Raw genomic sequence first — 144,179 nt, forward strand, 5'->3', positions numbered from 1 at the left:
TAAATTACGATGTATGAACTCGGGAATAATACATAGCATTGTCCCACAAACATCGCTGTAACCTCTGGAAACTCGAGGACGAGTTGCTTCCTGGACTGAGAGTATATAACCCAGGTAAATACTAGCCGCAATATTCAGCTCGGTAAAAAAGAACTTCTCATAAGCTCGATGGATTGAGTATTAACTCGACTGTATAAGCCAGGGGTCCGAAGTCCGAGTTCACGCGGAGGCACTGAAATAAATAACGAACTCTGTTACAGATTTAATTCCCTTAAAGGGTTTTTCTGCACAAGTTATAATTTCATATAACGACTTTTTAATTAAAAAAAAGAAACGCACACGCACACGAACACGCGCACGCACAAACACACACACATACACACACACACACACACACACACACACACACACACACACACTCACACACACAAATACACAAGAGGATTTACTCATTCCCGTCCGGAAATTGTTCGCCTCAATCCGATGCATAACAATCTATTTGAAGAAATTCTATATTGATCAATATACAAGCATTCGGCAAAGCATGATTGAGTTCAACAGTGTTGCGTTTATTAGCCGAACAGTGTGAAATATTTGTGTATATATTTTAAAATGGGGTAGAAATAAGCCAAACGAAGCTTTGGAATAATTACCCCAGCAGAAATTCCAAGTGAAAAATGTACAGGCCTGAGTATATGATCCATTCAGTGACAGAGTTCCGGATTCCCCAATGTGCTATATTTAGATATTCTAATTTTATACTCGGGTACGCCCACTAATTTCGCTGACATTTTAGATGCTGACAATTGTTTTGAAATTAGTAAGTATCAGTTTTAAAGGTATGAAACAGCCAGAAAATTCCCATCTTGCGCGGAATACCCTTTTAAAGGCATGATGACTGCTAGTCTTCGGTGGCAGCCACGATCACACTCACAATAAGCTTCAATGTGATTTTTAACATTCCAGATAGAATATAAAAAATATTGTACAGCTTAAGGTAAAGTTAGAACGTTTATTAATATTCTACATCGACATAAAGGTAAAAATGAGTATAAACGTCTCGTGGAGTTGAGAAATCAATGTTTTAGATAAGATAAGTACATTCCTTAATAGTGTATGCAAACATCAAAGTGTAAGAACTGCAGAACGTTAAGGTATGATGACGACATAAAAAATATTTAATAGCTTCAACACCTGAGATTGAGAAATTATTTTTGAGGGAACACACTATCACTCATTAATATTTTACGTCGAAATAACAATGACATGACTAAATTTTTCATTTTCTCACGGGAACCAGATAAGATGAATATATATATGAGAATATGTTTGGACTAGGAAGCAGCATAGCAGTCGATGGGGTTAGGAAACGATATGGCCATGCGAGAGAAAATCTGTCGGTTTTGTGCCATAGTTGTAGCTATTACCTTACTTGCCAGTAACTACTTGGAAGGTAAGATATATCTTTAAATCCATATTGATTGAATGATACAATGTTTCTCTCTCTCTCTCTCTCTCTCTCTCTCTCTCTCTCTCTCTCTCTCTCTCTCTCTCTCTCTCTCTCTCTCTCTCTCTCTCTCTCTCTCTCTCTCTCTCTCTCTCTCTCTCTCTCTCTCTCTCTCTCTCTCTCTCTCTCTCTCTCTCTCTCTCTCTCTCTCTCTCTCTCTCTCTCTCTCTCTCTCTCTCTCTCTCTCTCTTATAAACAATCTTAAGCTTACAATATTTCACTTACTACAGTGCTAACTAAAGTAACCAATTATATCGTGTGCTCGTGAGTTCGACCGTAACACAATGCTTGCGTATAATATATCTCATGAACAACAGATGCTGTTTATATTCTCATCACTGTATCTTCTAGAAAGTTCTTATCTGGTCGAGTTTCCATGGCAACCCATCAAAATTAACAAGTTTAAGGCCACACAGAGCTACAAGTTAAACGCTTTAGAACCGAATTTTTTTATGGGAACTCATTATAAGCGAAATAATGTGATCCAGAATTGATAATTTAAAACTTGACAAAAACGTGTAGTATCTTTGAATTTAGATATTGTAGTTGAATTTCGTGACATATGGTTTGTTTGGCAAATCACGAAATCCTAGCTCCCACGTCAATAAAATCTGTGACATTTGAAGCCAAATACCCAACACAAGAGAACAGCTATATTGATTAAATTTCGAAAAAAATATTCATATGACCAGAAAATTGCCAAATGTTTAAATAATATATTCGCCCACACGCTCAATTTCATATCTTTAAAACACGTCGTCACATTGATTTGTAAGTTGACCCGTGCAATACTTTATAAAAATTGATACCAATTTTGACCGTGGTAAGCACAGAAATGTTACACAGCGGTATAAGTTTGTGAAACAGTGATTAATATTGATTGTAGATAATAAAACAGTCATTCAAATAAGCAGAAAATGAACAAACCATTACAATCGAACACATACTATATATTCTTTATTATGATATATACATACTTTAAGATAATTACTATTTCTTTTCTTTTAATTTGGTCACCTTCCAGAGCAAGCCATGCCACTCATTAAACAATGGTTTGTTTCCACATTAAGAGAGTAAACATGATTGTATCTAAGATAGCACGAGTAATGAAAATATATTGATGTAACCTGTTCATGTTATAAAATAACAAACAGTTATATATTTCGTATTTCATATATGAACTTCACAGCTAGCTTCTTGTTCCAACATTATGAAAGATCGTGGTCTGAAGCTAAAGAAAAATGTGAAAATGAGAGAATGATACAGTTGAAGCTAAACAGCCAACAGGAACTGGACCTAGTACTTGAACTGTTTGGAAAAAATATGTAAGTTTACTATATTTGTAATGAAACATATAATTAAAAATACTCTGCGATTAATATTGAATTTGTCATAGCTTTCAGAGAACTTTCTACAACAATTAATTACTTTCGTGATGTAAAATGTTGCATTTTTGTAAACAAAAAATTGAAAATAACAAGCTTAAAATATAAAATATTGCATACAAAAGGGAACAGAGCGAAACAAGAAGTAAGGTGTTCCATTAGAAACGCTTCCCATGAAGAACAACATGGGTTATCATCGGATTCCTTTAATGAGGCTGTCTTTCATAGGAACACATGTATTACGAGATCTAATCTTGGAAGGGATCATCCTCGCTGAGACAAGCTGATATTGGACTTCTTTGAAATGTCAAGATTGCAGGAATTTCTTTGTAAACTTTGCATTTATTATATTACATCTTAGATGTGAAATATAATGAAACGATATCTCAAAAGTGACCACTGAATACAGGTTTGATCTTAAATTACGACCGTGATATTGTGTTTTAGATCTGAAAGCACTGTTTGGACTGGCTTATACACAACTACAGATACTTGTTCAGACTATACCTGGGGCGATGGTGTCGTGGCAACCTGGTACATATGGCACCCGGAAGAACCTAATAATTGTGCCTCAGCAAAATGTGTCCGGCTTACTAATGGCAAAATGAGGACATCAAGGTGTACCACGAAGTATTCAGTTTTCTGCCAAACACAAAATGGTAATTTGCATTTGGCTTCTTACTTAAACCCAGGTTCGTGGTAGTACGGTAAAAATGTAGGTTATATATGGTCGGTAAAAACATACCAGATATATCTACATCATTACAGAAATCCAGCTAAGGAGCTTGAAATGCTCTAGCAATGAAAGATTGCTTGCAAAACAATAGCTTGTAAGGTGGAAACGAGCGTATCCATTTATCAATATAAATCGTTATCGTTTGTTAATGGAGATAATTTTCATTTAGTAAATTGACAGTAATAAATCTGTGTTATGAAAACATAGACTTCAGAACAAGGATATATCAGATTTGTACACAAAATTAAAATCATATTGAATCCATGCCAAATCTCATTATTGAGGTTATGTCTATGGGAAAAACAAATGATAAATTGATGATATCACCATGATAACATGACCCATGCAGATACCTCTATTCCATACGCTTGAAAACGACAAAATAATCCGTTTTGAATACTTTGAAGTTTTACATTGATGTTGTCACTTCCAGTAATGTTAGGAAATTTACAAAACTTACCATATTATGTGTCAGGAGAAAAAAACTCCATTTCAGCGATGGATGCGCCAACCGACACAGAAACCACTTATATCCCCTCAACCACGGCGTCGTCAGCTGACAAACAAGGTATCAAATAAGTTTGATATTTAAGGAAGACATAACAAAGAGTCTTATCCTAAAATATTTATAAATACTTTTAGACATTTTTTTCTGGTACAAAACATCATAAGGGTTTATAAAAGACGTTTTAGTTCAGAAAGTATTTGTGGCACAAGAAACAAAAAGCATTTACGAAATGATGACAGGATAATGGATTCCTTATGACGAAATCACTCATGTGGCCCCAATGGTTTAAGAAATACATCGTTTACTCTGTTACTTCTGAGGCCACAATTATTTAAAAGAACTTTTTATTGGCAAAGGAACTCTTAAATGAATGAATTTCTAACTAATTTTCCTTTCAGTGTTTGGAACAAGAAGATGGCTTTCTTTGTTTTATCCAACAGCAATAGCGAATATTGATTGAAACTTTATGGGAATTTCGTTTTCATTCATAATTTTCAATGTAGCAAACAAGATTTTCCGTTTCACGTTTGTGAGACTGTTTATTTTAATGAAAAAATTATCAATAATAATATTTACTGTAAATTTAAATATCTAATTATTTCTAAATAGAGACAACTGCTGCTTCAACGAATTCTACGCCGGAGACAGGACCCTCAGCCATTCCTTTCAGTGAGGTTACAGAAATCCAAAAACAAGGTTAGGAGACCTTCAGCATTTTAAGAAATGCCTTTATGCTTAAGAGTTATTAACAAACAATGATTTCTTAATCGTCATAATCTACGTCCTCATTTTCGATACGAATTCACTTACTTTTCTATCTCTGAGTAATGTTTTAAACGGTCGTGAATGTATTATTTCTTTTAGAGACAACCTCCAGACCAGCTGATGGTTCTACAAATGTCACTTCCGGTTTGGGTTTTGGATCAGGATACACCCACTCTACCCTAGCCGATGGAACTAAAGTATCTACAGAAAGCATCAAAGGAAATATAACCTGCCTCTGTGACGAGAAATCACTGAACACTACAGCTGGTCGTCGCGGGATCATTCCCTCCTCGCTTGCCCACCGAAGAAGCTTGTTAAAGGCAGGGTACGTCCCAGCGTGTTTAGCGGGTATCAAATGGGATAATGGGTCAACATCATTGAACAGAGAAGAAAAAGCGGAACTGCTAAATACTTTGAAGAAGCAACTGAAGATAGACAAGAACACCACCAGTTTGTCCAGACGGAAACGTATCAGCGCTCCTGACAACAGGCCCAGCGCCACATCCGTCGGTGTTATAGGGATATGCGTCCTAGTCGCCTTGTTTGGGACAATTATGTTGATCGACGCATCAACGTTGTACACAAACTATAAAAAGTCTTCAGGGGAATACCCAATGAAAAGTTCATTGACTTAGTGCAAGTCAAGCTGATTTTTGTTTTTGTTTGATTGTTCTACCGCCCTGATATTTTGCTTTATCAAGGACTTCTCATTTTGACATTTGTTTCATTCATTATGAATTTTGATTTGTGCTCAGTGTCAGGTATGTGTCAGTCATTTTATACTGATTTCTTTCCATTATCATGCGTTTCATACAAATTTCATTCCACCTTCGTTGCCTATCTAATAATTTACCAGTGAAAACTTTACTGATTGGGTTATTCGGTATCAATTCAAATATGTGATTTTCGCATCTTTTACGCCAATATTATTAACATAAAATAAAACATTTTCATATTCAGGAATTAAAGTGTTATCTTTAAATGTTCTATGTGCGATATGGGGTTGGACGTGCTTTATGTTCGTTAGTTTGCCTGTTGGTCCCGTTATTGTATACCTTGTTCTCATCTGAGAACGTGAAATTACTCACTTGGATCGACCAATATTTACATGGCGGGTGTCTTCTATGAAGCGGAAGACGCTAAATCTTTCGGAACACCTAATTCAAATATCTATACTTTTTCATGAGTTTTCGTCTAAATCCTTCATTTGTTCATATTTTGCGCTAGTTTGATCGAATTTGGAATTATTATTATACTGCCACTGACGTGTTCTTTGTGTGATATGAAGCTGATGATGTTTGATTGCCTATTAGTTCCATTGTTTTATATCTTGTTCTCATTTAAATGACGAGTGCCTTTCTATATATATATAACAGATATTTTTTATAACATTCCTTTTCTCTTTAATAACTTTTAATTTTTGGTTTAGTCTGTGCAGAGAGGTAGGGACTATTAACGCAGTAATATGTCTAATAAATGGTGTACAGGCCATGCACGTGTCTTCAAGACTATACTAATGAGGTAAACACTTAACATGACTCCTGTTCTGAATCTTTAATGTCTAATTAAGCACACAGTGGTGGTATTATGGGCATTGTAGCGTTGCCTTGTCACTATTATTGATATATGTAGTGGGAGTGACGATGAGGATTTATATATAACCGAACTTTACTTTAACTGATAATACTTTCTATTTGTTCGACTATAAAGTAATTTAACAAAAATAGTAAATATCGATATTTTTATCATAATTAGGATGTGCAAGCATGCGTAATGACGTTTTAATTATCTTACCAGCATTCTCATTATACAAACACGTATATTAGCGTGTATTTCAAGTAGCTGTCTATCAAACCTTTCTAAAATGTACTACATATTAAGTCAGTGCTGATATGTTTATGACTATATTATAACGATAGTATTCTTTGAAATGTATGTTTTACAAGGGAGAGGGCATGTATAGATAGTACCGGTTGCACAAGTTTCCTAAAATCTTTTTGAATTTGATAACATATTTTGAAATGAAAATAGATCTCCTATTATTTAAAAACATGACGTCATCAATATATTTTGATAAGTTTTCCACAAACTCGACATCGTATGAAAAAAGAAAGATGTCGGCCAACAGAGAGGCGGAATTAGTTTCCAGAGATAATCCAATATAATAAAGAACATTATACACAAATAATGAATTGAACTGAATCATAAATCTGAACGTCCAGCTAGACATAGTAATTTTTAGGGGCTGAATTTTGCAACCTACAGGAGGCGACTAGGGAAAACCAAACATGATTGAAAAACAAAATCAAAGCGTGAAAGTGGACATATGTCAGTCAATATGGAAAAAAACATTAAATCCACACAGGCTCAATGTATGTGCTCTTGGACTATCGAAAATCTGTATTTAACTATCGTTAAGGAGTCGCCATAGAAAGGTTTGATCACGATCGGTCAGGTATGAAATAACGACTACACAATCAATAGGTTCCAATTGGACTAGACTATGTGAACTTACTACAGTTTTTAGATTCATTAATATTCAATAATATTGTGTGTCGATATCACACTCAAATGACTATATATTTTCCTCTTGAGAATTAGAAACTGATGATTCATTAATATTGTATGTTGACATAACATCGGAATAACAACAGTTTGCTCTATGCAATGAGAAATGTATAGGTACTTTGAATCTTTCAGTATAATATCGACAACAGTCATATCAACATCTGTTTAGACTAGGAAGCAGTTCAACAGCTTGATGATAGGAACAAACATGACCAAGCGGGAGAGAACTAATCACTTTGTTGTCATGTTCGTGGTTGTTACGTTACTTCTCGCCGATTACTTGGAAGGTTGAATATGCCTTGAAAGTACATATTTTCCCAGTTTATAAACAAACAATAACATATGAAAAGAGTGACACAGACCAAATCATAATAAAATCTCGCTTGGTAAATGTGGGTATGAAGTACTCGCATAGTACATGCGACCGTAACGAAAACCTTTCCATTAAAATATCTCATGAACCACTTCACACATTTTGTTCATGTTCACACTAAAGTATTCTCCATCAAGTCCTATACCTGATTAGTCTTTGGTGGTCTTCGGTCAAAGTTAAGGAGTTAAAAAATATATTAACCTGTGAACACAATCGTAATATAAACGTTAAATCAATAAAACCAGGGCAAACTATAAACAACTCACATCTATTGATTACTTTCGTGGTTCATATTGTAAAGATTTTGCAATATAACAAGCTTATAATGAAAATTTATCAATGTTACCTAGCTATAAAACACTGTACGAAAGGAAAAATTAACGAAACTTAAAGAAAGCCGTCTTCAAATTAGACACCTTAAACTGATCTTGAATGAAGTTTTCACTGACCATTTAGTCAAATATTTAATAAACTTTCAGTTATATTATACAAAACATCAAATGATACAAACAATAACAAGAGATTCAGAAAGAAGCAAATAAACTGATGTAAATATGTTTCCTTAAAAAATACAATAGTTTTTACAAAAATGAAAACCAAACTACAGCACCATTTGATAAATTGAAATAAGATAATTTAAAAGAAGAATGCGAGAAACAGAGAGTATTTTGTATTTTAAAAACAGTTGCTGTGCACTAAGTTATCAACAGCAAATGACAAGAGATGTAAACAGAGAAACTTTGATTCCACAGTGTCCGTCTTCAATGAACCGTATCAGCTATTGTGAGTAGAAAACATACTTTATAAAACTAGTCAGGTACCATCCGCGAGAAGTACGATTTTGTTATTACATAAACGATAAAATAAAATAATGCCAATGATTACAAATTATATAGCAAAATAATACTTAGAATACTGTCTACACTGTACTCTTACTTTATTTTACTTACAAGTAATGATGCCTCTTACTCCAATATATATTTCCTATCAATTATATATTTTTTTCAAATTGTCTCAAAAAATCCATTCTCCATACTCTTATAAAGGTAACATTGTAGTGATCAAGCGTATAAATTTATTTTGAGTGAATTTGATTTAGCGGAGGTTTTTTTTTTTTTTTTTTTTTTCAAAATTCGGGTGGACCTACTAAGCGTAAAATATTTACAGTCATTTTCAAAGTGAGAAGTAGTGGGCTTTAAATGAAGGTTCCATTTTTTGGATCAATTAACTACCTGTTCAGGAACTCGACAAGATCCTTCAGTTTCATACAATCTGTTAATACTGGTAAGAAAATAAAACCTACAATTCGTGTCACAATGATGATATTGCATTAAGTATGGTACGTCACAAATGGGAAGATGCATAATGACTAATCCTCAAAATGCATAACATTTAAACAAAACATGACAAATACAATATATTCACAGAAATGGCCCTATTCCTATCCAGTTTGATGTCATACTCATTCAAAAACCGATCATAAGAGAAACGTCTTTATTCCGTTTCAAGTGAGATAGTAAGACCATGTTCATACCGACACATGCGCAATGCGTGAATTTTGCACGTACAATCACGGGGGTTGCCAATGCAGTTTTCACCGAGAAATGTCATTTATAAAGTGGTCCGTCCAAAAGTACTCATTCAGTGAAGGAAGCGCCAATATTGCTCATGAAACACGATGTCACGATCAACAGAATTGCACACACACATATATATATATCTTTTTCTTATAGTTTGCCATTGTCTCATCAAATGTGAGTCTGGAGTAAGCTTCTGTTGTCAGTTTTTTTTTATAATTAATAGGTATGATATCAAATAAAGCATACCAATACCCTTATTTCTGTTTATTGTTGACGAGTTTCTTAAGGGTACGATGAGTTGGTCTTTATCTAGGTATGCTCCGATCACACCTACCGTAAGTTCCGATTTGGGTCTTTTAAACACTGTATCTAGAACATTAGAATATTTTACGGTTTTAGTAGGATAAATGCGTTCGCTTATCGATATCACACTGACAGGACTGTAACATTTTCACTTGGGATTTAGAAATGGATATTTCGGTTAGATAAGAGTATTTATTGATATTGTTTATCGACAAAACATTTGAAATCACTAGACAGATCTCGTGGGATTGAAAAATGGATGAATCTTTCGGTATCATCTCAGAAACAGTCATATCAGCATCCGTTTGGACTAGAAAGCAGTAAATCACTTTTTGGGGAAGAAAGAACATGTCCAAGCGGGAGAGAATATTCCGCTTTTGTGCAATAGCCATGGTTGTAGCTTTACAAGCTGGTAATTACTTGGAAGGTAAAGTATGTCTTGAAAATCCGTATGTTTTAAAAGTACTGAATGTTATTTCGATGTTGGCACCGAAAAAGGCATATTACTTTCTCACTTTGAAAATGTGGGTTTATAGTTATCACTAAGTGTGTGCGTGCACCCTTACGAGTGACTAGAGGACAAAGCGGTAAAATCTCAAAATATTATCAACTCCATAACAAATTTTTTTGCCAGAAAATGTTACATAACTCATTCGTATCGAATGATATACAAACAAAAAAATCATTAGCTCGGAATACGTGTTCATTTCCATTTATTGCGACACCTTCCAAACCACTCCGCTCTTCTTAGATTAACTTTGTTCCAGATTGATTCCACTTTAACAAAAAAAATTACAACTAGGCAAACAAGAGTGATGAATATACGTTGATATAAGTTGTTCCAATATTGTTGTAAAATAATATTGATAAATCTTGTCTTCCATAAATAATCATTACAGCTAGCTACACCTACATTCTCCACGATTATGAATTATCGTGGATTAAAGCTGAAGAAAGATGTGAAGATGACGGTATGATACTGTTGAAGATAAACAGCCAGCAGGAACTGGATCAGTTACATACATTGTTTGGAGAAATCATGTAAGCTTATCACATTTGTAGCAGGAATGGACATAAAAATTGATAACAGTTCAGACGTAAAATTTAACTTGCGTACTTCTCGCATCTGTTGATGTCTCGTGTAATCTAAAATGTCCTATTAGGTAAAAATTTTGAAATACCAATCTAAAGATGAGAGAAATATATCACCGTTTGATAGCCATGAAATACTATGTATAAAATACTAAAGCATAAAATTCGGAGATTTTTCCGAAATAGCAAGCTTAAGCAGATCTTGAATAAGGTTTATACTAATTATTTATATGAAGTCATTTCCAGAACAGTAAATTTGATAAGATTTCACCAAAATGTTTAGAAAGCATATGTATCAAGGACATATGTTGGGTGATCAGTCTCATTAACAACATAATTAAAGTAACACCTGTGGTAAAGACACCTTTATGGTAGAACACTTTTTGAGACATCAGTTTTGTTAAGAATATGTCTCTAATTGCAGGTAATTCTGAGTAATATTTATACTAACCCTTTATCAAAATGAAATCTTTTAAGATACTTCTCAAAAGTTACCACTGAATACATGTTTGATATTAGATTACGACCGTGATATTGTGTTTTAGATCTGAACGCGCTATTTGGACTGGCTTACACACAACAACAGATAATTGTTCAGACTATACCTGGAGCGATGGTGTCGTGGCAACCTGGTACATATGGCACCCGGAAGAACCTGATAATTGTGCCTCAGCAAAATGTGTCTGGCTTTATGAAGGTGAAATGAGGACGAGACGTTGTAAGAGGACGGGTTCATTTATCTGCCAAACACAAAAAGGTATTTTGCATTTACGCCTAATTTAAATCAAGGCTCATGCTAATATGGTACTAAATATAAACTTATTTTCTCCGTTGTTGCTAACCTTTGGGAATGCGACATTTCTTTCTTGGATGGACCATTATGTACATGTTGGGTGTCGTCGATGAAGCAGAACACATCTACCCTTCTGAAACCTCTGGTCAAATTTCCCCATTATTTTTTCTTGAATCTGAATGAAAATCTTTCTTTGTTAATATTTTCTCCCTGGTTTATTGAATTTGAGATTTGGTCATGATGTATTGAAGTTTTAGTGTTTCTTTACTGTTTTATACATAGCTTGAAATGCTTTAGCAACGAAACATAGCATGAAAGAATTATGGGAGATGGAAACGAACATTATCATATATTTATGTAACTCATTATCATCTGCTCATATCATCTGTAATGACACATTTCTAACCTTTCGGTGGATATTTGTTGTTTCATTCTTCGTGAAAATCAATAACGCGAGAAGGTTTTCTGTAGTATCTTTGGTAGGTTCGTTGTATGGACACAGACGTTTGGAACAATAATACTGATCAAGGATCAAGTGTACACAGAATTGTATCTACAAAAACTTTTCGCCAAGGTTATGCCAATATCATTGACGTAAATATCATGATATCACGACTTGAAAAATTACCTCTACCCGTAACGCATGGCAATATCGTAATAATCTGATTAACAATAAAAAATCAAATTAAAATTCGTATATGAACATCATTTCAACGACGAATTAACTGAATGACAAGGGAGCAACTTACATCTCTTCATTCAATTCGCCGTCCACTGAAAAGCAAGGTAACTAATGCGTTAACGAGTTTATGAAACCATTGTAAATAATCTTGACCTAAATCAATTCTTTGTATGATTTATGAATGATGTTGGAAGTATTTATTACACAGGAAACGAGTGTTTCCCAAGTATTGCTGGGATAAATGGGGTTTTCATGACTTAATAGATGATTTTGGTACTAAAAGGTAATATATGGTCATGGCGGATATATCCTTAACTCCCCAAATGCAAAGGCCACAAGCTTTTAAAACAACAACTCTTTGAGGCCAGTGATTAATAAAGTTCCATCCATGTGTGTTATAGGCAATTAGAAATATTGACGTGTTATTCCAAGAAAATATGTGAGCAATGAAAACTGTCACAATGTGGCAATAGCATTTGTCCCCTTTAGTAAATACAAAGGCGAACGGATAGCAGATTGAGTGAAAACTTTAATGGAAGTAAATTTCATTTTAACATATCCCTTGCGATGGTGCAAAATGTTCATAATCAGATTTTATGCATTACTATTTTTATCATTTACAGTTGTCGTTAACAAATGCTACAACACCAGAAAAATAAGGTGCCTTTCCATAACTTTTCTGCATGATCCACAATACTCGCAAGAAAAAAAATAATGAAAAATAAAACAATCCACTTTCATCACATTTTCACTAGAGTGATCGAAACGATAAGGTGGATTTCTTTTCGCCTAGTGATTTTAACAATATCTTCAATTAGTCAGGCTTTTAATTGTTAAAATTATTTGAAGATAAATGAGTACTGAATGGAAATATCTAATAACACTATTTCTGACAGAAACAACATCTCCTTCAACAACGATTACTCCGACTGTAACAGAAACCTCAACCATTTCTTTCACCAAGTCTACAACAACTGAAAGGCAAGGTAAAAAGTACTTTAATAATTTTATCAAGCATAACATATTTCCTATTTGAAAATAATGTTTAGCCATTATGTCTCGTACAAAGCACAATATGATTAATGAATGGTAAAGGATGTAATTTTGACACAGGAAAAAAGTCATTACCAAGTGATGGTGGGATACATGGAGTGTCATAACGTAAGGGATTATTGTGGTACATAAAAGGTACTATGGCCTTTGCGGATATATTAACTCCCTTACTTAGCTATGAATAATAACTATCACAGTGTGACATTAGCAGTTGTCATCCTAGGGTAAATCCAAAAGGGGGACGAATAGCGGATAAAAAGGAAATTTAATGGGAAGTAATTTCGTTTTAATAAATATTTTGTAATTAAGCAATATAGATAATCAGTTTTCATAATCAGATTTCTTTACATAATTGATTGTTAGATTTACCGTCTAGAACAAAGGTTGAAAATTTCCTATCCCATTTTGTCAGATTTTAATTTAAAATTATTTGAATATAAATGAGCACTGAAAAAAATTTCTAATAACACTTGAATTCTAACAGAAACAACTTCTACTTCAACAAAGAATACTCCGACTAAAACAGAAACCTCAACCATTCCTTTCACCGATGCACCAACAACCCAAAAACAAGGTGAAAAGCTCTTCCATAATTAAAAAAAACACAGAATATTTCCTATTTTTAAATAATCTTTAGGTATTCTATCTCATATCGTATAGGTTATATGGCCTGGGCGGATACATCCTTGATTCCCTCACTGCATAGGCCAAAATCTTTGAAAACAACTACTTAAGAAAAGAATTTTTGAAATAAATCAATTTCCATTTTATTTTCATATGAGTGATCAAAACAATAGGGTGGACTTCTTTGCGTCTAGTGATTTTATCAATATCTTCAATTAAGTTGAATCCAATAGTATTATAGGCAACAAGAAATATAAACGTGTTTTTCAAAAAAATTATAAAATGGTATGACATATAGCTGACCCATTTTGGCATTAGCTTGATATAGTTTTCATTCATAATAGTTTTTTGTTTACTTTTAAAGTGGAAAAAGAACCATGTGTCTTTTTTAATGAATCTCTTCAAACTTGCAACATTTAGCTACAAGAGAAATAGTGAATAATATTTAGTGTATATCTTGTTAGAATCATCTTCGGAGTTTTGTGACTAATTTCAACTGTCTGTAACAGAGGTAAACATTTTTCTATGCAGTTTGTCAGCCTTTTAATTGTTAAACTGTTTAACTATAAATGAATGCTGAAAAAATGTCTAATCACACTTAAATTCTAACAGAAACAACTTCTACGTCAACAACAAATACTCCGACTGAAAAAGAAACCTCGACTGTTTCTGTCACCGAGTCTACAACAACCAAAAAACAAGGTGAAAACCTTCTATCATTATGTCAAGCATAACATATTACTTATTCATAATGATGTTTTAGCATTCTGTCTCGTACAAAACACTATATGATTTATGAATGGTTTGGGATGTGATTTTGAAACAGGAAACAGGTGTTTAACATGTGATGGTGGGATAAATGGGGTTTTCATGACGTAATTGATGATTGTAGTATCGTTTAGGTAATACGGCTCAGGCGGATGCATCCTTAACTCCCTCACTGCGTAGGCCACAAGCTTTAACAGCAACTCTTTGCGGCTATTGATGTTATTGATATCGTCAATTAAGTTACATACATGTGTGTATAGGCAATTAGAAATATTGACATAATCTTTCAAAAAAAATTGTAAGCTATGAAAAATAGCTGTGACAGTGTGGCATTAGCAGTTGTCACCCTTTGGTAAATACAAAAGGGGACGAATAGCGGATAAAAAGGAACTTTAAAGGCTTTTGATAGTTGAAATTATTCGACTATAAATGAGTACTGAAAGAAAATATCTAATAACACTTTGTTTTTAACAGAAACAACTTCTACTTCAACAAAGACTTCTCCGACTGAAGCAGAAACCCCAACCAGTTCTTTCACCGAGTCTACAACAACCGCAAAACCAGGTGAAAAGCCCTTCTATAATTATATCAAGCTCAAAATATTTCTTATTCTCATGAACGGTTTGAGATGTATTTTTGGCACAGGAAACAAGCGTTTACCAATTGATGATGGAATAAATGAGGTTTCCTGACGTAATAGTTATACGGCCTGGGCGGATATATCCTTAACTCCCTTACTAACATAGGTCACAGTCTTTTAAAACAACAACTCTGGGCGGCTAGTGATTTTATAAATATCGTCAATTAAGTGACATACATGTTGTGTATAGACAATTAGAAATATTAACATAATCTTTCAAACAATTGTAAGCTATGAAAAATAGCTGTCACAGTGTGGCATTAGCAGTTGTCACCCTTTGGTAAATACAAAAGGGCGACGTATTGCGGATTGAAAAGGAACTCTAATTAATTTCGTTTTAAGATATATTGTGTAATAAAGGAATCAAAATAATCAGGTTTCATACGATTTCTCTGAATAGCTTATTGTTTGATTTATTTTCAACTGTCTAGAATGAGGTTGAAATGTTCCTATATCTTTTGTCAGGCTTTCAATTGTTGAAATTGTTTTAACATTAATGAGTACTGAAAGAAAATACTAAAACGCTTTGTTTCTAACAGAAGGCACACTTCCTTCAAGAAGGAATACTCGGGCTGGAAAAGACACAGCAACCACTTCTTTCACCAAGTCTACAACAACCGAAAAACAAGGTAATAAAACCTATAATTATATCAAGCATAACACATTATTTATTTGTAAATAATGGTATAGCATTCTGTCTCGTACAAAACACTACACGATTTATGAATGGTTTGGGATGTATTTATGACACAGGAAACAAGTTTTTACCAAGTGATGGTTGGGAAAAAAATGGGTTTCATGACGTAATGTGTTCTTTTCAAACAAAATATGTTAGGTATGAAATATAGCTGATACATTGTGACATTAGCAATGTTCTCCCTTTCAAAAATAATTTTCGATATATTTTTTTCATTCCTGAAAATCTTTTGTTTTATGGTAATGTGGATAAAAAGCCATGGGTCTTTTTTATTGAATCTTTTCAATCTTGGAGCTTTTAGCAACAACTGTTATTGTGAAAAATGCTTAGTGTATAGCTTGTCAGAAATATTTTCAGATTTTTGTGATTGCTAATTCTATAATTATTTTCAACTGCCTGTAACAGAGGTTGACATTTTCCTATCCTTTATCTGTTTAATTGTTAAATTATTTGACTAAAAATGAGTACTGAAACAAAATTACTGATGACACTTTATTTCTAACAGAAACAACTTCTACTTCAACAACGAATACTCCGACTGAAAAAGAAAAATCAACCATTTCTTTCACCGCGGCTGCAACAACTGAAAAACAACGTAAAAAGCACTTTCATAATTTGATCAAGTTTTCACGCAGATAAATTATAGACAAACAAAAAAAACTAATTGATAAGTTCTTGATAAGTTTAACTTTCATTGTTTAGTTTCAAAGTTCATTCTATATATCCTGGTCGCGTGAAATTATAAAAATAGTTGTTATTGTATATAATAACATTCGGTCTCATACAAAACACTACACGGTTTATGAATGGTTTGGTATGTATTTATGACACAGTGTTTACCAAATGATGATGGGATCAATTGGGTTTTTTATGACGTAATGGATGATTTTGCTACCGCAAGATTAATTTGCCTTGGGCGGATACATCCTTAACTCCTTCACTGCATAGGCCACAATCATTTAAAACAACAACACAAAAGAAAAGATTAAAATTTTTAATGTATCCACTTCTATATTATTTTCATTTGACTGGTCGAAATAATAAAGTGAATTTCTTTGCGTCCAGTGATTTTATCAATATCTTCAATTAAGTTACAACCATGTGAATTATCGGCAACAAGAAATATTGACGTGTTCTTTAAAAAAATATGCAAGGTATGACCTATAGCTGCCACATTGAGGCTTTAGCAATTGTCATCCTTTCTAAAATAATTTTCTATATGTATTTTCATTCAAAATAATTATTGTTGATTCCGAATGGATAAAGAGACATGGCTCTTTTTTATTAAATCTTTACAGACTTGGAGTATTTAGCAACAACAGTTAATTTGCACAATACTCAGCGTATATCTTGTGAGAGTTTTTTTCTATTTTTTTTTTTTTATGATTGATAATTCTATAATTATTTCCAATTGCCTATAAGAGAGGTTGACTTTTTTCTATCCATTTTTTCAGGCTTTTATTTGTTAAAAGTATTTTTTTTTCTTATAAATGATTACTAAAAGAAAATAACTAATAACACATTATTTCCAACAGCAACAACTTCTACTTCAAGAAAGAATACTCCGACTAAAACAAAAACCTCAACCATTCCTATCACCGATACACCAACAACCGAAAAACAAGGTGAAAAGCCCTTCCATAATTTTCTCAAACACAACATATTTCATATTTGTAAATAATCTTTAGGTATTCTCTTTCGTACAAAAAACTAAACGATGCATGAATTGTTTGGGATGTATTTATGTCACAGGAAACTACCGTTTACCAGGTGATGATGGAATAAACGATGTTTCCAGACGTAATAGATGACTGTCGTATCATATAGGTCCTATTGTAACAGAGGTTGACATTTTCCTATCCTATAGGCTTTTAATTGTTAAAATTATTTCACTATAATGAATAGTGAAAGAAAATATCTAATAACACTTTGTTTCTAACAGAAACAACATCAACTTCAACAAAGACTACTCCGACTGAAAGAGAAACCTCAACCATTTCTGTCACCGAGTCTACAACAACCAAACAACAAGGTAAACAGCACTTCCATAATTTTATCAAGCACAAAATATTTCGTGTTTGTAAACGATGTTTAAGAATTCTGTCTCGAATAAAACACTATAGGATTTATGAATGCTTGGGGTATATCTATTACACGGAAAACAAGTGTTTACTAAGTGATGATGGAATAAACGATGTTTCCAGACGTAATAGATGACTGTCGTATCATATAGGTCCTATTGTAACAGAGGTTGACATTTTCCTATCCTATAGGCTTTTAATTGTTAAAATTATTTCACTATAATGAATAGTGAAAGAAAATATCTAATAACACTTTGTTTCTAACAGAAACAACATCAACTTCAACAAAGACTACTCCGACTGAAAGAGAAACCTCAACTATTTCTGTCACCGAGTCTACAACAACCAAACAACAAGGTAAACAGCACTTCCATAATTTTATCAAGCACAAAATATTTCGTGTTTGTAAACGATGTTTAAGAATTCTGTCTCGAATAAAACACTATAGGATTTATGAATGCTTGGGGTATATCTATTACACGGAAAACAATTGTTTACTAAGTGATGATGGAATAAATGTGTTCATGACTTAATACATGAATATGGTACTTAATAGGATATATATGGCCGGACCGGATAAATCCTTAACTCCCCCACTGCACAGGACACAAGCTTTTAAAACAACAACTCTTTGGGACCAGTGATTAAGAATATCGTCAGTTCCATCAATGTGTGTTATAGGCACTCAGAAATATTGACATATTCTTTCGAAAAAAAAAAAAGAAAAAAAAAAGAAGAAAACATTGTAAGCTATGAAAAATAACTTTCACAGTGTGATATTAGCAGTTGTAACCCTTGGGTAAATACAAAAGGGGGACGAATAGCGATTAAAGGGGAACTTTAATAGGAATAAATTTCGTTTTAATATACATTGTGTAATAAAAAGCAAACAGGAAAATCAGTTTTCATTATCAGATTTCTGTTCATAGCTGATTGCTTGATTTATTTCCAACTGTCAATAGCAGAGGTTACATTTTTTCCCTATCCATTTTGTTAGGCTTTGAATTGTTAAAATTATTTGTCTGTAAATGAGCACCAAAACTAAATCTAATTACACTTTTCTTCTAACAGAAACAACTTCTACTTCAACCAAGAATATTCCGACTGAAGCAAAAACCTCAACCATTTCTTTCACCGAGGCTGCAACAACCCAAAAACAAGGTAAAAAGTCCTTCCATAATTTCATCAAGCTTCCATACAGATAAATTATGGACAAACAAAAATTCATTGATAAGTTCCACTTTCATTGTTTATTTCATTTTATATTTCTTGGTAGCGTGAAAATTCAAGCTTAACTGAACATATTGTTTGCTCTAGAAACAACCTCAAGAGCAAGTGATGGTTCTACAAATGGCACTTTCGGTTCGGGTGCTGGATCGGAATACACCACCTCCAGCGTCGTTGATGGAACTGAATATTCGACTGAAAGCATCATAGGAAATACAACCTGCCCCTGTGCTGAGAATTCACTGAACAATACAGTTCGTTGGCGCGGAATCATTCCGTCCTCGCTTGCCCACCGAAGAAGCTTGTTAAAGGCAGGGTACGTCCCAGCATGTTTAGCGGGTATCAAATGGGATAATGGGTCAACATCATTGAACAGAGAAGAAAAAGCGGAACTGCTAAATATTTTGAAGAAGCAACTGAAGATAGACAAGAACACCACCAGTTTGTCCAGACGGAAACGTATCAGCGCTCCTGACAACAGGCCCAGCGCCACATCCGTCGGTGTTTTAGGGATATGCGTCCTAGTCGCCTTCTTTGGGACTGTTGTGTTTATCGATGCATTAACATTGTATACAAACTATAAAACCTGAAAAGGAATGTCCAATGAAAATCCCTGTGACATAGTGCATATTTGAACTAGACAAGACATGCTTGATAGCACTCAAAGCGTTGGTGCAAAGCAGTATGAATTTAATTTTACTATTGTGAATTTTCCACTTCTTGTTTGGAGTCCCTGCATCCCGAATTGAAAGTTTACATGTTGCAGTTGATTCGGTGTTCACGGGCCTGCTCAATTATCATGATTATCGTGCAAGAAGTCATCAGTTTAAGGACAAACTTGTAACAAAAGGTTTCAAAGAACGCAGGTTAATGACAATGATGAATAACTGTCTTCATATTAATCTCAAATATTCTATTTCTTGGTGCAATTTAAAGCTAGATGTGTTTGATGCTCGTTTCTTTTATCTGTTGCTTCCGTCCTTGTGCATCTTGTTCTTACTTACGAACATAACATAACTTAATTGGATAGACCAAGGTATGCATGGCGGATGTCGACGATCAAGCGGAAGATGCTTACTCTTTCCGAACACCTGGTCTTATTCGTATCGTTCCTTTTCTGCTTATTCTGTTTTGTTAATATTTTGCCCTAGTTTTATTAAATGTGAGTTTGAATCATGATTGCGTTGACATGTTCGTATTTTCTAATTGTTTTGTTTTTAAATCACAATTTATTATATCGGTGTTACCGCTCCCGAACACTTGGTGTGATGTATTCTCCCTCCTATTGTGGCGATGACACTCCTTACTTTCCTGTTTGTGACAAGTGTTATGTGTGTAAATAATTATCCGTACATTGGTTGACGTCAGCTGAACGCTTTTTTGTCTGTTAGCGTGTCTGTGACCAATGATTAGTTTTTTGTAATCACAACTTGAACCCATCCCCCAACTCCCCCTCCGACCCCCCGACACCCCCCCCTGCCCCACCCCATCCCACTTCTTGGTATAAACGGAAGGCAGCAGACAGCGAGTGTCATTCTCTCGAAGCTAGTCGTGGCGCTGACATCGCAGTCATAGTTTATACTACTTGGTGGTTGTTAGGCATAGAGGGATAGTTCTATAAGCTTTGTCTTGACCTGTGTCGTTACCAGATATAACGGTGTTATGGCTAGTGTATAAGCTCCTACTTTGGTGTTGTATCATGACATATCGCGTCGTGGGCATAAAGCTCGGGGTATCATTACAACGAGTATGTCGTAAGTACTTATGACTAAGGTTGTACATAGTTAAGCTAGCGCTGTACAGGCAGAGCCCGGGTTTGTATACTGTCATAGTGAACACGACACAGTGGCCGGCGGTCCTAGGTTGCATGTATAGTGATAGCTCAACGTTTCAGTGTTGATCACGACTAGATACATACTGTATATAGTGGTCAATATTATTGTTTAAACATTAGGTTCAAAGAGATACTCAGTGACGTTGTACATATTCAGTATGTGTTTAGTAGTGTTACTAGGGAGTAGTAATGTTACTAGGGAGTAAAACATATCTCATTATCTGTATGTATTAGCTGCCATAAGTTTATGCGGTGACCCATTTATATCCCCGGCACCCCGGCACGTTAATATATCTCCTTTCATCGATTACGAATTTGAAATATGATTTTGTAAACTTGTTTCCACGGATTAAATTAACTTTATTGAATGGCATTCAACGTCAGTAAACCACGTACTACAACAACTCAAACGCAGTTTACCGACTATCTAATCTTACTCTTCTATCTCTGACAAATGTAATTTCGCCCTGAAAATATCATATTCCGTTTGACGTACATGCGCGCCTGATTTTTAGGTACATTGTGAGACGATTGTTATCAACTCAACCGCAACCACATACAAGATGATATATCAATGATTTACCTAGAATATGAAGATTGGCAGATAAGTATTTTATCAAATATCATACATATCATTCACTATAAAACGACCATGAAATTTCCCATGGGATTTCTGACTGGTAGATGTTTAGGTCGATTCCTCGGAATCATCCAGTAACAGGGAACAGTGTAAATGATATATACTGAAGTAAACCATTAACTGTGTACTGGGATGAGGGAGAAGATTTGTCCCTTTTCGTGGCTGCTGCTCTTCTTACTAGCAACATAAAAGCTAAGGAACAATTCTTTAATTTGATGTCATTTTATTTCTAACAAAACAGTCGATTTTAAAACTGTCACAACTAAATACGGAAATCGAAAATATTGATACGAAATTTTTTTAATCAAAGTTCTGAAAGTCCTGAGACGCAGGCTCTGTAACAAAATGTAAATGTTAAGTTTAAGGGTATGTAGGATTCTCTTGGAGTGCACTGTGGACTAAAGGAACGACTACTCTGGTAGAAACACTATAAAATATGAGGAAAGTTTCACATAACTGTAATGTATTTATCTGATATCCTGGCATCCAGGGAAGCTGTAATAATGTAATAGATAAAGTATTCGTTGCTTATTGATGAATAACACTAATGTTTCATTAGGTAAGATAGATACTACCTCTCGTGAACATTATCAAAGATGAAATCTCACTTTAAACTTTACAGTATTCCCAAGTCAGATCTTCAACTTTTAAAAGAGATTGACATTCTAAAATGTCATCTCTTCTAACTTTAACCAACTCTTCTGAGAAACTACATTTTATGTGAGACCAATTCTCATGCACGATCATCTTTTCTAAGAAATCACCATTTCATAGAAGAAAACATTTTTTTAGCTTTCCACCTCTCCTAAAAGACACCGATCCTGTAAGATAAATGACAAAGTGTTATTTACTTAAGTGTCTTTTGTATAATCTTCGAAATTACAAGTTGTAGATATTATTAGTGAACTTTAGTCCCTAACTCAACCTGCATGCCACATTTTAATTCATCCCACTAATGGTACATTAAGAATATACACATGTATTTTACACGCTGTTCTTAAATTATCCGATATATGAAATTTACCATGTAACTGTAAAGCAGAACGATACAGATTTGCCTTGGTATGTAGGTAAAACCTAATACATAAACCCAATAAGGCGACATAAAATAAGTGAAGTATATGGCCTACTTACCTAGAAAATAGCGAAGATTCAAACGATCATTACCAAGATTTCTTTCCAAGTTAAAGTTGGTGTGTGTCTTTCATCCTAACTCACATTGCCGAAGATTTGCCTCTGGACCCCGAGTAAGGGGCTTTTGCCTTTGTCCTGGTGCAATATACGAAGGCCTTCGCTAGAGGTGAGGCGACACAGATGTGTTGGTCTTCATACTGATTGCCTTAGTAACTCGTGGAAATTTCTCCTTACTCAAATGGGAGAGTGTCCGGCTTTAGAGGCCAAAGTGTCGCTATTTCGAATCCAAGGGCATTTTTTTTATTACTTTTCCTATTACAATAGTAATGGAAAGATAACTTTTGAATAAATGTATGAATGTTTTATATCTCAATAAAAGGTCAAAGGTTAATGATAGCATCTTTGCTACGACTAGCTCATCAACATGGCCTTATGCAAAAGGCTTTTAATCAGAAAAATCTCTCTCCCATAGATTTCCCTGGTGAATTCTCGCTCAGTCAACATCGACTTTTCATTTGATAAACGCTATTAGTGTAAACACGATATTAACCCGAAGCTTTAACCAAACCTTCAATCCCGTGTCAATTGGCTTTAGTATAACTTAATTTAAACACTAGTGAAAGAAATGATATACGTCCTGAACAGATGAATACCCATAGAGCTGGGCCTATAACCAAGGTATCAGTCAGATAGATGAGAGCCCAAATTATTCGATTTTGTGTTGATATGATGATCACTGAGTTTAAGCATAAAGAGAAATTTAATTTTAATTCAATGGACATTCCTTTTTTGGTTTTGTGGTGTCTACTTAATGTGAAACGTTTTATTGTTTAACTCTTCTTACTATAAATGACTGCTGAACATCAATTATCTAATTATTTCTAAACAGGAATGTTTTCTACTTCTAATTATTTATCGGATTATTTCTTAACAAAAAATAAACATTTTCACCGAATCTACAACAATCGTAAAACAAGGTGAAAAACATTCAATAATTTTATCAACGCATTCATGCAGATGAAGCACAGGCAAACAATAATTCTTTGATAACTTATTACTTCACTTTTATATTTTCGACGATAATTTATAGGTAATGTGAGTGTTTAGACGTTTGTGAATATATAAAGTGTATATCATTTGTTCTAGAAACATCCCAGAATTAATGGCACTAATCACTGTCGTGAGACTTCACTAAACAGCACACTTCATCCTCATTGGATCATTCTGGGAAATTCACTTTTCAGACATCCTTTGATGCTTTCCGTAATTTTATACATGATTTCACTTGACAAATTCACTACTATGTTTTACCGATGCAGGTTTTTCATTGATAATGTATATAGACATAATGGAACTGAGAAACGGATCAGTACTTCAATACGTAATATCTCGGCAACAGTCAAATAAACATCTGTTTGGACTTGGAAAGCAGTATAACATTGTATGGAGACAGACAGACATGACTAAACAGGAGATAATCTGTCGCTTTGGTATAATAGTCGTGGTTGTTGCTTTACAAGCTGCTAATTATTTGGAAGGTAAAGTATGTCTTGAAAATTCATACATTTTTTTAAGTATTCAATGTTATTTCGTTCTCGCGTTTATAAACAATTTAAAACATATGTAACGTGTGATATTATTAGCACCGATAAGTCATTACACTCTCACTCCAAAACGTCGGTTTACAATACTCGCTTCGTAAGTGCGTAGCACAAAGCTGTATTAACTCATAATCTCATGAACTTCACATCAGTTCATATTCACATCACACTATTTATTTCTAAATCTGATCGAATTCTGGTGGCCATTGGTCAACTATAAGGTCACGCATAACCAGTTTTGAAATCGAAAGCTTCTGTACTAAATATCACGCCGCTCTTCTTAGATTAACCTTGTTCCAGATTGATTCCACTTTAACAAAAAAATTACAACCGGGCAAACAAGAGTGATGAATATACGTTGATATAACTTGTTCCAATATTGTTGTAAAATAATATTGATAAATCTTGTCTTCCATAAATAATCATTACAGCTAGCTACACCTACATTCTCCACGATTATGAATTATCGTGGATTAAAGCTGAAGAAAGATGTGAAGATGACGGTATGATACTGTTGAAGATAAACAGCCAGCAGGAACTGGATCAGTTACATACATTGTTTGGAGACAACATGTAAGCTTATCACATTTGTAGCAGGAATGGACATAAAAATTGATAACAGTTCAGACGTAAAATTTAACTTGCGTACTTCTCGCAGCTGTTGATGTCTCGTGTAATCTAAAATGTCCTATTAGGTAAAAATTTTGAAATATAACAATCTCAAGATGAGAGAAATATATCACCGTTTGATAGCCATGAAATACTATGTATAAAATACTAAAGCATAAAATTCGGAGATTTTTCCGAAATAGCAAGCTTAAGCAGATCTTGAATAAGGTTTATACTAATTATTTATATGAAGTCATTTCCAGAACAGTAAATTTGATAAGATTTCACCAAAATGTTTAGAAAGCATATGTATCAAGGACATATGTTGGGTGATCAGTCTCATTAACAACATAATTAAAGTAACACCTGTGGTAAAGACACCTTTATGGTAGAACACTTTTTGAGACATCAGTTTTGTTAAGAATATGTCTCTAATTGCAGGTAATTCTGAGTAATCTTTATACTAACCCTTTATCAAAATGAAATCTTTTAAGATACTTCTCAAAAGTTACCACTGAATACATGTTTGATATTAGATTACGACCGTGATATTGTGTTTTAGATCTGAACGCGCTATTTGGACTGGCTTACACACAACAACAGATAATTGTTCAGACTATACCTGGAGCGATGGTGTCGTGGCAACCTGGTACATATGGCACCCGGAAGAACCTGATGATTGTGCCTCAGCAAAATGTGTCAGGCTTTATGAAGGTGAAATGAGGACGAGACGTTGTAAGAGGACGGGTTCATTTATCTGCCAAACACAAAAAGGTATTTTGCATTTACGCCTAATTTAAATCAAGGCTCATGCTAGTATGGTACTAAATATAAACTTAGCTTGAAATACTTTAGCAACGAAACATAGCATGAAAGAATTATGGGAAATGGAAACGAACATTATCATATATTTATGTAACTCATTATCATCTGCTCATATCATCTGTAATGACACACTTCTAACCTTTCGGTGGATACTTGTTGTTTCATTCTTCGTGAAAATCAATAACGCGAGAAGGTTTTCTGTAGTATCTTTGGTAGGTTCGTTGTATGGACACAGACGTTTGGAACAATAATACTGATCAAGGATCAAGTGTACACAGAATTGTATCTACAAAAACTTTTCGCCAAGGTTATGCCAATATCATTGACGTAAATATCATGATATCACGACTTGAAAAATTACCTCTATCCGTAACGCATGGCAAAATCGTAATAATCTGATTAACAATAAAAAATCAAATTAAAATTCGTATATGAACATCATTTCAACGACGAATTAACTGAATGACAAGGGAGCAACTTACATCTCTTCATTCAATTCGCCGTCCACTGAAAAGCAAGGTAACTAATGCGTTAACGAGTTTATGAAACCATTGTAAATAATCTTGACCTAAATCAATTCTTTGTATGATTTATGAATGATGTTGGAAGTATTCATTACACAGGAAAGAAGTGTTTCCCAAGTATTGCTGGGATAAATGGGGTTTTCATGACTTAATAGATGATTTTGGTACTAAAAGGTAATATACGGCCATGGCGGATATATCCTTAACTCCCCAAATGCAAAGGCCACAAGCTTTTAAAACAACAACTCTTTGAGGCCAGTGATTAAGAAAGTTCCATCCATGTGTGTTATAGGCAATTAGAAATATTGACGTGTTATTCAAAGAAAATATGTGAGCAATGAAAACTGTCACAATGTGGCAATAGCATTTGTCCCCTTTAGTAAATACAAAGGCGAACGGATAGCAGATTGAGTGAAAACTTTAATGGAAGTAAATTTCATTTTAACATATCCCTTGCGATGGTGCAAAATGTTCATAATCAGATTTTATGCATTACTATTTTTATTATTTACAGTTGTCGTTAACAAATGCTACAACACCAGAAAAATAAGGTGCCTTTCCATAACTTTTCTGCATGGGCCACAATACTCACAAGAAAAAAAATAATGAAAAAAAAAAAAATCCACTTTCATAACATTTTCACTAGAGTGATCGAAACGATAAGGTGGATTTCTTTTCGCCTAGTGATTTTAACAATATCTTCAATTAGTCAGGCTTTTAATTGTTAAAATTATTTGAAGATAAATGAGTACTGAATGGAAATATCTAATAACACTATTTCTGACAGAAACAACATCTCCTTCAACAACGATTACTCCGACTGTAACAGAAACCTCAACCATTTCTTTCACCAAGTCTACAACAACTGAAAGGCAAGGTAAAAAGTACTTTAATAATTTTATCAAGCATAACATATTTCCTATTTGAAAATAATGTTTAGCCATTATGTCTCTTACAAAGCACAATATGATTAATGAATGGTAAAGGATATAATTTTGACACAGGAAAAAAGTCATTACCAAGTGATGGTGGGATACATGGAGTGTCATAACGTAAGGGATTATTGTGGTACATAAAAGGTACTATGGCCTTTGCGGATATATTCTTAACTCCCTTACTTAGCTATGAATAATAACTATCACAGTGTGGCATTAGCAGTTGTCACCCTTTGGTAAATACAAAAGGGGACGAATAGCGGATAAAAAGGAACTTTAAAGGCATTTGATAGTTGAAATTATTCGACTATAAATGAGTACTGAAAGAAAATATCTAATAACACTTTGTTTCTAACAGAAACAACTTCTACTTCAACAAAGACTACTCCGACTGAAGCAGAAACCACAACCAGTTCTTTCACCGAGTCTACAACAACCGCAAAACCAGGTGAAAAGCCCTTCTATAATTATATCAAGCTCAAAATATTTCTTATTCTCATGAATGGTTTGAGATGTATTTTGGCCACAGGAAACACGCGTTTACCAATTGATGATGGAATAAATTGGGTTTCCTGACGTAACGGATGATTATGGTACCTAATAGTTATACGGCCTGCATTAGCAGTTGTCATCCTTTGGTAAATATATAAGGGGGACGAATAGCGGATTGAAAAGAAACTTTAATAGGAAATAATTCCGTTATAATATATATTTTGTAATAAAGCAATATAGATACTCAGTTTACATAATCAGATTTCTGTTCATAGCTAATTGTTTGATTTATTGTCAACTGTCTAGAACTGAGGTTGAAATTTTCCTATCCCTTTTGTCAGGCTTTTAATTGTTGAAGTTATTTGAATATAATTGAGTAGTGAAAGCAAATATCAAATTACACTTTATTTCCAACAGAAACAACATCTACTTCAACAACGAATACTCCGACTGAAGCAGAAACCTCAACCATTTCTGTCACCGAGGCTACAACAACCGAACAAGGTAAAAACCATTCATGCAAATGAATCATAGACGAACGATAATTTATTGATTATTGTATACTCTATTGTCGTATTTTAGACACAAAGTTAATTCTGTATCTCTTGGTAGTGTGATCATTTAAACGGTAGTGAATACATTGCTTGTTCTAGAAACAACCTCAAGAGCAACCGATGGTTCTACAAATGGCACTTTCGGTTCGGGTGTTGGATCGGAATACACCACCTCCAGCCTGGTTGATGGAACTGAATTTTCGACTGAAAGCATCATAGGAAATATAACCTGCCTCTGTGACGAGAATTCACTGAACACTACAGTTGGTCGTCGCGGGATCATTCCCTCCTCGCTTGCCCACCAAAAGAACCTGTTAATGTCAGGGTACGTCCCAGCGTGTTTAAAGAATACTGAATGGGGAAATGGGTCAACATCACTGAGCAGAGAAGAAAAAATGGAACTGCTAAATACTTTGAAGAAGCAACTTAAGCTAGCCAAGGACACCACCAGTTTGTCCAGACGAAAACTTATCAGCGCTCCTGATAACAGGACCAGCGCCACATCCGTCGGTGTTATAGGGATATGCGTCCTAGTCGCCTTGTTTGGGACAATTGTATTGATCGACGCATCAACATTGTATAGATACTATAAAAAGTCTGAACGGGAATGTCAAATGAAATGTTCTTTGACATAGTGCATGTTTGATAGCACTCAGGATAGCACTCTTGAAAAATTAGGTATGTTACTCTACTGTCTTGTTGTATTATGACCTCAATTGTTGTTGTCCTGGACAGACGAGAATTTGTCGAAACGAGAGAGATGAAGCTTGCCTAAAACAATGTTTGTATGAAGAAATATTTCTCACAGTAATTAAACCTTTCTCAAGACTACAGAGTCTTGTCAATATGTGTTAATGATCGACATTTGCTTACATCCCTAAATCATATATATATATACATACATAAATTAAATGTGAATAAATCCGCAAGTCACTACAAAATGGCTGTGAAATTGACCTCGCCGCAGTTTAAATGATGCGTATCAGGAAAGCATTTATGTTTTAGATGTTCTATAAAAATAAGAAAGGATCGATATTTAGTGTGGGCTGTATTTTCATCAATATATATTTACGTTGTGATATCTGGGTATTTTACTACTTGCTTACACTTTGAAACAGGTACAGTTTAAAAAGAAAAAAAAAACATTCATGATTTTACCAAACAATATTTGAATAAATATCTATGTTATGTGATAAAGAGAATCTTTCATTTGCTCCCATTTCCTCTCAGTTTATGAAACGCTCTGAAGGTTAAAAAGGGGACGGAAGGAAGGAAGGAAGACTAGTTTTACAAATCTCATTGAATAAGACTGAAACAAGCTCCATTATTTGGATTTATAATCTGAAGCTGGTGTTATCCGAAAGGATTACATGAATCATTATAGTGTGTTACCAGTATTGGGAAGTTTTAGGGAAACGGAACATCAAATTTATCGATATATCGACTATCGAGAAAGGATGTGATGATATACACTGCATTATGACTCTGCCTTTGAGGAGATCAGGATTGGATAACGTCGTGTGCTGCGGCTCATTTCATAAAAACACTGTTAAGGGATTTAGGGTTGTTTTCCAACTCTGTTGGCGGGCTTTTCTGTCAGTGAACATAAAGTCCAACGAATAACGATTATCATTTGTGTTCAGTAGATGTCAAAATTTCAACTGCAAATGAAAAAATGGAGGATTTTTGTCATTTTCGTTGTTTACTGTTGTGTAAATTGCTTTTGAGATAACAGCAAAGATATCTGTTAAAAAAAGAAGCAATTGGCATACCAGTAACGAAAACAAAAGAGAGAAAATTCTAGTTATTTCAAATGAAGTTAAATTAATATATTCAAATGAAGTTAAATTAATATATATTGCGTTTTCGTTGTTATAAAAATTTTTGACCACATTTTAGTATCTATATCAACTTTATTTATTTAAGAACAATTGCGAAACAAGTTATATGACTCTTGTTGGAAGGGGAAAAAAATTACCTGGTCGACCGTTCCGGGAATATCCTTGTGCAATGTGACCACCCAATTATATAATTTAGTATAGTGAAATAAGGCGTTTCCGCTCCGGAACACCTGGTCTCATGTCTTGTATTCTCCCTAATATTTTAATCGCCTTTCATCGATTATGAATTTTAATGATCATTTTGAAAACATGTTGGTATATTATTATTTCTGTATCAAGTCTAAAATTGAAACCAGCATATGGTCAAACGCACAAATTGATGTGACGCGATCTTTACCACGTGTTAAACTCACTTTATTGAATAGTATGCAACGTCAGTAAACCACTTAACCAGAAACGCAGTTTATCGACTATCTACACTTACCCTTCTATCTCTGGCAAATGTTTTTTCACCCTGAAAAATATTATATTCCGTTTGATGTACAAATTCATATTACAATGTGAAACAATTTTAGACTCAACTCTTCCGCAACTACACACAAACAATATGATATATCAATAATTCCAGCTTGACGGTGTAGATTGTCAGAAAAAGAATTTTATCACGTATCATACTGTTATGTATATGTTGTACTGGTCTATGAGTTATCTGATTATATAATATTTTACAGCATAATGTAAATTACTGTATTCCGAAATTTTATTGTTTTATGTTTTTAGTTTGCACATTAATCCGAATGAGTTGACCGGAATATGTTTTAAACTCATTATCCAGATTGAAGCTATATAAAATGGCGTTTTCTGTACTTTAAGGGTTGCATATGGTAGTAGTACATGGTTTCTCGGTGTGACCATACGTGATATTTTGTTCATTAGATTACCCCATTGTAAAGGTTTTAATCAAAATTTAAAAAATAAATCCTTGGTAAAATTGGTCTATCTTGAAGTGGACAGTGTGGGGTTTCTGACCTCAAGTGGGTACCGGAAATAGCCTTTTTCGATTTTGGAAATAAATGAAAGTCTCATGGGACGAGATCAGACGATTAAGGTAGATAATCAATCAATTCAAAGCAACAATCGTTAATGGCAGCCATGGTAATGACATACTTGACGTGAACAGGGGCATTATCCTGGTGGAACAACACACCTTTACCGTGTTTTTCACGGCGCTTGAGTTTAACATTTTCTCTTAAATGCCTAAGAGGTGATGCATCATATGTGTCCTTGATTGTTTGTCCCTTTCTGCAGATAATCTACCATCAGAATACCATCAGCATCCCAGAAAAACGAGGTCATAGCCTTTCCAGCTGATGGAATAGTCTTCGCGCGGGCTCTTTGGCGGACGGGGGGGGGGGGACCAGGGTGCTCCATTGTTTTGACTGTTGGTTGGTCTCTGGGGTGAAATGATGGACCCACGTTTCATCCAGTCACAAACCTCTGCAGTATCTGCCTCTAAAAGGTTCAGATTAGCACGTGACAAGTCCGCACGGTGTGCTTCTGATCAACTGTCCGAAGTCTTTGTACCCAACTGGATTAGAGATCTTTCATTGCAAGAACTTCCCGTAATAATGAAATGTACTCCTTCTAGTGAAATACCAAATGTACTGGCTATATATGTCTCTGTAACTCGCCTATTAACCATAACAATATAATGGACTGAATTGACCATTTCTTGGGTTGCAACAGTGACAGGCCTTCCAGGACGGGCATCACTGCCAAGGCTCTGCTTTCCACTCTTAAATTCTGCCAACCACCTTATTACTGTAGCATATGAAGGGCATCGTTCCCTAGTATTGTTACCATATCTGTATGGATATACTTAGGTGCTAGACCTTTCCGATACAAGTATTATTCAATGAATTGCTCGTTCAGCGATTTTGTCCATTTTGAAAAAGCCACTTGTCTTGTTTACTTGAGAGTGCTACCTCTTCGACATAAACTGACAGCAGTATTCCATCCGCCTACTCAGTCTCATGATATAAACAATTAAAAATGAACTTTTGTGCAATTATGGATTTTATCAACTGTACCAAAATCGTAATAAAAGTTCCGTTTTATCGAATTGATCAATAATTTAGTCATGGCTATACATGTAGGTTGAATAAGAAGCATGTAAGTGAATCGAGGCAGTACATATAAGATGTTAATATATGATAGGCAGACATGACATTAAACATTAATACTTTTACTTTTGTCGTGTATGTTTGACGAATGATCTGAAACCATGTAAATATATTGGATTTTTCTAGATAATAGAGTCACGCAAACATTGTTTAATGTTAAATGTATTGCAAAGCTCAGTTCAAGGAGAATTCTGATTTAGATTTCTATTTGAGATACATGTTGTGTATATGGAATCATGACTAATTATTAGTTTAATTAGTATAAACATGGTAAGAACAAGAACAGCACTGACAATATGGAAATTTCCAGTGAAACAGAAATCAAGCACCATGCTTCAAAGGCATTAACACATTGACCGTAAAAGAAACATTATGAAAGTAACTGTCTTGCATTCATGCTGTCCTAAATGTTGGACAATGTTCATTTTATCCCTATACATGTATATTATTACGGTATCTAATCAATAAATCAAATATCCCTTACTGTTATTAAACAAATTTGTGGCAATGGAGAAAAGCAGTTGTTTTATCAACCTAGGCTGGACACCAGGCCATGATTTCCTCCTACGAAATCAACTATGGCAGTTTTTCAAAGAACAGTATAATATATTTGGGAAATATCTACATGACAGGTGTTGTCATTGACGCAGAAGAACATCTGGTCTTATTCCCCTTGTGCTTTTCCGTGAGTCTCTGTGTAAATGTTTCTTTTGTTTATATTTTGCACAGGTATTGATTAAGTTTCTAATTCATAATGAGACTGACAAGATCAACCTTTTGTTTCATTTTCGCGGGTCACATTTGACAAGAAGAGATATCTGAAGGATCTTTGCGCCCACCATTGTTTGATCTTCATTTGGTCTTTGAAAGATCTTTTACCTTCTTTTTCTTTTCTATGCTATTGCTCTTATTGATAAGAAATTTGAACATTCCTTTGCAGAAATAGTGATGATCATATTTACCCGCCAAATCCAACATGCGTGTTTTGAAGCCATTTTGTTTCTTCTGATCTGTCCCTTAATCAAACGGGCACATGTAGTGATCGAAGGGAACATACTTAGGATATCCATTCAGTACTACTTATGAAATAGGGATAGCAATCTTTACTATGCGAATTCCAAGATGGCTGTTTGTTGGCCATTTTGTTTTTTCTGATCAGTCCCAAACTAAACAGGCACAACTATACATGAAATTTGCAAAAAAAATCTATGCTGTACTTATTAGGAAATCGCTATAACAAACCTTTGAAGTCAAAATCCAATGTGACATTAAATATTAATACTTTTAATTTTGTCGTGTATGTTTGACGAATGATCTGAAACCATGTAAATATATTGGATTTTTCTAGATAATAGAGTCACGCAAACATTGTTTAATGTTAAATGTATTGCAAAGCTCAGTTCAAGGAGAATTCTGATTTAGATTTCTATTTGAGATACATGTTGTGTATATGGAATCATGACTAATTATTAGTTTAATTAGTATAAACATGGTAAGAACAAGAACAGCACTGACAATATGGAAATTTCCAGTGAAACAGAAATCAAGCACCATGCTTCAAAGGCATTAACACATTGACCGTAAAAGAAACATTATGAAAGTAACTGTCTTGCATTCATGCTGTCCTAAATGTTGGACAATGTTCATTTTATCCCTATACATGTATATTATTACGGTATCTAATCAATAAATCAAATATCCCTTACTGTTATTAAACAAATTTGTGGCAATGGAGAAAAGCAGTTGTTTTATCAACCTAGGCTGGACACCAGGCCATGATTTCCTCCTACGAAATCAACTATGGCAGTTATTCAAAGAACAGTATGACATATTTGGGAAATATCTACATGACAGGTGTTGTCATTGAAGCAGAAGAACATCTGGTCTTATTCCCCTTGTGCTTTTCCGTGAGTCTCTGTGTAAATGTTTCTTTTGTTTATATTTTGCACAGGTATTGATTAAGTTTCTAATTCATAATGAGACTGACAAGATCAACCTTTTGTTTCATTTTCGCGGATCACATTTGACAAGAAGAGATATCTGAAGGATCTTTGCGCCCACCATTGTTTGATCTTCATTTGGTCTTTGAAAGATCTTTTACCTTCTTTTTCTTTTCTATGCTGTTGCTCTTATTGATAAGAAATTTGAACATTCCTTTGCAGAAATAGTGATGATCATATTTACCCGCCAAATCCAACATGCGCGTCTGGAAGCCATTTTGTTTCTTCTGATCTGTCCCTTAATCAAACGGGCACATGTAGTGATCGAAGGGAACATACTTAGGATATCCATTCAGTACTTCTTATGAAATAGGGATAGCAATCTTTACTATGCGAATTCCAAGATGGCTGCTTGTTGGCCATTTTGTTTTTTCTGATCAGTCCCAAACGAAACAGGCACAACTATACATGAAATTTGCAAAAAAAATATATGCTGTACTTATTAGGAAATCGCTATAACAAACCTCTGAAGTCAAAATCCAAGATAACCAACTGATGTCCATTCTATTTTTCTGATCAGACCCAAAATCAAATGGGCACAACAAGGGACAAAGGGGAACCTACATATGAAATTTAAAGAGCCAGACCCACTCCGTTATAGATATTTTTCATATTTTATTGACTGGAAATGTTGTATACTCATAGATAATATATAAAAGAAGATTTGTAAAAGTTTCGAACTTGAAGTTGAAAAGGTACCGGAGATATCGGTGCCGGAATTAGTCTCATTAATCAACACCAGAATATGAATATTGATGAGGAAAAGTCACGTGATACGTTCAGACTCGGTCAGAACTAAAACAAAATGGAGGAAGAGCTGAGTAGTACGTCCATGTGACATCGATTGTAAAGAGATTTTACCGATAAATGCAGTCAATACTCTATATAACCTGTATGGAAATCATCTAACGTATGTATTGATCACATCTTTCAATGCTTAGATATGACATAAAAACGTGCAGATAACGATACGGTAACGAAAATTTAGAACATCGCGAAATGGATCTATCTAAAGCGAATATTCGATGATAAGAGTATTTATGAATATGATTTTAGAGTGATAATATACGAGAGAGCCAAACAGAGCGATACAGAATATGAATCAGTCATCTTCCTTCTTTTCGCCTCAGAGTCCCTCAAAACACGTTTTCTTCCCCAATTTCCTCCATGTTGGAAGACGGCAGATGTATTTACAGTTCTTTGCGCATGCGTCAGAGGGCAGGACTTTCCGCATAACTATGAATTAGCACTGAGTCGTTTCGATTTAAAACAAACTATTTATTACGTAAGATTGGTAGCGATTTACTTTAAAATTGCGGTATTACAGGGTTAGTCAGAACTTTTGCTACCCGAGAAAAATAGAAAATCATGGATTTTTTTAATATAAATTAATATCGGTCGTAGAGTGGATCTGGCTCAGTAAGAAAGATCCGTGGTATACTTCTCAATAAATAGTGAGATCAAATTTTCAAAGTCAAGCCCAAGATGGCCGACTGTAGGCTATTTTGTTTTTGTAATCACACCCAAAATCAAATGGGCACAACAGGGGATAAAGGGTCATCTACATATGAAATTTAAGTAAGATCCATGGTGTACTTCTCAAGACATAGTATGATCAAACTTTCAAAGTCAAAACCCAAGATGGCCGAATGTAGGCCATTTTGTTTTCTGATCAAACCCAAAAACAAATGGGCACAACAATGGACAAATGGGAACCTTCATATGTAATTTGACCCCATACATTTTCTCGACCGTTCCGGGAATCGAACTACGAACGGCTGCAAGATAGGCGAAAGCGTTTGCAATGTGCCACCGACCACCCAATTATACAATTTAGTATAGTGAAATAAGGCGTTTCCGCTCCGGAACACCTGGTCTCATGTCTTGTATTCTCCCTAATATTTTAATCGCCTTTCATCGATTATGAATTTTAATGATCATTTTGAAAACATGTTGGTATATTATTATTTCTGTATCAAGTCTAAAATTGAAACCAGCATATGGTCAAACGCACAAATTGATGTGACGCGATCTTTACCACGTGTTAAACTCACTTTATTGAATAGTATGCAACGTCAGTAAACCACTTAACCAGAAACGCAGTTTATCGACTATCTACACTTACCCTTCTATCTCTGGCAAATGTTTTTTCACCCTGAAAAATATTATATTCCGTTTGATGTACAAATTCATATTACAATGTGAAACAATTTTAGACTCAACTCTTCCGCAACTACACACAAACAATATGATATATCAATAATTCCAGCTTGACGGTGTAGATTGTCAGAAAAAGAATTTTATCACGTATCATACTGTTATGTATATGTTGTACTGGTCTATGAGTTATCTGATTATATAATATTTTACAGCATAATGTAAATTACTGTATTCCGAAATTTTATTGTTTTATGTTTTTAGTTTGCACATTAATCCGAATGAGTTGACCGGAATATGTTTTAAACTCATTATCCAGATTGAAGCTATATAAAATGGCGTTTTCTGTACTTTAAGGGTTGCATATGGTAGTAGTACATGGTTTCTCGGTGTGACCATACGTGATATTTTGTTCATTAGATTACCCCATTGTAAAGGTTTTAATCAAAATTTAAAAAATAAATCCTTGGTAAAATTGGTCTATCTTGAAGTGGACAGTGTGGGGTTTCTGACCTCAAGTGGGTACCGGAAATAGCCTTTTTCGATTTTGGAAATAAATGAAAGTCTCATGGGACGAGATCAGACGATTAAGGTAGATAATCAATCAATTCAAAGCAACAATCGTTAATGGCAGCCATGGTAATGACATACTTGACGTGAACAGGGGCATTATCCTGGTGGAACAACACACCTTTACCGTGTTTTTCACGGCGCTTGAGTTTAACATTTTCTCTTAAATGCCTAAGAGGTGATGCATCATATGTGTCCTTGATTGTTTGTCCCTTTCTGCAGATAATCTACCATCAGAATACCATCAGCATCCCAGAAAAACGAGGTCATAGCCTTTCCAGCTGATGGAATAGTCTTCGCGCGGGCTCTTTGGCGGAAGGGGAGGGGGGGGGACCAGGGTGCTCCATTGTTTTGACTGTTGGTTGGTCTCTGGGGTGAAATGATGGACCCACGTTTCATCCAGTCACAAACCTCTGCAGTATCTGCCTCTAAAAGGTTCAGATTAGCACGTGACAAGTCCGCACGGTGTGCTTCTGATCAACTGTCCGAAGTCTTTGTACCCAACTGGATTAGAGATCTTTCATTGCAAGAACTTCCCGTAATAATGAAATGTACTCCTTCTAGTGAAATACCAAATGTACTGGCTATATATGTCTCTGTAACTCGCCTATTAACCATAACAATATAATGGACTGAATTGACCATTTCTTGGGTTGCAACAGTGACAGGCCTTCCAGGACGGGCATCACTGCCAAGGCTCTGCTTTCCACTCTTAAATTCTGCCAACCACCTTATTACTGTAGCATATGAAGGGCATCGTTCCCTAGTATTGTTACCATATCTGTATGGATATACTTAGGTGCTAGACCTTTCCGATACAAGTATTATTCAATGAATTGCTCGTTCAGCGATTTTGTCCATTTTGAAAAAGCCACTTGTCTTGTTTACTTGAGAGTGCTACCTCTTCGACATAAACTGACAGCAGTATTCCATCCGCCTACTCAGTCTCATGATATAAACAATTAAAAATGAACTTTTGTGCAATTATGGATTTTATCAACTGTACCAAAATCGTAATAAAAGTTCCGTTTTATCGAATTGATCAATAATTTAGTCATGGCTATACATGTAGGTTGAATAAGAAGCATGTAAGTGAATCGAGGCAGTACATATAAGATGTTAATATATGATAGGCAGACATGACATTAAACATTAATACTTTTACTTTTGTCGTGTATGTTTGACGAATGATCTGAAACCATGTAAATATATTGGATTTTTCTAGATAATAGAGTCACGCAAACATTGTTTAATGTTAAATGTATTGCAAAGCTCAGTTCAAGGAGAATTCTGATTTAGATTTCTATTTGAGATACATGTTGTGTATATGGAATCATGACTAATTATTAGTTTAATTAGTATAAACATGGTAAGAACAAGAACAGCACTGACAATATGGAAATTTCCAGTGAAACAGAAATCAAGCACCATGCTTCAAAGGCATTAACACATTGACCGTAAAAGAAACATTATGAAAGTAACTGTCTTGCATTCATGCTGTCCTAAATGTTGGACAATGTTCATTTTATCCCTATACATGTATATTATTACGGTATCTAATCAATAAATCAAATATCCCTTACTGTTATTAAACAAATTTGTGGCAATGGAGAAAAGCAGTTGTTTTATCAACCTAGGCTGGACACCAGGCCATGATTTCCTCCTACGAAATCAACTATGGCAGTTATTCAAAGAACAGTATGACATATTTGGGAAATATCTACATGACAGGTGTTGTCATTGAAGCAGAAGAACATCTGGTCTTATTCCCCTTTTGCTTTTCCGTGAGTCTCTGTGTAAATGTTTCTTTTGTTTATATTTTGCACAGGTATTGATTAAGTTTCTAATTCATAATGAGACTGACAAGATCAACCTTTTGTTTCATTTTCGCGGATCACATTTGACAAGAAGAGATATCTGAAGGATCTTTGCGCCCACCATTGTTTGATCTTCATTTGGTCTTTGAAAGATCTTTTACCTTCTTTTTCTTTTCTATGCTGTTGCTCTTATTGATAAGAAATTTGAACATTCCTTTGCAGAAATAGTGATGATCATATTTACCCGCCAAATCCAACATGCGCGTCTGGAAGCCATTTTGTTTCTTCTGATCTGTCCCTTAATCAAACGGGCACATGTAGTGATCGAAGGGAACATACTTAGGATATCCATTCAGTACTTCTTATGAAATAGGGATAGCAATCTTTACTATGCGAATTCCAAGATGGCTGCTTGTTGGCCATTTTGTTTTTTCTGATCAGTCCCAAACGAAACAGGCACAACTATACATGAAATTTGCAAAAAAAATATATGCTGTACTTATTAGGAAATCGCTATAACAACCTCTGAAGTCAAAATCCAAGATAACCAACTGATGTCCATTCTATTTTTCTGATCAGACCCAAAATCAAATGGGCACAACAAGGGACAAAGGGGAACCTACATATGAAATTTAAAGAGCCAGACCCACTCCGTTATAGATATTTTTCATATTTTATTGACTGGAAATGTTGTATACTCATAGATAATATATAAAAGAAGATTTGTAAAAGTTTCGAACTTGAAGTTGAAAAGGTACCGGAGATATCGGTGCCGGAATTAGTCTCATTAATCAACACCAGAATATGAATATTGATGAGGAAAAGTCACGTGATACGTTCAGACTCGGTCAGAACTAAAACAAAATGGAGGAAGAGCTGAGTAGTACGTCCATGTGACATCGATTGTAAAGAGATTTTACCGATAAATGCAGTCAATACTCTATATAACCTGTATGGAAATCATCTAACGTATGTATTGATCACATCTTTCAATGCTTAGATATGACATAAAAACGTGCAGATAACGATACGGTAACGAAAATTTAGAACATCGCGAAATGGATCTATCTAAAGCGAATATTCGATGATAAGAGTATTTATGAATATGATTTTAGAGTGATAATATACGAGAGAGCCAAACAGAGCGATACAGAATATGAATCAGTCATCTTCCTTCTTTTCGCCTCAGAGTCCCTCAAAACACGTTTTCTTCCCCAATTTCCTCCATGTTGGAAGACGGCAGATGTATTTACAGTTCTTTGCGCATGCGTCAGAGGGCAGGACTTTCCGCATAACTATGAATTAGCACTGAGTCGTTTCGATTTAAAACAAACTATTTATTACGTAAGATTGGTAGCGATTTACTTTAAAATTGCGGTATTACAGGGTTAGTCAGAACTTTTGCTACCCGAGAAAAATAGAAAATCATGGATTTTTTTAATATAAATTAATATCGGTCGTAGAGTGGATCTGGCTCAGTAAGAAAGATCCGTGGTATACTTCTCAATAAATAGTGAGATCAAATTTTCAAAGTCAAGCCCAAGATGGCCGACTGTAGGCTATTTTGTTTTTGTAATCACACCCAAAATCAAATGGGCACAACAGGGGATAAAGGGTCATCTACATATGAAATTTAAGTAAGATCCATGGTGTACTTCTCAAGACATAGTATGATCAAACTTTCAAAGTCAAAACCCAAGATGGCCGAATGTAGGCCATTTTGTTTTCTGATCAAACCCAAAAACAAATGGGCACAACAATGGACAAATGGGAACCTTCATATGTAATTTGACCCCATACATTTTCTCGACCGTTGAATCGAACTACGAACGGCTGCAAGATAGGCGAAAGCGTTTGCAATGTGCCACCGACCACCCAATTATACAATTTAGTATAGTGAAATAAGGCGTTTTCCGGAACACCTTCATGTCTTGTATTCTCCCTAATATTTTAATCGCCTTTCATCGATTATGAATTTTAATGATCATTTTGAAAACATGTTGGTATATCTGTATCAAGTCTAAAATTGAAACCAGCATATGGTCAAACGCACAAATTGATGTGACGCGATCTTTACCACGTGTTAAACTCACTTTATTGAATAGTATGCAACGTCAGTAAACCACTTAACCAGAAACGCAGTTTATCGACTATCTACACTTACCCTTCTATCTCTGGCAAATGTTTTTTCACCCTGAAAAATATTATATTCCGTTTGATGTACAAATTCATATTACAATGTGAAACAATTTTAGACTCAACTCTTCCGCAACTACACACAAACAATATGATATATCAATAATTCCAGCTTGACGGTGTAGATTGTCAGAAAAAGAATTTTATCACGTATCATACTGTTATGTATATGTTGTACTGGTCTATGAGTTATCTGATTATATAATATTTTACAGCATAATGTAAATTACTGTATTCCGAAATTTTATTGTTTTATGTTTTTAGTTTGCACATTAATCCGAATGAGTTGACCGGAATATGTTTTAAACTCATTATCCAGATTGAAGCTATATAAAATGGCGTTTTCTGTACTTTAAGGGTTGCATATGGTAGTAGTACATGGTTTCTCGGTGTGACCATACGTGATATTTTGTTCATTAGATTACCCCATTGTAAAGGTTTTAATCAAAATTTAAAAAATAAATCCTTGGTAAAAATCTTGAAGTGGACAGTGTGGGGTTTCTGACCTCAAGTGGGTACCGGAAATAGCCTTTTTCGATTTTGGAAATAAATGAAAGTCTCATGGGACGAGATCAGACGATTAAGGTAGATAATCAATCAATTCAAAGCAACAATCGTTAATGGCAGCCATGGTAATGACATACTTGACGTGAACAGGGGCATTATCCTGGTGGAACAACACACCTTTACCGTGTTTTTCACGGCGCTTGAGTTTAACATTTTCTCTTAAATGCCTAAGAGGTGATGCATCATATGTGTCCTTGATTGTTTGTCCCTTTCTGCAGATAATCTACCATCAGAATACCATCAGCATCCCAGAAAAACGAGGTCATAGCCTTTCCAGCTGATGGAATAGTCTTCGCGCGGGCTCTTTGGCGGAAGGGGAGGGGGGGACCAGGGTGCTCCATTGTTTTGAAATCTGCCTCTAAAAGGTTCAGATTAGCACGTGACAAGTATGATCAACTGTCCGAAGTCTTTGTACCCAACTGGATTAGAGATCTTTCATTGCAAGAACTTCCCGTAATAATGAAATGTACTCCTTCTAGTGAAATACCAAATGTACTGGCTATATATGTCTCTGTAACTCGCCTATTAACCATAACAATATAATGGACTGAATTGACCATTTCTTGGGTTGCAACAGTGACAGGCCTTCCAGGACGGGCATCACTGCCAAGGCTCTGCTTTCCACTCTTAAATTCTGCCAACCACCTTATTACTGTAGCATATGAAGGGCATCGTTCCCTAGTATTGTTACCATATCTGTTATACTTAGGTGCTAGACCTTTCCGATACAAGTATTATTCAATGAATTGCTCGTTCAGCGATTTTGTCCATTTTGAAAAAGCCACTTGTCTTGTTTACTTGAGAGTGCTACCTCTTCGACATAAACTGACAGCAGTATTCCATCCGCCTACTCAGTCTCATGATATAAACAATTAAAAATGAACTTTTGTGCAATTATGGATTTTATCAACTGTACCAAAATCGTAATAAAAGTTCCGTTTTATCGAATTGATCAATAATTTAGTCATGGCTATACATGTAGGTTGAATAAGAAGCATATAAGTGAATCGAGGCAGTACATATAAGATGTTAATATATGATAGGCAGACATGACATTAAACATTAATACTTTTACTTTTGTCGTGTATGTTTGACGAATGATCTGAAACCATGTAAATATATTGGATTTTTCTAGATAATAGAGTCACGCAAACATTGTTTAATGTTAAATGTATTGCAAAGCTCAGTTCAAGGAGAATTCTGATTTAGATTTCTATTTGAGATACATGTTGTGTATATGGAATCATGACTAATTATTAGTTTAATTAGTATAAACATGGTAAGAACAAGAACAGCACTGACAATATGGAAATTTCCAGTGAAACAGAAATCAAGCACCATGCTTCAAAGGCATTAACACATTGACCGTAAAAGAAACATTATGAAAGTAACTGTCTTGCATTCATGCTGTCCTAAATGTTGGACAATGTTCATTTTATCCCTATACATGTATATTATTACGGTATCTAATCAATAAATCAAATATCCCTTACTGTTATTAAACAAATTTGTGGCAATGGAGAAAAGCAGTTGTTTTATCAACCTAGGCTGGACACCAGGCCATGATTTCCTCCTACGAAATCAACTATGGCAGTTATTCAAAGAACAGTATGACATATTTGGGAAATATCTACATGACAGGTGTTGTCATTGAAGCAGAAGAACATCTGGTCTTATTCCCCTTGTGCTTTTCCGTGAGTCTCTGTGTAAATGTTTCTTTTGTTTATATTTTGCACAGGTATTGATTAAGTTTCTAATTCATAATGAGACTGACAAGATCAACCTTTTGTTTCATTTTCGCGGATCACATTTGACAAGAAGAGATATCTGAAGGATCTTTGCGCCCACCATTGTTTGATCTTCATTTGGTCTTTGAAAGATCTTTTACCTTCTTTTTCTTTTCTATGCTGTTGCTCTTATTGATAAGAAATTTGAACATTCCTTTGCAGAAATAGTGATGATCATATTTACCCGCCAAATCCAACATGCGCGTCTGGAAGCCATTTTGTTTCTTCTGATCTGTCCCTTAATCAAACGGGCACATGTAGTGATCGAAGGGAACATACTTAGGATATCCATTCAGTACTTCTTATGAAATAGGGATAGCAATCTTTACTATGCGAATTCCAAGATGGCTGCTTGTTGGCCATTTTGTTTTTTCTGATCAGTCCCAAACGAAACAGGCACAACTATACATGAAATTTGCAAAAAAAATATATGCTGTACTTATTAGGAAATCGCTATAACAAACCTCTGAAGTCAAAATCCAAGATAACCAACTGATGTCCATTCTATTTTTCTGATCAGACCCAAAATCAAATGGGCACAACAAGGGACAAAGGGGAACCTACATATGAAATTTAAAGAGCCAGACCCACTCCGTTATAGATATTTTTCATATTTTATTGACTGGAAATGTTGTATACTCATAGATAATATATAAAAGAAGATTTGTAAAAGTTTCGAACTTGAAGTTGAAAAGGTACCGGAGATATCGGTGCCGGAATTAGTCTCATTAATCAACACCAGAATATGAATATTGATGAGGAAAAGTCACGTGATACGTTCAGACTCGGTCAGAACTAAAACAAAATGGAGGAAGAGCTGAGTAGTACGTCCATGTGACATCGATTGTAAAGAGATTTTACCGATAAATGCAGTCAATACTCTATATAACCTGTATGGAAATCATCTAACGTATGTATTGATCACATCTTTCAATGCTTAGATATGACATAAAAACGTGCAGATAACGATACGGTAACGAAAATTTAGAACATCGCGAAATGGATCTATCTAAAGCGAATATTCGATGATAAGAGTATTTATGAATATGATTTTAGAGTGATAATATACGAGAGAGCCAAACAGAGCGATACAGAATATGAATCAGTCATCTTCCTTCTTTTCGCCTCAGAGTCCCTCAAAACACGTTTTCTTCCCCAATTTCCTCCATGTTGGAAGACGGCAGATGTATTTACAGTTCTTTGCGCATGCGTCAGAGGGCAGGACTTTCCGCATAACTATGAATTAGCACTGAGTCGTTTCGATTTAAAACAAACTATTTATTACGTAAGATTGGTAGCGATTTACTTTAAAATTGCGGTATTACAGGGTTAGTCAGAACTTTTGCTACCCGAGAAAAATAGAAAATCATGGATTTTTTTAATATAAATTAATATCGGTCGTAGAGTGGATCTGGCTCAGTAAGAAAGATCCGTGGTATACTTCTCAATAAATAGTGAGATCAAATTTTCAAAGTCAAGCCCAAGATGGCCGACTGTAGGCTATTTTGTTTTTGTAATCACACCCAAAATCAAATGGGCACAACAGGGGATAAAGGGTCATCTACATATGAAATTTAAGTAAGATCCATGGTGTACTTCTCAAGACATAGTATGATCAAACTTTCAAAGTCAAAACCCAAGATGGCCGAATGTAGGCCATTTTGTTTTCTGATCAAACCCAAAAACAAATGGGCACAACAATGGACAAATGGGAACCTTCATATGTAATTTGACCCCATACATTTTCTCGACCGTTCCGGGAATCGAACTACGAACGGCTGCAAGATAGGCGAAAGCGTTTGCAATGTGCCACCGACCACCCAATTATACAATTTAGTATAGTGAAATAAGGCGTTTCCGCTCCGGAACACCTGGTCTCATGTCTTGTATTCTCCCTAATATTTTAATCGCCTTTCATCGATTATGAATTTTAATGATCATTTTGAAAACATGTTGGTATATTATTATTTCTGTATCAAGTCTAAAATTGAAACCAGCATATGGTCAAACGCACAAATTGATGTGACGCGATCTTTACCACGTGTTAAACTCACTTTATTGAATAGTATGCAACGTCAGTAAACCACTTAACCAGAAACGCAGTTTATCGACTATCTACACTTACCCTTCTATCTCTGGCAAATGTTTTTTCACCCTGAAAAATATTATATTCCGTTTGATGTACAAATTCATATTACAATGTGAAACAATTTTAGACTCAACTCTTCCGCAACTACACACAAACAATATGATATATCAATAATTCCAGCTTGACGGTGTAGATTGTCAGAAAAAGAATTTTATCACGTATCATACTGTTATGTATATGTTGTACTGGTCTATGAGTTATCTGATTATATAATATTTTACAGCATAATGTAAATTACTGTATTCCGAAATTTTATTGTTTTATGTTTTTAGTTTGCACATTAATCCGAATGAGTTGACCGGAATATGTTTTAAACTCATTATCCAGATTGAAGCTATATAAAATGGCGTTTTCTGTACTTTAAGGGTTGCATATGGTAGTAGTACATGGTTTCTCGGTGTGACCATACGTGATATTTTGTTCATTAGATTACCCCATTGTAAAGGTTTTAATCAAAATTTAAAAAATAAATCCTTGGTAAAATTGGTCTATCTTGAAGTGGACAGTGTGGGGTTTCTGACCTCAAGTGGGTACCGGAAATAGCCTTTTTCGATTTTGGAAATAAATGAAAGTCTCATGGGACGAGATCAGACGATTAAGGTAGATAATCAATCAATTCAAAGCAACAATCGTTAATGGCAGCCATGGTAATGACATACTTGACGTGAACAGGGGCATTATCCTGGTGGAACAACACACCTTTACCGTGTTTTTCACGGCGCTTGAGTTTAACATTTTCTCTTAAATGCCTAAGAGGTGATGCATCATATGTGTCCTTGATTGTTTGTCCCTTTCTGCAGATAATCTACCATCAGAATACCATCAGCATCCCAGAAAAACGAGGTCATAGCCTTTCCAGCTGATGGAATAGTCTTCGCGCGGGCTCTTTGGCGGACGGGGGGGGGGGGACCAGGGTGCTCCATTGTTTTGACTGTTGGTTGGTCTCTGGGGTGAAATGATGGACCCACGTTTCATCCAGTCACAAACCTCTGCAGTATCTGCCTCTAAAAGGTTCAGATTAGCACGTGACAAGTCCGCACGGTGTGCTTCTGATCAACTGTCCGAAGTCTTTGTACCCAACTGGATTAGAGATCTTTCATTGCAAGAACTTCCCGTAATAATGAAATGTACTCCTTCTAGTGAAATACCAAATGTACTGGCTATATATGTCTCTGTAACTCGCCTATTAACCATAACAATATAATGGACTGAATTGACCATTTCTTGGGTTGCAACAGTGACAGGCCTTCCAGGACGGGCATCACTGCCAAGGCTCTGCTTTCCACTCTTAAATTCTGCCAACCACCTTATTACTGTAGCATATGAAGGGCATCGTTCCCTAGTATTGTTACCATATCTGTATGGATATACTTAGGTGCTAGACCTTTCCGATACAAGTATTATTCAATGAATTGCTCGTTCAGCGATTTTGTCCATTTTGAAAAAGCCACTTGTCTTGTTTACTTGAGAGTGCTACCTCTTCGACATAAACTGACAGCAGTATTCCATCCGCCTACTCAGTCTCATGATATAAACAATTAAAAATGAACTTTTGTGCAATTATGGATTTTATCAACTGTACCAAAATCGTAATAAAAGTTCCGTTTTATCGAATTGATCAATAATTTAGTCATGGCTATACATGTAGGTTGAATAAGAAGCATGTAAGTGAATCGAGGCAGTACATATAAGATGTTAATATATGATAGGCAGACATGACATTAAACATTAATACTTTTACTTTTGTCGTGTATGTTTGACGAATGATCTGAAACCATGTAAATATATTGGATTTTTCTAGATAATAGAGTCACGCAAACATTGTTTAATGTTAAATGTATTGCAAAGCTCAGTTCAAGGAGAATTCTGATTTAGATTTCTATTTGAGATACATGTTGTGTATATGGAATCATGACTAATTATTAGTTTAATTAGTATAAACATGGTAAGAACAAGAACAGCACTGACAATATGGAAATTTCCAGTGAAACAGAAATCAAGCACCATGCTTCAAAGGCATTAACACATTGACCGTAAAAGAAACATTATGAAAGTAACTGTCTTGCATTCATGCTGTCCTAAATGTTGGACAATGTTCATTTTATCCCTATACATGTATGTTATTACGGTATCTAATCAATAAATCAAATATCCCTTACTGTTATTAAACAAATTTGTGGCAATGGAGAAAAGCAGTTGTTTTATCAACCTAGGCTGGACACCAGGCCATGATTTCTTCCTACGAAATCAACTATGGCAGTTTTTCAAAGAACAGTATGATATATTTGGGAAATATCTACATGACAGGTGTTGTCATTGAAGCAGAAGAACATCTGGTCTTATTCCCCTTGTGCTTTTCCGTGAGTCTCTGTGTAAATGTTTCTTTTGTTTATATTTTGCACAGGTATTGATTAAGTTTCTAATTCATAATGAGACTGACAAGATCAACCTTTTGTTTCATTTTCGCGGGTCACATTTGACAAGAAGAGATATCTGAAGGATCTTTGCGCCCACCATTGTTTGATCTTCATTTGGTCTTTGAAAGATCTTTTACCTTCTTTTTCTTTTCTATGCTATTGCTCTTATTGATAAGAAATTTGAACATTCCTTTGCAGAAATAGTGATGATCATATTTACCCGCCAAATCCAACATGCGTGTTTTGAAGCCATTTTGTTTCTTCTGATCTGTCCCTTAATCAAACGGGCACATGTAGTGATCGAATGAACATACTTAGGATATCCATTCAGTACTTCTTATGAAATAGGGATAGCAATCTTCACTATGCGAATTCCAAGATGGCTGCTTGTTGGCCATTTTGTTTTTTCTGATCAGTCCCAAACTAAACAGGCACAACTATACATGAAATTTGAAAAAAAAATCTATGCTGTACTTATTAGGAAATCGCTATAACAAACCTCTGAAGTCAAAATCCAAGATGGCCGACTGAAAGCCATTTTGTTTTTCTGATCAGACCCAAAATCAAATGGGCACAACATGGACAAATGGTGAATCTACATGTGAAATTTAAGAAAAATCCATGGTGTACTACTCAAGAAATATCGATAGCAAACTTTCGAAGTCAAAATCCAATATGGCCGACTGAAGACCATTTTGTTTTTCTGATCAGACCCAAAATCAAACGGGCACATGGACAAATGGTGAATCTACATGTGAAATTTAAGAAAAATCCATGGTGTACTACTCAAGAAATATCGATAGCAAACTTTCGAAGTCAAAATCCAATATGGCCGACTGTAGGCCATTTTGTTTTTCTGATCAGATCCAAAATCAAATGGGCACAACAAGGAACAAAGGGTCATCTACATATGAAATTTAAGAAAGATCCATGGTGTACTTCTCAAGAAATAGTGATAGTAATCTTTCAAAGTCAAAATCCAATATGGCCTAATGTAGACCATTTTATTTTCTGATCACACCCAAAATCAAATGTGCAAAACAAGTGACAAAGGTTCATCTAAAAAGGAATTTTGAGAGGGATGTCTGAGGTACATAAGAAATAGCGATAACAAACTTTCCAAGTCAAAATCCAAGATTGAAACCTGTGGGCCATTTTGTTTTTCTGATCAGTCATAAAATTAAATGTACACTACTAGAGAGCAAGGGATACCTACATATGAAATTTGAGAGAGATCCAACCAGTACGTCTCAAGAATTAGCAATAACAAAAATTGACGGACCATGGACCACAGATGTAGGATAATTTCAGACGGTGGGCTATAAATGTGTTGGTGAAAAATAACACTTTTATCAGCGAGATATTTCTTTATATTTCACTGACAAAAATGTTACAAATTTGCCTCTTCAAATCTAGTAATTGTACAAATATGATCAATGGCGAGACTTCAATGGCATTCAATATTATGACCCAGTGATTAAACCCTTGTCACATGGGCAAAATATAATAATATTTACAACAGGTTTAGTTCCACTTTTCAAAACTAGACACTTTATGTGGAGATCTTAACACTAAACCCACTATCTTTAAGGCATTTAAACAAAAGGCAGAGACAGGCTTATATTACTTCACATTTCTCCCCATGCCAAATAAATTTTATGTTTGGACTTTATAATGGAACAGCAATCATATGGATTTCTACAATTACGATTTTTTCTACTACTTTTTTTTCTTTTAAGGAATGTAAAAAATGCATCCTTAGTAAATGCTTCTTCAAACTAACTAAGCCAAAAATTTCTTTACTGAAATGAACCAACAAATAAGTCATCACAAATAAAATCACAAAAAAATCAGTTTTAATGATACAATACAATTACGGTAACAGTACACAATCTTTACTCAATATCATAAAATCCTTGTTTGCGCCTTCTTGTTTCACGTTTCAGTCCGTATTCAATGTCCTCCTCACTAACATCAGGAAAATGTTCTCTTGTCCTTCTGACATACCTTGCTTCACGCTTCAAACGGCGGTTTTTCTCTTTCATGTGTTTTTCACGAAGGAGGCGATGACATTTTTTCAACCATGGGTCCTGTTTTCTTGATGAGATACTGAATGATGATTTTGGTACTGCATGCTCTCTTGCTTTTCTCATATATGGCATTCCAAACATGTCAAGATCTTCAACCATATCCGGCTCTGCTGGTTTACCAGTTTCAAGTAAGCTGTAAGCATTGTCACGCTCTTTTATTACATTCATCAAATTTTCCATGCTTTCCTCCACCTGTTAAACCGAGCAAAAATATTAGTACGGTCAACAGCAGATACAATTAGCTTGAATAACTCATCTGGGCTTAATATTAATCAATTGTCTGACAGGTAGGGCCTAAAAAGGAAAAGAAGTAAACATTTAAAATTCTTCTACCTTTTTTTCTCTCTATGTTTTTTGGACCAAATGTGATTGTGAACAAAGAAGTTTTCATGGAGATTTTTAAATATTCAAAACCAAATGCTGTTAACATCCTTGCAACAGAAGATGGCTTTTGAAAATTTTGCTCTTATTTGACAAACCAGATACAGCATAAATACCCCCATTTTGGTCAGACTACATGGTATATAAAATTAAAATCTTAACAGGAGGATGCCTCAGACCAATTTTGGACAAAGCCCTGTCATTCATGGAATTATCCCAACCCCAGGCCACAATAGAGGCAACCATACCTTTAAACAAAGTTGAGCCTCCTTCACCCAAAGATGCCCTATTCAAAATTTGGTGAAAATATCTTCATCCGAACAGATGGATTTTAGAGTTTTATCAATCTTTCCCCTTGTAGGTCCCATTCCTCTCTCCCAAGGGGGATCAGACCCAATACAAAGACAAAAGGACCCTTTACCAGATCTTATTTGCAGAAATTTGGTTATTTCTATACAAGGATTTATAAGGCTTAAAGGATGGGTTCAAATAAGTGGAACAGATATTTACTGAGCTTGAACTAACCAATGTCTAAGCAGAAAAAAAATTCAATTGCTAAATAAAACAAATGAAACTGAAAATCAAGTGGGTATACCTTGTCAATTCGATCTGCATTTGGAAAGGTTTCAAATTCCTGTCTGTATGCATGTCTCATTGTCAACAACATGTTTCTTTCCTTCAAAAGTACATACCTGGAAACATAAACAGCAAGCTAAGCCTACAAATATGACACATTTCACACCAAAATTCCACTGTTAATCTAGATTTCACAAACCTTTTCATTTGTACAATACAAAGAAACACCTTTTGCACAACTTTTTTTGCATTTTGACCTTGTGATGGTCACATTAATTTGTTTTGTGTAATTTTTTTGTTTTTTTGCTTTACAGTAAAATGTTATATTTGTTTCATTTACTTGTATAGTAATATCTTTCCCCGTATGAAAGTTTGATATTATCTTCAAAGGGATTTCATAAGTTAGATGATATTTTTTTTTCTATCTCTGCTATAAAGATATTTGTTATATAGAAAGAGCCAGATGAATTTTTCTCTTTGCTATATAGATATTTGTTATATAGAAAGTGTCAAATGATTTTTTTTTTCTTTGCTATATAGATATTTGTTATATAGAAAGAGTCAGATGATTTTTTTTCTCTTTGCTATATAGATATTTGTTATATAGAAAGTGTCAAATGATTTTTTTTTTCTTTGCTATATAGATATTTGTTATATAGAAAGAGTCAAAGAGTCAGATGAATTTTTCTCTTTGCTATATAGATATTTGTTATATAGAAAGAGTCAAGAGTCAGATGATTTTTTTTCTTTGCTATATAGATATTTGTTATATAGAAAGAGTCAGATGATTTTTTTCTCTTTGCTATACAGATATTTGTTATATAGAAAGAGTCAGATGATATTTTTTCTCTTTGCTATATAGATATTTGTTATATAGAAAGTGTCAAATGATTTTTTTTTCTTTGCTATATAGATATTTGTTATATAGAAAGAGCCAGATGAATTTTTCTCTTTGCTATATAGATATTTGTTATATAGAAAGAGTCAGATGATATTTTTTCTCTTTGCTATATAGATATTTGTTATATAGAAAGAGTCAGATGATTTTTTTTTCTTTGCTATATAGATATTTGTTATATAGAAAGAGCCAGATGATTTTTTTTCTTTGCTATATAGATATTTGTTATATAGAAAGAGCCAGATGATTTTTCTCTTTGCTATATAGATATTTGCTATATAGAAAGAGTCAGCTGATTTTTTCTCTTTGCTACATAGATATTTGTTATATAGAAAGAGTCAGATGATTTTTTCTCTTTGCTATATAGATATTTGTTATATAGAAAGAGTCAGATGATTTTTTCTCTTTGCTATATAGATATTTGTTATATAGAAAGAGTCAGATGATTTTTTCTCTTTGCTATATAGATATTTGTTATATATTTTTTCTCTTTGCTATATAGATATTTGTTATATAGATGATTTTTTCTCTTTGCTATATAGATTTGTTATATAGAAAGAGTCAGATTTTTTTTCTCTTTGCTATATAGATATTTGTTATATAGAAAGAGTCAGATGATTTTTTCTCTTTGCTATATAGATATTTGTTATATAGAAAGAGTCAGATGATTTTTCTCTTTGCTATATAGATATTTGTTATATAGAAAGAGTCAGATGATTTTTCTCTTTGCTATATAGATATTTGTTATATAGAAAGAGTCAGATGATTTTTTCTCTTTGCTATATAGATATTTGTATATAGAAAGAGTCAGATGATTTTTTCTCTTTGCTATATAGATATTTGTTATATAGAAAGAGTCAGATGATTTTTTCTCTTTGCTATATAGATATTTGTTATATAGAAAGAGTCAGATGATTTTTTCTCTTTGCTATATAGATATAGAAAGAGTCAGATGATTTTTTTCTCTTTGCTATATAGATATTTGTTATATATATAGAAAGAGTCAGATGATTTTTTTTCTGCTTATAGCTATTTGTTATATTTTTTTTTCTTTGCTATATAGATAATTGTTATATAGAAAAAGATGATTTTTTCTCTTTGCTATATAGATATTTGCTATATTATATTCAGATGATTTTTTTCTCTTTGCTATATAGATATTTGTTATATAGAAAGTGTCAGATGATTTTTTTCTCTTTGCTATATAGATATTTGTTATATAGAAAGAGTCAGATGATTTTTTCTCTTTGCTATATAGATATTTGTTATATAGAAAGAGTCAGATGATTTTTTCTCTTTGCTATATAGATATAGAAAGATCAGATATTTTTTCTCTTTGCTATATTGATAATTGTTATATAGAAAGGAGTCAGATGATTTTTTTTCTTTGCTATATAGATAGATATTTGTTATATATATAGAAAGAGTCAGATGATTTTTTCTCTTTGCTATATAGATATTTGTTATATAGAAAGAGTCAGATGATTTTTTTTCTTTGCTATATAGATATTTGTTATATAGAAAGAGTCAAAGAGTCAGATGATTTTTTTCTTTGCTATATAGATATTTGTTATATAGAAAGAGTCAGATGATTTTTTCTCTTTGCTATATAGATATAGAAAGAGTCAGCTGATTTTTTCTGTTTGCTATATAGATATTTGCTATATAGAAAGAGTCAGCTGATTTTTTCTCTTTGCTATATAGATATTTGTTATATAGAAAGAGTCAGATGATTTTTTCTCTTTGCTATATAGATATTTGTTATATAGAAAGAGTCAGATGATTTTTTCTCTTTGCTATATAGATATTTGTTATATAGAAAGAGTCAGATGATTTTTTATCTTTGCTATATAGATATTTGTTATATAGAAAGAGTCAGATGATTTTTTTCTCTTTGCTATATAGATATTTGTTATAGAAAGAGTCAGATGATTTTTTCTCTTTGCTATATAGATATTTGTTATATAGAAAGAGTCAGATGATTTTTTCTCTTTGCTATATAGATATTTGTTATATAGAAAGAGTCAGATGATTTTTTTTGCTTTGCTATATAGATATTTGTTATATAGAAAGAGTCAGATGATTTTTTTCTCTTTGCTATATAGATATTTGCTATATAGAAAGAGTCAGCTGATTTTTTCTCTTTGCTATATAGATATTTGCTATATAGAAAGAGTCAGCTGATTTTTTCTCTTTGCTACATAGATATTTGTTATATAGAAAGAGTCAGATGATTTTTTCTCTTTGCTATATAGATATTTGTTATATAGAAAGAGTCAGATGAATTTTTTTCTTTGTTATATAGATATTTGTTTATGAGAGAAGCTATACATATCTGCCATTTCCTTCTCTCCCCCGAATAATATTTTACGGTAAAATTTTAAACATAGAATAAAAACTATCTTTGAGAGTCTAAAAAGTTTTTTTTCCTCTTTTTTTCCCCCAAAGCTGGTAAATTTTCTTTATTTTGACCTATGAAGATTTGACCTTTTGTCACACCACAATAACTACATGCAAATACATGTATCTTTCAAGTCATTCATTTTTCTCTTGTTTATAAGATGTAAATAATGATACAATAATGATAATTTTTGGAGTAATTCACATTGAGAGAAATTCAAAGCTTAATTCAATACATTTTGTAGAACTTAAAAAAGTCTGAAGTTTATAAAGTTAAAAATTTCTTAAATTGTCATGAAGACAATAATATCTTTTTTCATCACATTCACGGGATTCATATTTCAAACTTGCAAGAAGAAAACATTTTCAAAATGAAGAAAAACATAAACTTGGTACCACGAAATGAAATAATGTCAGATGACAAAAGTCATTTGGTTTCATTTGAAGATGTAAAGAAAATGTTAATTGTATATGTGCAGGGCTTCTTTTTCATTTCTATACTTCCTGTCAAAATCAACACATATACCAATATTTTGATTATAAAACAATATCTTACACACCACAATTTATGCAGATCTGTGTTACTCTTTATCCTTAATTCATCCATTTTCCAGGGTCGACCTGTAAGAAACAAAAATAATTCAATTCATGTTTCTATTACCAGGCAAAGACTGAAAAACAAAGTAAAAAAGTAGCACAGCTATTGATTTTGAAGTAGAATTTGATATTGGAACATTTAACATTTCTTAAGAGTACAAGTCCACATATGCTAATTTGTGATTAAGGCTATTAGTTACCATAATATTCTTTAAAAATATTGAATATTTTCACTAGTTATGTATAGAACTTATTAAACCTGTTTCAAATGATTGGAATTACAACAGTCTTCTTACTGTTTGATATACATATCATATGTAAAATTTTATATGTAACATATATTATATATAAAATTACACTGTATGTAATATTTAGCAAATAAATGAACTGTTTTCTAGGTTAGATTTATTCCCCTTGGTATCTTCTAAACAATCTAATAACAACACTTGTATAATGTAGAATCAGAAAACCTTGTGCATTTTCTTTTTTCCGAATTTCCTTTTTCAATTACTTTAATTCCAATTGAATAACATTCTATAAAATACCTTAGCTCAATCACATCTAAATACATCATCACATCCGAGTTTGATAATTCACTACCATCTTTTTGTAAAACATAAAACACCTGTTTGCCATTAAACTACTTTTTACACACCAGTTTTTATAGCTTCTTCTCCCCAGTTTTCTTTATTATCAAAAAATTCCATCAAATCAGGTCGTTTAACAGAGACATGGAAACTGCGACAAGAACTGCATCTGTAATATAAACACATGTAATAAATAAATGACATCAAATCTTAAGTGAATATAGTGGCAGAGCAATTATTTTTGCAAGTCCAGAATACGATTTCAAACATTTTGATGATTCATAGTATTCAGTGATCTATAAAGTGGGTTCTCAAAAGTTTGATGAAACTCAACCATTTTTCAAACATATACATGAAATATGGTGCATAAGTGTATTATGATCATAAGAGTGAAGTTTTTTGGGTGCCTGCTGAGCCTAAGCAAAGCTTTATTCTGGTAAAATGTTTATGACCACGTTTCATTCACATGCAGGATAAGAGGTCCCAGGAATTGAGCCATCAGTGTAGAACTTTAAAGAGTTTGCTCTATTTCCTCTATTGGGCCCTGCCCCTCCAACCCCAGGGGGCCAAGACCCACCTATTATATCAAACTGATACAGAAGCAAACACAGAAGTGAATTTCACACTTGAAAAGTTTGGTGGCCTTAGAAAAACCTGTAACACTTTCCTACAAGTTTAAAAAATTGTGTCAGGAGGCAACAATATCCTGTTTCACGTAGACGATATCACCACATGTTACATAGGACATGGTTGAAAATGAAATCTTTGATTTCTGGAGATGACATCACTGATAGCTCTGTTTACTTGCTGAACTTAAAGCATCAAAACTTTCTTTATGAGTACAGCCATATCCCCTTGCGTTTTATCTTCTCTTGTTGTGAAAACAACAGTTCAGTAGGTGCACATACCGCAAGGTGCACATGCCACGAGGATTGGGCATGTGTCATGTGTTCACACCATTAGCAGTATTATTTCTTTATCAAAATAATAGAGGGATAAGATACAAATAGATTAAAGTCAGCAAGAAATATGCAAGAGCCTTCCAGGAAAAGGTGGCTTCCGATCAACCCATAAAAACACCATTAGGCCCTTCAAAGGCAAAAGCGACCTCAGCAGTAAATTGGCAGGCCTGTATATTTCAAAAATATTTTAATTGTTATTCGCAAATGTATTCTTTTGATCTATGACTATTTTATAGAACAATTAAGGGCATACATGTTTTTCTCCACATTTGATGCTCACATTATTCTTTCGGGGTGAAACACCTTTTCTGAATTTTCATTTCTGGATGAACTGTCTGAAGTGGGTTCGAAACGTTAAGGCACAAAACTATTTTGAGGCAGCACATCTGACATTCACAATGCTGCGGTATGCCAATAGTTCACTTTGCCCTTTGACAGGTGAGCTAAAAACCATCATATGACAGCATTTTTGCTTTCCTTAATTTGTTTCACTTACTTTTAATCATTACGAAACAAATGATGATTTTACATAATTAAATTGGCATGAAATAAGATGTCTTTATCGCTCCAAATTCCCGGCGTATAATGCCAACAAATACAAATGTTAGTTAATCTTAGCTCTTTCCACGCGCTGCCCGATTCATACAATTTACAGCATATCTTTTTATGTCTCACACATGTGTATATAAGTCCGTCGATATACCGAGCAGATCTAGTGTATGGGTGTCTGAAACTGACAGTGATGGTCGTGGTCCAAAAGTGAAGTGAACATTCGTTCATCTACGGTAACAACGACGTAAACTTTCACATTAACATATTTCTTACTTTAAGAGTGATAACTTATTCAGCGCAGCTGGTTGCGTTTGTGTCGTTGTTGCTAACTGCGATATCGCTCTCATGGAATGTCGAAGGACAGACACACTACGTCTGACTATCTGCAACGCCATTTTGTTTCAGAATCATGTAAACCGAACGCTTTGAAGTGAAGTTTCCTACGCGAGAAGCGTTTGTGTGCTTGCGATTTGTATCTTTTCATGTAAAACTCGTCCCCATTGTCACAGTGCTTAAATGTCAGCCGAGTTGACTTTCGAAAACTCGCAAAGGACGAGACTTTACCACACGTGGATTCCGAGGTCATCGCAGAATTCTACACTTAAAAGTGAAAAATGAGTTTTATGAAGGATGCACAAAAGATGATGCCAGGCGGCAAGGGTCTGAAAGCAGGAGTAGGACTTATAGCAATAGCTGGAGGTGCAATTTACGGTCTTACTCACTCGTTTTACACAGGTAAATATTGAGTTAGGTAACAGAGAAACATCTCGCACATATCCAAACTCGTCCATGCGGTTTATGTGGTGATATTTTGGGTCGAGTTGGTTTATTTTATTACCGGTCCTTAACATGTCAGTCCCAGTAACCCTCAGGTCTTACACAATATTAATATATTTTGTTAAACAAGGATAAAAGGGTTGTTGAGGGTTCACAACTTCAATGCTGACATTTAGATGCATTGATTATACATTTCCTCAGATTTATCTGAAAAGTTGCATCAGAAAATAATTCAGTATATCGTCACAGGTCTTATATAATTGTCATCTTGCAACTGTCTAAAATAATATTAGTTATATACATGTATAAATCACTGCTAAAGCAAAACAAATTGCTCCCCTCTTTCCCCCTAAAATGATATGGTGATTTTTTCCCAGGAACTCCGGTTTTCCTCCGCTACCCAAACCTGGCACATCCTTGATATGATAAGTTAATCCTGTGTTAATTATTTTACAGTTGATGGTGGTCACAGATCTATCATATTCAGTCGTATTAGTGGAGTTCAGCAAAATGTCTATCCAGAAGGACTTCATTTCAGGTAAAGTATACTAGGTTTCAGCAAATTTTGAAGCTTGACCTTATGATTTGGTGTCTTGCATATATCATTTGATGTGTAGTTAAATTTCCAAATATGTCACATAATATTATGGTTTACCTAATGTTACGGATGAGATTTGTATGTTTGGCATAAATATTATTCATCTTCAACACAAAAGGAGACCAAAAACTTCATCAAGGAAAGTATGCAAATGATTACATCTTGATGAAGTCTTGTATTCAGCATTTAGATGTCAAATTGTCTAGACACTTTTTCGTCCAAGCTGAATTCTTTCACAGTGGGCAGTCTGAGGGAAATTTAGTATTTCACTCAATTTTCATTTTAAGGGATGTTGAAATTATAAATAGTGAATTATGAAAATTGATTGAATTACACAACAGTTAAAGATAGATTCTATGCTAAATTTTTGGTGAATGTTACGTATATTGGGGCTTTAAAGATAGTATTGTTAATAAATAGTTTGTCATTGTTTTACAGAATACCATGGTTTCAGTATCCCATTATTTACGACATTAGAGCTAGACCAAGGAAGCTCTCATCACCAACTGGCAGTAAAGGTATCGGACAGTGTTGAAAGAGCATGGATAGTAGGCAGCTTGAATGCTCTTATGATTTTGAGGAAAATGGTTTGACACGAGGCTTTGCTGTGATATTAATATGTAAAGATATTATTCTGTAAGTAGAGATAACTCTGTCCCCATTACAAAGAGGTTATTGATTGTTATTCACCCAAGGGAAAGACTGATCCTCTTACCTTGGACAGGCTATTCTCACTTTTTCCAGTTTGAGATTTGCCATTTCACCCTAGAATAAAGATCATTCACTCTTATTGATGTACTGTGTTATACTATTCAACAGATTTGCAGATGGTGAACATTTCCCTGCGAGTTTTGTCTCGCCCAGACCAAAACTTTTTACCACAGATCTACCGTCAGCTAGGACAGGACTATGATGAACGTGTGCTGCCCTCTATATGTAATGAGGTAAAGTAACATGGAAGTTTTGAAAATTTATATAGCTCCATTAGTTTTCACTTTTTATTTGGAAAAAATTACTGATGCAACATTATATAGAATTGTAAACTTTGGTGTGAAAAATCCTTGAAAAAAATTATCGAACATTTTTTTGAGGTGTTTAATTGTGGGAAAATTTAGGAGACTACAACTAGATAGTTCATCGTTTCTGGGGAATTCATTTTACTTAAATTTGAACATTTTTCTATTGTCAGAATAAAGATTTATGTATTTTCTCTTAATTTGTTAATATTCCTTGGTTTTTGTGTACAGGTGCTGAAGTCTGTGGTAGCCAAGTTTAATGCCTCACAGCTCATCACACAACGTCAACAGGTCAGTATGCTGATACGACAAGAGCTGCTTGACCGTGCCCGTGACTTCCATCTCATTCTTGATGATGTGTCCATCACAGAGCTCAGCTTTGGCAAGGAATATACTGCAGCTGTTGAAGCAAAACAGGTATATTATATGTTTATAATTACTTCTAAAGGAGTGCTGACCTTGAAAGGTCATACATTTTGCGAACCACAAAAAATGATTGACGTCAGGATGACATCATTATTTTTCAAGCAGAAATAGAGAAAATGCTTATAGTAAAGGGCATTTGAATGAAACATGATTTTGAAAATAAAATAAGAAAACAAAAATATGAAAACTTCAAATTGAAAATAACTGTTATAATGAGGAAGGTAAAAAAAATACAATACAGACTATTACTGTCTGTCACAAGTCTTAAATATTCCTTTGGTAACTTAGATTGAGATATATGTATGATTGTATATAACTTTCCTAATGATTTGTCAGTGAAAAATATATATTGGCCTTTTCATGGTAGAAGACCTGATTGGATTGAATGATTTTTTTTAAAAGTATATTCTGACGGGAAATAGTTCTATATAGATTCCAAATTCTTTCAACAAAAACAAATTGATTAAACAAATTTATTTCCGGAAATAGGTAGCACAACAAGAAGCACAGAGGGCACAGTTTATTGTGGAGAAAGCAAAACAGGAAAAACAACAGAAGATTGTCCAGGCGACCGGAGAAGCTGAAGCAGCCAAACTTATATCCTTTTATCACATCAATCTACAATCGGTCATTTTGGGTCACAACACTCTGTGAATACATGGTGATATTCTCACTGTACTGGTTATATTCTGTGTTGTTTCTTATATCCTAATACAATTAAGGGTACGGTAAATCACTTATATTTCGGATGGGATTTATTTTCGCATTAATACGCAAGTAGAGTCAATGGCAAATTTAAATCAATTATGATCATTTGTACAGAAATAATTCTTGATGACACCCATATTGATTCACTTGCCAATATGGAGTCCATATGGCTCATCAACTGTGAATTTAAAAGTCATTTCTAGATCACCATTTGGGAACTCATGTATTCAACAATGTCACGAAATTAAGAATTCATGAAATCTTACTGATTTTTCAGTATTTTTCATGTCCCAACGTAGAAACGACTGTGTAATGTTTATGGAAAAAGAAAACATTTATGAAGCATATTTCACTCGCAAGTCACTTAAAATGTATCAAATAATTGTTGTAGGGAAAACACTTCGATATTTTCGTATTTGATTCTGACATTGGATTTTTAGGAATATATTTGTAATTGAAGTAATTTTTCCCTTCATTATTTCTAAAATACGGAGAAATTATTGATGTTTTAAGTTTTTTTGTGCATAAGGGATAGCTTGCACTAGTCTGTCAAGTGATGAAGATTAGCACCAGGAGGTCAACTGGAGAAAAACCAGAGTATCTTATCATTGTCTGTAATCTTGATAGGTGTGACTGAAACTGCACGCTTGTTGTAAGGCCGGACATAGAGAAGGGGCCAGGATTTGTTGACTCTGCAGCAAAAGTATGTTCCAGGGTAATTTTCCTGGCAGACAGGGTGGGTGGGGAGGAGTGGGGGTGGGGCAACTTTACCCGTTTGACCAGTGACCAATGACATTTTTCTTTAGTAATCTGATGGCAGACTTGTGTAACGAGATGTTTACATACTCAGTATGGGTTTGTTTTTGGCAGAACCATATTTATGTTAGCCCAAGGGCCCAACGCATTGGTCAAAGTTGGAAGGATGGGAAAAGTACAGAACAATGAAATAATGTTAGTTTGTGCTGATAAATATAGTGGACAATGTATTACTCATTTTCCAGGTATAGTTTGTAGTGATAAATATGGATGGACTTATTAACTCATTTTCCAGGCATGAGCTGGATACATACAGTAAACATCTTGTAGTCTTACTTTTAAAACTTTTGAAAAGGAAGGTTAGGGATTAAAATAAATACAGTCTTGAACTCAATCTCCTTCGTTTAAATGAATTGTTTTATTTTTTCCTTAACATTGATGAACATTGGAGAATCCATATCCACGAACCCTGGTTACTTGAAACTGAGAAAGATCCGTGCTGCCCAAAGTATTGCCAGAACAGTAAGTCTTCAAAACATCCCAAAAATGTTTTCACCAGAAATAAGACCCTGAATATTCATTTTCCAAGGGTTTAATTTCCAATAAATAAAAAAAATGCTGAAAACCCTAAAATGTCATCAAAACATAGACTGCTAATGTAAACAAAGTATTATGTTATTTTATGTAATGAAATGTTATGTTCCAAATTATAATTAAGTTAAGTTTCAAGAGTATTGCTGAAACAACAAGTTCTCGAGGCATTTTTACAAATGTTAACTTTTCTGCTACATTGGTAAAATTAAGAAGGTTTTAATCAGTCAAGAAAAAAAATAACCGAAAAATGATTATTAATTAATTTTTCTGATATTTCTTTTTTTTATTATTTTTTAGGTCTCTGCTTCACAAAACAGAGTATACTTGAATGCTGGAAACCTTATGTTGAACTTGAGTGATAAGGACTTTGATTCAGAGTTCAAGAACTTCAAAAAGTCATAGAAGTATGGACAAACGTGCTGGCATGTAATCTGCTTCATCGTACAAATTCCAGTACAGAATGGCAGAACAAGAAAAGCACTATCAACCATTTTCCAAATTAATTGTGTGTTATAGATATGGATGTTATTGTGTGAAAGGATGGCTATACCGCAGACCGAAAATAAATCAAAGAGGATCATGACATAAATATACAACTTTATAATGTAGTACTGGATTAGTGGACATTGTGATTTGATGTAATTTTAAGTATAACTACTGTATGATATATCTACTCAGTAAGTGTATTTCTCAAATGAATTGCTCTTTGTGAACAGACTTGCCTCTTTTCCATGGAACACCATGTTACAAAATGTTGCATATGTATAAATTTATCAAGAGAGGAATCACAAATAGATTAATCAAAATATTTACAAAATGTCAACAAATATATCGAAGTGTGGAAGTTAAGCCCAAACACAACAGAACAAGGATAAGTCATTATCGGTTTTTGCAAATAAGTTCGTCACAGTGACAGCTTTTGATGCTTTTGAGTTCATCATTGGTATCCCAATGAATATTACATCAGCTTGCCAGATGTCACCGAGACTGGTTTAAAACTTGATGTATTTTACAAGTCAAGGTCATCAAAATCATAACTGTTGTTGTAGATTCTGTGATTGGTGAATAAAAGATAAACATTTATTAAAGTGTGTTATGTGTTTTATACAACGCTCACATGCTTATTTCATATTTCCTGATGGTCTCCTTCTGCGCCCCGATAATTTACCAGGTCTACTGTTGATTTTGATTTGCTAGTATTTGTTTCTTAACCCAGGGGATATATAGAATTACCTCCCTTTGGTGTTATTAATTTTAAACACAGAATTGTGGCTAGAATTGTATACCAATTTGACATTCCTTTTCATGAGAAAATTAATTACAATATGATATATAGAATATTCAAGATCAGTGATGAAGGTCATTTTAGGTAATTAAACAAAATTGGATTTGTATAAAGAAACCATTATCAGATTTTGCTTAAACGTGCATGTTTTCATCAGATGTAAATATTTGTTGTCATGGTCAAAGTTTTATGGTTGCTTTGTTTTCTATAAATAGATTTTCAATAAGATTTGGAGAAAAACCATTCCATTAAGTAAAACATACTTTGCATGCATACCGAAGGACACTTGAAATAGAGTAGTAAAAATTTAACTTAAATTACATCAAACTGTCACACACGGACATTGATAAATCACATCCAAGATCAGATGTTTTGTGAGGGGATGCTTGGCTTTCCACAACCCTGTTATAAATACCCAATTATTGCCAGCTTGAAATATTTTTAGAAATGATATCATTTAGGCAAGTACAATGGGGGTGTTTTGACCTTTTCATGTTTGAATAAGAAATTTAAATGTACTGCTTTTGAAGTCTTAACTTGAAACGGGAATTCAATTATAGATTTTGAGCAGAAATTATTAGTGCATAAGTTTCACATTCACAATTTCAAAAACAGGTTTTTGGTTGAGGTGAAGATTCTGGTTTAAGGTATTGTGTGATATTATTTTCTCTAGATCAAGATAGCTAGTGAACTTATGGGAGTATGCAGAGTTTGTGCAACATTTCAAAATCTTCCTTACGTCGGAATATACAAGACAAGGGGAGATTACCCCATGTCACCCTCAATAATTACCTATCTCATGCCTTTATTGGCCTCTGTACATACAAGGTTTTCCAATGTTTATATAACATAATAGAAGTGTTGACGTGATGTTATACCACTTGTGACAAGTCCTTCTTCCCCTGCATTAGGAAGGGGTTTGTGAAAGAAAAAGGAAATCTACTAGACATGTTTATACACTTGTTCAAGGTGAGAGAAACGGAATTCTCTTACCTTGGTCAGGTAAATCCAGTTTCTACAGATGTGAGATTTCCTCATCGCCAAAAGTTTAGACAAGGGGAATCCCCAGTCAGGACAATATGACGTCACAGTAACAATTCACTGTCACATCAACATTTAGAAAACATAATAATGTAAGACAGTAGGGTAAGAAAAAAAAATCATTCATCATAATGTATGGCCCTATTAGAACACAAGATACTTCCAGTATATTTTGAGAAACAATTACCCAAATAGAAAATGGTCTCTTGTTCCTTGTAGTTTTTAGATAAATCATGTATAATGACTAATCCTAGGTATGACATTTCAAAACAATTCATCCAGTATTTGAGAAATTGCAAGAATTGTTTAAGGACTAGCAGAAATACCAGACAAAAGGAGATTTGAACAGAAAACAACACAACATGTTACAATCTGACAAATTTTATTACTTTCAAATCCATCAACAGAGACTGTTGAAACAAGATAGCTGCCGTTGGAAGGGTACAATAACTACAGTAGATATAGCTACTGTAGGCAGAAAAACAAGTACGACAATGTGACTGACATCTAACAAAACCTTACAGTTCTACAAATTCATCCGTAAAAATACTGACAAAATACAGGCACACTATTATATTTCTTTGCCAACTTTCATGAAACAGATATGAAATAAAGGATTATGTGTTAAATCTAAAATATATTTCCAAAATTGATATATTATCTTTATTGTGATATGAACCTGTCAAAACTTGTTGACAAATAGCTGTGGCATTGATGTCCTTAAATTTCCTGTGGTCATGTTCTTTTGAAAAGTATCCTATTGAACGCTCTCAACATGCTCAAGTGAAGCATCATTTTCAAATTCTTTTGCCAATTTTTAAAACCAAACTTGTAGGTTAAGGCAGTTCTTGTCAAGTAGGTCACCAAAGAATATTAACTGTTAAAATTCTGTTGCTCCAAAAATCTTTTTACTTCATTTCATAGAATTCAGGATCATTGTTGAAATGAAGACTTCGAAAAAAATTTATGTTTAAAATGAAGAATTTCTTTAACTCCATATCTTATTGATTTAAGTCATAATGAAAGTATTATTAACAATGTCAAAAAATAAAATAAAAAAATTCTTAAACTGCCAGTGAATTTAACTACTCAAATGATGTTTCATAGATTTTTTTTCAAAAACGATCTATAAAAGGCTTAAATTCACACCATAGTTGGAATGAGTTGGCAATCTTGTATATAACACTGGTCATTCAGTTTTGCAATAAGACAATATATTTTTGATAAAATATTTATCAACTTAGGTATTGAATGAACTGTATAAATTTAAATCAAGATATGTTGTAGCACTCTTAATCATTCAACTCAATGCAGCTGACAAAATGATAATTGATATAATTAACAAATACATTCTTACCATCCACCTGTAGATACACTTTCAGACAAGCTGCTTTATCACAGAGAAGCATGCACAGAGAAATAAAATAATGTCAAATGTTTAAAAAGCCACAATAGAAACAGTCATCTTCATAAAAAAATTCCTTTTCTCCAGTTCTGAAAATAATAATTCACGTGTTTTAATGGAGCAATTTAAGAAAAAAAAAAAAAAATATATATATAAATAAATTCTTATTACAGATCATTTCGTCTGTATGTTAATTCTAAAAATGAAAATCATTTATTCATGATAAAAGCCAATTTTAATTGCAGATAAATTTATTTTTATGTTAATTCTAAAAATTTCAATTATTCATATTTATGATAAATTTGACATTATTTTACCTCCCACTTTTAATTGGGACCAAAACAAAACAGCACAAATAAACTTGCATCACCCATGTACACACACCTATTACATTTTCTGGCTTGAGACTGAATCTTTCACATGTTAATTTCTATAAACTAATATTTCATATTTACAAAGCTCCTCAGAACATAACAATATCAAAAAGTATTTCAGATATTGAAATGTAATGACATTACAACACATATAAAACATGGATGATAATTGAGATTTTTCACTTACTTAAAAATATTGAAATTCTTCCTTTCCACAAGATAAATTGTTCTAAAACACTATGCTTAAGGAATCACTAAAACACAAAAATTTCTATTTTTTACAAGTATAAAATCATTGAATACAATAATTTCTACTTTTTGTTTATAGTGTACTAAAACATACCACCACCTAAACGATTACAGGTGTTAGTACTAAAGTTTAATTCATAATAATTTATCACTAATGCTTATTTTACAAGCAGGAGTACATTTTGCAATGAAAAGCAGTACCTATGATTAAATTACATATTTAAACAAAATGTTGAAATATTTCACCACTGAAATATGTACATATCAATGTCATAGTTGCTAAGGGTTGTTTTTCTTGATGTTGTGATAACATGCATCTTCTACACATAATTTTATTTATATATAGTAAGTATATATCAATATGTTTATTTGAATAGCAAAATGTTAAGCTGATATATTTGAAAAAATGAATTCATTCCCTTGAAGAGCTTTTAACAGTGAAAGGCAGTGAGAATATGCCTCCTTGTATTCTTAAAATCTTTGCATGTACAGTACATATTCACATATACCAATTATCAACATATAATCCTGCAGTTGAACCCATAGTAACTAAAAAATATTCTATGTGTGATCGGTATTGCCTCACTAAGCAATGCAAGATCAAAAACAAAGGGCGATAACTCTGAATAAGGAAAGCAACTAAATTTTAGCTTACAAGACTTCACTATATCAGATATAAAGATGTACTCCTGTAAAACAAGTTAAAGTCTTACCAAATGGTAGCACTCTTTGAATGACGAGTTTATACTTTATACATATACTCGGAAATACTATCTTTAGTTTGAAAACATCTCACCAGGCACTCGATGCCATATTAGGAAATAGAGAAAATATTTGATAACTGTAGAAGACAAGTAATGGGTGTAAGAGACTTTTGTTAATTGTTGGTGATGAGTATAGGATAAACCTATACAGAGTTATAAATGGACTGTAACCTATTAATTCCTTCTTGGTGCACTCAACAATGATTTACAGGCCTCAGATATTTGTGTCAAGACTTTTGCTTCTGCTTTCCTAAATGTTAACCCACCATGTCTGTATAGCATTTCAAATTTTGAAAACAGTGGTCTGGACTAGCACAGAAAACTCTTATGAAAACTACTGCCCTTGTATTGCATGATCAGTCTTAAGTATACAAATGTATACCAGGTAACACTGGCCACAGTAAAGGAACTCCCAAAATTCCTGATCTAGCAGGGAAAGGTTTTTCTGCATCATCTGAAGAGAACCCAACAGTCAAAATTTGGAAGTTGTAGGAGCGAATGTTGGACATGGTACAAACTTGTTTCTGATGTTGTATGTAGATTGATCAAGACTATCACTAGTTTCATTGACGAGGTTTAACATTCAGCGTGGAACTCTCCTTGAAAAGTTGATCAAATAATACATACATACTTCTCATAACATAAGTAAAATCAATATAGATACAGCTTAATCTATATCGAAAGCAACGAAACAGCACTAAAACATATTGGTACAAAATATTCAATTCATCTTATATACAGAATATCTATATACAATTGTTTATTGTTAATTTCTACTGTTGTTTATTCACAGATACCCCTACGATACACATCACTTCCTCTTTTGATATAAATACATGTTCTACATAAAACAAAGACATGATCAATTGCTTAATCTGAGTAGGTACTTAAAATTAGACAAAAGTTGTATTTTTTTTAATCAACTAAAATACCTAGAAAACTTGATAAAAAGGAAACCACCTTTCACTGGAAATAATTTGAACTTCTTGAAATTTAATACAATTAAAGTGTCATGTGATATTATGACATTGCCAAATGACATATACAACAAGATCAATGTATATGTATCTATTAACTTTGAAACAGTTGAAATTTTATCTTTGAAAATCAAATGTTGGAGAAAAAAGATGTGTACCGACTGACTTTTAGCAATGACCTGCTGCTGTGTTCAAGGTCTTAATATATACCAATATTGGACAGTGTGACAGTTGATGAATGAAGTAAATATTAAAACCGATAGCTAAACTAGCAAATGCATGAATACAAGTACTGAAAACTGTGCTGAATTTGATAATGTACTTTTAAGTACCGAAATGATGTTTGGAGATGATGTACGTAGTGATGATGTATGGATATGATGATGTACGGAGATGATGTACAGAGATGATGTATGGAGATGATGATGTACAGAGATGATGTATGGAGATGATGATGTACGGAGATGATGTATGGAGATGATGATGTACGGAGATTATGATGTATGGAGATGATGATGTACGGAGTGATGATGTATGGATATGATGATGTACGGAGATGATGTACAGAGATGATGTATGGAGATGATGATGTACAGAGATGATGTATGGAGATGATGATGTACGGAGATGATGATGTATGGAGATGATGATGTACGGAGATTATGATGTACGGAGATGATGATGTACGGAGATGATGATGTACGGAGATGATGATGTACGGAGATGATGTATGGAGATGATGATGTACGGAGATTATGATGTATGGAGATGATGATGTACGGAGATGATGATGTACGGAGATTATGATGTACGGAGATGATGATGTTTGGAGATGATGTACGTAGTGATGATGTATGGAGATGATGATATTTGGAGATGATGTACGTAGTGATGATGTATGGATATGATGATGTACAAAGATGATGATGATGTTTGGAGATGAGGATGTACGGAGATGATGATGTATAGAGATGATGTATGGAGATGATGATGTTTGGAGATGATGATGTATGGATATGATGATGTACAAAGATGATGATGATGTATGGAGATGATGATGTACAGGGATGATGATGTTTGGAGATGATGTATGGAGATGATGATGTATGGATATGATGATGTTTGGAGATGATGATGTATGGATATGATGATGTACAAAGATGATGATGATGTATGGAGATGATGATGTATGGAGATGATGATGTACAGAGATGATGATGTATGGAGATGATGATGTACAGAGATGATGATGTATGGAGATGATGATGTACAGGGATGATGATGTTTGGAGATGATGTACGGAGATGATGATGTTTGGAGATGATGTACGGAGATGATGATGTACAGAGATGATGATGTATGGAGATGATGATGTACGGAGATGATGATGTTTGGAGATGATGTATGTAGTGATGATGTATGGATATGATGATGTACAGAGATGATGTATGGAGATGATGATGTACGGAGATGATGATGTATGGAGATGATGTATGGAGATGATGATGTACGGAGATGATGATGTATAGAGATGATGATGTTTGGAGATGATGTATGGAGATGGATGATGATATACGGAGATGATGATGTACAGAGATGATGTATGGAGATGATGATGTACGGAGATTATGATGTATGGAGATGATGATGTTTGGAGATGATGTATGGAGATGGATGATGATATACGGAGATGATGATGTACAGAGATGATGATGTACGGAGATGATGATGTATGAAGATGATGTACGGAGATGATGATGTATGGAGATGATGATGTACGGATTGATGATGTATGGATATGATGATGATGTACGGAGATGATGATGTACACAGATGATGATGTTAGGAGATGATGATGTACGGAGATGATGATGCACGGATTGATGATGTATGGATATGATGATGATGTACGGAGATGATGATGTACACAGATGATGATGTATGGAGATGATGATGTACACAGATGATGATGTTAGGAGATGTTGATGTATGGAGATGATGATGTTTGGAGATGATGTACGGGATGATGATGTACGGAGTGATGATGTATGGAGATGATGATGTTAGGAGATGATGATGTATGGAGATGGATGATGATATACGGAGATGATGATGTATGAAGATGATGTACGGAGATGATGTATGGAGATGATGATGTTTGGAGATGATGATGTATGGAGATGATGATGTACAGGGATGATGATGTACAGGGATGATGATGTATAGAGATGATGATGTACGGAGATGATGATGTACAGAGATGATGATGTACGGAGATGATGATGTACAGAGATGATGATGTACGGAGATGATGATGTACGGAGATGATGATGTACAGAGATGATGATGTACGGAGATGATGATGTACAGAGATGATGATGTATGGAGATGATGATGTACAGAGATGATGATGTATGGAGATGATGATGTACAGAGATGATGATGTACGGAGATGATGATGTACAGAGATGATGATGTACGGAGATGATGATGTACAGAGAAGATGATGTATGGAGATGATGATGTACAGAGATGATGATGTATGGAGATGATGATGTACAGAGATGATGATGTACGGAGATGATGATGTACAGAGATAATGATGTACAGAGATGATGATGTATGAAGATGATGTAAGGAGATGATGATGTACAGATATGATTATGTACAAAGATGATGACGTACGGAGGTAATGTATGGAGATGATGATGTACGGAGATGATGGTGTATCGAGATGATGATGTATGAAGATGATGATGTATGGAGATGATGATGTACGGAGATGTGATGTATGGAGATGATGGTACAGAGATGATGATGTATGAAGATGATGATGTACGGAGATGATGTATGGAGATGATGATGTACGGATTGATGATGTATGGATATGATGATGATGTACGGAGATGATGATGTACGGAGATGTGATGTATGGAGATGATGATGTACGGAGATGTGATGTATGGAGATGATGGTACAGAGATGATGATGTATGAAGATGATGATGTACGGAGATGATTATGTATGGAGATGATGATGAACAAAGATGATGATGTTTGGAGATGACGATGTTTGGAGATGATGATGTATGGAGATGTGATGTATGGAGATGACGATGTTTGGAGATGATGATGTATGGAGATGTGATGTATGGAGATGATGGTACAGAGATGATGATGTATGGAGATGATGTACGAGGTGATGTACGAGATGATGATGTACAGAGATACGGAGATAATGATGTACGGAGATGATGATGTATGGAGATGATGATGTACAGGGATGATGATGTATAGAGATGATGATGTACGGAGATGATGATGTACAGAGATGATGATGTATGGAGATGATGATGTACAAAGATGATGATGTACAGGGATGATGATGTACAGAGATGATGATGTATGAAGATGATGTAAGGAGATGATGATGTACAGATATGATTATGTACAAAGATGATGATGTACGGAGGTAATGTATGGAGATGATGATGTACGGAGATGATGGTGTATCGAGATGATGATGTATGAAGATGATGATGTATGGAGATGATGATGTACGGAGATGTGATGTATGGAGATGATGGTACAGAGATGATGATGTATGAAGATGATGATGTACGGAGATGATGTATGGAGATGATGATGTACGGATTGATGATGTATGGATATGATGATGATGTACGGAGATGATGATGTACGGAGATGTGATGTATGGAGATGATGATGTACGGAGATGTGATGTATGGAGATGATGGTACAGAGATGATGATGTATGAAGATGATGATGTACGGAGATGATTATGTATGGAGATGATGATGAACAAAGATGATGATGTTTGGAGATGACGATGTTTGGAGATGATGATGTATGGAGATGTGATGTATGGAGATGATGGTACAGAGATGATGATGTATGGAGATGATGATGTTTGGAGATGATGATGTACGGGATGATGATGTACGGAGTGATGATGTATGGAGATGATGATGTATGGAGATATGATGTATGGAGATGATGGTACAGAGATGATGATGTACAGAAATGATGTTTGGAGATGATGATGATGTATGGAGATGATGATGATGTACGGAGATGATGATGTATGGAGATGATGATGTACGGAGATGATGATGTACGGAGATGTGATGTATGGAGATGATGGTACAGAGATGATGATGTATGAAGATGATGATGTACGGAGATGATTATGTATGGAGATGATGATGTTTGGAGATGATGATGTTTGGAGATGATGATGATTGGAGATGATGATGTATGGAGATGATGGTACAGAGATGATGATGTACAGAAATGATGTTTGGAGATGATGATGATGTTTGGAGATGATGATGTTTGGAGATGATGATGATGATGATGATGATGATGATGATGATGATGATGATGATGATGATGATGATGATGATGATGATGATGATGATGATTTAATTACTACACCTGTAAGAATCTGTGTTGATAAGATTATATTCAAATCTGAAACTTAGAATCTGGTGGCAGTTATTGTGTATCAAAAATATATCTGATGAAGATTTGTTTGAAAAGAAAATTGTACGAACTAACAAATAATCGGACATGGTCAACCTATTAAAATCTGATGTACAATTTTATAAAATATACGTAAAAAATATTTACATAAATAAAAAAATGAAAACATTAAATTATACAATAGTTATTGATTTTGTTGATAAAACAAAAGCAAATCTAGAGCAGTGCATCAGATTGCTGTACAAACCATCCTCTTCCCTGCAAACTTGACCCATGACCCATTACAAATAGCATTCAAACTAATGACACAATGATGTAAATACAAAATTAGTTATTTGTTAAAGGGTTTATGTTATAATGATTAATTGATCTCTTCTAAACCAAGTAGTTGATGTTAAAAAAAAAAAAAAATTACAAAAACCATAGCAAAACTATCACATTTTTATAAAAGACTTACTTAATCCCTGATTGCAATAAAAATAATAATAAAAAAAAAAAAACCCAGTCATATTAAACTTGTCACAGGCAAGTCAAGACAAAAAAGGTTCCATTGGTCTATATTAGTCTGGTTCCCACAATATAATACCACATGCTGACAACCAGCATTTGATCAACATTAACCAAAAATGGGACAAATTAATAATCCTAATTCTGATTCATATAGGAATTAATTTGATGCAGCTGTTCTGTAAATTTCCATGGATGAGTGTTCATGAACTTACGCAATTTGCATTTTTAATTTTGAAAAAATTACCATAAATGCTAAAGCATCAACATACCAGTATTCATGAATTATGGGAAATATGAAATTAGTGTTTATCTTCAAAGTTTTCACGTAAAATTTCTGTTTATCTTGTGATTTTTCAAACATCTAATATACATTTAAAAAATGTTTAATTAAAAAAAAAAGATAAAAAAAAATGTGTGATTCTAAATATTTCTACTCAGATATTTGTGATATATATATGTATTTAAATTTTTTTATCCAAAAACATCACACCATTTGGTTCCATTGCAGTGATTCATTGTAAAAATATGATTGTTATACAAAGGCAAATTTGTTTTCTTTAAAAACACAATCATATGTTCATATTTCATTTCAAAAATGCAAAATTCTTTCTAGTACATGTTAATCATTCATAATATATTATAAATGAAATATCAGAGAAACAGAAAAAAATCTCAATGATTGTTGTGACATTCATAATTTAAATGAATTAAAAACCAAGAACAATTTAATTATCATGACAATTTAGCAAATATCTCTTCTTTGGCTTCGTCAAATTTCATATACAAGTCGTTTATATCATGGTTGGCATCAATTACCTGAAAAAGAATTTCAGAAGAAATCATAACATTTCTAATTAACTGAATGATAACTGGAATCTTAAGAAGTATTTACCCGGTGAAAACAGAAATACTTAACGTGTAAAAATATTCCACAATGAAATAGAAAAGTTTGTTTTTAGCTTAGAATATTCAATGGCTGCAGAAGTTATCATAAATGGTAAAGCATCAACATGGAAGAAAGTAATATATGTACATAAATTAAGGAAAATGTGAAATTTCTGTTTATCTTCATGATTTTAGGATATTCAAGGACTGGAGAAGTTCATTTTAATAGCAAAAGTATCTATGCACTTTTTCTTGAGTCACTGCTATGTATATAAGTATACTGCACAGTGGAATGATATATGCTCATCCCAAGCCAATGAAATATTATTTATTGCATGAAAAGATTACGATAAATATTTGAAAATTATGTCAATGTCACCAGTTCTAAACCTTTTTTTTTAACACAGCAGTGACTTCAAGATCACCGTACAGGATATTCAGTGGTTTCCAACATAGTGGAGAGGGGCAGGGTTAATATTCAAGTGGTTTCATACACAGTAGTTGCAAAACATTAAAACAGGGAAATTCTGGGAAATGAGAATAGGACATTTTCAAAAAAAAAAAAAAAAAAAAGGTCAATAAAATCATTTCGCTGCAAAACATCAATTTTGCATACATTGAGGAATTTGCACATTCACAACAACTGAAATTTTTAATGATATATATATATAAAAAAAATGCAATTATCGTAATTATATTTTAGTGGAATATTTTTAACATGAAATGTGCCAAATAGAATAACTGCTCAAATATGTATATTTACAATAAGGTGGGTTTTCCTATGGAAAATTTAAAGTAAATGGGAAATCTGGAGGGGTTATTTTCAGTTCTGAGAGGCCCAAGGTTCATTGGTCCCCTACCAAGATTGTCCCGATCAAAATGAACACAACATGTAGTATTTAATTACAATGTTTTATCAATTAAAACATTAATCATTTTATCTATACCAGAAGAGGATAGCATCTGACTTACCAGGAGAGGGGCAGGAAGTTTGAATTTGTTCTGGTCTATAAGCCAGTCTTCATGTAGGGCATGAAGTGACTTTAGGTACTCCTACAATCAAAATTGTCAACTGTAAGTCAAATGTTAGGAAATTCTTAAAATTCTTCAAATCAAATTAGTCAAATTTGGGAACAACTTCTGGACAATTTTGTTGGTTGGGTTTATCGCCCTGCTTACAACGGAGTCTTGTAGTATATGATGGCTACATCACTAAACATAAGGGAAGACCAGTATGCCATTAAAAGCAATTAAGGTAAAGTACCCAGGACAAAACCATGACAGCACAAATAGGTCTGTTTCTCAGCTTCCAGAGAAATACCAACAATCACAGGCAGGGAGCTATAAATCATGCACCTAAAATCTTCACCCGCAGTTTTCTACGCAAATGCTGTATTGACCGAATAGCCCACTGCCCGTTCTCTTGACAAAGTCCATATCAAATCTGTTACTACATGTAGTAAGACGTTGACACATCAATTTTAAGATGCAAAACTACTTCAGATTTGCAAGAACAAAAGTTTATGAGGTCATGATTTCAGCATTCTCATTGTGAATTTGATGACAAATGTGCACCTTTAGTTACAAATAGTAAATTACTGAAATTCTCTCCCCAATAACCTGATAACTGCAGCATCTCTACAATCATTTGGAAGCAGGTGTGATAAACATCAAGCCAGGACATATATCTATTTCATTTTTTTAAAGGCATCACTCTCCCAGAGTGACGTCACAGATCTGAATAGAATGGTGTGGGAACCAGCTTACAGAAGACATTAACAAAATGTACCTAGTTTAAGATGGGTATAAAGCACTCCAATTTCAAAAGTACCAAGGTATATTTGTATCTAATTAAAGTTTGGCAATTTCAGGTAACAAGATCATAAAAGATATGAACCAGAAATGTACAGGTCACTGCTAGAACTCACAAGTACACAAAAAACTGACTACTCAATATAATTTATGCGAGTTAGAAAAGCACAACCTTAATAAGTCTGATAGATATAGGTGAATAGAAGCTAATCTTACAATTGGGACGCCTTTCTCCTCTTCCCTGTTTCGTAACTGGATCCTGCGTTGACACACCTCAGGATCTGCACGCAAGTATACTGAAAATGGAAATTCACGATCGTAAAATATTGCACTTGCAAGGTCATAGACAGAGCAATGTATTTACATTGCCATAAGCAACAGAACAAGGTATTTTCTCTGCCAATAGCAACGGCCAGGGTGAAATGATAGGGCTGTTGACAAGATGTTTTTATAGTGCTGTCACAATGAAATGCCATAATCTGGACATGAAAGTAAGACACTCCATCCATTCACATTATACTGATGAGACACAGTACAAATTTTGTGGTATATAGGGTTATCAACTGTTTGTAAATGTTTAGCATGCTGTGTGACAGTTATCCAATGCCGGCTATACCATTACCTAAATACAGGAGACAGATAAACCATTTCACAGGAGTGTTTTTGTACAAATCAATTTATTACAAGTTGACACCTGAAAGAACTGTTTCGTGTTATTTTTACACCTGGCTTTTACTGCAGAATTTGGGACAAACTATGGGCTCAATTCCCAATTACACAACTCTTATACTTGTTTTTTGAACGGTGGGATTGCTTTTGAATAAGGCCCCCACCAAAAATGGGGAGACGAAGAACATGGTTTTCCCGAGATAACAGACACCCTATAAAAAGAAAATCAAAGCAAAAATCATGTTTGTGTTGTTTTAAAACAGTATTTGGACAAACCACACAGCAACTTACCAATCAGATCAACATTGGTGTCCTCGTTTTTTGTAATCCATCCATAGAACTCTGACAGGATGGCGTAGTCGACTTCAGGCATCAGACCACTAAACATAAAATCAGTTGCAGATATCAGTAACAAAGTGATAATAATATGTAGACTTTGAATTGGTTTAGCAGAAATGTGGATGTAGTATATATATATATATAATCCAAATGATTGACTGCCAATAGGGCCAAATAAAACATGTTTCTGGCAGATCTACCTATTTTTATATTTTGTGCCTATCCAAAACTTTTTCACAGCAAAGTCTATAAAAAGTTTTACGCATGCAAAACATCTACAAGGAAAGCAATTTTAATCCAAGACGCAACGTCATTACAACTCAGTTTTTTTGAAAGGTAAGTTATTCAGTTTAAAATAAAGTAGCCTTACCCTCTGTATAGATTTTCTACAAAGCAGTTTCTGGCGCTGAATAGTGATCTTTCCATCATTTTCACACTTTTATTCTGAAACATATAAAATAATGATTAACCTGCAAAGTTTACTGTTGATAACCTAGCCAAAACTGTTTTACATACAGATAACCCGAGATATCACCTACATTGTAAATAATTTTCCATCAAGTATTTTAAATACTGATACCCTCATTCTAAAGACCCGCGATATCATCTCAATCATATATACTTGTCCATGGAGTATTCTATATACTGTTACCCTCATCCTAAAGACCCCAAGTTATCATCTACATCATATATAAATTTTCATGAGAATAGCAAGTGTTTGGCTTATAGTCTTAACAAAAATGAACAAGAGGGAGGATGGTGGTCACAACCCTCTGACTGTGGGCTATATATACAAAACCAGTGGTTGCATTTAGATGTTCCTATAACATTCAGAAGCACTGATATTACATATAGCAATTTAAAGCACAGAGGACTCCATTTAATCTGAAAAGGACCCTATATGTAAGATACTTTGTGCAAACCCTGACTTGAAATAGAGGAGTGCTGAACCTCTGGAAAAGCACCAGCAGTCATTTCTAGTTATATCATCAATTACAAAAATACAATAGAAATGTTTCTTAAATGTTGGTAATGCAAGTGAATGTAACAAAAAAAAAAAAAAAAATTGAAAAAATTCATATTTTTTCCCCAACATATGATTTCTAATTTATATTCAATATTGGGTTGAAATACAAACCTTGTTCTGTCTATGGCCCTCTGCCATGGTAAGTTGTACATAAGACTGGAAGGCAAGGCTCCAACGAGAGGCATCCTTGTACATCAGATCCTATCAACCAAAGTCAGACCATGTTATATAACAAATTCATGAGCTATGTGTTATATAATTTCTATGAATTTTCTGGGAATAGCCGCTTTATAGTATACACTAGTTCAAACAACATGAAATATTACCAAGAATTGTATCTTGTTCTGCAGATTCCTGTGGAGCTGATAAAGAACCTTAATCCTACCAATGAATACATGATATTTATTCATAATTCCCAAAACTTACTTTTACTTTGGAAGATATCCTTTCTAAGTGATATTTTTTCTCCAAACACAGAAAGGCTCCATAAAAAAAAAAAAAAAACTAAACTAAACTCATATTTAGAAAATTTCAATCGTTGGAGCTTACTTATTTGACAGATAAACAAATTTAAAATCACCTTTCTTGATTTCATAGCAAGTTTAACCATCGTATGGTTTAAATGTCAAAATTTGGAGAAAATGGAACTTTACTGTGTCAATAAAATCCATGTTTTCTATAAATATTCAATATTATTTTGGGTTCTGATTTAAAAGCAGTTTGCTGGTATTTATTGCTTAACAGTACAACATCTAACTTACTAGAGTGTTATAACCATCCACATCCTTCCATTTACTGACTGGTTCCGGTATAACCTGTTCATAAACAACCAAATCCTCAATCTATTGAATGCTCAAGTTTATAAAGTCACAGGGCATAATGATTTCAGAATATTGTATCATTTGAGTTTGCATATTCAACTTTATAGACTAAATATTTATTTGTCTCTGTTGACCATAATACAAAATAAGAATGTAAATATTTTACAGTTTTAACTACAAGACTTCTCGGAATTTTTTTTAAGTCAATAACAGCTTCCATTCTTTATTGAACTTGTAAAACATATTAAACAATATTGTTGGAATAAATACCTCAACTTCTGGGAACTTTTTAAAGTACTGCAGGAATGTAGACTTGCCACTCCCTATGTTTCCCTCTACTGCCACCTGTAACATTTATTACCATGTCAGCAATGCTTTCATGTAAATATATAAAAATGATTTTTTTTATGGCATACATGTAATATGTTTATGACAAGTTTTTCTCAGATGAATGTAAAAAAAATCCTGAGGATTTTTGCCATTTGCTATAACTTGGAATAATAAATGAAATATTTCGTTTTTGAAAAAATAATCTGATATACTGTTCAACTTAATTGCTTGTGATAAAAAATATATAAAAGAACTCCCAAATTACACCGATATAAATTCTATCTATCATATGATATCCAATCCAATAATTTATTGTTATTTTCATTTTTCAGACACATCTACACGTGAAACTTTTTCGTCTTCGCCACAACTGTGTAGCGTGGCCTTTATAAGTAATCGACAAATTCTAGCAGAAATTGTACACTCAATAAAAAAAGCAATGATCATAACTTTTTAAATTAATGAAAATATGAGAAAATAAATGGCGACTTTCTTATCTGACATCTTTCAACTTTTTGAATCACAAATTTGTACAAAAAATGTTTTTATTGCGTGACTTTGTTAGCATTATCTAAATATAGCCTTACAGTGATAGAGTCTTTTGTTTGAGGCCCGTTTACAATAGCGCGGCATCTCTCCCGATTTTCTACAAAAAGAAAGAAAAACATATTAAATCGCAGATAAGTAAATAACCGCATCAGTGTAAACTGAAAAACGGATTTAAAATATTTCCATCAAGTGTTTTAAATTTTACAAAGAGTTGGGCCTATACTTTTTCGCGTGCACGTCGGGGAAAGAAATAAAGCATTGCCTAGATTATATTGGCACGTTCAAACTTTTGGTTGAAATTGTATTTTATGCCGTATCCAATGATTTCGAGAGTGGTCACGAGGAGAATAGAAGTTAGATCTGCGTAAAGTCTAGTACATTTTTATCGTTTTCAGCTCTATTAAACTGTCACAAAAACATATCTTTTCCGACGCTTTTTATGGAAACATGGCAATGTGCAAACAAAAATTTCTGTTAGTGCAATATCGACGGGGCTCTTTCAATCATCGGTTCAAGTGAAAACTGTTCTTCATCAATATAAATGTTTTTCTCACCCAAATTCAGCTGTTGAATTCCAATCATTTTTGCTGACTAGGTTTACCAAACACCGCCTAAACAGAAGACTCCACACCGATGCAACTTTGGCGCAAAACGCTTCGTTCACAACTCCCGCCTGTTTACATCCAATCAACCAATAAGGGCGACGTTTGTTATTCACTCCTTCGCCAATCACTGTACCGTAACAGTCCTTGTAAACCAGTATCAGATGATAATAATAGAGTTCAGCAATGACTTTTTTAAGATTTCGCAAAACAAAAAAGCAATGATTCACAGTTGTGATAACAATTTTAATCCACAGTTAATTAATTAGAAACTGTAAGGTGCACGTGCAATAAGAAACAGTAATGAGGAAAGCGAAAGTACAGTACTATTCCCGCTGGGACACGGACTCTGCGGTCTCTCGCCGGACACTACCACGCTTGACCAAGAACGAAGTGTCCGTTTTCCTTAATGGCACCAAAGAGGGGCGCCCCGCCACTTTCCTACAGCCATGCCTTCTTTACATTTGCCACGTGACCGGTTTTTTTTAAAAAGAATGATACTCCGAAATTTTCATCATGACATTTGATTACATGTCTAAAGCACTTAATTTCATAGTACGAACGGTGTTTGTTCAGTATTCGTTTAAAAAAAGAAGAAAGAAGAAAAAAAAAACCAAACAAACAACAACAACAAACAAACAAAAACAAAAATCGGGGCACTCATTATTTTGTCTGAATTGAGTGGGGGAATTGATAAAGCTGAAAGAAGAAATTGAGAAAATGAGATCAAATTTCTATTTGACTCCAACAAATATAACGTCCCTGGCTCCAATCAACATATTTTTCAGAATTATAACCTTTGCACTTCGAGGAAGTTCATATTTATTAGTGTTCATTCATTTTCTCACAAATGGTTTTCATGATGGATGTTGGGCTGGAATTCGACGTATACCTGAAATGAAGCAGGTCAAGCTAATTTTTCCTTAGTTATAGCCCTTTACCTCAACAACATGTCATGAATATCGCTTTACCCTGATTTCATCAGCTCGTTAGATGGACGTTTTGGAATGAAAATTGGCTACATAAGTACTGGTATATTTTGCAATTGACCCATCGCCAATCGCTCCGTAGCTCCACCCACTTTCTATGGCCATGACTACTGTTGCTACGTCCGTCAAGCAATCCAGTCACTGAGACAAGATGGCGGATGCTGAGAAGACGCACGTAGCAACCTTGCAGGATTTACCGCATGATTTTTCGCTAAATTACCTAAAGGAAGTAACGATAAGCTTAAAGTCCAAACAGCAGGGATACAAATACTTCGCGGAGGGATATTTAGAGAGAGTAAGCATCGCGAAAAACAGAAATCTTGACGAACTTCAAGTCTCCGCGAGATGCTTCAGGAGTCAGAAGAAAAATGACCAGCCGCACCTACTGCATTTGGATATTATACCTGGGAGGATAACATTGTCGGATTGTACATGTGTTGCAGGGTATTGTATTAATATTTATTTCAAAATATTTATGCACGATAATAGATTGATTTTACAATTATTTGTGTTGACCAAGGCCCGATATCGGCGATGTGTGATTACATTTATATTAATATATTGTAGGTCTAATGTACTGTAAGTGATCTCCACATATCTACCTACAACTGAGTATTTGTATTAATTTGCCACCTTTTCGTAGCGTCTAAAACACAGGTAAATTATCCTCGTCGACCACCTGTAGGCTAGTCGCGAGGGTACGCGCATTTGTTTCTTTTGAAGTGCGTACTTCTGTCAGTGTCAAGTTATATAACAGTGTATACTAGACTAAAGTCGATCAGGTGTGAATGGTCTACACAGGATTGTTATTTACAGTCACTGGCCAAAAGTATAGTCGCACGTCATATTTTGACTTTATATTTCAACAAACAATGATTTATTACCCCCTTCCTCTCTCTCTCTCTTCCAGGTTCCCATCACAATGTTCAAAAAGTTTTTATAATTTGCTAGACATTGATCAATGACACTTTTCCTTAAATGGAACTCTTAAAAAAATGAACTGAATCAAAATAAAAACTTTCATGTTTATAAGCCTACAGCATTTACAGTTGTGGTTTTTAGCATTTTATTCACTCATTTATGAAAGTGCGTAGACATAAAATCACCATTGGTATTAAGAATAACTGTATGAAAAGGATATTTGTCTAGAAAGACTCCACAAATCCATTCAGTTCAACTTACTATATAAATTGACCTCTGTATAAGGTACACTTAAATATAAAAGGCATTGTTGCTCTGTCATTTTTATAGACAGGATTGACCTGTGTGTTTGTCCCCCCTAATATTTAGTTTTAGTGCCTACTTTTTGTACTTGTAAGCAATAATATGTTATAACCAGTTTGCATGTGTATTTCAAATTTGGACTAAATTGATAAATTTCAGAGCTAGTGGTTGCTGTTCCCATATCGTTGGACTAATCCAGGCACTTCAAAATTGGCAATTGATGGGATTATCTGATATTCCTAGTGAGTTGTCAAGCACAAGTCTTCCTCAGCAGTGGAGTATCCCCAGAGGTCCAAAAATCACACCGAGGTCTGTTCCCCACATTACTGTGATACAACCCAAATCAGACAGAAAGCAGAAACCACTACAAAACAAAGTCATAGACTGCAGGTATGTAATTCCATCATGGTTATCTTCATTTTATGTAAATAAGTATAATACACAAAGTCATGCAGCTGAAATAAATATTTGGTAGAAAATCATAATTTTACATACATCTTAAACATGAAATCAATATCAATTATATATATATATATATATATACCAGGTATAATAAAATAGTTAATTCTTTTGCATCTCTTTTATTTTCCATACATTTATACAAAGACATATACATTATAACATAATCATCATCAATTCCTCATTATACACATCATCAGTTATTCTGGTCATTTATTTGCAGAATTAAAACAGTAACTAGAGAAGACATAGACAATTTGAAAGCATGGACAGACTTGCCTATCAGCTACCTTGTTACCCGACCCAAAAAAACAGTCAACACAATGTTTGGAGCAGTTCCAATTGGTAGTGGACTTAGCACACAGGTAATGTTGTTAAATTTATTTGTCCTGAATACAGGGATTAAAGAAATTTGACAGGAATGCACAGACATACCAGATTTGATTGATGCTGGTGTATAAACTAAGTGGCACACGCCTGGCCACAATTTGGAAACGTTTGATGCGAGCAATTGCTCTTTCAACATGTACACGATGTGCTGCTATTTTCTTTGTATGTAAAGCATCATGCTTTGTCATTTGCACTCCACTTCGTGCAAAAGGCGGAATGTTTAGTTTCAAGCCACACTCTTCCACTTCAGAATGGATGTTGAATCCTTTGTCGGCCATTACACCATCTCCCTCCTTCAAATATCCCTCCTTTACAAGTTCTTTCAACATATCCTTGCACCCAGATTGTTTAAATATCTCCTTGTCTGACATGGATCCAGCAAACAACATTGATGCATATATGATAGATCCCCTTGGGTCACATGCTACAAGACTCTTTAATGTATTTGTTGATTTATAGTCTGAAAATGTTTGTGATTGTGCAGACAAAGATGAGGGTTTGCAAATTTTCATTTCTGTACAATCGAAAATGGCAAAAGTAGTTGGGAAGTCCTGTTGGTAGTTTTGTGGCATGTGTTGAAAAATCGTGTCTCTTGGTGGCCAAATGGAAACTTCACCACACCTTAAAAACATGTAGTTGATCCAGTGTGTAAATAGAATGCTCACAGTTTGCTTGCTAGCACCAAATCTGTAGCCAAGGTCCACATAGTCAAAGTCATGTCTCAGTTTCATGATCACTAACAGTAGCTGATTTTCCAATGTTATGCACATTATTTCTTTCTGTCTGTTAGAAGGCAAGTTTATTGGATAGTCTCCATCTGGTACTAAAAACTTGTATACTGCATCAAATTGTTTTGTTGAGAATCCAGTATAATATCTGAATTGTTTTTCACTCTTTCGGAGTTCCTCAAAATCAAATTGATTTCTTTGTTTGTCTGTCTGTACTCCACTGCTAGAAAAATTTCTTTGCTGATTTTCTGCTGTTATGGCTGATGAAGCAAGATCCTGTCTATGCTGGCGATTTTCTGCCACTAGTTCTGAAACCTCCACGGGATCTACCCCTGAAATCAGAAAATTAACAAAATTAATGTAAAATATAATCTTTCACAGTCTTGTCAGTTGGTGATGTCACATGTACATTTATGCACATGTAAAAATGCATTTTCCATGATTTAAACTACCGTATTTATCATGCAATAAGCCCATACCTGGTAATAAGTCCATCCATGTCTTTTTCATAGATTTTAAATTCATTGTCCTATATAATCTACAAATTATGTACTATTATAGTGACATACATTTTTTAAATAATATTTCAGGCAATGTTCTACGAAAACAGGACGGAAAATAAAGAAGTCAGTGTAGATTGTGGAGAATTAGTTTTGCCCAAAAATCCACCCATAACCCTGCCAGACAATTACACACCCATTCCTGAAGACATCATGATATCTCAAGCTAAAGCAACAGAAATCGAAGTTAACACTCGCCACCAAAGTAACTGTGAGCTCTGGCTTCAACAGAGAAGAAAAAGGCTTACAGCATCGAAATTTCATGAGATTTTAAGAAGGAAAATCATCAACAATAAATATTTGGACAAACTTTTTTCAAGTAAATCATTGAATGTGAGTGCAACACAGTATGGAATTAAGAAGGAATCTTCAGCAAAGCAAAAGTATATTAACAAGACTGGAAGTCATGTACATGATTGTGGACTTGTTATCAACCCAGCATTTCCATTCCTAGGAGCCACCCCAGATGGACGTGTTTGTGACCACGGTGCAACAGGCATTTTAGAAATAAAATGCCCATATAGTGCTAGGAACATGGCTGTGAAAGAGGCTATAGAAACCCTACCAGACTTTTTCTTAGAAAGTGTAGAAAATGGTATCAGACTTAAGAGGAAACACACACACTACTGTCAGGTTCAAGGCCAGTTAATGATTACAGGTGCTCCATTTTGTGACTTTGTTGTTTTTACTTCAAAAGACTTGTACCTTGAAAGGATTCTTCCGGATCATGTGTTCATGAAAGATCTGCTAGATAAACTATGTTATATCTATTTCAAACATGTCAGAGATTATCTCCAAAAATGCTGAAAAATGGTTGAGTCTACTTACATTGTCCTTCTGTTTGACTAGATGTGGTTTTTGTATCATTTTCTTCCAGATCTGTAGACTCTTCTATTGTTGTTCGTTCAAGCTCCACCAAACTGTCACATTCTTGTCTACAATTATATATATATATATGAAAAGTTGAACAAATAACAAGACCTTTTCTCAGGGCTTTTTTTGTCTCATATAGTATTTAAATATATTTTATGCATCAGCAATGAAATTTTAATGCTGCGTGAAAATTATATATGTATATAAATACATAATGTGATGATATAATTTCAGTTGTGATAAATATATTTGAATTTCATGTGATAAATATATGATATAATTTCATTTGTGATAAATATATGATTGAATTTCATTTGTGATAAATATATGATTGAATTTCATTTGTGATAAATATATGATTGAATTTCATTTGTGATAATTTTATAAAATATTGTATAAATACTGTGACATGAAAAAAATGACTTTTGTGTATGTTCATTAAAGCAAAAACTTTGATATAAAAAACAAACCAGTTTTTTGTTTGTACATTTAAACTCAAACTTCACAGTGAAGGTTAATTCAAGGTTAATAGAGAATATAATGTTACCTTGTTGGAGAAGGTAGAATAAATTTTCTTCTCTTGGGTGGTTGACGCACAGGGCCAGAGGTCTGAACTTTTTGTGTTTCTTGTAATGGGTCTGGAAATGAAGTGGTAGGGCCGTTTCCTCCAAAGAAGTGCTGTTGATATCATTAACAATAATTGTATTTGATGCCTACATAATGGGCACTACCATAGTGTTTACAGCTGATTAAGGTCTGTTATCCTAACTACTGTACTATCTTACACCTTGCATCGGCAATAATTCAAGGAAAACATATACCCTCAGAATAAATATGAACATCGGACAACAACATCTTACATGAGAAATTATATATCGTATTATAATCAAAGAAAGTATTAAGTTAAGGAAAGCAAAACCATACCTTTGAACAAACGTATGTATGTTTGTTGATTTTGTCAACATTCAGCTGATCGTGGGGTCTGTTGCAAACTTTGATCCACCTCAGACATCGATCAATGTTGGTTTTCGGCTTGGGGAACGGCACGAAAATGACATCTTTCACTCGCTCTGGGTATCTATCATCGGAATTACATACACCATATGCACATCTCTTAACCATGATAACTTCAAATCACTGAAAATACGCAAGCGGGTTTTCCTTCGCTACCGGTTGCTTGTCGGACGTAATGGCGGACTGTGATGCCGCAGTCTCGGGCTAAATGGAATTGTTTTTTTCATTGGTTAATATTTTCAAAAGGGGCGGAGTCGGCGATGGGTCAATTGTAACGTTTGCACAACGTCGGACAGTAGAGAATTTTTATTGAAGGAGTTGTCCAGTGTATATTTTTTCCGCACACAACCCTGTACCTTTTCATACGAGGCTGAATTTATTGAAGAGTTTATCAAAACAGGCCACAAAGACTTTGCGATGTAGTTTAATTTCACCTTAAGATATATTGACTACGTCCATCGTATACATCCACCAGAACTGAAATCAAAGGTACGACAGACTCTTCTACATCAGCTTCTTATGATGGACAGCTTTCCATCAAACTGTATGATAAACGTGATGATTTATATTTCCCTATTTTGAATTTTCCATTTCTGGATAGCAAAATACCTGCATCTCCAACCTATGGTATTTACACGTCACAGTTAATTCGATATTCAACGACCTGTTCATATTATCACGATTTTCGTGCAAGAAGTCGTCAACTGACTGACAAATGATGAAAATTATGGGGAAGTTTTATGGTCGGCAAAGCGATCTAATTGAGAAATACTCTGTTTCTTTGTGCAACATGAAGCTGGACTTATTTGACGCTCGTTAGTTTGCCTGTTGGTTCCGTTGTTGCATACCTAGGTATAATTTGAGAAGATGATATTAATTCTTCGATTGACTAAGATTTACATGGCGGGTGTCGTCGATGAAGCAGAAGACATCAACTCTTCCGGATCACCTGGTCTTATCCTCCCAATACTTTTTCAGGAGTCTCCATGTAAATCTTTCTTTTGTTCATATTTTGCACTCGTTTTATGGAATTTTAGTTTGAATTATGATTATGTTGTCTTGTTTGTAGTGTTAAAATTTGTTTTTTGGAGTATATACGGTAATACATTTTCTCTGATTGAAAACAATGAATAGAAAAAACAGCAGAAACAATTAAATATATTGCATTGCATACAAATGTCTGTGATTATAATGTGTATCGAGGTATCGGATTAAAAAAAGTTTTATTTTAATTACAACTTTAAAAGTTTATTCGATGCGGACGCAGTGCGCGCGATGCAAAAGGAAAAAAGGGCATGAAAGTAAATGTATGGAAGAAGGTCGAGCGTTAATACTTCCGTTAGAAACAAAGCGAGTTATAATTCTGAAACGGAAGAAAAATATTTCGCCAGTTTGAATGTCACAGACTTTGCTGGAACCACGATTGGTGACATAAAAGATGTGGGGTTCCAGCAGCTTAGTCATAAGGGAGATAATTTGTAAACAAACCCACGTGTCGTTTGACAGCAATATTTCACGGCTTGAATGAGATGTTACACAGATCTTACTGGTTGGTGTCATTTCTTCAAACAGTTTCGTCAAACAATAAAATCACTCTGATTAATTAAGCCACGGAGCTCCCATCCTAAACGATACTTAGTCAGTAATTCTTAGGCTGACTTTCACAAAAATATTGGAACTGGTTTGATGAAACAATATGTGACTAAAGTGATGAAACATATACCGTTTTAGAACCATTAAAGTGAAACCAGCCCCACAACCATTAAAGTAAAGCCAGCCCCAAACAATCTACTCTTGCATGAAGGTTATAAGATCTGAATAAAAATTAGAACTCCATCTTTGAACAAGGCGGCCTACTTATAACTGATGAATCTGAGAAGGCAAATATAGTCACCTCCAGTCAATATTTTCTATAAAAGATGACACACTTATTCCTAACAAGTGCCATAAGCCATTATGCCTAAATATCAAAATTAGTACTAGTGGTATTTCTTGACCCCTACAAAACCCAGCCCACTCAAGACCAGTGGACTAGATCAGTGATTGTGCACCAATGATTCTCGATGTATTGAAGTTTTTTGGTAGTCCCTTGAATTTTAGAAACATGGAAGTTTGACTGTATCTTAAAATCTTCAAATGACTTATTTTCAGTAAAAGGAAGACCCAGAGATTTGATATTTAGCATGTAGCATGCTAGGATGAAGGGCTAACAAGTTTCAAGGTCTCCAGGTCAATGTTTCAGTGTTTGTACTCGTTTTTTGTGGGGAGAGTTGGATTGATTCACATTTCTGCAGTGTCCTTTAAATCAACACTTGCTATAAATAATATTCTGCAGGCTATAAGTTGTATGCTAGATACTGGATAAGGCAGTTGTTAAATTTGTGTCATCTGAGGTGACTGTTAAAGCCTATGAACCTCTTGTTCAGTTTTAATATAGTTGGACAAATGTTGTTTTTTTGGTAGAATTTATTTTGTGTATTAGGTTTCACTTGAAAGTTTAAAGTTGTATAATTTGGGAAATGAAATTGCACTTAGCTAGTACATCAATGTTTCTATGTAAACAGTAATAATTATGAATATCAGAAAGTCCTATATGTGATATTAAAGCATAACAGAAGTTAGGACAAGATCAATATTGTACCTTGTTTTAGTTTTTAAATATCTGTTTACATCATTTTTTTTGTCTAGCGTATATTTTTTTCAGAAATTTAGGTATATTTCCAATGTTGCTTTTTGTTTAAAACATCTTATTTTTAATTTCTTAAGCATTTCCTTTCTTACTATTTTCTTTATAAACTGTAAATTGTTAATATAGGTTTTCTTTTAATGATGTCTTCACATTTTCAATTTACTACAATATCTCTACTACATGAGATAAAACAAGTCCTCTACTGGTAATCCAGTCATATTAATTCTCAAACACTGGTCCACTTTCCATGAAAATTATCATTGAATGCATTCAATTTTTTTTCAAACGATGCTGTTTTGTGATGAGAAAAGTTCCATGTTCATCGTATCTTGCATCATGACACTCTACATATATTTGGTGATTTTGGTCACTAAATATGGAAGTTCGAAATATTTCTTGGTTCAAAGGTCAAGGTCAAAATCATCAGTGTAATTAAAAACCATTCAATGATTTTCATGAAAATGTTTTGAAACTTTTTTTTTTTTCTCATTTTTTGTTCTGTCAATAACCATAGCAATTAAAACGTCACACATTATAGGAAAAAAAATAAGAGCAGACACATGCTTCATTTTAATTAAGCTTTACTATACAGCCATAGATAAAGAAACGTCATCTTAGGTATTTATTTTGAAGAATTTGTCCCATGTTAGGTAGCTTTATATCTTCATAGAGAAAATTCCAATAAAATCAACAAAATTGAAACTTCACAATCAGGAGAAATCAATAGTTTTGTTCAAATTAAGATTTTTCTTATATTTACAATGTTGTTGTATCAACATATTTTAGAATGACTTTTGTACAAAAGGGTATAAATCTACTGCAGTAAATTTCTAAAATCCTAAAGATATGGTGTTGTATTTTAATTAACGACTACATTATCAAAAATGTTTTTTTTATTCAGCTTGAAAAACTGATATACATATGTGTTAATATGGGTTATGTCTGAATCCATTCCTATTCATTCTGGGAATCAAACTGTGGATGTCAAGATGAAAGGCAAATACCTTTCCACTACACCACCCGACCACCCTTGGTTACTATAGGACAATTTACACCTACAAACTTATTAATATGGAGACCTATAATTCACAGAATTATTTCTTCTTCAGATAATTATTCTTTGTGCTATATAAATACAACACAAATGTACACTAGCTGCATTAGCTTGTGTGCTCTCAGAGAAAAAATTAAAAAAACTTGCCAACCCTTTCTGTTTACGAAATAAATATTCAATTTATCAGTAAATATTCTAAATTGATTGTGATAAAATGTTTTCCTGAAGAATTACTCCACTGTAAATTTCAAGAAATCTAAAGTCATAGAAATTATTAAGTTTTTTAAACAGTTGTTGATACTGAGATCTACTCAGTGTATTTTATGAGTTTAACTTCTACATTGCTGTAGAGTTTAAACGCAGCCCACAAAATATTCTCCTCCTGAAGGCCAACAGCCTGTGTCGCCCAGGTGTCCTGGTGTAAGGTCTTAAGGTATTGACCAGCTCCACTAATAAGTACAAGGCACCTGTTGTTACTGTCTGCTACCACTAGATTTCCCACACTGTCGTAACAAAGAGCAGCAGCACTGAAGGGTGACGTGGAAATGGCAGACATCTTATCGTTGCAATCTTTCTCTCCTGCATAATTTGTTATGAGGTTGAGTTTGGAGTCGAGTATGAAGACTTGTTGTGTGCCATGGTTACTCCTCTCCATGACTGCAATATTGCCACTAAACGGACATTGAACCATTTGTTGAAGGGAGGTCACTCTTGGTGTGTTGTAGGTAAACCAACCTTCTCTAAGGATTTGACGAAGTATCTGTCCCCATGCAGTATGAACGACAATTGTATTGGCCATTCCTACTAGGATGTTATTGTTCCTGGTGATACAAAGACTCCATGGAGTGTCTTCAACATAGAATCTTATAATGGCTCTTCTGTTTCCCTCCTTTAGTATTGTCGTTATCTGCTGTTCACATGAGTGTTGTGGCATACATTTTTTATCCTTTTGTGATTGGATCTCAGAGGGCATCTTCTGTTGGTGTTTTTGTGGTGAACATTCATCACCGTTGTCAAAAATACAAACAATGCTTGAATTTGAATCTGGTGGTATGATATTAATCCGTGGCAACACAGGAGTTTTCTGTCTGCAGTGTATAAAATCGTCACTGTATGAATTTGACTCGGAACTTTTCCCCAATCCTGCTAACCTAGCTTCCACTTCATTTAGAGACCTCGAGACTGCTTTTCGTCGTTTTGAATTTGTCTTCAGTTCATTCAAACCTAATTTATGTTGCTGTGATGACCGATCGCTGAAGCTACTGTCAAAGCTGCCTTTTCTGTGGTATCTGTTTGAACCTTCTGTGAAGTCTAAACTCATCTGACGTTGAATTTTTGTAGAAGTCTGGGACATGTTTTCTTTCACATTGCCATCAGTGCTCTTCCGACGCTGCGCTAAGTTTGGCCTGAGAGAAACGATCTTGATGTTGTGCTCTTGACAACTTTGTTCTAGAGGTGCTTTTGGGTTCTGTTTGACTATTTCTCTTATGCCCCGATCGAGACAACTTAACCACAAATTACCATTGTCTGGAGCTTGGCTGACCCCAGTGATACCTGAGGGACTGACCACTTCCTCCTGGACATCGCCCATAAGGTCAAGCAGTTGGACTGAGGTGTCATTGTACTTGCATACCCATGCAAGGTCATCTTTAGTTGGGCTTACGAAATCCACTGATCCATTTGATGATTCAAACTTCACCAGTTGGACTGGTGAAACAAGTGTGTATCCACCATTTTGAACTTCCCTTTGAAAGTGGCCTTGACCTTCATTACTTTGACCCTCCTTTGTGTCACTTGGATTTGAAGGTTTCTTTGTGTCTTCTACGTTGTCATTGTTGATGCTTGTTGATGTGGAATGCCTGCGTGTATTTGATATTTTCTTTGTGTTTGGTTTTAACTCAGATTTTTTGACAGGTTTTATAAGTTGTTCAGTCACGGAATTACGACGCACATGTTTTGAATTTTGTTCCACTTTCAAACACGAGGCTTTCTGCTCAGATCGCTTTGTCACAGACGATTCCCGTATTCTTCCTGTTGAATTCCTGCGTACAAGTTTAGGATTTTGTTGAGGTTTAAGAAATGCTGAACACCCATTTTCTTTTGTCTGTGCTACAGTTTTCTCATATAAAATATCATTTTTAATTTCTACTGATCCAAACACATGAGGAAGACACTCCTCTGAAAATTCCCTTTGTTTGAATTTTGCAATTTTGGTGTGTGGGATTGAAGATTGCATATAGTGTCCTGTCTTGATGTCGAATATCTGGACATGGTTTCCACACTGCAATGTATTGCGATGGTTACCTAATAAACTTTTGATGTCAGAACTCTGATTTAGAAGTTCACACTTATGTTTCAATAGAACTTCTGTATTTTGTTTTTCAAGTTCTAAGAAGTTTTGCACATGTGTCTCAACATAGTTGTCTATACCTTCCTTCCAAAGACTTGCATGTGTTTTCATATTTAAAATGAGATCCTGAAATGTTGTCTTATTTTCCAAAAGCTTTGAATCCAGTGTTGCTATGTCTTTTTGAATGGATGGTAATTTGTGAGTTTCCGTATCATCAATGTATCTGAGAACCTGCTCCTTTTTCCAAGGTATGGTGTTTGCAAGTTTTCCTAGTCTGTGTGTCCGGTGCCTGGTAGTCACACATTCTGAACATACCAGCGTTCCTGCAGTACAGTCCTCACAAACATAAATAACATCTTTATCAACATGATAAGGACAAGAGCTGTTTCCAAGGGGACGAACCTTTGCTGTTGTTGCCATGATGATCAAATTCCTTTGGAGAAACACTATCTTGATCATAAATCAATTTTAGTGCGCATGAGCAATTTCTACGTTTAAGCCAAGGACTTACTTTTAAATGTGAAATTTAAAATCAAATGCTTTTTCATCAGATTTTAAGTAATGAATTTCTTTAGAGAAAAAAAGAATCTACACAAAAATTTTCCATTTTCCAAAATTGTACATTAAAATTTTGGATTCATTACAATGTTTTACTAAATCATTTTCACTTCAAAAGCTGGATAGATGTTTTGTGATAAATGATTTTCAAATAATCATATTTTTTTTTCCTAATAACTATTTTAACTTTTGTAGTTCAATTTGCGTAGAGGGATTAAATATATGAATTTAAACATGAAATGCAGTATATCTTTGGAATGCTATTATATCATGGTTGACCACTTGACCACTGTTAGAATATGCCGTGGGTCATTTCTTTGCTGTTTGTAGAACCTTAACATTGATGTAGTAAGTAGTGCCACAAATGTATTGCTCCATTTCTCTAAAAGCGTCTGACCAGTTCCATATCTGGGTTTTCAAATACTGACAAATTAAGTCACACCAGTCAAGAGTTAGAAACAGATTTTGCCTCGTCAAGTTCACATTGAAGAAATAGATATGATACAGTATTGTCATGACAAATCAGTATTGCAATTATGCTGTGTTATCCCAGATGTTTTGCAATTTATACACTGTAAACCACAGTAGAAATAATCCATTTCTGTGAGTTCTTGTAACTGTTCCAAGTATCCAATCACTAGAACTTCATTTTCAAAACTTTTAAACTTCACTTAGAGTAGATTCAATGCCATAAAATAATTTTCCTACATTTCCAAAAAGGTATCCACTGTCTGTATTCTGTGCCGACAAATAAATATCCACAACACCAGGTTCAATGTGACCAACTGTATATGATTTGACATGACTGTGTCAAGTAATATTGTAAAATATTACTGGTGTTAAGTAAATTATAGTATTGTGTGATATTTGTGCATAATTAATGGAAGGTCATGAATATTTGATAAGAGACAGGTGTCCCAAATGCTTGTCAGGATTGTATACATAAAGTGGGGTAACCATAGCACATTATATCATCATAGCATCAAATCTGTTTATCTATTGAAAAATGATGCAAAAGGGATAAAATTTTTGTGTAAGTCCGAAAATGGATTATAGTTTTCTTCATTAATTCTTATTTTTAAGGTGTCCTCTTTTTTGGTTTTATTTTATCCATGAAAAAAGTGGAACAAAAGATCACTAACAAATAATTCTCTTTACAGAATATTGCAATTCATGGCTGCATGAAACTTTCAATATTTGCAGTTTTTGAGAAAAAAAAGCAAGGACATACTCGTTCCAATCCCCCTCCACGAAAGCCTTACTAGTCATGTCTATTATGCCGATTACATCTTGGGATGTTTAGAGGTCAATGTGAAGACTGGCAAGACAGTGGTGATTGTAGCTTATTATTTTAAATATATATATATATGAAGATATGTTCTAGAAATACAGAAATCGGTGAAATATCCAATATGATTGAATTCCAGATCCTTTACACTATCTGCATTAGGATCTGACAACATGCCATAAGGGGTCATGTTCTGGTGAACTGTTGCATAAGCCAATCAAATTACAGCTTACAGAATCTTGAAAGTTAATGGGGGTGGGCGAAATGGCTTGCATAATCCATTTGCATGTAGTCATTTAGTCTCAACATGTCACCAATAGTTATGGCATAGCAACATATCAATCTGATTAAAATGCTGTTTCCTTTTATTACAACTGTGGAGAGTTACAGAGTGAGAAATAAAATCTGACTTTTTTATCAAATTGATCTACATGTTGTGTTAAAATGACTTGAAATTGTCTATTAGTCTGTATACTTCGGGTGAAGTTCAAATAGTGCAAAGGTCACCAGAACATGACCCCTTCTGAGATTTTAATACAGAGAGTAACTAAAGGGGATCTGCATTTTAATCAGATCAAGAAATATCAAAACTGAAAGCCATTACATAGCAGAATGCACTAATAGACTATTTGATTGATGTGTGATGCATTTTTGTGGAGTTATGTTATGGAAAGGCTGAAATGAGTGATTTTGACTATTTGTATAATGTTATCCAAAGAAACGTCCAAAGTGGAATCTCGTCCATACCAAATGGTACTACTAGTCCGCTAGATTGATGTATGTAGCAAGTTTTGTGGAGTTATCCTCATTGAGTTTTGAAATATATTCCCGAAAGTGCTGAAATCGATTATTTTTCCGATTGATAATCATAATGATTTAGACAAATGACAAATGCTTGATAGCAAAAGATACTTTTACTTGCCACATGATTGAAATATGTGTAGAAAGTTTTATGAAATCGTTTGGAATGGTTTTGGAAATATGCTATGGAAATGCCTGGGATTGTTGTAATCTGTACATCTTGGGTAGGTCTATTCTTGGCCCTCATCAGCTGTCAAGCTTATCGTTATACCAGGCTGATATAGTAAAATGAAGGAAGTCATTCTGAGAGATCAAAATGGATATACCCTGCAAAGCTTTGTTGGGTAAGGGATAAAAAAATCTTCCTCTTGAAAACCTTGAAACCCAGAGTCATAATATTTTGCTAAGAAGTTCCTTAGATGTAATGTTTGGACGGTAATCCACACATAATTGATCACTACATATGATAAAACGGTACCATGTAATTGCAATCATTCTAGAGGTAGCCACCAACATAAACAAGGAGACCCTGCCTCAAAGTGACCTTGGCTGTATCCTCACAAGCAATTAAGCCAACAATAATCAAACATCATACCAGCACCTCCTTACTTATGCGTATGGGGTCAAATTTTATGTTAGTACCTAGTATTTACTCACAATATTTCTTGATGACGGGTCTAACAGAATTTTCCGAGGAGCCATATGATCTTTTGCAATAAGCTACAGGTCAAAGTTGAAATGTACTTAGAGTATATGAAATAGTAGATATCTATGTTCTTGGACATACATGTACCATGTAAGCTGTGAACATCATAATTAGTTTACCTCTCAGCCTGCTAATATCATTACTACTGCCATCGTCTGAATGAATAATGTAGAGCAGATTCCCAACACTGTTAATTGAATCAGTTTGATATCATTCCTTTTCAAACCTTTTGTGATTAGTGAATAATCAAATTACCAGGTACTAAAAACTGAATATTTTAATTGCCTTGCCATCTAAAGATTCAAATAAAAATTTTCATGGAAAATTATATTTTTGATAGAATCATGTCCAGTATTCTGTACAATTTTTGATATATTTGATTCATAGTGTGATGTTAAATTAACCCTAGCTGTGAGCAAACACAATTGTATTGTGGAAATAGTGTCATTCTGAAAATCTCATTTTATGTTTCTGAGCTAAACATGGTTTCATTTATTAATTGTTCTAGTGGATGCTGACATCTTGGGCGTCCTTCATCTTCAAAAAAGGGTGACAAAAAATAAAAATCAAAATTAAAAAAAAAAAAAAAAAACGAACAAATAAAAAACAAATTGGCATACAAGTTCTTAGTGAGATAACAAGTTTTAATTGAATTACACATAATGAGAATTACAATAGACTCCAGTCTTTGTATTCACACAAACAAACAATTCAATGCTGAAAAACTTAACAGTATAGTGTTGACATTAAGTTGTATTACAATACTTATATAAAATGAATCGGGGACAGGACATTGAAGGATTTACTGTAAGCAAATTAGGTACAGACCAACGTACAACTGATGACAGTTATATATTGAATACTGTTAAATCAGTAGTTTTTGTTGCGGTTTCATTTTTGTGGAATTTGTAGTTACATAACCTCAATCTATGATTTCATTTAAACACCAAGTGATAACTGGTAAAAAATTAATGGACTTTCGTATGTACTAGTGAATTTCGATGTCAAGATTATCCGCAAAATCAGGTGACAACAAAAATGTGTGAATATTTTTTGTGAAACCACCAAATTTAAATCCAACCAAAATTCATGATTTTACAGTTTGTACCGTATTTATGATTGGATGAGCTTAAGACTATTAAGCCAAAAGTTGGTTCAATTCTCATGGATTAGATAAGATAAACTAACCTTCGTCACAGTATGTAGATAGACATGTCAATTTTTAGAATACAGTTACGTACTTACACAAGTATATGTCATGAATGCTGATGTACAGATGATTTTCAATCACCCATTTCGAAGTTTTTCGACAAACAAGACAGCAAATCTTGTCATTTTCACCACATTATTGTACACAAAACATCAAGACAAAACATTGATCAGTTATCATTATCAATAATTACAATCAAAAGAAAATTTTAAACAAAATTATTATTTCATTTTAATGTCTGAATTTCATAATTCTATTTGACGAATTTGATTTTTTCTGTTTTAAAAGTTTGTTGTGTTCTCTCGATAATTACATTTCTAAATAATCGTATCTTTCTACGTAGTTCCCAACGTCATGGAAAATATGTCTTATTTGAAATATGAGTAAGAGATACAAAAAAATGTACACCTTATTGGCAATTGATAACTAACATCGTTAATTTATCTGTAAATTACTTGTCACTTAGGAACAAAATTTATACCCTAAAATTGTGACACTTAAAGGTTACCTGTTAAATGAGTTTGCAGTAACCCAAAACTTAACAGACATCAGACAAGATCATTTAGCAATAAGCCTAATTTTGCAACCAAGCTGAATTACAGTACATTGCTAGATACCTGGGGTATGGTTTGATCATGAAAAACTACAAACAGCTTTGTTTTAAAAAAATATTCATGTCTTAATGACAAATAACTGGCACTGTAAAGCTGCACTTCTTAATGATGAAAAGAGAAGTTTACTGAATGAAAGTGGGATGATAAGCACCATCTTGGGGGTAAACTTCTATAAATTGTAACAAATATGCACTATTTTATACATGAAAAAAGTCTACACTGGTAGTGCCACCAATGAGGTAAACATGATTTGGACCAACTCCCCTTAACAAAGGAGTAATTTAATTCCCCTGGAGTTAAAAATGAGCTGGTCAAACTGGCCGTTTTCCTGAAGCTGGTCAAACTGGCTATTTTTCTTCAACAAAATATGAAAATAAAGCAAATATTCCTTTTCATCAACATTGATTCATCTAAATTGTCTTTTTACAAAGAAAGAAGAGGCATAAAGGGCATGCATATTTACATTTGGGTTTTATGACCTTACATAAGCTCAGTGTTAATCTGAACTCATAGGAGTATGGATTTATTCTAGATCACAAGACAAAGATATAACATCAATTTAGTACTACCTATATGTTGACAAACAATATGCTTTGCTTGTTGCCATGGATACACATTAATAAAGCTTCCATAAATTACTTTGATGACCAAGATTCTCAATAATTTCCTGTCACATATTCAGACACCTGTACTAAACTTTTCAAACTTAGGGTAGGTACTGCCAACAAATTGACAACAATTGTTACAGAATAACTGATTTGGATTTCATGAACTTATTCAAACACACATATTTAGTTATCAGCATAAAATATAATCCCCCACCCCCTTCCCCAACAATTTGACAACTGGATCACTATGAGAGTAGTGATGCTGTAACCAAATGTGAAATGAGATTCTTTAGTATACCAATAGTGAACTGTACATCTTTATAATACTTAATAATACCATAATCAACATAATTATCCCATCTGCTTTTAATTGCATAGTCACTTTTTTATAAGAAAGAGAACTGACTGCCTTCTTTGCTCTTCATTAACATGCAGCTACCAGGTATGCTTAACAAGTTATTATAAACTTTTCTTTTCAAACTTTAAAAAGCTGTTTCCAAAATTTCCTTTCTGAACACATTCCACATGGAAACTTTTGTCTCTTAGCAAGTTTCATAAAGTTAACCCCTCTTGTGGTTCTGTAAATGACAGTGCACTAATTAGATTGAATATGACAAAAGAAGATAGAGATATAGCTCCCTGAAAATACATTACATCAATGGTGGTCATTTGTTTGTCATACTGTCTTTAAGTACATGTAACTACAACCAAACCTGTCTATAATGGCCATCCAACAGAGCAGAGAAAAGTGGCCTTTAAACACAGGTGGCATTTATACATATATTTAATTACTATGACTAGCGTTACATATGGAACCAAAAAAGTGGCTTTTATACACAGGCCAAAAAGTGGCCTTTATACACAGGTGGCCTTTGTATAACAGTTATATTTTATCAGGTTTGATATAAGCATTTAAGGTTAAGTACAACCAGATTGGGTGAAAGTTTCCCTGAATACAATAACAGACTCTGGCCAAAAGGGTGAATTGTGTTAGAGTAAACAATAACGCACAAATTAGGACCATGGGGTTTGGAATTCATGACAAGCTCCAGTGGCTATGATAATGCAATATGACTGAGTTGATGAAAGAAAACATGATTACACAAACATCTGTACACATGTATAAATAGTTGTTTTCGCTGTGTAAAAACCATTTAATAAGTCACTCCCAAAATATAACATCTGAAACCACCAACTAACAACAAATACAAAACAATTTTATCCTGGCAGAAAAACCGGTAATACAATAAATACTAAAATATACATGTAATACCTCCGATAACCAACAAAAACATGTGATAGTATACTGGCATCTTTACCGCAGTAACATCACCTTAAACTAGAGAGATTTTATATACATCTAAACAATCTAGAGTGTTTCAAAACAATCATTCTGTGTCTATTTCTGTTCAAACTTTGTGAATGTTTGTTTGTTGGTTTTTTTTTGCCCAATGAATATTTGAGGTGGGGTTGATTTGAAGTATCTGGTAGCTCCTTCAGTGAACAATATACTGGAGGCCCATCCTATAACATCAGGAGCAACTGATGTAAAGTGTCTTGCCTATACACATCATAGACATCAAAGACCAGTCTGTTTCCTGAAAAAACCTAACCATCCTAGGTAGAGAGCCTCCAATCAGGGTACCTCAGATCTTCATCCGAGGATGCATAGACAAACCTCTACCAACCAAGCTTTTGCAGCCCTCCAAACTTTGGTACAAAATATAATAAATTGAATAGAGGTATAAACTTATGCTAGAAAATTTCAACATGTAGCATTCTGCCATTCCTAGAGGAAGTCTCACAAAAAATCTTAACAAATGAAGTTGAAATACCTGGTACCACATATATATATACCCCTGATATAGCGATGTATCATCAATAAAGGGACAGAACTCCCGCATCATGACATATACTACACATTTGAACTGAGACTGATGTATTATGATTAAAGGGCCATAACTCTGTATCACATTTCAGTAAATATCAAAGTTAAATTTGGATTTCATTAATTATACACAACTTAAAATATACATTTTAAAAAAGTTAAATACAGATGACAGATTAGGCCATGCATATGTAGATTATAGTTTCTTTTGGTAAATTAGTAGATACAGGTTCTGTAAGGTTACAATTACTAGATCAATAAGGGAGCCAGTTTTATAGGGCATATTCTTGATAGCCAAGTAGAAGACAAAGTGATGAGGGGCTGGGGCCATTTATACCCAGGTTAAAAAAGAAAGGAAAACCGCCAACCCCGAAAAGAAGAAAAAAGGAAAAAAAAAAAAAGAATTTGTTGTAGAAGAAACAAAGGAAAAATGAATAAGTGTTTAGCATGGCAAAATTTAAAGAAATTTGTCATGCAAATTAAAATCTGGACACACAGAGTATAACGTAATTGATACAGCATAAACTTGTATCATGTTATCAAGCGGAGCCTTGATCTTAGTGAAATCTTTAAATTGAAAATTTTTAAATACACTAAATTATTTTGAGAAATTGTAAAACTTCAAACACATCTATCTTAAGAAGAAGCTTACAACAAATAATACACATTGAAGAATTCTGTATCATTTTCGGCTAAAAAAACCCTTGACCATATGATTGGTCAAAAGGCTTAACAACTAGTTAATCAGTCATAATCAGACAACACTAATAGAGTGATGTAGCCCTGGCCTCTTTACAACACATCACCAGGATTGTCCTGTAAATCATTTAGATTTTGCGAATACTTTATTTATAACAATTTTTACCTGTTCAGACATATTTGCGAATACACGATTTTGCAAACACTGATCTGAAGATGACTTTAAATTTACGAATGATGAGCTATTAAAGACTAGGATTTCAAGATTCCGATATTGGTAACCGAACCAACATGAATGCCATCCACAGTTATTTTCGTACAAATGCTGATGAAGGATTTGAATTCACAGTTGACATCTTCTTGCGAAAATAAATCCCACAAGAAGTAGAATGTATTGGTTTACGATAGATTGAAGTCTATATTTTATAAAACAACTTTCTTTTACTATGACAAACTTTTCCGGATTTAAACAAGTTTCCTGTGATTTACTTCCAAATATCAAGCATATGAGTACTATCATTGTTTGATTGTTATCACTTTCTTAATTCATGGTGACTAATTTTAGCAAAAATTATGGAAGTAAATAACGTGAAACAGCAATAAGTTTTACATTATCTAACTGTCAACATAGTTTATCAATAATTAGGTTCAAGTACAAAGTGTAATGATTTTTACAATAAAATCACTTTTTTACAAGTCATGGAAAACATTAACATAAGTTTGCTTGTTTCATGTTTTCAGCATCTTTAAGATGTAACACCATAATGAACAAGATTGGTGACAATAAATGCTCCCATGTACTGTACATAGTACTAACAACTGACAAGACAGTATAGTACAAAGCTGTGAATGAATATAGCTGGCCAAACAAATAATTTTGCGATTATTTTAATATTTTGAACTATAACAAAGCCTGCTCTCTACATATGAACTTGACTATGAGTAGCAGCCTGGAGTCGGGTGATGTGTGATCTCTGGACTAAGTCCAAGGAGATGTAGACAGGAGCACAGAACACTGAATTTGGAAAGACTCTTGAAATTGTACATAGATTGTGTACCTGAAAGTTTACCCTAATTCAATCTTCATTTAACAGAAAAGAATTGAAAAGGTTTTATTTTCATGAGTGTGCCATAACCATAAAAATATCAAATACAATAACTAATTTTTCAATAATTTCAAGACCATATTTCAAAACAGTTTTTGTAGTAATGTAGCATATCAAAAATAAAGATGATTACAAAGGGTATACATCTGTATAGGTCAAAGGTCATTGTGAAGTATGATACAGAAACAATGCATCATAAATAAGGTCAAAAGTCACCATGCATACAAAACTAGTATTTGTTAAATTTAATGTCTTTATACAAACAAGTGAATTTAATGTATGAAATATGATGTCAAAGTTTGTCTTTCAACTTGTTTATACTATGTATGAAATGCATGGTTGAAAGTTATCGTGTTAAAAAGATAACGTATAGAATGTAGGTTCAAAGTTCATCATGTGTACTTTACAATACCTGATCCATACAATGTATAAAATGTAAGGTCAAAGTTCATCATGTGTACTTTACAATACCTGATCCATACAATGTATAAAATGTAAGGTCAAAGGTCATCATGTGTACAACATGTGTGAAATACGATGAAATAGACTTAATAAAAAGACTTTATAAGAAAATATATGCTACAATGTAAATGTCAATGACAAATATGAATGCCAAAGTGGCAGATTTAAAAATTGAGTAAATTCACTGCTCGCTTGCTGGCCATTTAAACATTGTAAACCACTTGTTTTTTCACAAAGATTTTATCTTTGGCATTCATTCGTAAAACACTGATTTCCAGAGGTAAACCTCCATTCAATGGTAAAGTTCAGATTCAGATAAAACATTCTATAAAACACTGCAATAATAGTTAATCACAACATCTCCATAGGAATCTTTTTCATTTTTCAAATGAAAAAAAAATACAAATATCAAAACACCACACATTTTTTATACAATGTCAAATTTAAAGTCACAGGGGCCAAACACAAAGCAATATTTATCCCCATGACTGATGTTTAGACAGTAGGACTTGAAAAGCATTCATAAGCAAGCACTTGCTGCAAGAAAAGCTGTGAATGAAGCCCTGACTGGATTCTGCTAAAAAAAAAAAACATAGAAATTATTTTCTATTTATAGTAACAGTGACCCCTTGGCCTATGACCTCGGGACAGAAAAAGCAATTCCAAGCAAGCATTTTCAGCGTGGAAGACATGGATGAAGTTTAAAGGAAAAGAAGTTGAAAGGCCATTGAAATATTCTCTTCTTATATCCAAAAGGATAATGTAAATGTATGTCCAGGGCATGATTAAAATTTGTTTCAATCATACAGACAATGAAATAGATGATGAAATATGTGTTTCTCGCTAACTTCACAATACTTCTGATTTTCTGAGAAATACTTTCGTTCATCTACAAATTGTCTGCACACAAAAAATTGCTTTGAAAAAAAAAAAAACAACAACACCGTTTTTTTACTTTATCATGCTATGTATAGAAATTACAAGCTTTGTGATGACTAGACATGGGAATGAAATATTTCCAATAGAACTGTGTATTTTGTGATATTTAGCTCAAGTTAAGATAATACGCAGGTGAATAAACACACCAGCCTTAATTGACAATGATGTCACTATTGTAACATTGTTATGACATTTACTATTCTACTCAAGACATACTCAAAAGCAAAACCCAACATGTCAGAATATTCACCGATATACTGATGTTTCAAAATATAATATAGATGAAAAAAAACCCACACACACCGGATACAAAATTTTTCATCAACATATGTTGAAATTTGATCGTAACATATATATTTAAACAATCATTTCCATCCATTGTATCAAAGGAATATGTGCCTAGTCCTTGTTATGTTTTGTACAAGACAAAATCTTGAGTGAAAGTACACATTTGTAACACATTCATCAAACAGCAAATGCTCTGTACTTGCTTGCAAACCTCAACAGCCTTCTATTATTTTAATTGTACTATCTTATGTCAGAAAAACGTTTGTCACCCTTCAGGCACCTCGCTATAGCTTGCATGTGGAGAATTGACATGGCGATGTTGTCTTTTTCCATGGAGATTGGTAGTCCATTCAGTATCTTCTATAATCATCTGTCATTTATAGTGCCGTAATCTGAAACATTTTTTTGTTAATGTAAAAAAAAAAATCTGTTTTCATTCTTGTTTTATTTCATGCTTCATGTCGTAGAAGATTCTGTTAAGGGCTGTTACTTTTACAGGAATTTTATTTTTTATCATTTTAGAGGATGATGGAGTAAAATTGCAAATAAAAAAAAATAAAAAAAAATAAATAAAGTAAATACATGTGACTTAAAAACAAAAAGGCGAAAGAATAAAATAGCCTACTTCATGGCTTCTTAAAAAATACCTTTGTTTTGCACCAAAAGTTTTAAGTAAAACTACAAAAATTTTAACCATCGGACAAAAAGGACGAAAAACAGCCATTACAGAACATAAATGAACACCATCTTTTGATACAAGTTATAAAAGATTCAGTACAGCTACAAAATTAATTAACAGCTGTTTTGTCCATCTAGGGCTCGTCAGTGATGTGATGGAGTTGTTGAAACACTAGATGGGGTGGTGAAATCAAATTCATTATTTTCAGTATTGAATGATTTCAGAAGATTATCACATACATATTGAATTGTCTGAACTGTTTATTAATTTGCATTATTCCAATAAATCAAAACATAACCCAATAAGTATGTTAAATCTAGTCTAACAGCCGAGTCCTGTAGATTGTATAGCTGTAATATGACGCCTAAATGACCAGAATTTCTCAACATGTGTTCTGATTTAGAATTAGAGGAATTTTCACATAAGTACATATATAACCAAATGATTGACAGTTAACTTTGACTTAATCCCTCCCCCTGTTTACAAGTCACTTGAGTGACATATACCAACTTGTCCATGATTATTGATCACGAGGCACGTGTCGTTTGAACTTTTCCAATCGTGTCAGATTTTAGAGAAACTATGGATAATCATCAGCCATATGCACGTGGAAGATAACTTAAGAAGTTCACTCCCTTACAAGCTGAGGGGTGGGGCCATAATCAGTTACAGAGGGGTGGGGCCAAAATCAGTCAGAGAAAATTCATTTGCGCAGTACGCATTTGAAACTTGAAATATTAAATACTCCTGGCTTAAAATATTTCTTTCCATGAATACTGTTGTGGCTTTCAATCGTCAGGTGATTCACAGCTACTAATATATCATTTTTTAAGTGAAAAAAGTAGCTCAATCAGAGATTGGATGGTGGATGAACACCAGAGGTCCCAAAAAAAACCATCACTGACCTGCGGCCAGTACCCGGCCAACTGCCCTATGTAGGCTTCAAATGATCCAGAGGTGGAGGGCTAGTGATAAAACACTCAAATGCCTTAACTACTTGGCCAGCTTGGCCCCAAAGGCATAGAGAACTGAATCACATGATACTCTATAGTAGATATTGTTGTGAGGATTATACAATTCCTAGTCACCGAATAGGATGCAGAGAGAGGGAATTGACATTGGTAGCACGATATGCCTTCTAATAAAATGACTGTAGCATAAAAGGTTAGCGTGATGCTGCATAGAATATCTTTGTGAACCTACTTGCTGGAATAGGAGTAGCTCTAATACAGTTAGTAATAGCCTCAGGTTGGCGTCTGGCCTCAGACATTGCCCGTAGTCGTCTTTGTTTGGGAGTGTCTGCCGCAATAGGTGTTAAAGCATGGCCAAGTATCGAGGCAAAATACATGAAACTCAGCAACATCTGATGAAAAAAATATGATCAAGTATTTACATATGAATGGCGATGTTAATATTTCAACTAACTAGAGAGGAATGTCATTTATGGTATCATAAATGACAAAGCAAAGAAACGTCTATTGTTCATCATCAAAATGTCACTTAACTGTTTCAATAATGAAAAAACTTTAGATTAAATCAAGTCATCATTGGCAGAAAAGAATAATAAACTTAGAGAATATAAATAAATTGTGATTGAATTGTTTTATTATGGCAATTATAATCATTATAAATGTCATACATGAGTTTACAAGTACAAGTTTATTTCTGAAAGAAGAGTTCCTGAAGTCTAACTAATAAGGGCACTTGCCTCTTTAAGTCCAGCCTCTCTTTTTTTTATAGAGGTGATTAATATACGTAAGTTAAAATATTTCTGATTTAACAATACAATTATCAGATTGTAGCATTTCACCTCCCACATACCAAGATTTACAATATCTTTCAAATAACAATAATGTTTTTCTTTTTGTTTTTTTTTTCTGACAAATATTTAATTTTCATTTCTCAACACCTTTCATGTAAAAACCTTATCACTTTATAAAGTCCAGTTAAATATATAAATGTGAATTTTTACTAAAATGATTTAAAATATTTCTGTCAGTAACTGGCAAATTATTTTAAGTTCTCACCTGCAATGACACAAATATATAATTGTACCACTGAAATGGGGACGTACTGGCTGTCCCTGAAACAAGAAGGGTTATATATCAAGGTCAGGAAAATAGGTCAAGGTTATGTCAAATGTATTAAAAGCAATGTCTGTTATCATCATATATACCTAAAGGACTGACAACATTACAATTCAGTGTCAAAACTTTTAATTTTATTTCAAAACCAGATTCAGAATAAGTCACAAAGTTTGAGAATATTAAACAGAATGTTATAACATCTTTCAACATGAAATTCGGTGTTTGCATTAGATATTTCATAAATTGAGTAATTTTCAGATTAAAAGGGTTTCTCAGTATACAAGGAATAGCATATTTGTGAAAATCTGGGGTCAGTTTCTATGTTATTGAATTGATTATACAATGACATTAACAAATCTGACAATTTTTTGAAAATGAGATTGGAGTATCTATGACGTATATTAGGTATACTAAGGTGAAGACGGTGTACTTACCACATAAAGTTGCCGTGGAAACAGAAAAATACAAAAATTTGGTATATAATGCAATGATGAGTCCGGGGTTCTCTTCCACTGATTCTCTGATATCCTTCCAAGATCCAGGCTAGGAAAAAAAAATCAAAGAACATTACGTTATTGATTTGGCAATAAGACCACATCTGATGACGAACCCATCTACGTCTATAGCAGTTTCCATGGAGATGCTACAGAATTATATCTCTAGTTGTAAAACCTGTCAAATCTAGCCCAGTCTAATCTGAATACCTGTCTAGTCTGACTTAAATATTAGGTCTAAGCATTTTCCCACTTACCAGGTCACTATAAGCAGTTACAACCTGTTTAATCTGGACAGTGTCTATTCTGAAATTATTATTAATATTTAATATTTCACTGATTCTGGTATGACAGTACTGCTAAACACTTCATTTCCAGTGTTGAACATTTCTCAACAGGCAAACACTTTCAAAGGCCTATAACAGAATTACTGACTCCTAAATGTCCCAGACTTTTCCTATAAACCTGTTATGCTGTTGAATGTTGTTTCCTATAAACCTGTTATATTTTTCAACTATTTCATGCTAATTCGGTATTTCAAAGGACACTCGTGTAAATTCAGGCCTAATATTTTGGTCCATATGACTTTTGGTTAAGACAGAAAATGCTGTCTTATGTTCCTGTAATAAGCCCATCTCCAGACTCTGTATCAATGGTTTCTACATCACAGGGACACACTTCAGTTCAGCAGAATAATCCTGTATCTCTTACCTTGAGTGATTTACTTATGTTAAAAATCCTCACCTGCAGTCGACTTGTGACAGTGTAGAGACCCGCAAACAACAGAATCGCTGCAAAGTAGGACTGGACAAGAAGGATGCCGTTCACTCGCCGTCCAACAAGTTGTTGAGCCAACTTCACTGGAAATAAAACACATTTATTGGATGTTCAAACCTTGATATGTTACAAAAACAAAACAAGAAAAATAAAAAATAAAAAAAATTGGAAATTCTTCTGAAAATTCCTCTGATTGAAACAGTACATTATCAGGGAAAAATGTGAAAGTTAATTTAAAAAAAGAGGTTTCACACATAACTTGTATAATAATGATTTGTCATTTATAAATTCTTATTTTCTTTATTCTTTTAAATATTGATAACTATTATATCTACAAATAGATACAAATATTGAATCAATTTTGTTGAATATAGTACATCAACTTACTGGTGTAAACTATTAGTACATCAACTTACTGGTGTAGTACATCAACTTACTGGTGTAAACTATTAGTACATCAACTTACTGGTGTAGTACATCAACTTACTGGTGTAAACTATTAGTACATCAACTTACTGGTGTAGTACATCAACTTACTGGTGTAGTACATCAACTTACTGGTGTAAACTATTAGTACATCAACTTACTGGTGTAGTACATCAACTTACTGGTGTAGTACATCAACTTACTGGTGTAAACTATTAGTACATCAACTTACTGGTGTAAACTATTAGTACATCAACTTACTGGTGTAGTACATCAACTTACTGGTGTAAACTATTAGTACATCAACTTACTGGTGTAGTACATCAACTTACTGGTGTAGTACATCAACTTACTGGCGTAAACTATTAGTACATCAACTTACTGGTGTAGTACATCAACTTACTGAGATTCGGAGTAAAATCCTGACAGTGACTTTTGATTTTGTATTTTTATCATTGATGTATGCCTTACCTGAACTAAACATGATGAGGATGAGGTTTGCTAGTTGTAGAACTATCATAGTAACACAGCTCTGAAATACAGAAATGAGGAATCAGATTTAAGTTAAAAATAAATCAAATCAAATATCAAGCCTAGCTCTTACTGCAAGTCTGCATTCATGTATAACTATGTCTTTGGTCAAATAGGCTACAGTTTAATTTTTATAAATATAAATTTTTATAAATAATACCATGTTTAAATATCATATTCTCATTATCTTTACTCAGAAAGACCATTTACTCCAATTACTTACATAAGAATAAACTAATGTCTGGTAATAAGCCCATATTCATCTATTAAGTTGAAATAATATTAAATGCTGAATAACTGCCCTATGATAAGCCCTTGAGGGTCCTTTTTTAAAAATCAAACTTCATTTACTTTACAAAAATTGCCAAACAAGTTTTTCCAACTTCAATCAATCTTGTCGGTGTTGATGCTAATACGCGAGGGGTCTTACAGTGGGATAAAACCAGAGTAACGGGGGAAACCCACTGGGTCAGGCATGTGACCTTTTCATGTTCGTTCCTGGAATCAAAAATCTGTAAGTCTAGGTAAAATGTGAATATGTTACCACTACACCTCTCAACCACCCTGGAGCTTCCTATGGGCTTATCGCTGATCAAATACGTTGTATGAAATTATTGATGAGAAATACTCACTGCCACAATAGCATTGTCATCATCCTTCTTGGACCAGATATCAATAATTGTCTGGATAATTAGATTTACACCCTGAAAACGACCAAATATTACATAAGGTGAAGGTCATGTATGTATATATCATATTGTATAATTACAACATGTAGGTCTTGTCTCAAACTTCTGATAAACAATGCATTTATCAATGAGATCTTTATCACAGAATTACACTCTGTAGGAAAATGATTTCTGAATGATGGTTTCAAACTTTCCGTTTGGTTTTTAAAATTTTCTTAATAAGTATGATTACATCATTGCTCTTATGTAAAATAATAGTAATACATCCAGTTACTGTGGTTAATAATGCAAACTTTATCTAGTTATTGTGGTTTGTGATGTAAACTTTGTCTTGTTGTTGTTGTTTTTGATGTAAACTTTGTCTTGTTGTTGTTGTTTGTGATGTAAACTTTGTCTTGTTGTTGTTGTTTGTGATGTAAACTTTGTCTTGTTGTTGTTGTTTTTGATGTAAACTTTGTCTTGTTGTTGTTGTTTTTGATGTAAACTTTGTCTTGTTGTTGTTGTTTTTGATGTAAACTTTGTCTTGTTGTTGTTGTTTTTGATGTAAACTTTGTCTTGTTGTTGTTGTTTTTGATGTAAACTTTGTCTTGTTGTTGTTTGTGATGTAAACTTTGTCTTGTTGTTGTTGTTTTTGATGTAAACTTTGTCTTGTTGTTGTTGTTTGTGATGTAAACTTTATCTAGTTATTGTGGTTAATGATGTAAGCTTTATCTAGTTGTTGTAGTTGGTGATGTAAATTTTATCTAGTTATTGTGGTCTGTGATGTAAACTTTATCTAGTTATTGTGGTTTGTGATATCTAGTTATGGTGGTCTGTGATGTAAACTTTATCTAGTTATTGTGGTTTGTAATGTAAACTTTATCTAGTTATGGTGGTTAATGATGTAAACTTTATCTAGTTATTGTGGTCTGTGATGTAAACTTTATCTAGTTATGGTGGTTAATGATGTAAACTTTATCTAGTTATGGTGGTTAATGATGTACACTTTATCTAGTTATGGTGGTTAATGATGTAAGCTTTATCTAGTTGTTGTGGTTGGTGATGTAAATTTTATCTAGTTATGGTGGTCTGTGATGTAAACTTTATCTAGTTATTGTGGTTTGTGATGTTAACTTTATCTAGTTATTGTGGTTAATGATGTAAGCTTTATCTAGTTGTTGTGGTTGGTGATGTAAATTTTATCTAGTTATGGTGGCTTGTGATGTAAACTTTATCTAGTTATTGCAGTTTGTAATGTAAACTTTATCTAGTTATTGTGGTTTGTAATGTAAACTTTATCTAGTTATGGTGGTTAATGATGTAAACTTTATCTAGTTATGGTGGTTTGTGATGTAAACTTTATCTAGTTATTGTGGTCTGTGATGTAAACTTTATCTAGTTATGGTGATTAATGATGTAAACTTTATCTAGTTATGGTGGCTTGTGATGTAAACTTTATCTAGTTATGGTGGCTTGTGATGTAAACTTTATCTAGTTATGGTGGCTTGTGATGTAAACTTTATCTAGTTATGGTTGTTAATGATGTAAACTTTATCTAGTTATGGTGGTTAATGATGTAAACTTTATCTAGTTATGGTGGCTTGTGATGTAAACTTTATCTAGTTATTACAGTTTGTGATGTAAACTTTATCTAGTAATCGTGGTTGGTAATGTAAATTTTATCTAGTTATGGTGGTTGGTGATGTAAACTTTATCTAGTTATGGTGGTTAATGATGTAAACTTTATCTAGTTATGGTGGTTAATGATTTAAACTTTATCTAGTTATGGTGGCTTGTGATGTAAACTTTATCTAGTTATTGCAGTTTGTGATGTAAACTTTATCTAGTAATCGTGGTTTGTGATGTAAACTTTATCTAGTTATGGTGGTTAATGATGTTAACTTTATCTAGTTATGGTGGTCTGTGATGTAAACTTTATCTAGTTATTGTGGTTTGTAATGTAAACTTTATCTAGTTATGGTGGTTTGTGATGTAAACTTTATCTAGTTATTGTGGTCTGTGATGTAAACTTTATCTAGTTATGGTGGTTAATGATGTAAACTTAATCTAGTTATGGTGGTTAATGATGTACACTTTATCTAGTTATGGTGGTTAATGATGTAAGCTTTATCTAGTTGTTGTGGTTGGTGATGTAAATTTTATCTAGTTATGGTGGTCTGTGATGTAAACTTTATCTAGTTATTGTGGTTTGTGATGTTAACTTTATCTAGTTATTGTGGTTAATGATGTAAGCTTTATCTAGTTGTTGTAGTTGATGATGTAAATTTTATCTAGTTATGGTGGCTTGTGATGTAAACTTTATCTAGTTATTGCAGTTTGTAATGTAAACTTTATCTAGTTATTGTGGTTTGTAATGTAAACTTTATCTAGTTATGGTGGTTAATGATGTAAACTTTATCTAGTAATCGTGGTTGGTGATGTAAATTTTATCTAGTTATGGAGGTTGGTGATGTAAACTTTATCTAGTTATGGTGGTTAATGATGTAAACTTTATCTAGTTATGGTGGTTAATGATGTAAACTTTATCTAGTTATGGTGGCTTGTGATGTAAACTTTATCTAGTTATGGTGGCTTGTGATGTAAACTTTATCTAGTTATGGTGGCTTGTGATGTAAATTTTATCTAGTTATGGTTGTTAATGATGTAAACTTTATCTAGTTATGGTGGTTAATGATGTAAACTTTATCTAGTTATTACAGTTTGTGATGTAAACTTTATCTAGTAATCGTGGTTGGTGATGTAAATTTTATCTAGTTATGGTGGTTGGTGATGTAAACTTTATCTAGTTATGGTGGTTAATGATGTAAACTTTATCTAGTTATGGTGGTTAATGATGTAAACTTTATCTAGTTATGGTGGCTTGTGATGTAAACTTTATCTAGTTATTGTGGTCTGTGATGTAAACTTTATCTAGTTATGGTGGTTAATGATGTACACTTTATCTAGTTATGGTGGTTAATGATGTAAGCTTTATCTAGTTGTTGTGGTTGGTGATGTAAATTTTATCTAGTTATGGTGGTCTGTGATGTAAACTTTATCTAGTTATTGTGGTTTGTGATGTTAACTTTATCTAGTTATTGTGGTTAATGATGTAAGCTTTATCTAGTTGTTGTAGTTGGTGATGTAAATTTTATCTAGTTATGGTGGCTTGTGATGTAAACTTTATCTAGTTATTGCAGTTTGTAATGTAAACTTTATCTAGTTATTGTGGTTTGTAATGTAAACTTTATCTAGTTATGGTGGTTAATGATGTAAACTTTATCTAGTTATGGTGGTTTGTGATGTAAACTTTATCTAGTTATTGTGGTCTGTGATGTAAACTTTATCTAGTTATGGTGATTAATGATGTAAACTTTATCTAGTTATGGTGGCTTGTGATGTAAACTTTATCTAGTTATGGTGGCTTGTGATGTAAACTTTATCTAGTTATGGTGGCTTGTGATGTAAACTTTATCTAGTTATGGTTGTTAATGATGTAAACTTTATCTAGTTATGGTGGTTAATGATGTAAACTTATCTAGTTATGGTGGCTTGTGATGTAAACTTTATCTAGTTATTACAGTTTGTGATGTAAACTTTATCTAGTAATCGTGGTTGGTGATGTAAATTTTATCTAGTTATGGTGGTTGGTGATGTAAACTTTATCTAGTTATGGTGGTTAATGATGTAAACTTTATCTAGTTATGGTGGTTAATGATTTAAACTTTATCTAGTTATGGTGGCTTGTGATGTAAACTTTATCTAGTTATTGCAGTTTGTGATGTAAACTTTATCTAGTAATCGTGGTTTGTGATGTAAACTTTATCTAGTTATGGTGGTTAATGATGTAAACTTTATCTAGTTATGGTGGTCTGTGATGTAAACTTTATCTAGTTATTGTGGTTTGTAATGTAAACTTTATCTAGTTATGGTGGTTTGTGATGTAAACTTTATTTAGTTACTGTGGTTTGTGATGTAAACTTTATCTAGTTATTGTGGTTTGTGATGTAAACTTTATCTCGTTATTGTGGTTTGTGATGTAAACTTTATCTAGTTATTGTGGTCTATGATGTAAACTTTATCTAGTTATGGTGGCTTGTGATGTAAACTTTATCTAGTTATGGTGGCTTGTGATGTAAACTTTATCTAGTTATGGTGGTTAATGATGTAAACTTTATCTAGTTGTTGTAGTTGGTGATGTAAATTTTATCTAGTTATGGTGGCTTGTGATGTAAACTTTATCTAGTTATTGCAGTTTGTAATGTAAACTTTATCTAGTTATTGTGGTTTGTAATGTAAACTTTATCTAGTTATGGTGGTTAATGATGTAAACTTTATCTAGTTATGGTGGTTTGTGATGTAAACTTTATCTAGTTATTGTGGTCTGTGATGTAAACTTTATCTAGTTATGGTGATTAATGATGTAAACTTTATCTAGTTATGGTGGCTTGTGATGTAAACTTTATCTAGTTATGGTGGCTTGTGATGTAAACTTTATCTAGTTATGGTGGCTTGTGATGTAAATTTTATCTAGTTATGGTTGTTAATGATGTAAACTTTATCTAGTTATGGTGGTTAATGATGTAAACTTTATCTAGTTATGGTGGCTTGTGATGTAAACTTTATCTAGTTATTACAGTTTGTGATGTAAACTTTATCTAGTAATCGTGGTTGGTGATGTAAATTTTATCTAGTTATGGAGGTTGGTGATGTAAACTTTATCTAGTTATGGTGGTTAATGATGTAAACTTTATCTAGTTATGGTGGTTAATGATGTAAACTTTATCTAGTTATGGTGGCTTGTGATGTAAACTTTATCTAGTTATGGTGGCTTGTGATGTAAACTTTATCTAGTTATGGTGGCTTGTGATGTAAATTTTATCTAGTTATGGTTGTTAATGATGTAAACTTTATCTAGTTATGGTGGTTAATGATGTAAACTTTATCTAGTTATGGTGGCTTGTGATGTAAACTTTATCTAGTTATTACAGTTTGTGATGTAAACTTTATCTAGTAATCGTGGTTGGTGATGTAAATTTTATCTAGTTATGGAGGTTGGTGATGTAAACTTTATCTAGTTATGGTGGTTAATGATGTAAACTTTATCTAGTTATGGTGGTTAATGATGTAAACTTTATCTAGTTATGGTGGCTTGTGATGTAAACTTTATCTAGTTATGGTGGCTTGTGATGTAAACTTTATCTAGTTATGGTGGCTTGTGATGTAAACTTTATCTAGTTATGGTTGTTAATGATGTAAACTTTATCTAGTTATGGTGGTTAATGATGTAAACTTTATCTAGTTATGGTGGCTTGTGATGTAAACTTTATCTAGTTATTACAGTTTGTGATGTAAACTTTGTCTAGTAATCGTGGTTGGTGATGTAAATTTTATCTAGTTATGGAGGTTGGTGATGTAAACTTTATCTAGTTATGGTGGTTAATGATGTAAACTTTATCTAGTTATGGTGGTTAATGATGTAAACTTTATCTAGTTATGGTGGCTTGTGATGTAAACTTTATCTAGTTATTGCAGTTTGTGATGTAAACTTTATCTAGTAATCGTGGTTTGTGATGTAAACTTTATCTAGTTATGGTGGTTAATGATGTAAACTTTATCTAGTTATGGTGGTCTGTGATGTAAACTTTATCTAGTTATTGTGGTTTGTAATGTAAACTTTATCTAGTTATGGTGGTTAATGATGTAAACTTTATCTAGTTATTGTGGTTTGTGATGTAAACTTTATCTAGTTATTGTGGTCTATGATGTAAACTTTATCTAGTTATGGTGGTTAATGATGTAAACTTTATCTAGTTATGGTGGCTTGTGATGTAAACTTTATCTAGTTATGGAGGCTTGTGATGTAAACTTTATCTAGTTATGGTGGTTAATGATGTAAACTTTATCTAGTTATGGTGGTTAATGATGTAAACTTTATCTAGTTATTGTGGTTTGTGATGTAAACTTTATCTAGTTATTGTGGTTTGTGATGTAAACTTTATCTAGTTATTGTGGTTTGTGATGTAAACTTTATCCAGTTATTGTACTCACCTGTAAAAGCAGGGTTAAGATGATGGTCTTTGTTCCTGTAACTTGTTGAAGGGCTTGTTTACATTTTTGACAAAACCTTTCTCTGAAAGAATGGCTGATAGACATGGTTTCCTGTTGAAAAAAAAGTAACATAGTACCCATCATTGATTAGCTGTTACCTGTGATGAAGTCTTATCTACTATCCTCAGTTAGTCCATATTGTCCTAATTTTGATCTAGACTATTTATCTTAATCGGTTCGTAATGTTTCTTGTGATATATACCAATATTGACCTTGACCCTTGCCATGTATTCTGACCCTGTTATATTTCTTTGGTATGTGACTGTCCAAAATATTTGTCCTGATGACCTTATCAAATTGTTACAAAGCCTTTTCACTGAACTTGACTCTATTGACCCTATAAGGTGCTAAATATATATTGGCTTTCCCCCATTTTTTGAAGATATGTCCTTCATTGACCATGACCCAGTTTTTCTCCTGTGAATGTCCTGTGTTGTGCTGTGATAGCTGTATACCAGAACATCAGACTGGCTCAAATGTTACCCCTACTTGTGGTACTATAATGATATAACCTAACAAACAAACAAACAAACAAACAAACAAACAAACAAACAAATGTCCTACGTATTGGCCCTTTTATTTCCCTGCGATATGACCTTTACATTGACCTTGACCTTATCTTGCTGAGTATTTTATTACCTTAATATTGACCTTGATCATACCCTTGTGATGCATCCTATATACTGACCGTGTCATTCTCCTGTGAGGTTTCGTTGAAATCATCAAGATACTGTTTAAGAGTCTGGCTACTCTCCTCTAGATTTTCCAGCAGTTTTACTGTTTGATAGTAGGATAAGTGAATACCATCATGGTCGGTACCAAGTACTGCATGTCTGTAACTACAACAAAATATATATCGAATGAAGATCATGCAGAAATGGCTCAAAATATATCTTTTAAATCAAAATAAGCACAAAAATTAAAAATGTATGATCTGATCTTTCATATACCATGGTTAACCAAACGGATTTCTCACTTGCATTTTGAGACCACACTCTTGAAAACTGTTATTATCAATGACTGAATGGTAAAGTAGATTGAAAATATGACACTGATACAAAATATATATATTGATATCTATGTATATTATCTATATCTATATCTAAATATCTATATCCATTCTATCTTATAATCCAAGTGAAGTTTATATAAAGATAATCCAAGTGAAGTTTATATAAAGATAATCCAAGTGAAGTTTATATAAAGATAATCCAAGTGAAGTTTATATAAAGATAATCCAAGTGAAGTTTATATAAAGATAATCCAAGTGAAGTTTATATAAAGATAATCCAAGTGAAGTTTATATGAAGATAATCCAAGTGAAGTTTATATGAAGATAATCCATCTGAAGCTTATGTAAACATAATTTAACTGGAGTTTATATAAGGCCACAACTATCACTGTTCAGTACATATTATATAGTTGTTCCACAGTCCTGTAATAAGCCCACCCATGCCTAATAGTAAGGCCACATGTCTATATATCACTGTTCAGTACAATTATATTATATAGGTGTTCCATAGTCCTGTAATAAACCTCACTGCTGACTTTAAGTTAAAGGTGACATGTTCAAGACTGTTTATATCAGATAGAATACGACGTACAACAAGCGCATATATATTTCTTATCTGACAACATGTGATGGTAAATCTTAAAGTTGTCAAAAGCAAGCCTTGTGTGCTGAGATTTTTTATAACCTTTTACCGGTAACTTTGATACCACATGTCCTGATAATTTTTTTTTACATTTTAAGATGGTTTTTAAGAGCAGATATATCATGTACATGTAAATGTAGACTTTAGGTAAGTATCAAAAGCAACATCACAGTAAAAAAAATTTTGTTTTTTTCATAATTATTGCATATATATATATCAAGTGTATCACCTTATGAGCAATGACGGTTTCCATGGAAATAAGCATGTAAGTTGTTAACTGATAATTGTAAAAGGAAAATCTCTCATCTTTAATCAACAGAATGTATATTTAAATTATGGTGTCATATATGATAACGCATGCCACACAACATAACATATCAGTAAACAAGAATGACTTCCCACGTAAATCGGTCATGGTTATGTCAGCCATAAAAGCAAACGATGTCCAAAGTGGCAGAAGAAAATCCCTGAATTTTATAGATGGTAACTATCAGTTAAGAAAGCAGTCTGGCTGGTGCATGCACTGATGGATGGACTGAATTACACTAGACCAAGGATTTTCATATTCTTTACAATATGTATACGACTGAAGTGAGGCTTTAACAGAACGATGGCTATTAACGCCACTTTTTTTTCATAATTCTGAATAAAATTTGAGTTATCAAACAGCTCAACCAAAACTTGTGAGAACAAAAACAGGTGTTTACATACTGTGTCACTACATTTTTCTGTACCATCAGATGTATTCGTGTATATAAGTGAACTGTCTAACTTTCATAATTTTCACATGGTGTTTCTGCTGTAACTTTAATAGGTAATTCCTGAATAAATTGATATTCGTATTCAAACTTGACATCGGAAACTGAATGCAAATATGGGGATTGCAAAGGCACATGACTGGAAGTGTATTGATTTGCATAATCAATAAAAAGAATAACATTTTTACTGTAATATCCTGTTAAGAGCTTTACCTATGTCAATAGTTTTTTTAAAGTCTTTTTGCACCCTTATTAACTTTTAAATGGATTTTTATGCATGTTCTCATTTTGCAACGGTCCTGTTTTCCTAAACATGTATCTGTAGTATTAACTTAAGAAATTTTGACTAAAACTGTTACTATGAAACCATTAATTTTCATGGGAGTTTTATTTTTCTTCATTTTGTGGGTACTCTTAATCCACTAAAAATATATTCTGTTAGAATTGGTGTAAGTATATTTATTATCCTTTGCTGTAAAAAGCCAAAATACTTGAGCCCCAAGAAAGTACCAGATTTACAGTAAGTGGATAAATAAACAATCAACAGTAAATGTGTATACTTTAATGGAAGAGAAGATGGCTAAACGATGTCCCTAGTTGTACTTACGTGTATTGTATTTAAACTTATATATACACAAGAAGATACCCACAAAAACAATGACTTGTATCTAATTCCTGTAAGTTCTGATAACTATCCTATCAATGAAGCTAAATATTACAAGCGGTTTTATCATTCTTCCATGGCCTATCACGTGGATCACACAAACTGATCATGATCTCTGTGTATGGGTGAACATGTGATCATTACATACACTATTGTTTTTGTCAACACCATTATCTGTAGAATGAAATATATCATATATATATAATGGATATATATATATTCTCTATTTAAACTTACCAACAAAACTAAAGGTAATTTTAACGTTTTGATCAATATATAGTATTATTAAAATTTCCCACCAAATTGGAATCAGCTGTTTGGCTATTCCATCAGGCTTTTCCATCAGCTGTCAAAATGTAAATACAAGAAATAATGTTTCAGTGTGAAAATCAAACTGTATTTTTTTAACAAATATTTCAACATGACGAGCACCGTTTATAATAAATGTATCCATAAAAAAATGCACTTTACACACCCGTGTAACCCTGGTAAAATACTAATAATGACCTCTGTTACATTGGCCCCCATGTAGGGACTCAGGAATAGTACTTAGCCATGCACCACCAGCATTACTGTAACCCCTAGAAACTGGAGGACAAGTTGTTTTTTCTGGAGAGGGAGTATGTAACCCTGGTAAAATACTAGCCACAATATACCACCTGGCTAGAGAGAACTTCTCTTCAGCTTGATTGATTGAGCGTCAGACTAGTAAGCTAAGGGTCCTGGGTTTGATTCCTAGCCAAGGCATTGAAATTAATAATGACCTCTGTTACATCGGTAAACAACAAAAATGTTTCTTCACTGAACTTTAATATTCCTGATGAAATTTATATGTATCTTATTCATCACAGTTAAACATTTTCATGATCATGTTAATGCAAGTTTGGGAAAGTGTCATATATAAATATGTGGCTATAACGTACATGTTAATCTGATTTACGTTGTTACGCTGTATATAGTGAAAATCTCTTGAGAAATTTATCTTGCTTGTTTCTATTTACATTAAGTTCTGATGTCACCGCTGAAGAAAATACTACACAAGCAAGTATATATATATCACAAGTGCATATTCTATTGATATAACATGTACACAGTTATTTGATAACATGGGTGTTTGGTGCAAGTGTACTATATGTAGTGCTTGTTCTTAACCTTAAATGGCTTTATCAAGCATGTTGTGTCGTGTTAGATTACAAAATATCACTGATACAGTCTTTCTAAGCAAGTTATCCTGTATACACACATTGTTTATCACCATAGTAAACATTAACCTAAAATGTAAATTGATATCACAAATATACTATGTATGTATTGCATGTATAAATACAGTCAACTTTTAGTCTAATCATAGACTTATTGTTACATATATATATATATATATATATATATATATATATATATATATACAATGAAGATGTATGTTTTGTATCCAAGTGTGTGGCCTAGGCTAAATAAATACATGTAAATCTATATCTGTAATATATTTGTACATAATCATACAGTTTTCTTTCTATAACTGCGGGCGACATATATGTATCTAGCATTTTATATCATTTAATTTGTTAGCTTAATAAAAGAACCACGTAAGGTATATTCAAAAGTTAACCAGGCCCTTTCAATCCGTGTTTTTTTGTTCTGCAAAACAAAACTGCAAAAAAGTATCACATTGCTGATTCTAATTCCAGTGCTTATGGAAGTACTTAAAAGTGTGCAATAGTTTTGTGTCTGGTCCTATAATGCACGAAAGTTTACACATGAGAGTGCGCTTTTCTAATCAAAATCGATTGTGATGTACAAGCAATCTCGAATCGTAATTATTACTGCATGTGCAACGTCTAGAAGTTTAACCCTCTTTAGAAGGGACAGATTTACCTGTTTCCCCTCCGTCTGGCGGGAGTATCAGTGCTATAGGTATTTATCAAAGGGTTGTCCTCCAAATCCTCTCCTGCATGATCCCAAAATAATTCAGACGACGAACCGTCCGCCATTTTCAAAAGTTTTTCCTATAAGGTCACATGATACAGAGGCTAAATATAGACTTAATGTCACGTGGTTGTTAAATTTGCGTAAACCCAATAAATGTCAAAATTAACTCGGACACCAACGTGTAAATTTTAACTACTAAGTGCTTATTTCTACCACTTATATAACTACGCAAAAGCATATATTCAAGCATAACATTTTCATAAATGCAGTTATCGAAATTTGTCGTTGTTTCTCCTGACATAAGGGACGTAACTCTTTCTTTCCTGTACAGTACAGCTTCCAAATGTTAAGAGTTGTCGTGTGCATTTCGAAGATACGGGTAAGCCATGATTTCATTTTTTCTTTGTACAATAAATTTGAGAGCTATGTAATCAATATTCAAAGACAATTCACGTCAGTCTCAATCTAAGGATCATGAACTTTATTCGAAAATTAAATTGTAGATGGTTTGAATTTCTTTGAACGTGTTTTAGTTCGGGAATGTTTTTAGCTAATTTAAAAGAAGAAAAAAAAATAAGATGCATTTTATTCAAGGTATGTCTGGTATATTATGATTCTTTATAAACTTTGTATTTCAGTGATGTCAAACAAAAAAAAAAATGGCGAGAAAAATATGCACTGAAAAAAACACTTGACTGTCTTCGATGCCTGGAATGGGTACCATAGTGTGCCTATCCGTGAAGAGGACAAGCACTTGACCACCTTCATCACACCATGGGGCAGATACAGATATAAGACAGCGCCTCAAGGATACATAGCCTCCGGAGATGGATATACACGCCGCTTTGACGAAATTGTATCTGACATTCCTGACAAAACAAAGTGTATAGATGATGCTCTTCTTTGGTCGGACAGTATCCAGCAAAGTTTCTTTCAATCGTGCAATTGGCTAGAAACCTGTGGAAAAAATGGTATCATTCTGAACCCTGACAAATTTGTGTTTGCAAAAGATACTGTTCAGTTTGCTGGCTTTGAAATTACTCGTGACAGTGTGCGACCATGCAGCCGTTATCTTGAAGCAATTCTGGACTTCCCTTCACCTAAGAACATAACTGATATGAGATCTTGGTTCGGCCTTGTAAATCAAGTGTCATATGCATTCAGCATGACTGACAGGATGCAAGCATTCAGACAACTACTCAAACCTGGAACTCCATTTTGCTGGGATGACACTCTAGAGCGTCTTTTTCAAGAATCAAAAGCAGTTATTATCAGTGAAATAGAACACGGCGTCCAGATATTTGACAAGAATAAACCAACTTGTCTTGCCACAGATTGGTCAAAGAATGGCATCGGATATTGGCTTTTCCAAAAACATTGCAATTGCTCCAAAACCGTGCCATTCTGTTGCCGAGACGGGTGGAAAATAACTCTTGTTGGGAGCAGGTTCACTAGCGCCACCGAATCCAGATATGCCCCCGTAGAAGGCGAAGCACTTGCGGTTGCTGATGCTTTAGAAAAAGCGAGATACTTTGTTCTCGGATGTGACAAGCTAATCATCGCTGTGGATCACAAGCCCTTAATCAAACTTTTTGGTGACAGATCACTAGAAGATATTCCTAATTCAAGACTTCGTAACCTAAAAGAGAAAACTCTACGTTACAAATTCACAATGTTACACGTGCCCGGCGCCAAACATCGAGCTGCTGATACCGTTTCTCGTCACCCAGTTGGGAAATCTGATAGCATGGTTTTAATCGATGATATTGCTTCTGTTCATATCTGCAACAAGAATGAGGCGCAATATACCATCCAAACACATAATCACAAAATCGCAGATGATACACTGGAAATCCCATTGAAAAGTAGCGAAGCTATCTTCTACTCGACAGCATTGTCATCAGTCACCTCACTTCAGTGTATAACCTGGGATAGAATAAGGACTGCCACAACAAGCGACGAGTACATGTTCCAGCTTGTACAGATGATTGAAAGTGGCATCCCAGAAACACGAAACGATCTTCCAGTTCCCCTGAGAGAATATCATCAGTTCCGTAACAACCTCTCCACTATCGATGGAGTCATCATATATAAGGACAGAATAGTGATACCACCTTCATTGAGAACAGACGTGCTGACAGCGCTACACTCAGCCCACCAAGGCACTTCATCCATGATGTCAAGAGCAGAAACATCTGTGTTTTGGCCCGGCATATGCAACGACATCACCAAGCTTAGAAACTCATGCAACCATTGCAACAGAAATGCCCCATCCCAACCCAGCGCCCCGCCAACTCCATCTGTCTACCCCTTATATCCATTTCAGTGTGTTTGTGCCGACTTTTTCCACTACAAAGGCGGTAATTACCTGGTGATTGTAGACAGATACTCAAATTGGCCAATTGTTGAAAGGGCACAAAATGGCGCATCTGGCCTTATTGATTGCTTACGCCGCACATTCGTCACATTTGGAATACCAGATGAACTGTCTTCTGATGGCGGCCCGGAATTTACAGCTTCAACAACCAGAGATTTCCTAAAAACATGGGGTGTGCACCACAGGCTTTCTTCTGTAGCCTTTCCTCATAGCAATTGTAGAGCAGAAGTTGGCGTGAAGACTGTGAAGCGCATGATCACAAACAACACTGGTCCAAATGGTGAATTGGACACAGACTCCTTCCAGCGTGCAGTGCTGCAATACCGTAACACTCCAGACAGGGATACGAAATTATCGCCAGCAATGTGTGTTTTTGGGCGGGCCATTCGAGACTTCATCCCAATCTTACCAGGCCGCTATAAGCCACACGAGACATGGAGTGATACGCTTACCCTGAGAGAAGAGGCTTTACGTATCAGACACATGAAGACCGCCGAACGCTTAGCTGAACATACGAAGCGTCTGCTGCCACTAAAAGTTGGAGACCTCGTCAGGATTCAAAACCAAACTGGACCATATCCGAGAAAATGGGATAAAACCGGAACTGTTATAGAGGTTCACCAATATGACCAATACGTCGTACGTATCGACGGGTCGGGCAGAATCACTCTTCGCAATCGAAAGTTTCTACGCAAGTATACACCTGTGTATTCTCCCCCTGAAAAGCAATCCATAGAGCAGGACTTGAAACATTTCTTCAAAAGGGACATTCCAAACTTTACACCACCGACGAGCGGAACTCCAGTGGTCCCGGCAAATCCTTTGAAGCCCAGTCTGGACATCAATCCACAAGGGATCAGTAAGCGTGCACCAGCTTCACAAGATCTGAGTAACAGTCCACCTCCTGTGCAGGATAGGACGTCTCATACAGTCCAATCTAAACCGCAAACACCTTTGGCATTGGACGGATCCCCACAAATGGTTAATTTGTCTCCCTCTCCAGCATCGCCCAGGCTACCCCCGTCACCACATCCTCCAACTACCTCACCTGCAACACCAGTCACACCCAGGAGGATCGTGACAAACAGACCAGAGCAACTATCCGTTGACCTTACCCCAAGACGTCCTAATCGACAACGACAAGAGCCAAAATGGCTTAGTGATTATGAGCATTAAATGGGGCAGAATAATCCCCGAACTGGAGGGTAGTCTGCCCAATGACAGTTCTACTTTTCTACTTTTTAATTAATGTACAAATAGTGCCTTATCATTTTAATTTCATTTTCTTTGTATGTTACATTTACTGTTAATTGATACATAATTTGATCTCACAATGTAATAATAGTGTTAAGGCATATCACATTTTCAGTGACAATGAACAGTAATAGACTTATTCCATCCATATTTCCCACAAGGACAAAAACATTAAATCAGTCGTTTAAAATACTTATAAATGACTCGGGGAGGGATAGAGGATTATGTATTTACTTGTTAGTCTATTACTTATGTCTTACCAACAGATAGTTGATTTTATTTACAATGTTACTTTTTGTATGTTTCAGACCTCCATCATTTTGGATAATAAAGTTATCTGAAAATAGTATCGGCCTACTTATCTATATATTATCAAGAAACCGCCGAGGTAAGTGACATTAAAGAAAAGTATGCAGCTTAATTTAACGTTGTATAGTTTTACTTGAAAGTAACATTATTTTCATTGTAACATTTACTTGAACCCATGTACAAAATCTCTTAAAAACCATCAATGATTATATAATTGATATGTAGTATTGAGACAGCTTTTATTTCATAACCAAATTCCCCACTGTTAAGAATCTCATGATATAAAGCCAGTTCTTGACTGGAGAAAAGCAGTCTTTCAAATTTGTTTAAATCAATCGTATAATGACCAATTTTAATAGTATAGGAAATGTGCAGAACATTTCCAACAATTTTGTTTGAATAATCAAAAGCCCAAGGGTGATAATAAAGGGTCTCCATACATGTACCTCGCATGCTGGGATGCAAGATCTATCTCATCACCATGGTTACATAGGTAATGCACCAGGTAAGGCCTGTATCATATGCCAGATTGAAGGTCTAGCAAGTTTGTTCAAATGTATTATCTTGACCCACTTTTAAGGCCACAAGTTTCAAATGCATGAAAAGTGCTTTTCTTAATTACAAAGAGATGAGGCAAGGGCCATGATACTTCAGCCTGCATCATTGGAAGTAAGGATACTATGCAAGTATGATCAGGCGAATGACCTTGAGAATTTTTTAAGGTCACAGAGGTAAAATGTTTTAAATCTGTACTCAAGAATGACCAAATGGCCAAATGTTACAATATTAATACAGCAGTATGCTGTGTTACAAAGTTTAGTGTGAGTTCAATTGAACATACCTGGTTGGAAACATATTCAAGATAACAAGACATATTTTGACTTTTGAAAACAAGGAGTGTTGTTTTCCTTATATGTCATCTCTTTACAAGTTGCAAAGTAGGTGAGCAAATTCTTGTTCAGACTATGATTGTAATAAATTTTATAGTTCACAAGTTCTGAGTAATGCTGTTTTCCTGGTATAGGTGTAAGCATCAGTGTCTAATAATATTCCGAACATTTAAAGTTATCAGGGTAAGGTTTTTTATTATTTTTTCTCATTGTCTGCTTTTTTTCATGAATACTTTCCTTGAAATTTTTATGATAATTTTTGGAAATGGAACTTGTATGTCTGTATGTATATACATCATAAGTTCAGCCTTCCTGAAAATGAATAATTGAAAAAATTAAAAAAAAAAAATTTTGCAATGGTTGCTGCTGATGTGCTTGCCAGTTATCAGTTTCACTCGCTTGCCATGTCCTAGAGCAGACACATAACCAGAAACCCAGAAACTCTAAGGTCTGTAGAGATCTTCAGGCAATTTGGAAAAAAAAAAGTCAAGAATATTTATGGCTGAAAACCCGGAAGTTGCACAAAATATGGCCTACATTTGTAGCAGATTCTATCTTGATGTAACACTGACTGTCTTTAGATGTAAGGTTGACTAGGTTCGTTGTTCCTGATGCACACTTCACCATGTGTCCATACTCTTATATTTAGCAGCTGTTGCCTGTTAAAATCTTCTGCCTTACACCTTCCTGATTAGAGCAGGTCTGCTATCTCTTTTTGGTGAATTTGTTTACACATACTTTTGCAGCCTTTTTGAATTTTTTAACAAGTTAGTAGATACATGTTTATGCTGTTGCTAATTACCTAGTAATACAGCTGGAATTTGGGGCTCTGTCAGACAGGGCAAAACTTTTCATAAAGATCAAATTACTTTTGAAGGTATTAGTAGAACTTGTGTGAGGTGTAACAGCGTACTGTTTGTTAAAGCAGGTCTATATCTTCCTTGCCTAACCGACAGGGAGGATACTCCATCCCCAAAAAAGGAAACAAGAATTTTATTTCAGAAAAGGTCAACATTAGGAATTGTAAAGTGTTTGGTAAGGAAACCCCATGTCAGCAGCAGAAACAAGCCATGTTAAATCATTATGAAGAAAACCATTACACTTAATGCCTTAACTACTTCTGTTTCTCCTAAATTAACCGACTTTCCATGTGTGGTCGGAAAGGACGATCTATTTCAAGGCACCAAGTGCTGTAATCTTGTAAGAACCTCTTTGAGCTTTTATCCATTATGGGCTGACATGGACTACAAACACAGAGGTTCATTGAAGTAAACCCGTTATTTTGTGCTTTATTTACCACTCTGGTTTAGATTTTGCATCCTTCATGCTTATTTTGTGTAAGAAAAGCATTGTTTGATTAAAACCCTAAACTAAACTGGAGCCAGAAGTCTGTGTGAGGTGTGACTAGATAGTCTGTTTAATCATTGTTTCTTTGGGTTTTTTGTGTGAAATAAAACCCAGGATTTTCAAGAGACTTTTTTTCGCTGATTGTACTGTCACATTACAGTACAGTAATCCTAGAGATTTTTTTTTCCAATCTAGATTGTTAACTATTTGTCAGATATTTTTTCATTTTGAAACTTCCTTGTCGTCATAGAAATAGCTGTGGAAGGAAGAAGACGGTTGCTAATTACTTCTAACAGAGAAAAAAAATTAACAAAGGTCAGCTAATAAAGATCTTTATTGAGGTGAATAGATGATAATACATTGTAATAACCCAAACATTACATACTGATCAAAATCAATTTAATCATTAATCTTTGCTGAAATAGTAGTCTCAGTTGTTAATCACAGAGAAGTTGTAATGTTTTTGTGATTAAACAAAATGAAACATATGAAAATTGTACAGAAAAATTTGATGAAGAATATATTGAACATTATTAGCTCACCTGGCCTGAAATCTTCCAACAACTTCTGATTACCTTGGTAACCAATAGGCCTAGAATTATCATATTTGGCTGATGCTGTAGATTCTTAGGATAATGTCAATGATATATAATGATAATCCATTTGTGAAACACTTTGAATAGTAGGTGAGCAATGCAGGCCCATTAGGCCTCTTGTAATTGAAATTATATATTACAAAAAGAATTACAATCTAAAAGCATTTATGCTGAGTCAATGTGACAAATCGCCAAGTGTCATGTGATTTAGTTTGGTGAAGTAGAAGTATTTACATGTTAGAATAGGTGGTTTTTTTTCAATTATGTATCTTGTTAAAGGTGTACTTTAAAAAATGAAATGAGAAGCTTCAGTATGGCTTAGATTTTTTAAATGAGATGATTTAAATAATTTCTGTGACATTTCAGTTTGTTTTATTTGAGTATCATTGATGTACAAGATTGATTAGAGGTCAGTGATAGTTCATGCTAACATAAAAATGGCCTGTTCTGTTCCTTTCTTGTTTTATCCGATATTGACTTTGGCACAAAACTCTGATTCTTCGGACTTCCTGAAAACTTACAAGTGCTCAACCTCTGGATCGGGCTGAAAATTAATTCGTAATGAGCTTGAGCTGTGGATGGTGTGGTATTCACTTGGGAAGACTGCAGGCTTACGTTATTAAACCAGTATTACGAATGCAAATCAAGTTTTCCACTTACAAAGATCAATCTAACTTCGGGAGTGTCATCAAGGTATTTCCGTGATTATTCTGGGAAAGGACGTACTGACTGCTGTGTCAGTATGGTAATCCATTTGGTTTAAATTTTCACTCTGAATCATCATTCTATAGATATTTGAAATCGAAAATTGATGTCCGTGGGCCTAGGGAGCTGCAGGTCAATAACCTTTCAGCATAAATTGGATTAGCTTAACGGCAGAATATCTGCAACTTTTGACATTTATGTTGGCAAATTATACTGTCAGATACAGAAATGATTTAACATTTTCTGATCATCTTACCATCGCAGTGATCTGATATTGTATTAATTATGTTATTAGGCCTTCAAACCTTTGTGTACTCATGAATTTAGCAAAGAAGTGAATTTTATGCAAAACCTTTAAAAAGGCTAATAGAATTGATCTATCTTGCTATCACCAAGGAGACTGAAACAGAACATTACCGATCCTAATTATCCTGCAATAGTCCCCAGGGACAAACCTACAAATTCTGATTCAAGTTCAGGGGATGGGCTTATTACAGGACAATAGTCCCCAAGGACAAACATTCAAATTCTGACTCAAGTTCAGGGAGGTGGATATATTATAGGACAATATCAGAATACTGGATACCTCATATATATATATATATATATTTTTTTTTTTTTTTTTAAAAAATCATGACAATCTGCTAAACATTGACACTGTAAGTTTTTGGGGTAAGGTTGTATACTGGTGTAAGCTGCAAGTGCTCTCTGTAGATTGCTTTTGCAAAAATCTAACATAGATCTTTAGAGAGACCACTGACTGAAACAAAAACTGAAAACAAAATTTGCTTGGCCTATAGTTACTTAATGTATAAATCATTTGTCTATATAATTAGTTTAGCCACTTATCTAAATCAACATGTAACAAATCACCACTTCTTTAATCTAACGGAAGACACCTGTATCTGAAGGTTTCTGTCCCTGCCCAATATTACAACAGTCTGTCTATCTTTGTAACACAAGATAAGTTTAGTGTTTTGTGGCCCAGAAACTCCAAAAAAGATTTGTGGTGGACTGAAGTATTCCTACACATGATATACAGAGATAAATCAAGTTTCCAGCCTGACTCTCCATACATATTACTGACAAGCTGTCCATGTTTATTCATCATCACTGCTAGCTGTAATAGAAAATCCAATCTTTAAAAACAAAAAAGTTTAGCTAAAAGTGAACAGATTTGTAATTTTCTTTACCTAAATATACACATACATTTCCTGTTTTGAATTAAGTGTAAACCTCATTTGAGAATACAGATTAATCTCACCTGCAGATTTAGGGCTTCATGCATTTACCTCAGAAAGAGATATTGTAATACCATTTTTATTCTGCCATACGCCCATGGGGCCGAAGCATCACTTAGAATAGGGATCAAGATTTCTGTCTCTTTGACCCTTAGCTTCCTACCTGTGGCGGTTAGTGTTTCCCAGGTAGCCGAGAAACAGACTGATCTGTTCTGATGTGTTTGCTCTTGATAGCATGTAAAGGGCCTCCCCTATGTTATTCAGTGAGGTGGCAACCAACTACAACAAAAAAACCCCACTGTTTGAAGAAGTAATCGTGACTGTTGACAGGTGATGAACACATCAAATAAACAGACTCCAGAAGGAAAGTAAGCATTCTGGCAACATGTGGTAAACTTTTTATAGAGCCATGATAAATATTGATTGGCATTACTACTGAAACTGAAATAGACGTGGCTGGGCTTATTATCAGGTATGACTTATGTGAAAGAGAAAGAAATAGTGTTTGACTAGATTTAGTATACAAAACCAATAAATAGAAAGTGCCTCATTGCTCCAATTGATTCCAAACAAATTAATTAAACATATATTGTTTAGGTATATAAGGTTTCGCCAGAGAAAAAGAGACAGCCTTGAGATATGTTTATGTCTGATGACCTTGAGATATTTTTAGATAAAAGGACCTATCAGTGCTATATGATCTTCTGCTGTCTTCTCCAAGTCGTGATCAAAAGTCCTAAGTTTACACAGAGTGCTGACTCTCTCCCTAATCATAACTTATTTATCTTGGAGAACTAAATGGAAAGCTATTTCTTGCTCAAATTTCAACTTGGGTTGGGATGAGCAAGGAGTGTAGCTTAATCACTATTAGATTTTATTGGTGTTGTATCTTATTAATTCTTCAATGAACTAGTAGGTTTGGTGGGGAAGATTTTGTTACAGTTTTGTTAATTAGCATTTGTTGATAATTGTGCAGAACCTCTCCAAAAAATAAGTTTGGGCGTATATTACTAGGCAATGGGCTAGTGGATGGATAAAGAATATAGTACTGTACACTGGTTTGATTGGTGGGAATAATAACAATACACAAAGTTGATTGGTGGAGTTATAGAGCACACAGTTTTTATTGGTGGAGTAATTGCGCTACACAAATTTGATTGGTGGTGTATTAATGCTTCATAAATTTGATTGGTTACACAGTACAATAGTTTGTTTCGGAGGAGTAATAACGCTACACAATTTTTTTTTTTGGAATGTAAATACTGTACGCTGATTTGATTGGTGGAATAATACTGTGTATATATTTGATTGGCAGAATAATACTGTACACAAATTTGATTGATAGAGTATGGTAATAAGACTGATTGGGTTGGAGCAGTACTTAATACAGAACTCTGATTTGATTGGTGCAGGAGTATAATCTATAGATTTGATTGCTGGATGTATACTTTACACAAATATCATTGGAATAGTAAGTACAGTACACAGATGTGATTGGTGGTCATGGTTATATTTTAAACATATTTGTATGATGGAATGATACTGTTGAGATATTTGATTGGCAGAGTAGTACACTTTGATGGTAGAATATGGTAATACAGTCCACAGATTTGATTGGTGGAGTAATACTACACACAAATTTAATTGGTAGAATAAAAACAGTCCACAGATTTGATTGGTGGAGTAATACTGCACACAAAGTTGATTGGTAGAATAAAAACAGTCCACAGATATGATTGGTGGAGTAATACTGCACACAAAGTTGATTGGTAGAATAAAAACAGTCTACAAATTTGATTGGTGGAGTAATACTTCAAACATATTTAATTGGTAGAATGACAACAGTCCACAGATTTGATTGGTGGAGTAATAATACACACATATTTGATTGGTAGAATAAAAACAGTCAACAGATTTGATTGGTGGAGTAATACTTTAAACATATTTGATTGGTAGAATAAAATACGGTCCACAGATTTGATTGGTGGAGTAATCCTGTACACAGATTTGGTAGAGTAACTTAATGTACACAGATTTCATTGATGGAATTTAGTTTTATTAATTCTTTTTTTCAAATATCAATATCTACATGTATGGTCATCAATATAAGAAATACATGTGTACTGCATAATTGAAAAAAAAAAATTCATGATAAGACTCAGTCAGGTCATATAGTAAATAATTTTGTTGAAGTGTGCAAAATGTATTAATATCTTAGATTCCAAACATAATGTTTTTGGCAGTGTATCCAGCTTTTAAATTGGCATCTACATCAAATCATAAGAAAAGATGAAATGTTTTAAATATCACCTCCAAGTACCGGGTTCATTTAGTCCTAAAATATCAAAGAGAATGCAAGTGTTTCTGGTCTTTGTAGATGATAAGGGAATGAGTCATGCACGTAAAACAATTTCTCTTTGGTATCTGCCTTGACTTTTTGCTGTCGTTGTGTGGATCAGTAAATATTTTTATTTCAATGGGTAAGTTGTAATTCATTTTAAATTGAATTGAGTTTAACTATCTGTTTCAGACATTCTCTGTTGCCTGCATGAGCTATGATTGTACTGTGTGATAGGATAGCGCAGCTGTAGGTTTGTTAAAGATTCCCCATCATTTCATTGTGTACTGTATTTAACTGTTTTCAAACAATGCTGTAAGGCTCAGAATCCAAAATTTATGTCAAAAGAGATTAAAAAAATATAAAATTTAAAATAATTGCGTATAGCCTACGTTTAAATCACAATAAATCAAAAATTTGTGAAAGAATTTTTACATTATTTTTCACCTATTTGATTATGTATCTGACTTATTTGTTAAGAGGAATCCAGGAATTTTTAAAAACAAGAGTTGTCAGTGCTGACACTATTGCTGGGTCATAAACACCTGTCACACAGTTGTCTTGGTAGGGAAGAATGTCTATTATCAATTGATGTAGAACATGACTAAATATTCATTTATACTTGTGGTAGATATTAGAAAAATTAAAGATTTTTCGATCATAGCAATTGTATGACATAACAACAACAATGTATTAACTCCATGTCAACAATGTCATTATGTCATCTCAACAGTGTCATGATGTTATGTCATAAATGTCATGTAATCAATTTCATGATATCATGTAAACAATGTCATGATGGCAAGTCGAAAATGTCATTGTGTCATGTCAACAGTGTTATGTTATGTCATGTTATGTCAAAGATGTCATGTCAACAATGTCATGCAATGTTGTAATTTCATATAGAAATGCTTTGTTGTCATGTCATTGATATGTGTTGATCACTCATGATCAGAACTGATGTCAACGTAATGTACACATGGAAACAATGGTCAATAGATTTTTTCTTCCTTTCATCATGAAACAGGAAAAAGGTATTACGCTTTACCATGCTAGGGCATTTCAAAATTATCACCTTGGTCAATTTGAAAATACTTGACAAACAATTAGAGGTAAACATGCATTCAGAGTCACCATGTCTAAATAAAGACTGTATGTCCATACAGCGAAGTTGTCTCCCTTTTATACCCCATCCCCTGGCCTTTATTAAATATAAACATTATTTATTTTACAACAATTGCGAAACAAGTTATGTCAACTTATACTAATCACTCATGTTAGCCTGGATGGAAGCACGAGAGGGGTCTTACTGTGGGAGAAAACGGAGTACCCAAAAAAAAAACTACTTGATGAGGCCGGTGACCCCATACCTTTTCATGTCCATTCCGGGAATTTAACCCTGGATGGCTAGGTGAAAGGCGAGCGTTTTACCATTGCGTCACCTGACCACCTTAATCTTTTATTTCCCTCTATCGGCTAAAACGTAATTTGGGCGGAAGTTTCTCCATATGCGGTATTACACACACATGCAAGATCTGACAGGGGTAAGAAAACTGCATCTTTTCAGCCTTTAATTAGCAATGTGATATATAGCTACAGGGATCTCAGTCCTTAGGCTTAAATTCCTCCTATAGATAGCTCACCATTAGGAGCTGAAAGATTCTGTTTGTCTGTTGTAGGCTTGTTTACTTTGTAAAAGAACACAAATCTAACAAAAATAAAAGAGATAAAAATTGATTGTACCACAGGAATGTATCATAAATCACAAAAAAGATCACTTGTTCATTGTTTCCATCTGTGGGGAAATTTGTCTGTAATTATGTTTCCTGTTGTCTGTCAGATCTGTATGGACTTAATTTGACCTGTCAATCAAGAATCATGGAGTGGTCAGTTAATGTTGAATTTTTTTTTGTTTCTCTTTTTCCTTAACAGCTGGTGTTCATTATGCAGAAGGAAAAGGTCAATTCAAGGTCATATGCAATGAAGATCAATACTCAACTCATTAGTGGTCAAGATTTTACACTGGTGAAGATGCGAGATCTCATTGTCCTTTTTCCATGGATGGTCTTCAGCATCTTAAGGTAATTTTATGGAGTACTTCACCGATAATTTACACTGCTTCAATGGTTATTGATAATTTAGTCTGTATTGGACCAGCTCTGTGTGATGATCTTTCAAACTTTTCTTTGTTCTCATTATTGGTAGTGATCAAGGTTTGCGTCAGCCTTTATTTAAGCTTTAATACTGTAAAAATATCATTTTTTGTGGTGGCTTAATTTTTGTTAATTTCATGGTTACTATTAAACTAAGAATTTTGATGTCAACCAATTGTTGAAATTAAGTATATAGACTGAAATATAGTGATGTAAGTAATTGAGTATCTACAAAATACCTTAAATATGTGCGTATAATGCACACTTTTTAAAGAAATGTTTGTCTTTCTAAAAGGTGATGTGAACTGTACACAGGAACAAGATAATTTTAGGAAAGTTCATTCGCAGGCTCAGACCCATAATTAGATTTATATAATCCCATACAATTCATGAATGATGCTGTCAAAGTGATAGAAATACACAGAATTCAAACATCTTTCTATGTTTGTTGTGTTCAAGTTTCATCTTGATGAATTGTACATCATTGTAAAGTAACCAGAACAATGCAGATATTAACGTAAACATAAAGAACCTTTACATCGTAACATTATAACACTGCTTCACAAAATCCGTAAATATATGTCCATTCAGAAAAATGACAATGAAAAAAATTAATATTTGATAAATCTGCTGATGAAGCCAGGTAAATACAGCAGTGATGTTCTGAAAAAACCATGAAAATTAAGCTCTAGAAAATGGTACGATTTGACAGTATGTCAGAAGTTCAGGTTATGATTTGATCTTGCTAATACAAGTCTGTCTGTATGGTTGTCTGTCTGTTAATTCCGATATTGTATCAACTAGATGTATAAACAATAATTCATGAGTTTAAAGATGATTTAATATATTATGAAGATGATACAACATCAAGTTTGGTAATTCCAACAACATAAAAACATGTCTAAATTCCACTCCATGTATTTTGCATAAGAGAGTATAATAATGTACCTGTATGGAGTGAATTTTTATCACTTTAAACGTAATTAATTTAGAGCAATCAAAGTTTAGCACATTATTACATTTTGGCTAACTGGAGTAATGATGAAGTTGCTCACCCACAGTAATTTGTCAATAGATAACATGCAGAAACTCAAATTTGTATAATCATATTAAAGTGCAATATATTCAGGGCATAAAGTGCTAAAATACAATTATCTCTGAGATTTACAATAGGTCTGGTTTCAATCAGTTTGATATTTCAGGGAAATAACAATGACAGGTCAAAATTCAAATCTCTTTTAAAAATTCTATAATTGGCATGAGAAAAGAATTTTTCAAACTTGATAGATGACATATTTGAAGATGTTCTCAAAAGTTTGGCATTTAGTAAAGATAGAAACAAGAATACATGAATCATGTCGGTCATTTATTAACTGTAGCACTCTGCATTCCATTAACAAAAGATCATAACAACTGTCAGGAAAAAAATAGAAAATGAGTGTAAAAATGGACAGGGAAACAGACATCCTGGTTACGTTTGATCATTAGTGGAATGTGACAGTCTTCAGTGGATACCTACAGGTATTTACTAGAGTAAATTAATAATTAATGGGTAGAACAGTGGTAACGCACTGGCCTTCCATCCAGGTGTCCAGGGTTTGATTCCCAGCATGTAGGCGAAAAGGTATGGGGTCACCTAACAGACCCTGTTGTGTCTGTGTGTACTCTGGTTTCTTCCCAAAGTTAGACCCCTGGTGAGCTTCCATCCAGGCAAACAAGAGTGATTGGTATAAGTTTAAAGCATGTTTCACAATTGTTGTAAAATAAACAAAGTTTATATGTTATCGGGTGATTAAATATCAGAAAACTAGGAACGGAACATCAGTATCTAAATTGTTTTGGTTAGTCATAAAATCAAAATAATACTGTTACTAATGCATTAAATATTCAACATTGATATTAGAAATAGAACACTGAGGTTCGGAGGGTGTACTTTCAGGGTTTTCCATAAGAGCCGATCGCCGGTCAATTTGACCAGCTACTTTCATCATTTGGCTGCCTACACCAATCCAGTTCTGTAATAATGTTCCATACACGACTACACATACATGGCAGGCCAGCCTCCTACTTACACTACACAGCCCACTACTAGCAAAATTATGGAAAACCCTGACTTTCCAGTAAATAAAGTGCAGTATTGTGTATTATATTTGAGCTGTCAAAATATAATTATGATAAACAAAGTTCATTTTGTTGACAGTTAATACATCAATCTTGTTAACTCCAGCAACCTCATACAGTGTCAGTCAGTGGTAAAAGTAGTCTGAATTAATGAATTGACTATATGTAAATAAAGGTGGGTGTGTATATATAATTAATCAATGATTGGTTGATTAACCGTAATTACATCAGGCATTTTTAATGGGAGTGAAAACGCCACTCTGGAAATTATATTAATAATTGAATATGTGTAGTTTTACTTTCACTTAGATACAGTATGTGACAGATGCACTATGATGTTTGAAAAATGTTATTCTAAAAAAAAGTAATCACATCATTGATGTTTGAATAACCATGATAATCAAGCTCCAGGGAAATCGTACGATTCTACGGTATGCCAGTGGTTCAGGTTATGATTAGTCTTGCTTATATAAGTCCGTCTGTCTGTTCATCCTGATATTGTGTCGACTAGATGTATTAACAATATTTCATGAGTTTATAGATAACTTAATATGATAAGACAATTATTCAACATCAAGTTAGGTACGTCCAACAACATAAATACATGTCTGAATTCCGATGTAGTTTTCATAAGAGAGTATGATAGTGTTCTTGTATGGAGTGAAATTTTAACACTGTAAACATTTACTTATCTAATCCAAAGTGACCTAAAGAAATGTTAAAATATTTAGTTTATATGAGACACTTAGTAATTACACCTGGTGTCCTTCATTGCCAAGTCACAGGAAAGAGTGAAAGATCCTTCATTGTCTAGTCACAGGAAAGAGTGAAAGGTCGTTTATTGTCAAGTTACAGGAAAGAGTGAAAGGTCCTTCATTGTCTAGTCACAGGAAAGAGTGAAAGATCCTTCATTGTCTCGTCACAGGAAAGAGTGAAGTCCTTCATTGTCTAGTCACAGGAAAGAGTGAAAAGTCCTTCATTGTCAAGTCACAGGAAAGAGTGAAAGATCCTTCATTGTCTAGTCACAGGAAAGAGTGAAAAGGTCCTTCATTGTCAAGTCACAGGAAAGAGTGAAAAGGTCCTTCATTGTCTCGTCACAGGAAAGAGTGAAAGGTCCTTCATTGTCTAGTCACAGGAAAGAGTGAAAGGTCCTTCATTGTCAAGTCACAGGAAAGAGTGAAAAGGTCCTTCATTGCCAAGTCACAGGAAAGAGTGAAAGGTCCTTCATTGCCAAGTCACAGGAAAGAGTGAAAAGGTCCTTCATTGCCAAGTCACAGGAAAGAGTGAAAAGGTCCTTCATTGCCAAGTCACAGGAAAGAGTGAAAGATCCTTCATTGTCTAGTCACAGGAAAGAATGAAAGATCCTTCATTGTCTCGTCACAGGAAAGAGTGAAAGGTCCTTCATTGCCAAGTCACAGGAAAGAGTGAAAAGGTCCTTCATTGCCAAGTCACAGGAAAGAGTGAAAAGGTCCTTCATTGCCAAGTCACAGGAAAGAGTGAAAGATCCTTCATTGTCTAGTCACAGGAAAGAGTGAAAGATCCTTCATTGTCTAGTCACAGGAAAGAATGAAAGATCCTTCATTGTCTAGTCACAGGAAAGAGTGAAAGGTCGTTTATTGTCAAGTTACAGGAAAGAGTGAAAGGTCCTTCATTGTCTAGTCACAGGAAAGAGTGAAAGATCCTTCATTGTCTCGTCACAGGAAAGAGTGAAGTCCTTCATTGTCTAGTCACAGGAAAGAGTGAAAAGTCCTTCATTGTCAAGTCACAGGAAAGAGTGAAAGATCCTTCATTGTCTAGTCACAGGAAAGAGTGAAAAGGTCCTTCATTGTCAAGTCACAGGAAAGAGTGAAAAGGTCCTTCATTGTCTCGTCACAGGAAAGAGTGAAAGGTCCTTCATTGTCTAGTCACAGGAAAGAGTGAAAGGTCCTTCATTGTCAAGTCACAGGAAAGAGTGAAAAGGTCCTTCATTGCCAAGTCACAGGAAAGAGTGAAAGGTCCTTCATTGTCTCGTCACAGGAAAGAGTGAAAAGTCCTTCATTGTCTCGTCACAGGAAAGAGTGAAAATGTCCTTCATTGTCTAGTCACAGGAAAGAGTGAAAGGTCCTTCATTGTCAAGTCACAGGAAAGAGTGAAAAGGTCCTTCATTGCCAAGTCACAGGAAAGAGTGAAAGGTCCTTCATTGTCTCGTCACAGGAAAGAGTGAAAAGTCCTTCATTGTCTAGTCACAGGAAAGAGTGAAAGGTCCTTCATTGTCTCGTCACAGGAAAGAGTGAAAAGGTCCTTCATTGCCAAGTCACAGGAAAGAGTGAAAGGTCCTTCATTGTCTCGTCACAGGAAAGAGTGAAGTCCTTCATTGTCTAGTCACAGGAAAGAGTGAAAGGTCCTTCATTGTCTAGTCACAGGAAAGAGTGAAAGGTCCTTCATTGTCTAGTCACAGGAAAGAGTGAAGTCCTTCATTGTCTAGTCACAGGAAAGAGTGAAAGGTCCTTCATTGTCAAGTCACAGGAAAGAGTGAAAGATCCTTCATTGTCTCGTCACAGGAAAGAGTGAAAAGGTCCTTCATTGTCTAGTCACAGGAAAGAGTGAAGTCCTTCATTGTCTAGTCACAGGAAAGAGTGAAAAGTCCTTCATTGTCTCGTCACAGGAAAGAGTGAAAATGTCCTTCATTGTCTCGTCACAGGAAAGAGTGAAGTCCTTCATTGTCTAGTCACAGGAAAGAGTGAAAGGTCCTTCATTGTCAAGTCACAGGAAAGAGTGAAAGATCCTTCATTGCCAAGTCACAGGAAAGAGTGAAAAGGTCCTTCATTGCCAAGTCACAGGAAAGAGTGAAAAGGTCCTTCATTGTCACAGGAAAGAGTGAAAGATCCTTCATTGTCACAGGAAAGAGTGAAAGATCCTTCATTGTCTAGTCACAGGAAAGAGTGAAAGAGTGAAAGGTCCTTCAAGTCACAGGAAAGAGTGAAAGATCCTTCATTGTCCTTCATTAGTCACAGGAAAGAGTGAAAAGTCCTTCATTGTCAAGTCACAGGAAAGAGTGAAATATCCCTCATTGTCTAGTCACAGGAAAGAGTGAAAAGGTCCTTCATTGTCAAGTCACAGGAAAGAGTGAAAAGGTCCTTCATTGTCTCGTCACAGGAAAGAGTGAAAGGTCCTTCATTGTCTAGTCACAGGAAAGAGTGAAAGGTCCTTCATTGTCAAGTCACAGGAAAGAGTGAAAAGGTCCTTCATTGCCAAGTCACAGGAAAGAGTGAAAGGAGTCACAGGAAAGAGTGAAAAGTCCTTCATTGTCTAGTCACAGGAAAGAGTGAAAGGTCCTTCATTGTCAAGTCACAGGAAAGAGTGAAAAGGTCCTTCATTGCCAAGTCACAGGAAAGAGTGAAAGGTCCTTCATTGTCTCAAGTCACAGGAAAGAGTGAAAAGTCCTTCATTGTCTAGTCACAGGAAAGAGTGAAAGGTCCTTCATTGTCTAGTCACAGGAAAGAGTGAAAGGTCCTTCATTGTCTAGTCACAGGAAAGAGTGAAGTCCTTCATTGTCAAGTCACAGGAAAGAGTGAAAGATCCTTCATTGTCTAGTCACAGGAAAGAGTGAAAAGTCCTTCATTGTCTAGTCACAGGAAAGAGTGAAGTCCTTCATTGTCTCGTCACAGGAAAGAGTGAAAAGGTCCTTCATTGTCTAGTTGTCTAGTCACAGGAAAGAGTGAAGTCCTTCATTGTCTAGTCACAGGAAAGAGTGAAATGTCCTTCATTGTCAAGTCACAGGAAAGAGTGAAAGATCCTTCATTGTCTCGTCACAGGAAAGAGTGAAAAGGTCCTTCATTGTCAGTCACAGGAAAGAGTGAAGTCCTTCATTGTCTAGTCACAGGAAAGAGTGAAGTCCTTCATTGTCTCGTCACAGGAAAGAGTGAAAAGGTCCTTCATTGTCTAGTCACAGGAAAGAGTGAAAGGTCCTTCATTGTCAAGTCACAGGAAAGAGTGAAAAGGTCCTTCATTGCCAAGTCACAGGAAAGAGTGAAAGGTCCTTCATTGTCTCGTCACAGGAAAGAGTGAAAAGTCCTTCATTGTCTAGTCACAGGAAAGAGTGAAAGGTCCTTCATTGTCAAGTCACAGGAAAGAGTGAAAAGGTCCTTCATTGCCAAGTCACAGGAAAGAGTGAAAGGTCCTTCATTGTCTCGTCACAGGAAAGAGTGAAAGGTCCTTCATTGTCTAGTCACAGGAAAGAGTGAAAGGTCCTTCATTGTCAAGTCACAGGAAAGAGTGAAAGGTCCTTCAGTTGTCCTTCATTGTCTAGTCACAGGAAAGAAAGTCCTTCATTGTCTAGTCACAGGAAAGAGTGAAAAGTCCTTCATTGTCTAGTCACAGGAAAGAGTGAAAGTCCTTCATTGTCTAGTCACAGGAAAGAAGTCCTTCATTGAGTCACAGGAAAGAAGTCCTTCATTGTCAAGTCACAGGAAAGAGTGAAAGTCCTTCATTGTCTAGTCACAGGAAAGAGTGAAAGGTCCTTCATTGTCTAGTCACAGGAAAGAGTGAAAAGTCCTTCATTGTCTAGTCACAGGAAAGAGTGAAATATCCTTCATTGTCTAGTCACAGGAAAGAAAGAGTCACAGGAAAGAGTGAAAGGTCCTTCATTGTCAAGTCACAGGAAAGAGTGAAAAGGTCCTTCATTGTCTGAAAAGGTCCTTCATTGCCAAGTCACAGGAAAGAGTGAAAGTCCTTCATTGTCTAGTCACAGGAAAGAGTGAAAGTCCTTCATTGTCAAGTCACAGGAAAGAGTGAAAGAGGTCCTTCATTGTGAAGTCCTTCATTGTCTAGTCACAGGAAAGAGTGAAAAGTCCTTCATTGTCTAGTCACAGGAAAGAGTGAAAAGTCCTTCATTGTCTAGTCACAGGAAAGAGTGAAAGGTCCTTCATTGTCAAGTCACAGGAAAGAGTGAAAAGAGTGAAAGGTCCTTCATTGTCAAGTCACAGGAAAGAGTGAAAAGTCAAGTCCTTCTTCATTGTCTAGTCACAGGAAAGAGTGAAAGTCCTTCATTGTCTAGTCACAGGAAAGAGTCCTTCATTGTCTAGTGAAGTCCTTCATTGTCTAGTCACAGGAAAGAGTGAAAGGTCCTTCATTGTCTAGTCACAGGAAAGAGTGAAAGGTCCTTCATTGTCTAGTCACACGTAAGACTGAAAAGTCCTTAATTGTCTCGTCACAGGAAATATTGAAAATGTCCTTCATTGTCTAGTCACAGGAAAGAGTGAAAGGTCCTTCATTGTCTCGTCACAGGAAAGAGTGAAAAGTCCTTCATTGTCTAGTCACAGGAAAGAGTGAAAGGTCCTTCATTGTCAAGTCACAGGAAAGAGTGAAAAGGTCCTTCATTTCATTGCATTGTCAAGTCACAGGAAAGAGTGAAAGGTCCTTCAGTTGTCTTGTCACAGGAAAGAGTGAAGTCCTTCATTGTCTAGTCACAGGAAAGAGTGAAAGGTCCTTCATTGTCTAGTCACAGGAAAGAGTGAAGTCCTTCATTGTCAAGTCACAGGAAAGAGTGAAAGATCCTTCATTGTCTAGTCACAGGAAAGAGTGAAAAGTCCTTCATTGTCTAGTCACAGGAAAGAGTGAAAGATCCTTCATTGTCTAGTCACAGGAAAGAGTGAAAAGTCCTTCATTGTCTAGTCACAGGAAAGAGTGAAGTCCTTCATTGTCTCGTCACAGGAAAGAGTGAAAAGGTCCTTCATTGTCTCGTCACAGGAAAGAGTGAAAAGGTCCTTCATTGTCTCGTCACAGGAAAGAGTGAAGTCCTTCATTGTCTAGTCACAGGAAAGAGTGAAAGGTCCTTCATTGTCAAGTCACAGGAAAGAGTGAAAGATCCTTCATTGTCTCGTCACAGGAAAGAGTGAAAAGGTCCTTCATTGTCTAGTCACAGGAAAGAGTGAAGTCCTTCATTGTCTAGTCACAGGAAAGAGTGAAAAGTCCTTCATTGTCTCGTCACAGGAAAGAGTGAAAATGTCCTTCATTGTCTCGTCACAGGAAAGAGTGAAAAGGTCCTTCATTGTCTAGTCACAGGAAAGAGTGAAAGGTCCTTCATTGTCAAGTCACAGGAAAGAGTGAAAGATCCTTCATTGTCTCGTCACAGGAAAGAGTGAAAAATTCCTTCATTGTCTCGTCACAGGAAAGAATGAAAGGTCGTTTATTGTCTAGTCAGAAGGAAGAGTGAAAGATCCTTCATTGTCTAGTCACAGGAAAGAGTGAAAGGTCCTTCATTGTCAAGTCACATGAAAAAGTGAAAGGTCAAATTATATCGATGATTGTCCATCAAATTGTATTTTAAAACAAATATTTTCACGCCTTATTGAACATTATTTTCAAGTATATCCCAAAGTCAAGGTCATAGCAATAGGTGAAAGGTCAAAATCATTATCATCATTGTCTTATCAACTCTTGCTGAACACAGCTGAATGAATTTAAAGCTTCTTGGGGAAAGTTAGAGTGGATCTTCTCTCCTAGATATCCCATGGTTTTATAATGAATCTTGCTTTTGTATTGATCTTTAGAGGGGGTGAGGGGGGAGGGAGGGGTGGGAGGTGGTAAAGCTGGTAGATTTTAGAAAGATAAGAGCTGCTTTCCCTTTCTCTCTGACTGTTTTTACCATTTTTTTTTTCTTCATTAAACCTTGGTTCCATTGTATACACACCAAATTGACTGATGGAATGTAGTCATCCCCTGTAGGGTTGTCCTAATGTGTATGTATCTAGATATTAACTCTCACTATAGACACATTCAGCTCAGGGAATTACAGACAACATGTGCAATTAATTTCTGTCTATACAGGGCCACCGCCAAAAGTATATTTTTGATTAATAATTTAATGATCAGATCTGTTTCCATGTTGGTAACTGGAGCCAAAAATACACTAGATAATTGTTTAGAGAAAAGATGTGTTGTTATATTTCAAAACTGTCTCTATTGATAACAGGTGCTGGTGTAGGCATCAGTGCTGAACTGTTATGGTGCTTCAGGAGTTTGCACTGAAGTCAGCACAGGAGGGATCCAGTAACATTCTACAGACTAGTTAGCTTGATACAGAAGTGTCCAGTAACATTCTACAGACTAGTTAGCTTGATACAGAGGGGTCCAGTGACATTCTACAGACTAGTTAGCTTGATACAGAGGGGTCCAGTAACATTCTACAGACTAGTTAGCTTGATACAGAGGGGTCCAGTGACATTCCACAGACTAGTTAGCTTGATACAGAGGTGTCCAGTAACATTCTACAGACTAGTTAGCTTGATACAGAGGTGTCCAGTAACATTTTACATACTAGTTAGCTTGATACAGAGGTGTCCAGTAACATTCTACAGACTAGTTAGTTTGATACAGAGGTGTCCAGTAACATTCGACAGACTAGTTAGCTTGATACAGAGGGGTCCAGTAACATTCTACAGACTAGTTAGCTTGATACAGAGGTGTCCAGTAACATTCGACAGACTAGTTAGCTTGATACAGAGGTGTCCAGTAACATTCGACAGACTAGTTAGCTTGATACAGAGGTGTCCAGTAACATTCCTCAGACTAGTTAGCTTGATACAGAGGGGTCCAGTAACATTCTACAGACTAGTTAGCTTGATACAGAGGGGTCCAGTGTTTCTTTTGGATTCCTGTGCTTTCTGATTGGGTGGTTGGGTGTGGCAGTCTCCTGTCACTGAGGCATCCTGGGTTTCATTCCCTGAGCAGATATGAAAAGTTTCGGTCACCTGCCTGACCATGTAAGTTTTTGCTTGATGCTCTGACCCGTTGCTGCTTCCATCCTGGCTAATAAGAGTGATTGATAGAAGCTGATAGCTTGTTTTAGGATTGTTGTAGGATAAATCATCATATGATTTCTGTTAAATCACCATTAGCTTCTTTTTAGAACTTCTTTCTTTCTTTAGTCTAATTTATTCTAAATGTTAATTATGCTCAGTGATTTTGCCTGGAGTTTCCTTAAAAAACTCTTTTATATTTATCTTAAACTCTTGTGAGTATAACACAGTTTTCAACCTTAGTTCATATTCAAGCTTTGACCAGTCTTACGCACATGGAACTGAAGTTATAAAACATCATGTGAGAAAACTTAAACCAATCATTCATTGGATCAATAGTGTTATATTCCATCCTTTCTGAACATAACATGGCATTTAGGACAAATTTTCAGTATTTTGATATTTCATATTCTGCATTTGTTTTCATCCGAGTAAAGAATATCATATTTCATAATTTATAAATCATTGGAATTTGATATAACAAAAGCAAGACAAGCCCTGGATTACAATAACAGCCGCC

At 34.3% G+C, this 144,179-nt stretch overlaps 6 protein-coding genes and 1 non-coding gene across 7 annotated transcripts; 4 read left to right on the forward strand and 3 right to left on the reverse strand.

Moving 5' to 3' along the window:
* The first annotated feature begins 10,073 nt into the window (after positions 1-10,073).
* LOC132546643 (uncharacterized) lies at positions 10,074-19,592 on the forward strand. Its single transcript, XM_060210365.1, has 11 exons — positions 10,074-10,152; positions 11,363-11,514; positions 14,582-14,671; positions 15,212-15,301; positions 15,917-16,006; positions 16,580-16,669; positions 17,610-17,699; positions 18,017-18,106; positions 18,423-18,512; positions 19,227-19,316; positions 19,473-19,592. The coding sequence occupies exons 1-11, from the start codon at positions 10,074-10,076 to the stop codon at positions 19,590-19,592; spliced, it is 1,071 nt and encodes a 356-aa protein (XP_060066348.1).
* Positions 19,593-24,338: 4,746 nt separating this feature from the next.
* LOC132546644 (uncharacterized) lies at positions 24,339-29,240 on the forward strand. The gene is made up of 7 exons (XM_060210366.1): positions 24,339-24,528; positions 25,023-25,164; positions 25,763-25,974; positions 27,843-27,932; positions 28,394-28,480; positions 28,630-29,125; positions 29,192-29,240. Exons 1-7 carry the CDS (start codon positions 24,339-24,341, stop codon positions 29,238-29,240), a joined length of 1,266 nt encoding a protein of 421 aa, XP_060066349.1.
* Positions 29,241-50,053: 20,813 nt separating this feature from the next.
* LOC132546658 (large ribosomal subunit protein uL29m-like) lies at positions 50,054-57,652 on the reverse strand. Its single transcript, XM_060210382.1, has 5 exons — positions 57,531-57,652; positions 55,812-55,912; positions 55,120-55,180; positions 51,281-51,377; positions 50,054-50,496 (listed from the first exon to the last, which is right to left on the reverse strand). Exons 1-5 carry the CDS (start codon positions 57,650-57,652, stop codon positions 50,110-50,112), a joined length of 768 nt encoding a protein of 255 aa, XP_060066365.1. The 3' UTR covers positions 50,054-50,109.
* Positions 57,653-57,819: 167 nt separating this feature from the next.
* On the forward strand, positions 57,820-63,220 carry LOC132546654 (prohibitin-2-like). Its single transcript, XM_060210375.1, has 8 exons — positions 57,820-57,992; positions 58,491-58,572; positions 59,071-59,150; positions 59,452-59,576; positions 59,880-60,065; positions 60,564-60,671; positions 61,983-62,060; positions 62,430-63,220. The coding sequence occupies exons 1-8, from the start codon at positions 57,872-57,874 to the stop codon at positions 62,532-62,534; spliced, it is 885 nt and encodes a 294-aa protein (XP_060066358.1). The 5' UTR covers positions 57,820-57,871; the 3' UTR covers positions 62,535-63,220.
* On the forward strand, positions 61,331-61,601 carry LOC132546662 (small nucleolar RNA U85). Its single transcript, XR_009554067.1, has one exon. It is a non-coding gene; the product is annotated as a small nucleolar RNA U85 (small nucleolar RNA).
* A 10,755-nt stretch (positions 63,221-73,975) lies between the features above and the next one.
* On the reverse strand, positions 73,976-80,257 carry LOC132546659 (thymidine kinase 2, mitochondrial-like). The gene is made up of 10 exons (XM_060210383.1): positions 80,230-80,257; positions 79,714-79,772; positions 79,067-79,141; positions 78,737-78,790; positions 78,087-78,176; positions 77,319-77,392; positions 76,901-76,989; positions 76,157-76,236; positions 75,101-75,181; positions 73,976-74,059 (listed from the first exon to the last, which is right to left on the reverse strand). Exons 1-10 carry the CDS (start codon positions 80,255-80,257, stop codon positions 73,976-73,978), a joined length of 714 nt encoding a protein of 237 aa, XP_060066366.1.
* A 23,867-nt stretch (positions 80,258-104,124) lies between these two features.
* On the reverse strand, positions 104,125-120,612 carry LOC132546645 (uncharacterized). Its single transcript, XM_060210367.1, has 10 exons — positions 120,497-120,612; positions 116,236-116,386; positions 115,488-115,598; positions 109,401-109,472; positions 108,709-108,769; positions 107,779-107,894; positions 106,975-107,083; positions 106,481-106,536; positions 105,657-105,816; positions 104,125-104,166 (listed from the first exon to the last, which is right to left on the reverse strand). Exons 1-10 carry the CDS (start codon positions 120,610-120,612, stop codon positions 104,141-104,143), a joined length of 978 nt encoding a protein of 325 aa, XP_060066350.1. The 3' UTR covers positions 104,125-104,140.
* Between the last annotated feature and the right edge of the window lie 23,567 nt (positions 120,613-144,179).

The sequence above is a fragment of the Ylistrum balloti genome, unplaced genomic scaffold (genome assembly GCF_031769215.1).
Source record: "Ylistrum balloti isolate Yb309-2 unplaced genomic scaffold, AGI_CSIRO_Ybal_v1 Utg369900, whole genome shotgun sequence".
Classification (NCBI taxonomy): domain Eukaryota; kingdom Metazoa; phylum Mollusca; class Bivalvia; order Pectinida; family Pectinidae; genus Ylistrum; species Ylistrum balloti.

Bases quoted from the DNA above. Each gene is read 5' to 3' on its own strand.
- LOC132546658 (XM_060210382.1), bottom strand. From the start codon at position 57,652: ATGGCGTTGCAGATAGTCAGACGTAGTGTGTCTGTCCTTCGACATTCC. The intron at 55,913-57,530 runs GTAAGAAATATG...TTTATATTACAG, and splicing joins AATAAGTTATCACTCTTAAA to ATGCAGTTCTTGTCGCAGTT. The intron at 51,378-55,119 runs GTGTGTAAGATA...TTATGTTTCCAG, and splicing joins ACAGATCTGCATAAATTGTG to GTATGTACTTTTGAAGGAAA.
- LOC132546643 (XM_060210365.1), top strand. From the start codon at position 10,074: ATGTCCAAGCGGGAGAGAATATTCCGCTTTTGTGCAATAGCCATGGTT. The intron at 11,515-14,581 runs GTGAAATGAGGA...AAATTCTAACAG, and splicing joins ATGTGTCTGGCTTTATGAAG to AAACAACTTCTACGTCAACA. The intron at 18,513-19,226 runs GTAAACAGCACT...TTCTTCTAACAG, and splicing joins TACAACAACCAAACAACAAG to AAACAACTTCTACTTCAACC.
- LOC132546654 (XM_060210375.1), top strand. From the start codon at position 57,872: ATGAGTTTTATGAAGGATGCACAAAAGATGATGCCAGGCGGCAAGGGT. The intron at 57,993-58,490 runs GTAAATATTGAG...ATTATTTTACAG, and splicing joins TACTCACTCGTTTTACACAG to TTGATGGTGGTCACAGATCT. The intron at 62,061-62,429 runs GTAAGTCTTCAA...ATTATTTTTTAG, and splicing joins CCCAAAGTATTGCCAGAACA to GTCTCTGCTTCACAAAACAG.
- LOC132546659 (XM_060210383.1), bottom strand. From the start codon at position 80,257: ATGATTGGAATTCAACAGCTGAATTTGG. The intron at 76,237-76,900 runs GTAAGTTGCTGT...TTCCATTTTCAG, and splicing joins CACCAATGTTGATCTGATTG to TATACTTGCGTGCAGATCCT. The intron at 75,182-76,156 runs GTAAGATTAGCT...TTTTGATTGTAG, and splicing joins AGGAGAAAGGCGTCCCAATT to GAGTACCTAAAGTCACTTCA.
- LOC132546644 (XM_060210366.1), top strand. From the start codon at position 24,339: ATGGAACTGAGAAACGGATCAGTACTTCAATACGTAATATCTCGGCAA. The intron at 27,933-28,393 runs GTGAAAAGCCCT...TATTTCCAACAG, and splicing joins TACAACAACCGCAAAACCAG to AAACAACATCTACTTCAACA. The intron at 29,126-29,191 runs GTCTGAACGGGA...CACTCAGGATAG, and splicing joins TTGTATAGATACTATAAAAA to CACTCTTGAAAAATTAGGTA.
- LOC132546645 (XM_060210367.1), bottom strand. From the start codon at position 120,612: ATGGCGGACGGTTCGTCGTCTGAATTATTTTGGGATCATGCAGGAGAG. The intron at 109,473-115,487 runs GTGAGTACAATA...GGTCGTTTTCAG, and splicing joins TCTTAACCCTGCTTTTACAG to GGTGTAAATCTAATTATCCA. The intron at 105,817-106,480 runs GTGAGAACTTAA...TTTTTTCATCAG, and splicing joins ATATATTTGTGTCATTGCAG to ATGTTGCTGAGTTTCATGTA.